At 39.8% G+C, this 121,896-nt stretch overlaps 7 protein-coding genes across 9 annotated transcripts; 5 read left to right on the top strand and 2 right to left on the bottom strand.

Annotated features, from left to right (window-relative positions):
• The first annotated feature begins 639 nt into the window (after positions 1-639).
• npy7r (neuropeptide Y receptor Y7) lies at positions 640-4,711 on the top strand. The gene is made up of 2 exons (XM_061725038.1): positions 640-795; positions 3,097-4,711. The coding sequence occupies exon 2, from the start codon at positions 3,136-3,138 to the stop codon at positions 4,249-4,251; it is 1,116 nt and encodes a 371-aa protein (XP_061581022.1). The 5' UTR covers positions 640-795; positions 3,097-3,135; the 3' UTR covers positions 4,252-4,711.
• Positions 4,712-7,077: 2,366 nt separating this feature from the next.
• Positions 7,078-13,499, top strand: prelid1a (PRELI domain containing 1a). Its single transcript, XM_061725037.1, has 6 exons — positions 7,078-7,207; positions 7,761-7,880; positions 10,161-10,386; positions 10,487-10,600; positions 10,938-11,016; positions 12,514-13,499. The coding sequence occupies exons 2-6, from the start codon at positions 7,789-7,791 to the stop codon at positions 12,633-12,635; spliced, it is 633 nt and encodes a 210-aa protein (XP_061581021.1). The 5' UTR covers positions 7,078-7,207; positions 7,761-7,788; the 3' UTR covers positions 12,636-13,499.
• A 49-nt stretch (positions 13,500-13,548) lies between these two features.
• mxd3 (MAX dimerization protein 3) lies at positions 13,549-19,503 on the bottom strand. 2 transcript variants are annotated; one of them, XM_061725035.1, is made up of 6 exons: positions 19,337-19,503; positions 16,859-16,958; positions 16,682-16,714; positions 16,474-16,588; positions 16,196-16,361; positions 13,549-15,519 (listed from the first exon to the last, which is right to left on the bottom strand). In XM_061725035.1, the coding sequence occupies exons 1-6, from the start codon at positions 19,404-19,406 to the stop codon at positions 15,401-15,403; spliced, it is 603 nt and encodes a 200-aa protein (XP_061581019.1). In that variant the 5' UTR covers positions 19,407-19,503; the 3' UTR covers positions 13,549-15,400. The 2 variants fall into 2 exon arrangements, with proteins under 2 accessions (XP_061581019.1, XP_061581020.1); XM_061725036.1 differs by having other exon boundaries at positions 16,682-16,711.
• A 2,416-nt stretch (positions 19,504-21,919) lies between these two features.
• Positions 21,920-39,696, top strand: fam193b (family with sequence similarity 193 member B). Of its 2 annotated transcripts, none has more exons than XM_061725034.1 (10): positions 21,920-22,241; positions 27,341-27,619; positions 27,967-28,153; positions 30,900-31,118; positions 34,106-34,517; positions 34,629-34,812; positions 34,932-35,165; positions 36,666-37,734; positions 37,820-37,895; positions 38,007-39,696. In XM_061725034.1, exons 1-10 carry the CDS (start codon positions 22,083-22,085, stop codon positions 38,101-38,103), a joined length of 2,916 nt encoding a protein of 971 aa, XP_061581018.1. In that variant the 5' UTR covers positions 21,920-22,082; the 3' UTR covers positions 38,104-39,696. The 2 variants fall into 2 exon arrangements, with proteins under 2 accessions (XP_061581018.1, XP_061581017.1); XM_061725033.1 differs by having other exon boundaries at positions 27,967-28,168.
• A 142-nt stretch (positions 39,697-39,838) lies between these two features.
• On the top strand, positions 39,839-51,440 carry LOC133446855 (probable ATP-dependent RNA helicase DDX41). The gene is made up of 17 exons (XM_061725030.1): positions 39,839-39,982; positions 42,455-42,550; positions 43,199-43,349; positions 43,443-43,517; positions 43,621-43,681; positions 43,775-43,911; positions 44,022-44,094; positions 44,182-44,335; positions 44,911-45,047; positions 45,305-45,467; positions 46,667-46,798; positions 46,910-46,981; positions 48,087-48,183; positions 48,385-48,534; positions 48,629-48,700; positions 50,792-50,896; positions 51,042-51,440. Exons 1-17 carry the CDS (start codon positions 39,956-39,958, stop codon positions 51,176-51,178), a joined length of 1,839 nt encoding a protein of 612 aa, XP_061581014.1. The 5' UTR covers positions 39,839-39,955; the 3' UTR covers positions 51,179-51,440.
• A 125-nt stretch (positions 51,441-51,565) lies between these two features.
• Positions 51,566-62,266, top strand: dok3 (docking protein 3). The gene is made up of 5 exons (XM_061725031.1): positions 51,566-51,846; positions 58,082-58,387; positions 58,632-58,722; positions 59,812-59,999; positions 60,450-62,266. The coding sequence occupies exons 1-5, from the start codon at positions 51,790-51,792 to the stop codon at positions 61,545-61,547; spliced, it is 1,740 nt and encodes a 579-aa protein (XP_061581015.1). The 5' UTR covers positions 51,566-51,789; the 3' UTR covers positions 61,548-62,266.
• On the bottom strand, positions 62,034-63,698 carry atoh1b (atonal bHLH transcription factor 1b). Its single transcript, XM_061725032.1, has one exon. The coding sequence runs from the start codon at positions 63,610-63,612 to the stop codon at positions 62,929-62,931; it is 684 nt and encodes a 227-aa protein (XP_061581016.1). The 5' UTR covers positions 63,613-63,698; the 3' UTR covers positions 62,034-62,928.
• Positions 63,699-121,896: the final 58,198 nt, after the last annotated feature.

Here is a 121,896-nt window from a genome sequence, read left to right as displayed (position 1 = left end):
GCAGAGATTAGTTTTGATTTGTTTCTTCTCCCTATCTTTACTGTTTTTCAGAGGAATCATTTTAAACCAACCCCAGTTTCGTGGATATGAGTCATAGTAATCTCCCTGCGACACAACCTGAGATTGTCAGAGCTGTTTAATGCTCATCTGAGAGCAGAAACGAGTTCATCTCCGACAATGATCGGGACAATCAAATAAAACAATATGAGGATTTGTTTTACAGCCCTGAATTGTTCCAAAGTTCATTCAATATTGTGCAAATGGACGAGAGGGAACCAATGGAGAGATGCGCGTGATAAAGTGGGACGCTTGTATATAAGTGATGATAAAGCTGTAATGTATTAAGTCTCGTTAAACTGCGCTGACACTTTAAATGTCGTTTTCTTATATGAAAGTTATATATCTTCATCGAGACCGATCACGTATTTGAAATGAGATCATGTCTCTTTTAAGCATGTGAAGCAGGACGCGCAGGCGAGCGCGCATCTCCGGTGACAGTCCGGTGCAGATGTGGACGCTCAAGCCTGATTTATGGTTCCGCGTTACACCAACGCAGAGCCTACGGCGTAGGGTACGCGGCGACGCGCACCGTACGCCATAAACTCTGCGTTGGTGTAACGCGGAACCATAAATCAGCCTTCACAGTGAATCCGGAGCCACGGAGTCAGTAACTCACAGACGAGCCACAAGATGCGCACCACGGGCTGGGAGGAGCTTTGAGATATTTTTCCCCCACTTGTTTCACACCACTCTCTCGAGAACACTCGCTTCCCAAAGGAGATATAAGAAGAAAAGGTAAGTGCAAAATTATCCGGTAGACTTTTAAGTTCATTATGTGATGCTGATTTAAATTGAGCAACAGCGTATCCCTGGGGCGCAACATAGGAATTCATCTTTTCTTACGCAACGGCATAACCTGTTACTGCAACTATTACGCGTGCGTAATTCGGATATAAGAATAAAAAAAAATAAAAATGAAACTTAACCTTTTCAAAGTGGGACTGTCAAGTATCCAATAGATACAGAAGGAGACTTGGAGCCAAAGGTTTTGCACCTGTTTAATCGTTTTAATGATGTCTGAGAGCTCAGGTGGAAACATTTCATGCTGCACAGCTGAATAAGTTGAAAAGATTGTCACAAATATGAGCATTAATGTGTCGCTGATTAGTAATAAATTGCCTCATCAAATATGATGGCAGTAACATAGTTGCTTAGTAATGAAGCTCCAGTGCCTCTGTGGACTCTTGGCTCCTGCAGGTGTATGATGGTGCCAGAGTACATGATGCTACAAGACATTTCTGATCCAAAAAAGAGTCCATTTGACATCTCATTGGTGCTTTAAAGTATAAATGCCACCTGCAGCCAGACTGATAAGTCTCTGGCTACAGCGCTCAAGTGCAGCTTTGTGAGCTGGTGTTGAAGAAGGTTTGTGTGGGGTGTACATGTTAAGATCCTGCAAGTCCTTTTGAAACATTTATTGTACGCCCCCCCTGAATCAGTGGTTTTAATTTCAAATAATTATACTGCTGGAATCATGTTCACACACTTGGTGAATAAATCGTGATCTTTTAAAATCGGCTGCAAGAGGGCACAATGTGATTTCTGCTAAATGTCAATAGTTTGGATGCAATACAGCAGAAACGATACTCCGCTTCAAAAGCCATTCACTTTGTTGCAGAAATCAAAGCTCATGGAAATAAGCTCAGTGAACAATAATCCTTCTAGTTTGTCAGCTGGATCCTCAGAGCAACGGTGCGTCTGCCACGAAAAAGATGACCTCTCACTGAACATTGTGCTGGTTTGTCTCGGCCCTTTTCTGTTGTTTTTTTTTTTTAATCATTTAGTGTCAGGATAATTTGTTGAAATAATATTGCCAAGTTTTTTGCCGCACAGTTAAAATGATGAGCATCTCCTTCTTAATAGGGAGAGAAAAGTGCCACGTCAGGATCAAACAGCGATGGTGCTCTTTATCAATAATGTGCACCTTGCTCAGCAGCAGGTGTTGTCTTTACACTTGCAAACGAACAAAAATAACAGTTTTCTGTTCAATTTTTTCTCTTTCTCTTTCTGAAATGCATAAAAATAGACATAGATTTGCGCTTTACAAGTTGCAGACTGTGTATACAAACAGTCTGGAGCTTTAACGACTTAGCTTTGAACTGATGGACTCCTCATGCTGTTCTTTCAGCATTTCAGGCAAGCGACCTGGGGAGCATGAACAAAGGTATTCCCTGTGCAAACAGCTCAAGCATTCTAAGTAATCGCATTTAACCGACCTTTACAGCACATGTATACAAAGAGAGCTGATTTTCTATCAGCTAATCATACAGACTCGTATTTAATTTTTTCTAAGCTTTCCAGCATATCCAAATCCTCAAATCCCCATACTCATAATTATTCTAATAATTAGGCTGCACCCATAACAAAGTTCCTTTGCCCTCTCATTTAGCTCATTTCACTCATTTTGTTTCCATTAATCTTGGACACAATGGCTTTAATGCCAGTGTGACATTTACAATGCAATCTGTATGCTTTCCTGGTGGGTAATTGCATTCTTTTTTTTCATTAAAGTGCACATTTTGTAGGAAAATTTGGTTCAGTCAACGCTCTTTTGTGGGGAGGAAAGGACACTGGAAACAAATGCTTTTAAATACCTTTCCCATGCTGTCGCTTTGTGTTCATAAAGACAGGATTATCTCAGGTTCATCTATATGACTGATGGAGATTATTGTTACGAAAAAGGGAGGAGGGTGTTGTTCAGTAAAAGTGTGGGTTAAACCACTGACCCACGGACAAAAAACTCCCAGTAAAGTGCTCTTAGCTGCACTCAGTGCTCCCCACGGGGTAGGAAAGGGAGGTTAGACTAGACTGTGTTGATACCCCTCTGCGTAACCGGCCGTTTATGACAAAATACTCAGATCTGAGGTTTGGAGGGTTTGACATGGGAAGGAAAAGAGAGCAAAAATGAATAAAAACCTCAAGCTCAAGTGTTTCTTCCCAAATCTCTTTGTCAATTTTTTTTTCATCCCTTTAAGTGATATTGTAGTCGAGCTCACATCAGACAACTGTTCTGTTTGATGTGTTTTCTCTGCTCAGGCGACGGCCGCTGCTGCGATATCAGCATCTGCCAAGAAAATGAGCCCGCCAGACACCACCAACAGCACAGGAGGGGGGGAGTCTGGTGAAACCGATCCCTCGCTTCTGCTCAACGATAGCGTGGGTTTCCACGCACCCGGTTTCCACACCGACATCACCAAGCACCTCGCAGTGCAGATCACCTTGATCACGGCTTATTCCCTCATCATTCTGCTGGGGCTGCTGGGTAATTCCCTGGTCATCTACATGATCATTCGCTACAGGAGCATGCGGACGGTGACCAACTTCTTCATAGCTAACCTGGCCCTGGCAGACCTACTTGTGAACACTCTCTGCCTGCCCTTCACTCTGGTTTACACGCTGCTAGATGAGTGGAAGTTCGGGGCTTTGCTGTGCCACATGGTGCCCTTCGCTCAGGCCCTCAGCGTGCACGTGTCCATCCTGACCCTCACCGTCATAGCTCTGGAGCGTTACCGCTGTATCGTCTTTCACCTGGGCCGGCGCCTGACATGGCGCTCCAGCTTCCTCATCATGGCCTTTACCTGGACTACGTCTGCCGTCCTGGCGGCTCCCCTGGCCATCTTCAGAGAGTACCGCAAGGAGGAGATCCCCTCCATCAACCTCCACATCGCAGTCTGCTCCGAGAAGTGGCCCCACGGGACCAGCAGGGACGGGGTCATCTACAGCTTCTCAATGCTTCTCCTGCAGTATATCATTCCTTTAGCTATGATCAGCTACGCTTACATATGCATCTGGGTCAAACTGAAGAATCACATCAGCCCATCCAGCCGCAGCGACAGCGTCAACCGACGCAAAAAGACCACAAAGATGCTGGCCCTGGTGGTGGTGGTGTTTGCCACCTGCTGGCTGCCTTTCCACGTGTTCCAGGTGGCCAGCGATCTGGACCTAGTGCTGCGGTTAAAGGAGTATAAACTCATATACACAGTGTTCCATGTCGTCGCCATGTGCTCCACTTTTGCCAATCCTTTCTTGTACGGGTGGATGAATAAAAACTACAGGAATGGCTTCCTCATGGTCTTCCGTTGTGAGGACAAGCCAGATACCTTTCACCCGGAGGGCTCATTCAGGACACGCTCCATACGAGGGCCGACTCTGAACGGTCGTAACGGAGGACACCCTCCTACCGCCGTGTGAAACGTACGCAAGCTCTAGCACCTGTAGAGTATGAGCTCAGTAGGCACATCTCTACTCTGAGGAGTGCGTGTTCCCACATCCTTCAGACTTGAATGGGTCTCAGTAGCCATCTCACTGAAAAAGACCCAAAGCTTTGCATGGAAATTGCTTTATGTGAAGCTCATTGTTCCTTTGTGAATGGTACTAGTGAATTACATATGTCAAACCTATTCAAATATGTGTTAAAGCTGTTTATTTGGGTGTCATTTACCTTGGATCGATGTATTCTTTGTCCTCCAGTGAATGCAAACTCTCATTCGTAAATAATGTCAAATTTAATATACTTACTAATGGAAGAGTGATTATAGTGGCTTCATTAATCCAAAATTTGCACTTTGATTAATTACAGAGATCCAACAGCAAAAGATACGGTCTTTATCCAAGAAATCCAAGGGAACTGTAACCCCCCCCCCCCCCTCTTTGTCCAAACAGGAAGTTCATTCTCTCCACCTGGCAACCAGCTGTTTCTGATCAGTTGGACCAGGGGGATCCCACTTCCAAAGGATTGGCATTGAAACCCAGTGACCTGTGTGAAGGGAGAGCAACACACTGGTGACATCTTCATTACAGAAGCTGATTTAAGCAAATGTAAAACAACCCTGCGAATCTGAAATGAATGATGCTGACACTTACTGTAAGTGTCCTTTGTTGATGGTCTTTGATGAACGCGGGGACGTTAGCAGACCATGTTGGGCTCTGAGCCTTGACCATATGCACAACCCACACACCTCATTTGTCCTGTCAGAGCCATTACAATTTGTACCTCTGTGTCAAAATAAACTTTGGTTTTGTATATGTAGAAACAACATAAAGACTGCACGACACTGAGCTTCTTGTGCATTGATCAGTATGTGTGTATAATAGAAGAAGGAAAAAAAATTAACTGCATGGACTAAAAAATGAAAAACTGTATGTTCTAAGAAAACAATGTGTGAATCTTTGTGTGAATGGGTGACTTTGGCGTGTTATGTAAAAGTGCTTTGAATTGTTTGCAAGACTAAAAAGGTGTTATATAAATTCAATCCATTTAACATTTCTGAATCTTACAACTGAAATGTCTATTTAAACGTTGACATATATACTCTATATCCTTCATTTTGAAAAAAAAAGGGGTCAAGGAAATCTAATAAAGCACTTGATTTGTCAGCAGTCAAGGATGGCCTACGCAATGTGATTCAGTATATAGAGAAGAAAATACCTTTTGCGTGTGTGTTGCTGGTTCTAAACACCCACATTACTGTCTTCCCAGTTTAACCCTTTGTTCCTGCATGTACTGTAAATGAATATGAATGTTTTAACCCCTTTATCAGAACTACCAGCATTGCTAATTAATATTAAACCCATGGCATTACACACACATTAAGCACTGGAGAGGGCGATGATTTTCTTTGCTCAAATATTGCCCTGCAGGACGGTGTCACAATTTACAAGAATACTGTTAGTTTTAATGACGGAAATTTAGATAACCTGTTGTTCTTTTGGTAGCGCGTTTTCAGATCACACATCAAGTTTTAGCATTTTAAAAGTGAGGATTAAACCCAGACCTGGATTAATTCAGAGTGGTGCCCCAGGGTGACCACACTATAAATCCCCTTTTTTATGGTAAAAAAAGGGAAATTTACTTATAAAGACCATAGATTTACATGAACGTATTGCTGAACTACATGCTCAACACTAATACTACAAATACATGTAAGACAAGCAACCAACTAAGAGAAACAGCACAGATAGTCATGAGTCTACAAACGCCATACTACACTGATGCTCCAATCAGGATGCAACTCACATGCCAGTGTTACACCACATGTTAACTATCATCATTTCCATCATATATGGCCTGTCTGAGGACTACATGCAAAACTATTACAGCATAAAGCATATATGTATGTATATATACTGTATACTATATATATATATATATATATATATATATATATATATATATATATATATATATATATATATATATATATATATATATATATATATATATATATATATATACATATATATATATATACTATGTGTATGTATGTATAGGTATGTGTGTGAGTATAATTACGTATAATAATAATAATAATAATAATAATAATAATAATAATAATAATAATAATAATAATAATAATAATAATAATAATAATAATAATAATAATAATAAAAATAATAATAATAATAATGTTATTTAGCAGTGTGAGTACAGTGTATGAGTATTTATAAATACGGGTTAAATGATTAGTGAATGAGGGTACGATTAAATAGGTTTACACTTCTTCCTACTCCTTTTTTGAACATGTAAATTAAGATATCAAGTGCTAAACGATGAAATTCTTTGTTTTGTTGTTTTGTTTTCTTAAACTTCTCTTGAAGTGTTGTTTTTTGCACGTACAAAAATAAAAATAAATCAATCAAAAACAAAACTATGACTAAACAATCAAACAGGCCTACTAAGGCACTCACTCAAACGCAATTATTTTTATTTTATCATTATTATTATTATTATTATTATTATTATTATTATTATTATTATTATTATTATTATTATTATTATTATTATTTTCATGTATTTTTATTATATCATTGGTTATTGCTGTACCTGTTTGCTCCTCTTCCAGCAAATATATAGAATATAGTCATTTGATTTGGTGCCCCTCATTGGCTGGTTCAGTATATGTATAATCCAGTTTAGATTAAACCCCAGAAACACTGTGGCATTTTGGAAGGTCCCCTGCTGCCCTCTAGCGGTCCAAACGGGCATCGACAGCTGCACGTCTCCCGGATATGACGTCAGTTTGACCTTCTCCGCTCCGCAGCAGCAGCAGCCGTCACGTGTGACAAGCTGGTGGCTTCACGATGAGTTTCGCACCTTCAGGATTGTTGAATTGTTAATGCTGATCCTTTAAATAGTGACGCCGTACAGGTAGCTGCCTTTGCTTTTAAACTCATCTCAAATATTGATTTACTGTTTGGGTGAAAGAGTTTCTGCGGCGCTTTAGGCTAGTTAATGCTAACCAGGAAGCTCAGGAGAGTGTACGTGACAAGTGTGACAGAAGAGGATTTATCAGATTTTAGCGCTTATTTTTAGGATAGGATACAATTTTAATAATCCCCCAAGGATAAGAATGTTAGAATCCGTTTTTAGTGTAACGATAGTCGCATAAAACCAGTAGCATTTGTAAATTAATAAGCTGCCATGCACTCCTTGTTTTAATAGAGCTGCAAATATCCATGAGATGAATATGTACACTAACACCGCAAAGTCTTATAGTTTGTCCAGTTGTATTCGCTTTTATTGAGTTGTTATGATATATTGACACCTTAAGGGCACAAAATATACACGTTTTCAACGTGTACGACGTCCAAAGCGTGAGTGAGTCCAGTGTATTCTGTCCTGAGGCCCCTGCTCCATCTCTTCATACCTGGCTGGAATGTTTGACAGGCCAACACGTTTTCTTTGTTCTGTATCTCCACAGGCTTCTGCCACAATAAACCAAGGGAACAATGGTGAAGTACTTTTGCTGTGCAGGTTTGCTAAAAAGCACCTGGGACCAAGTGTGCATTGCTTTTTGGCAGAAATATCCAAACCCTTACAGGTGAGAGAGATGGTTGTAAGTGTGTGTGTGTGTATGTATGTGTATATATATATATATATATATATATATATATATGATAAGATAAGATAATCCTTTATTATTCCCTCAATGGGGAAACTCCTGTGTTAGCAGCAGTACACTTAACATGCATACACAAACACACACGCATGCGGGGAAGGAGGTAAAATTTAAAAAAGTAAAAGATATATATAATTAAAAAATATGGACAGTATATACACAATGCAGTGGAGATAAAAAATAGTGCAAAGGAAGAGAAACAGTGCAAAAAGCAGGTAAAAAGAGTGTGAGGTAGACATATATTGCATGGATATTGCACATATGATTATTGCACATGTTATTTTTGGCATTTGCTACTGAGAGCAGGCCTTGTTGTACAGTCTGATGGCAGCGGGGAGGAAGGACCTGCGATGCCTCTCGGTGGTGCATCGCGGGTGACGAAGCCGGTCACTGATGGAGCTCTCCAGGGCTCTGACAGTCTCATGAAGGGGGTGGGAGACATTGTCCATGATGGAGGACAGCTTAGCCACCATCCTCCTCTCCACCCGGTCCAGACTCCAGACTTACTTCCCTCTGTCAATATTATAAGACAAGTAACTTGGGTCATGTGTTAACACATTCAGTATAATGCTACGGATGATGAAGCACTGGACTCCCTCAACTACTTTTTTTTTTTTACGTTACTAGAACCTCCTTTCCCAAAGGAAAAAAGAAATTCTTATGAAATCATTTCAAATGTGATTTTTGAATTGAAACTATATTGATTGAATATTTACTGTTATCCTTTTGAGCTATATGCTCATTTTGAATTAAGATCAGTAAATTGTTAGAACAATTTGAAAAAACAAACAAAAGATGAGCAATGAAAGACTAAAGATTAAAGTTATGGTGAAACTCAACGGTTGGAACATTGACCATATTGAAACTGTTCAAGTTCAATTGACCCAGCATTTTTTATTTATTTTTTCCTTCCTGTGTGGAAATGATCCAATGAAACGTGTCCAAAAACAAAAAAGGTGGGAATAAAAATATGTGCACTTATATCTGCCATCTACGGTGACGGATCACATTTTTTCCGCTATTGTGGGTCGGATGTTCTTGAAAATGCAGCATTGTGAAAGGGACGTAAACACAGGTGGACTGGACGGTTATTAATCTTTCTTCTTCTCGTTTAAAATAAGCTTAATCCTTTGCTGAGCTCCAAGAATGCTTTAGAAAGTAACAGCTAATATGTTCTATTGTTTCTTTCCCAACGTCAAGTATAAGCAGTTGGTCTCTGGGGTTTTCGTTGTAGCAATGAACTTTCACCGAACCAGCTGATGCCATATAAATGTGCACATACTGTGGAACAGTGAGTCAGTGTGCTAATGGAAACAGGTCTATGTATAAGAACTCAGCCTGTGGGCCTACATTGTACACAAATGTATATAGGAGCAAGAATTTACAACAAATGTTCTCTGTTTCCAGACACTTGGACTAAAGAGATGAGGGAGCATTCTCTCATTTTCAAGATTTGATTAGATTTTTTTGGAAGCTGACAAATTCATGTGTCAATTTCAAGCTGTGAAATTGACATATAGAGAAGTAAACAACATATCTTGGCTTGGGTTTTTAACCCCTCCTGTCACACTGGGGTTTATCCACACTGGCATCTCAAGACATCTCGGAACAAAAACCAGTTGCATCCACACTGCGTTTGAGCGCTGTGTCTGAAAAGATCTCTGTCCACATCACACCACCGTGAAGGCATCTACCACAGCCTCCCCTGCTCGCCCAAGTTGGACACACAAGTGAAAACGGGCTCGAGTAGTTAGCAGTGCTTCCTGCTCTGTCTGCACATTGTTTACACCGTCACATATCCACCAGCGATGGTCACATGTTAGAGACGAGGCAAAAGAAACCATTGATGGGGCGATGCCTGAATAAATTAACGTAACTTTTTTTTTTTTTTAACCGTTTGCTGACCCAGCCCTTATTTAGTAATTCAAGATGATCAGCTGGGAAATTAACTACTTTTTGCCTGTTTATTCTTGTTTGTTCAATTCCTCATATTTGTTGCATCCTTTTACAAGTAATTTTTATAGATTTAACCTTTTTTTTTGGTTTTGAACTATTTGACGAAAGCAGTCTTTTTCAGGAGTAACAGTTTAGTTTAATTAAAAGAATAAAATGTCCATTAAAGGAATAATGAATTGGTTTCAACCCGCACTGAAGTTTTCCTATCGTCTTCAGCCTCTGATCCCTTCCTTTTTCATCCCACAGTAACCACGTCTTGACGGAGGATATCATCTTCCGAGAAGTCACCCCAACCAACTGTCTGATTTCCAGACGTCTGTTGACCAAAACTAGCCGCTCGCCTCGCTGGATGGAACGATATCTTCCCAAGCACATGGCCAGCTCGGCCTACATCATCGAGGACTCCATCATCGACCCTCAGCAACGGACCATGACCACGATGACGTGGAACATCAGCCACGCTCGTCTGATGGTAACAGTCCTGTTTTCCTCATGCTGCATGCTGTAAAACAACAGAACACATGACCTCATTTTTGTGTGTGTTTTTGTTTGTTTTTTACCCTCTGTCTCAGTCTGTGGAGGAGCGGTGCAAGTATCGAATCAACCCCGAGAATGGCAGCTGGACGGAGATTACAAGAGAAGCCTGGATCTCCACCAGTGTCTACGGGCTCTCTAGAGCTATTCAGGTCAGTAGAATAAAGTGGAGCTGGAGCGCCGCACCGCTCAACGGCCAGAAGAGAGGAGAAGAGTGAAAGGCGTGTCTGAAAGGGAGACTCGGCTATCGCTCACTAAAATTAGCAACAAAGTGTTAAGAAGGCACAGCTGAACGGTTTAGCTGTCTGCCAAGTTGGACTTGAATTCCTGAATGATTTATGACCCAGGATCAGAGCAGTTGTTGTTTATTGTTGTGGGGCTCTGACAGGCCGTGCGTATGTGATGATGGGAGCCGTGTGTGTGTGTGTGTGTGTGTTATTTACTACACAAGTCCTCTGTGTTGGCTGACTTTGTTTATTCACCTTCCAGGAATTTGGTCTGGCGCGATTCAAGACCAGCGTCACAAAGACTATGAAAGGCTTTGAGTACGTGCTTGCCAAAATGCAAGGTAAATTACCACTGAATAAATCAGTCCATGTTTCCTTCTTTTGTTGAAAATTAATTGTACGTGTGTCGTAGTTAAAACGGTTTCGAGACGACACTCCGGGAGTGCACAAAGTTGCTCTGATCGTTGAGGGGAGAGTTGATCCTAGTCGTAATGTTTCCTGCTGCAACAAGTGAAAGTATCTGCTGTGAAAAGCAACGATGAAGAGCGTGAAGGTCTGGCGCTCACGAGAAAAGTCGTATTTGAAGATATCGGATACAAGATGCTAAAAAAAATCCATGAAGGTAGTTAAGGAAAACCTGAGCATTTTTGTTAGACATTAGTTTTTCTTCTTTATTGCATTACACTTTCACACTTTAATTTAAAAACTAGCAAGTTAACTAAATTTAACAAACAAAACAAAAAAGGGGGAGGTTAAGGCAAATGAAGACTGACAGAAAAAGATCGGAGAGGCTGTCGGGTTTTTCCTTCCACCCAGAGTTTCAAGTTCAGTCATACCGGCTCATATTTGAAATAGTTCAAGTATTTAAGTTAAAAGCAGTGAGAGCTGTTAAAAAAAGGACTACATATCAGACTATTTAAATTAAAATAAAATCAGCAATTTTGCCACTAATTCACCGTTTAGGTGAAGGCTGCAATTATGACCTAATGCTACCTATTAGTGCTGTTCAAATTAAACTGATTTATTCTCTTTAAATTTGATGCTCACGTATGTTGTACACGCAGATGTTTCAGTGCCTGCCGCATTATATTTTATTTAACTTTAGAACACAATTATTTATTGCTGCCAGGGGTGCAGAATAGTTGGTTGTTTTTTTTTGGGGGGGGGGGGGGTGGCAAATAACAGTTTATTGCATTTCTATTTGCACAATTTTATTAATTTATTAAAGAAATATTGAAGTGTGATGCATTTAGTCTTTTCCAAATGACGAGGTATAAATCTGGTTAGTTAAGATTGCGTACCGACATACCAGATATCGGCATCAACGCTGATAAGGTCAGATTGGGGGATCCTGCCTTTATAATGAGAGAAGACTCTACTGAAATTCTTGTTTTATAAACGTTTGCGTAGTATCATTTTAAGGTGGGCGGGATTGAGACAGTCCAGGAGTTGCATCCACCCCCTGGTTGAATTTTGCCCACGTGTCTATTAATAGATTAGATTGTTTTCATTTTTAAAAGGATGCTATTGATGTAAATTCTTAGCTTGCATCAAATCCAGGCAATTCAAAGCCTGAATGAATATATATTTGTGTGGTGTGATGTGTGTATCCACCTCTTCATGTATCCTCTGTTAAATGCTTCACTGCTGCTAAAAGCAATATTCATGATCATTTTTTTCCCCCTCCCATGACTGTTGCTTGGATACCAGTGAACCAAATTCACAGCAGATGCTATTAACTGCATTTTTTTCCCCCAGACCACATCTGTGAAGTACTAATTGTCCTTTACTGCATAAAAGCATGCATGAAAGTCATTATGAATGTTTTGATGTTGCAGGTGAAACGCCATCAAGAACCTTAGCAGAAACGGCTACAGAGCGGGCGAGGGAGACGGCGCTGGCAGCTAAAGAGAAAGCCAAGGACCTCGCCTCGCATGCTCAGAAGAAACAATACGTCTGATGAGCTAGTTGATTCATTGGTTCCGCAGCCACTGATACTGGGACAGATTTACATTCACCAACTCTCAATGTTCAGTCAGCACTGGGTTAATACCAACGCTAATCCCAGTCATGGTGAAACACCTCTGTGAGGATGCATTCGAATGAAATGGTGGGTGGACCATTTAAAGGCCTGAGCTGGGTTCAAGAGCCTGTCCCAGCCTCCCTGATTATATTTCTCTTGAGTTTATTATACCTCTGACGCAACAACACCTCAGTATTAACCACGGAGACGAATATTGGAAGATTGGCTGAATGTGGCTGAAATAAAGGACGACGACCAACGCTGGAAGTGTTCCTTAAACCTTTACTTAAACCGTGTCCCTGTATGTTTCATTAATTTGTAACGGCTCCCTTTTCTTTGTGGTCTTTTAGCAGCATTGCTCCAAAATATGTTTAATAATTTATAATTCAGTTGTTGCATTCATTCGTGTTTTTTGTTCATGTCATCCGATCATACCTTAATCACCTCACCAAGACTGATTATCTTATTGCCTCAAGCTAAAGTGTATCAGCTCAACCTCCAAGTTGTCGGCAATCTTTGCTTGATAGGAAATACTGCGTAGCTCCTCTGCTGTGGTGAGAGCTTTGCATAATAGCATCTTCAGCCAAATTGCTATGTATGTTCACCCTAGAGCTTGTTTTGTGACTGGAAGTACAGCTTATCAATAAATGGACATTTTGTAATCATAATGTTGTAACATCCTGTATGTATGACGTTTACACCAGTTGTGATTGATTAGCAGGGGATGAGGGGGGTCAAGCTTTCAAAGCTTCTATGCTCGTTTTGTTGGTTTGCTGCAAATCCCTCTAAATAAAATATTTGACAAGAAACCCTTTTTTGTAGAGTTAAAAACAATAACAAATGCAACACATAAATATAGAAAATATTTATTTGTTTTTTTGTTTAAAAAAAAAAGAGCTTACATCATTACAAAAATGCTACATAGTATTACTGGGTGGAGAGAGATTATGAAGTAATAAGGCATCTTGCATATACACAAAGTGAAGGAAGGGGGGAAAAAGCACCTTCAGTTAAAATACGTGGTACAAACTTGTAACAGCGCATCGTTTGCATAATCATTACAAGTAGATATCACCTGCCTGAATTGAGAAATTGCTGTATGCATAATTAACATTTTACATGCACAAATGACAAAGTGAACAAGTTCAGGTGCCCGACACCCTTCAGAAACATCAGTTTATGTCAGCAATGAATCAAACTGACTTTAATGCTCACAACTAAAATGCAGGAGTCAGAATACATCATGGTGCTCAGACTGAACTGTGCACCATTTTTCAAATTATCACTTAACTGCCAAACATGAATGTGCAAATTTGACTAGTTAATTCTTGTTTACTGTTCTCCTTTGGATACACCCCAAACCTTTTTGTACGAAAACAAGTGCAACAAAAGGACTTTATGTGCAACAGAAGGGTAAAAAAAAGAGCTAAACATGTCACTGATCTTATAAAATAGAACAGCAATTACAAAGCATATCACAGAATAATGATGAAGTGCATGAACAAAAATGACATGGTGAGATATAAACTTAGTGCTAAGGTAAAGCTGTGTGGAAAACCGGATCAAACCTGATTTTTGTCACTCCCACAGAGGACCTGGGTGTCATGTTTGACAACTACTTAGCGACTGACCACGCCGGTCGGGCCGCTTTGCTCTCTACAACATACGAAAAAATGAGACAGTACCTGACTCAATATGCATCGCAACTCCTGGTACAGGCCACGGTTATATCTCGCCTCGATTACTACAATGACCTCCAAGCCGGCCTCCCAGCTTGTACGATCAAACCGCTACAAAAACGTTCATCAAACCAGACGAGCACACGTCACACCTCTGTTCATTGAGATTCACTGGCTAGCTGTGCCTGCTCTAATAAAACACAAGTCTCTATCACTTGCCTACAAGGTCATCTCGCGGTCCGCACCCGCCTATATAAACCCGATCATACAGGCGTGCACCCCTTCACGAGTAGAACACAAGCTGGCTTCGCCCTCTCCTGTGGCCACAACACCAGAGCCGTCCCTCTCTACATTCATGAGGAACTTGAAAACAGTCCTCTTCCAAGAACACCTTCTGCCGTGAACTGCGCTCCACCTCTAATCCTGAACTGCACTTGGACGTCATCTTAGCGGCACTTATTTGAACACTGTTTTATCTACACATACCTCGTGATCTACTATGTAACTGGAGCTCGATTGTTTTCCACTGTTGTAAGTCGCTTTGGATAAAAGCATCTGCTAAATGTCATGTAATGTAATTTAAGGCAGAGGTCGGGACAGACATACTGTAGACGTTGAGTTAGGAATTTTGTATAAAAGGCTGTTTTTTAAGTGAAAAAGCCCTGCAAGAAGAACTAATGCTTGAATTATTGGAAGTTGAACACCTCATGGCTTTGGGGAAATAAAAATAGTTGATAAAAAAGTACAAGAATGCAAGATGTGACATCCATCCCAGCTCAGTGATTTAAACTGCTATTCAGTGCAAATGGACACATCTCACCCGTGTTCAGCTTGTAGTCGTTTGAACAAAACAATGCCAAAACGTTGTCCTGTAGAAAGAATAAAGAAAGTAATTAAGAAAGAGGTTCTGTTGTACAACAACATCTTTCTCTGATCTCCATCGTCCTTCGTGCTCTTGTTTTTGGAATGTTTTCTTTTTCTCCTCGTCTTTCCCGCCCGACAAACACCGGATGCTCAAAAGTGTCATAGCCAGGCTTTGTCCATGCTGGAGTAACAGTGGTCTGCGTCAGTGTGTGCAATGTTCAGTCCATCAGAGTCCAGACAGTCGAACACAATGCCTTCCACATCAACCTCCACATCCTCTGCAATGAAACCAACCGCAAATCAAACAGATTAGAAACTCTGAGAAAAGCGTACTTGTGGTTCTGAGGATGAACTTGTAAACTAAGGTTGTACGACAACAATAGGGCTGCACGATTCTGGACAAAATGAGAATCACGATTTTTTTGCTTAGAATTGAGATCACGATTCTCTCACGATTTTTTTCCAATATAAAATTTATTGCACTTATTACTTTAACTTTGCAACAGCTGAACAAAAATATAATAACAATAAACATCTCTTGTCTTTAAATAATTTGAACAATAACAATTTTAACAATATTTATGTGCAATATGTGTCAGGTGATGAGAAAGGTAGATGTTTCTCCAAATGTAATCCACAATCATTAATAAAATATAACAAACATGACAACATGATAGTTGACCATGACAGGACTACAACAACCTAGAACATAGGCCTAGTCCTTTTTTTATGCAGCCATCTTTAAATTTTTTTTTTTTTTTTTTTTTTTTTTTTAAATCGTCGTCATTTGGAAATGAGATTGCGTTCAAGCATGAATCGAGATCGCGATTTTTTAACGATTAATCGTGCAGCCCTAGACAACAATATAACTAGATTCAGTGAAATTAACTGCAATTAACAACAAATCCAAAAGTCTTTAGGAGGTATTTCAATAACCAAAGCAAATACACCTACCTCTGTCTGAGTCTGACCTCTCGGAGGACATGGTGGAGCCCTGGCTGTTGTTCCTCATCCTCTCTGTTCCTCTCTGCAGCTGCTCTAGCCGAACCCGCAGCTCCCTCTGCTCCCAGCGCAGACGGTCCTTCAGCTGCTCCGCGCGCTCGTCCTGTTCCTGCAGCTTCTAAAAAAACGAGGCACATGACACCTAAATACACCTGGGCCCGAGGGGTTTCCAAAAACAGCAGAAAAAGAAAGGGAATCCAGACACGAGACATTTTGATGTCAAAGTATACCTTTATGTGTAGCTGGGCTTGTCTCAGCAGGCTGAGCGTGGTGTTCCTGGTGGAGTCCGACGACAGGGGAACCTGCCTCTTCAGCTGCTCCAGGCAGTACCTCAGCTGTGCTCGTCTGCAGGGCCAAGCACGGAGCAATCAAACATTTCTTACAGGCAACTCTGAACGTTTGATTCTGTTTCATAATTATGGAAAAACTTCAAATTACCTGTTTTTCTCCAGCTCATTGTGAACTGACCTGCTTTTACAAAGCAAAAGACACTTTGATTAGTCATCAAAACATTTACAATAAATAAGAAATCAACTAAAAAGAGTGTTTTATCTGAAGTGAAAGTCTCCGACCGCCACACCCTTTCCTAGGTTATCTGTTACATAACGTACTCACCTATTGCCACCAGCAGATATCTTCTTGCTCTTCTGTTTGCTTCTCTTATCGGAGTGAGCTGAGCTGAGAGGCAGGACTGAAGCATAGCCGTGTTCTGCCTCTGCACGGGACAAGAAAACAAGAAGAAAACATCACTTCATAGTCACGGGATGGATGGATCACTGTGCAGCCGCAGCAGTGTTGCATATTACATCTTATCATGGTTAATATCTCGTAATAGCATGTTATTACACGTCTACGCAGAAAGATATCATTAGTGCTGAGCGAGGGCGTAGGTTTGCATAGGGACGGTAGGGACATAACACTACCAACTTTTCAGGAGGCTGAAATTGTCCCCACCAACCTTACTTGCATTATATAATGAGTTCAGATATAAAGGTAATTTAGATTGTCTTCCCAAATGTTGTAAGGATAGAATTGACCCTAACATTATTAAGTGAATTATTTTCATTATGTTCAGACTTACATTTACCCCTTTTCACTTGCTGAATTTGCCAGTCCATTTCTTTTTCCTCAAACACACGTTTGATTGGCTGATGGCTTGACCATTTTTTCCATAATTGCTCAACCCACTGATGCATTTCAGAAATGAAAATAAGGGAAAAGAAGGTGAAAGAGACAATCAATTAAAGCAATGTATTACGCTTGTGGTGAAGGACCATGTAGGCTAACATGTAGTTCCATATATAGGTTAAGTAGTAGTTAAGAGATTATTAATAAGTTTTTATTTATTGTGTATCTTAATATAATTTAAGTTATGTTCAAATATTGCAATTTAAATTGCTAATAAAATCTTGGAATATTCTGGAAGTTTTCAAATGTTTCTTTAGTAGTTTTTGAAAACAAAGGTTTGAATCGAACCGTGTATCAGGTGAATCAATACACATGAAAGTTAGTATAAGTCAATACAGATTTATTTTGCATTGATCATTTAGCATAGGTATGTAGCATATATATATTTATGTAGTTTATATAGTGTATATTTATATAGATTTATATAATATTTGTATTTTCTATATAGTGATATAATATTTATGTAATATTTATATTTTATATATACTTATATGGATAATTATGTAGTAATAGGCATGTTTACGTAGTATTTATATAGACTATATTTATATGGATATTGTGTAGATATAATATTAACAATAATGTAAACTCATAGAGTTATAAAGGGGTAGGAACTAGGAAAAAGTGTATACTTCTTCCTACTCATTTTTTCGAACATATGTAAATATGAATGTTATTGTTTATTCATTCATTCATTCATTGCATTGGTTGATAATCATATTAGCATTTAACATACTTTTATTGCCTATTATATCAAAACTGAAATTACAGTCAATAATGATTTGTATCACGTTTTGATTCGTCTGATAAACGTGAATATTTGCTACCTTTACGCTTGTGGTGAAGGACGATGTAGGCTAACATGTAGTTCCACATATAGGTTAAGTAGTAGTTAAGAGATTATTAATACGTTTGTATTTATTGTGTATCTTAATATAATTTAAGTTATGTTAAAATATTGCAATTTAAATTGCTAATAAAATCCTGGAATATTCTGGAAGTTTTCAAATGTTTCTTTAGTAGTTTTTGAAAACAAAGGTTTGAATCGAACCGTGTATCAGGTGAACCAATACACATTATACACAGTATAAGTCAATGCAGATTTATTTTGCATTGATCACTTAGCCTATCAATTAATTAGGTTCATATTCGTGACAAATGTAGCCCTGACCCCCGTTCACCCATCTGTTTGGTCTTATTAATGTCCCGTCCCCAGCAAAAAGTACATGCAGGTTATGCCGTTATATCGTCCCTACCAATGTTGAGACCAAACCTACGCCCTTGGTGCTGAGGTGAAAGCGGGATGACAAAAACACTGCTGCTGTCATCAGCTGGACGTTTGGCTTTTGGCGCCATCGTGCACTAGCAACCCCCTTCATTACTGCTTACAAAGTCGCTTTTCCTGACCTTGAATCATATCAAAACAGTAAATACATACTCTTTGCAATGCATAAACGGTGATTGTAACTTAAAGTTAGACTTTCATTCACCAGTCTCGACGGCTGCTCGGTCAACACCGCCCGGATACAAGGCTGATTCATGGTTCCGCGTTACACCAACGCAGAGCTTACGCCGTAGAACGGTGCGCGTCGCCGCGAACCTTACGCCGTAGGCTACGCCGTCGATTTAACGCGGAGCTATAATTCAGGCTTCAGATTCAAACTCGTCCAGATTGGCGCCTTTGACTACAATGATGTGAGCGATATATGGGTCACTGAGTCAAATGATCTCCAAAGTAACCTCCGGCTGAGCAGCTCGACTAAAATGATCAACTCCGTATTATAATCTGCGAATGCAATTGTATTGCTTTTTCTCTTTTTTTTTTGCAGAGGGGGGTGTATATTGTTTTTGAAAAAGCCAAATAACTGCGCTACTGTAGACTGACACTTGACATAAAATACTGACCTCGCTCCCTCCTCTCCAGAAACTCGGCGGCCCGAAGAAGCACCTGGATGTTGCAGAAATTTCCTTCCATTGTTATTTTTTTTTGTGAGAATAAAAAGCGTAACCTGAGGTAAACAACCTAGTTTTAGCACTGGAGCATCAGCTGCCGAGACCGGAGGACGAGCTGCGTCTGCTGCACTTCAGCTACGTAGCCGCTCCGCTGGCTGGCGCTGCCTTCACGGTCCCGTTCAAACCTCGGACATTTTCCCCCCTTTCTAAAACGTAAAACTACAATCGATTAATGCGTTACTAAATCATAATGAGCTTTTTTAAAGCGTTATTTATATCACTCTTATTTCTGTGAGTGATTTAGATTAAGCTTCCACTTTTGTATTACAAAAGCGAGTTTTTGGCTGGGTTTCAGATTTTCGACAGCACAAAAGTGGCAACAAGGGAAAACGTAAAACGTCAGCATCGAGTCTTAAAGGAAGCCACTCCCCACCGTGACGTGTAAGCTGAGTCCCAGACTCCTTTGTGCAGCCTTCGCCTCTTTTGTCAAGCATTCATGTTTAATGTTTAGATGTTTATGTGGATATTTATGTAGTATATATTATATGTTGGGAGGGATAGTTATAATTATGTAATATATGTTATATATTTATTAGGTATGTAGCATATATATATTTATAGGGATATTTATGTAGTTTACATAGTGTATATTTATATAGATTTATATAATATTTGTATTTTCTATATATTGATATAATATTTATGTAATATTTATATTTTCTATATACTTATATGGATAATTATGTAGTAATAGGCATGTTTACGTAGTATTTATATAGACTATATTTATATGGATATTGTTTAGATGTTTATGTGGACATCTATGTAGTATATATTATATGTTGAGAGGGATTTTATAATTATGTAATATATGTCATATATTTATTAGGTATGTAGCATATATATATTTATAGGGATATTTATGTAGTTTATATAGTGTATATTTATATAGATTTATATAATATTTGTATTTTCTATATATTGATATAATATTTATGTAATATTTATATTTTCTATATACTTATATGGATAATTATGTAGTAATAGGCATGTTTACGTGGTATTTATATAGACTATATTTATATGGATATTGTATAGATATAATATTAACAATAATGTAAATTCATAGAGTTATAAAGGGGTAGGAACTAGGAAAAAGTGTATACTTCTTCCTACTCCTTTTTTCGACCATATGTGAATATGAAGATGTTATTGTTTATTCATTCATTCATTCATTGCATTGGTTGATAATCATATTAGCATTTAACATACTTTTATTGCCTATTATATCAAAACTGAAATTACAGTCAATAATGATTTGTATCACGTTTTGATTCGTCTGATAAACGTGAATATTTGCTACCTTTTTTTTACCTAACAATAAATGTTATTTGAAGGAAAAAAAATGAATATTTAATGACATAAAACGTTCTGTGAATAATATATTACGTGGACAAAATCGCTTTTATTTTTAGAAAGTTGCAAACTGTCTATTTATAATCAGCATCATTAGGGTTGCATACCGTCCCTTGAAAAACGGAATCGTCCTGTATTTATAAACTAAAGTACGCGTACCTGAAAAGCACTTATTCCCGTATTACTATGTGAGAGTCAAAAAATAGTCATAAAATGCCAATGGAAAAATGGTATTGAGCTGTTGAGTTCATAAATTATATTTTTCTGTTTTACTACAACTGTAGCCTACATTCATGGCCTTTGAGGCACAAATACGTTTACAAGTTTTCTACAGATTTTCTGTATTAAAGTGAATTGCTGGATAATAATTTTTTCCATGTATTCATGGCATTCAAAAATATGCATCTAATTCAATTCAATCAATCAATCAATCAAATTTTATTTGTATAGCACCTTTCATCCAGGTACATGAAATACAAAGTGCTCAACATTTTGACTGAAAAATAAGCATAATAAAAACAAAAATAAAAACTGGGAGACCAATGCACACTGACATACAATATAGTTAATTCAAATGAAATAATGATAATTTAGATAATTAAGGCTAAAAAATAATCAGTCCACAACAATAAAATATAATAATAATAAAAACATTAGAAGAAATAGATAAATAAATAAAATAAATACCTCTAAAAAATGTTAAACAGAATAAAACTATAAAATGTAATGCTACATAAAAGCCAGATGTTCGTGTCAAATAGTTAAAAAATCGTTTCACTCACAAAAAAAGGGGTGAAGGCAATCGGGTTGAGGGGTCCCTTATTTATTTTTCAGGGAGTTGGCAACCTTAAAGCCTGAATTATGGTTCCGTGTTAAATCGACGCAGACCTACGCCGTAGGGTGGCGTAGCCTACGCCGTAAGGTCTGCGTTGGTGTAACGCGGAACCATAAATCAGCCTTAGAGCATCACACCGGGGTGAAGGCGATGGGAGGGTTTTGCCCTCAGTAAAGATGGCGTCGCCTGGCGTCACTGTCTGCAACGCGTTTGCAACGGCGAGCTTCGTGAGGAAGTGAAGCCTCCTTGCCAGTCCTATCTGTAACCTTTGAACTCCCGAGTGTGCCAGTCCTCCGCCATATTGACTGTTGTCTTGACTGTGGGGATATATAGGGAACATTTTGAGGTCCGAGTAGAGAAACGCAAAGTGTGCTCTGAAAAAAAATCACCGAAACTGGTGCAAAACTTTGCCCCCCCAAAAGCGTGATTACAAACACCGATCGACCGATGGCGAGGAAGAAAAGCAAGCAGCAGCAAGCGGTCGGCCAGAAGGAGCTTGTGGCTGGACAGAACCCACCGAAGAGTCCCGTCTCCCCCGGAGATGCAGCCGGCGGCGGCGGCGGGGATGCGGGGCTGGACCGGCTGGCCAACGCCAGGGCGAACCAGGTAGCCGAGGAAAACACAAAAAAAAAACATTTAAAAAAACAAAAAAAAACGATTAACGCGCTGGTTTTAAAATAAACCGGGCTCGCTATATCTGCTACCACCAATCCTGCTAATCCAAGCATCCTCCATTGTGCTTTTATTTTATGTAACTAACATCATGTTGGGGGGAAATTAAACGCAGCACGCTGGCGTTGTTGGACGACGTTTTTTAACACTGTGTAGTGTAAAAAAAGGGGTTGATTGACGGTGTTTAAATGGCTGAGCCCACGTTTGCATCGTGCATCGTGGCTGCAGCTGCAGCCCGTCTCATCCCCTCAGACAGGTGACATTGTGTGTCGGACAGGTCGTCCAGTTTCACACGTTTTCGCCAGTGTTTGTAGCTCCTCATCCGCCCTGCTAAAGCTTGAATTATGGTTCCGCGTTGAATCGACGCAGAGCCTACGCCGGAGGGTTACGGCGTAGACGCGCAACCCTACGGCGTAGGGTCTGCGTTGGTGTAACGCGGGACCATAAATCAGCCTTAACTGTAGCCGAGGCTAGGCGTGCTGCAAAAGCGTGCTCGCTGTCTCAGTCCCAGCTAGCAGCTTAGCAGACACACACACAGGAGAAATAATAACCCACTAATGCTCAGAGCTGGGTAGAGTAGCCAAAAATTGTACTCAAGTAAAAGTACTGTTACTTCAGAATAATGTGACTCAAGTAGAAGTAAGAAGTAGTCATCCAAATAATTACTTGAGTAAATGTAAAAAAGTACTTGGTGAAAAAACTACTCAAGTACTCTGATTTATTTTTTTAACACAACTATTCAAACAGACAAAAGTACAAAAAAATCATCTTCAGGCAAATCAATAAAATAAAATTAATAAAAATAGCTTAAATTAAAATAATCTTAAAGTAAATTCAAGTACTTTAATAAATAATAAAATAACAGAATAAAAAAATGAATTAAGCACAAGTAGCACAAAATTTCAAGCCTTTGTACTTTTCTTTTTTTAACCAGGCAGAACTAGAACAAGCCCATGAACTCATAGAAACTCTGTGTGTTTGAGTCTGTGTAAATGTGACAAAACATGCAAAAACAAACATTTTTCCCAAAGAATCACCCAGTGATGTCATGAGATTGACGCGTACGTGGATAAAAGGGATAAAAGAAGAGTAACAGCTCAACGTAGCCTAATGTAGTGGAGTAAGAGTAACAGTTTCTCCTTCACAAATCTACTCAAGTAAAAGTAAAAAGTATAGTGATTCAAAACTACTCCTAAAAGTACAAAATTTCCCAAAACTTACTCAAGTAAGTCCCAGCTAGCAGCTTAGCAGACACAAACAGAAGAAATAACCCACTAATGCTCAGAGCTGGGTAGAGTGGCCAAAAATTGTACTCAAGTAAAAGTACTGTTAGAATAATATGACTCAAGTAGAAGTAAAAAGTAGTCATCCAAATAATTACTTGAGTAAAAGTAAAAAAGTACTTGGTGAAAAAAGTACTCAAGTACTGAGTAACTGTTGAGTGACCTCTGATTTTTTTTTTTTTTTAACACAACCATTCAAACATACAAAAGTACAAAATAATCATCTTCAGGCAAATTAAATCAATAAAATAAAATTAATAAAAATAGTTTAAATTAAAATAATCTTAAAGTAAATTCAAGTACTTTAATAAATAATAAAATAACAGAATAAAAAAATGAATTAAGCACAAGTAGCCTTTGTACGTTTCTTTTTTAACCAGAACTAGAACAAGCCCATGAACTCATAGAAACTCTGTGTGTTTGAGTCTGTGTAAATGTGACAAAACATGCAAAAACAAACATTTTTCCCAAAGAATCACCCAGTGATGTCATGAAATTGACGCGTACGCGGATAAAAGGGATAAAAGAAAAGTAACAGTTCAACGTAGCCTAATGTAGCGGAGTAAGAGTAACAGTTTCTCCTTCACAAATCCACTCAAGTAAAAGTAAAAAGTATAGTGATTCAAAACTACTCCTAAAAGTAAAAAATTTCCCAAAACTTACTCAAGTAAATGTAACAGAGTAAATGTAACTCGTTACTACCCACCTCTGCTAATGCTCCCCCCAAACACAGTTTGCCACATTATTTTACTCAAGTGTGCTCTTTTTGCAACACACAAGTTGGTGTTATAGAGGTGTAACGTCAGAAAGTTAGAGGTTAAGACTGAATTATGGTTCTGCGTTAAATCGACGCAGAGCCTACGCCGTAGGGTACGCGGCGACGCGCACCTTACCGTAGGCTCTGCGTTGTTGTTACGCGTAACCATAAATCAGCCTTTAGATTTGCCAGCTAATGATGTGCAAGCTAAATCGATGTGAGTGACAGAAAGCTGAAGTTGAGGAGAACCAAACACCGTAAAAACAGAGTCAACCAGTATCTTCAATTGGAACAGCTGCTGAATGTGGTGGAAGGAGACCTGAAAAATGTGAAGGCATGGTTTGATATCAATAAGCTATCATTAAATCTAACAAAATCTAAGTTAATAATTTTTGGCACTAGAAACAATAAAATAAATAACAATTAAAATTAGTGGTATGGAAATAGAAAGACTATACGAAAATAAGTTCCTGGGAGTAATAAATGATGATAAACTTTGCTGGAAATCACATATAAATAGTTTAAAATCAAAAATGTCTAAAACCCTTGCAATATTAAGTAGAACAAATTATATATTCTGTCAAAGAGCACAGTTTTTGATGTATTACTCACTCATAGTTCCATACATTACTTATTGTGTGGAGGTATGGGGTAACACCTATAAAACAAATACAAATTATTGTATTACTATTTTCTTATTACAGAAAAGAGCTTTAAAGATAATGAATAGATCTGACTATTGTGAACCAACAAATAATTTCTTTATTAAATATAATACTCTAAAATTCCATGATATAGTAGAGCAGAAAACTGTTTTATTTGCCTTTAAAGCCCAGCAGAAACTGCTTCCAAACTGCATTCAGGACTTGTTCCAAATAAAAGAAACCCGCTATGACCTGAGGGGGAACTCATGTTTGGGATGACGACAGGAGGGAACAAATATTAAAAAGACATGTACATCAATTAAGGCAAGAGAAATAATGGAATAGTTGTGACAACGACCTAAAAAAGTGCAGTTCTATCTACAAGTTAAAGAAAATATTGTAAATAAATATAAAACACTATAACTATAAAGTATATTATCAAAAACATTCTAGAATGTGAAACGTCAATTTTATATTTTGTCGTATTTATAAATTTTTTGTCTACTTTATGCATTGTTTGTTTCCAAGGAGTAATGCTAATGTTTCAGATTTAAGCTGATCACAAGAGAAAAAGGGTAGGCACTATAAGCCACGGCTTCAGCCTACACCTTTTCGGCAAAAGCAATGTTTATTTTACTTTTTTCATTTTGTTTTGTAAAGAAAACTTGTACAAGACCGAAATAGAGACCATTTATTCATTCATTCAAAAAATAGCTGCTTCAAACTTTTTTGTTTTTACTTAATATTAAGGAAGTGTACCTTTTTGGTTGCATGTATGACTGTCATCTCAGATACATCTGTTATGTGGTTTAGTTGTTATTCCCTCTGTGTGCACCCAATCCACTGCATGTCTGGTCATTCTTGAAGCAGGATCTTTCTCTGGTTCATCTTCTGAGGGTAATGGTTGACTTTTTTTCTGGTTGCCCAAAAATTGCTGCATAATGAAATGTAATGTTTCTGTTGTATTTTGTCAATTCGATTACAACCTATGACGTACAACATTGCTGAAGTTGAATCAATATTTATTTCACATTAATCTATTTGGCACACTGCAGTGCACTTCAACTTACTGTTGCGTCTCCCAAATTGTATGTTGTTGTTAAATATGAGTGGCTTTTTCTTTGGACACTTTTAAATCTGCTCATAAAAAACACTTCTTCTTCTTGTCAATCCAGTGTAAGATTTTGATGTTATTGTTTTAACTTGTGTTTTTTTTGTGTCTTGTTTATTTATTTTTTATTATATACACTTACTATTTTTATCATATTTTTTTATTCCCAACCCCTCAGCTCTATGGTCAGTGGTTGCTATTTGTAAATGCTTTATACATAAAGTTGGGTTTGCTTGGCTACATGAAAACAAACCAATTGACAATTTAAAAATCTACAGACTGTACAGACAAAACAGTGAAGACTGCAAATGTCTATTCCCTTTTTTGACATATATATTCTGAAGCTCTACAGATGGTGAAGCCCCTTAACTTGTGATATTAGACAATAAGATTAAAATAGATGTGAGTTTCATTCTCTTCTCTATTAATTATCTCACCCGTGTTTGTTTTTTTTGTATAAAGGGATGCACACTTGTAAAATCGCAACAACTATAAAAAACAAGAAAAAAGACATATAGGCATATATTTGTCCTTTTTAAAAGAATAATGGAGTCCACACCTTTGGAGTGATTGGTTAAACCTAAAAAGAAAAATAAGTTTGTCAACCAAAATAGGCTGGTATCTTTTCCTTCATGGTGATGAATGATTACACAGATTTCTTATTATAGTTTATTTTCTTTTAAAGGAAGAACAATTGACAGTGGAATTATGTATTAATCTTTCTGTTTTGCTGTTTCTCACTTCCTCTTTAATGTGAACTAATTAAATGTTCAGGAAACACTATTGCCGAGTTAAAATCTTAACCACTTATTGTAGTCCAGTTAACATGATATATGGTCGATTATCATATAGTAGGCTTATGGGGTCTTCAAATGTTGTTTTCTCTTGACTTCTCTTGACTTGATGAGGTCCAGGATATTATAGAGCTTATGTCGACCATGTCAAAATATGAATAAGACTTTTCCTAAGACCAGTCTCATAATGGAGCGTTTACTTCTCCTAACTTAACATGTCAAAATATATTTTGGGTTCTGTGTCTCAGGAATTTTGCAATGATGTTCACAGAATGTTATCACTGCCATTGTTATAATTGTTGTTGGCGTTTGTCTAAACATCACTTAGTATTTTTTAATGTTTCTATACGATGAGCTGTTTGTTGCAACATTCGAGCACTGTTTGCACCAATGTTGTGACATTTCAAATGTTGTGACCTTCACGCTCTCTCTCTCTCTTCGCAGCCCATGCACACCTGCTGTCTCCTGTGCCATCGAGAGTTTAAGGACTGGGGAGCAGGCTCTGTGAACGGACTTCCCGGGGGCCACGGGACGAAGCTGGCTGACGCCGTGCCTGCGCTCTCACAAGCTTTGCTGCGAGAAGCGTCGGGACGAAAGCTCGCCGACGCCGTGCCCTCGCTGTCTCAGTCCCTGCTGGGAGAGGTGCCGCTGTGGATCTGTCAGAGCTGCTGTAAGAGTGTGGAAGAGGAGGAGAGGCGGAGCACACAGGAGCAGCCGACACAGGTAGACGTAGAAAAGGATTTGTGTCGAATGTTTTGAGTCGTGTCCAAAAAAAAAAAAAAGAAATCTGCTCCGATATTAAGCTCTTTAAAGACATGAGCCGCTTTCCATTAATCTGGAAGGATTTGAAATGTTGGTATCATGTCTGAATTAACATTTTATGTTGATATTTGGCACAAATGTCAAAAACATCTTAAAAAAAGAAAGTTAGATTTGTAAGTTATTTATCTAATTTACATTAGAGGAATACATTGCTTAGTCGAGTTGTTCCTCTGCCATACTGTATTTTTGTGTAACCTTCCAGATTATTAACTGATTGAGTGTTTCTTTCATTTCTCTCTCCAATTCAGGTGCCATTGTCACACTCTTCCTCTTGTAAGTCCCAAAGCTGTGGGAACGGTTACCCGGAGCAAAGTACTGTTGATTGGGACCCGAGTTCCTTCCTGTCAGCCCACAAACTGTCAGGTCTCTGGAACTCTGCCCACACCAACGGAGGGGAGCACTGCAACCACAACACTTCTTCACACACGCAGCAAGGTCTGTCATCACAGGGTAAGAGGAAAACTTTTGGGCAACAAAGACAGGAATATGTTTAAAACATTGCAAAGCCACATTTTAGGCTGTTTTTGTGCATTTCTTATGAGAAGGGTTTATTAGAATTAGAAAGTTTTATTAGAATTAAGGGTAGCTGACGTGTGGTGGGGATGTACTGCACTGTCTTGCAACGTTAACATTTGTAATACCCTTTTCATAAATTGTAAAATATTTTTAAAGGAAACTAATGAAGTGTTTTATAATAAATATATTCATCCTTGTTATTAGATAATATAAATCATGAGACCGTCTCATGTGCAAACCCAGGTGTCATTTTCAACCCACAACCCAAATAATACTATTTTTGACTTTAACTTGCACAGTATATGATGCCATGTTTTGCCATAATAACACACAAACTTGCAAGCCATATATCCTGTTGAGGTTTGTAAACACTAGTTGTGCACCACTTAGTACGGTGACTAGACAGTCATGTGAACATTTCAAACAAACAAGGATATATAAAAAGAAACAATCAGTGCAAGTGGTACACAGAGAAAAATATAAATGAAAATAGCCACAAATATAAAAGCTGGCATGTAAAGAGAAAAACATGTTATCACATACAGCTTACAGGCAAATTAAGATAACACATCACAGTAGTTTAAAACTTCTCTATAAAGAGCAACGCCTCGGAGGAACAGCACCTGTTAGGTCAATGAGAAAACTACAACATATAATCACAGTTTTGTTTTACTTATCCAGCTGAGTTTGCACAGTTCACTTGATAAATAGGAGCACAAAGAAACATCTGCTTGTTGCATTACTTATATCTTTCCCAAAAAAGGTTGTAGAAATAAAGTCACTGAAATGCAAGAATAGTTTGGGAATTAAACTGCAGCTCCTTAGATAACAATTTCATTAGGAATTTCCTTTTTGCATCGTTATAAAAAGGGTTAAGTCTCAGAAAAGCTGGTCTCAGTAATTATTTGTCTTTGTCTGTCGAGTATTCGGTGGTTGAGAGAGGTGGTTATACAGAGTAACTCAGGCGCGCTATGGAGCTGGAACGTTTCCTTGTCATTAACACGAGAGATTTTTCACTTGTGGAAAAGCGAAAGTAAGATGTGTATGTGCTTGTGTGTGAGTGTGTCACCTATGAAAGGCAAGTGTTTTGGCAGAGAGCTATGATGACATTGCTGCCACCTGTGTTCTTCCTGTTTCTTGGCTTTTTGTAGAGTTGTGCTTGTGCCGCTTGTTTATTGTTTAGTAAATATCTGAAGGTTAATGTGCCTGGATCCCAGTGAAATGGATGGAAGCAGAAGTAGTTGATTGATGGACATAATACCTAGTTTAGCTTTAATTTGTTTACTTGAGGAAGAAAGAAACAATCTCAACACCTGTCTCAGCTAACACTTTGTGGAAGCACATTTTGCCTTTATCTAATATTTTATTTGCATCAAGACTTTGTGGATAAGTTTCTATTAATTTTACACATCGAGATATCAGAATTTTCTCTCACTTTTCGTTGCAAAACAGTTCAAGTTCCTTCAAACTGTGAGGGTATCTCTTCTGTACGGCTCTTTTCGGGTCATCCAATAGGTTTCCAATGAGATTAAGGTCTGGGTGCTGACCGGGACTTTCCAAAACTTAGATTTTTCCTTTTCTGAAGGCTTGTTGTCTTGAAAGTTAGGTGTCAAACTGTCTTGGTATTTGGAGCTATTCATTTTCACGTGTATCTTGATAAGTGCCACCAGCATGCTCCACTGTAGGAATGGTGTGCCTTGGATGATGCACTGTATGTACTTTGCACTAAACTTCCAGAAATAAGGCAAAAAAGTTTAACCTTTCGTCTCATCGGTGCATAACATGTTTTTGGGTGATCGGATCTTTTTTAGGCATACTTTAGACAGGCTTGCATATTCTTTTTTTTATGTAAGAAACTGCTTTCGTTTTGCCACTTTACTCCGTAGCGCAGACTCGTGCAGAGTGCTGGAGATGGTAGTCACATGCAGGGGGCACCAGAACCTGCCAGGAACTCTGTAGTCGCTGTTGCTCTTGGTAGCCTCCCTGATACGTTTTCTCCTCCTTTCATCAACTTGGGATGTCTGTCATGATCTTGGCAATGTCCCTGTGGTGCCACATTTTCTCCACTTATTGATGATTGTTTTGATAGCATCCCACGATACATTCAGTACTATTGATATCTTTTATATGCTTCTTTTGATTGGTACCTTTCAGCAATTCTCACAATTTCTTTCTCAACTTCATGTAGCCCATAGTTTTCAGTAGAGTGAACCCCCAAACACTAAGCAAATACAGAATTTGCTGACTTTTATTAAACATTTCTTTTGTTCCAGAAGTTTTGTTTGTTGAAAGATTACATTACAGTTGGGCCAATTCTGACATTTATGTTGTTATTTCTATATCTTCAAAAAAAAAGCGGCAGTCTCTTATGTTTCTGTTGACTTTTTCCATACACTGTACTTACTGATAGTTTACCTCATCATATATGAAGACAAATAGCTGGTTGGAGTTCTTTTGTTTTTGTTTTTTTTCTGCACAGGAGAATCTAGGTTGTTAATAGATGTTTTGGTTTGTAGGGAGAAGTTTTGTCTCGTTTGCTCTCGTTTCTCATAACAAGGATAAATGATCAACAGCAGATGGTTTAAAATGCTTCTAAAAATAGGGAAATGATCTTGCAAAACATAAAACTAGAAGAAAATAAATGTTACAATGTTTCCATTTGCAGGTGTATCAGTAGGATCAACCTGTCATGAGAAAAGGAGCCTTCATGAAGCGCCTGGAAAATCTACTAAAACGTCGGTGCCCAAAGTCTGTCCGTACAGCCACCCGTCATCCCAGAACTCCAGTGGATCTTCTGCTGGGAACCCCTTGTCTACCTCAGCAGACCTTTGTAAAACTACCCCCAAGCACTTCAAGACCATGTGCCGTCGACCAACACCGCCAGGTATTTTTTTATTTGTACTTTCATCTCCGGTTGGTTCAGGAGCATTTTAATGAATCCAGTTTTCACAGAATGGAGACCGTGGATCTTTTTTATTCTGATTTTTCTCTGTATTACTACTTATGACTTAGTTTGTGTCTTATGTGCAGCAGAAACCGCTAAATGTGCTCTTAGTTTTAATAATTAAGAGCAATCCCTGATGCGCAAGCCAGGCAATCTTTTACTCAAACATGTTTTACTTCAAGCAGATACTGTTTGTAGATTTTTGAATCATGTCACTTTTTCTTCAGACAATTATTTACCCGCAATGCAGAATGCAAAACGTAGTCCCTTTAGCCATACTACTCTTTGATTTGATTATTTCTTTGAAAACTCTTTTTCATTAAAAAAACAGTATTTAAACTATTTTAAGAAAATTGCAAACCGGTGCCTAAGTTCAAATTCAATGTTATCTATCTGACTCACATTAACGGTAATTACAGAGCTTAAAAAAAAACCAAACATATTAAACCCTTTGTCTGACCTGTCATATCTGACATATACAGATATCTCCAGGGGTAAATAAATAGGCCTTCTACTTAGGGGTGTAACGGTACACAAAAATTACGGTTTGAGGTCATGGTTCGGTTCATTTTCGGTACAGTAAGGTAAAAAAACACAAAACTCAACAATTGCTTTTCGTTTACTTTTCAGCTTTTGCGGACAAGGGTTTATACATTTTCTTATGAAAATGAAACATTAAAAAATATATAAAAATAGGAATAAACAATATAGTACTACTTAAATCTATTACCAAGTCCTCCAATAAATAAAATATTGTCAAACAAAATTTACTCTGAAACAAAATATAAAACGTGTTTAAAACCTGTGTTCTCAACAACTGAGTGGTCGCAGATCCGTCACTATAAAGACACCAAAGGCATTAGTTATAGCGTTAGCCCGACCTGAATTACTGGCAAAAGCCTGTTTAGATGCCAAAGGTAGCTGCGTTGACAGCAGCAGCGATATTCAAATTCCTGTGGTGTCGTTTCAAATGCTTTATGAGGTTTGACGTGTTGCCAGAAAACAGGTCCGATTACTGATGAACAACGTCGGCATACTGCTCTCGTCTTATCTACTTGTCTTTGTCCGTTGTTGCTTCTTACTGGGGAACAGAAATGTTCCCAAACAGTAGACCTTAAAGATAAGGCTTCAAGCTCCAGCGTCTTGTTTGCATCAACCGTGACGGCTGCTAGCTGAAAAAAAAAAACACACGGGAGTCTGGTGCTGACTACATTACAAACTACCAGTCCGCCACTTAAAGGGGACCTATTATGGCATCTAATACCTATTTTAAACAGGCCTTGAATTTCTTAAAAACAAGCTTTTGATTGTTTTTGCTAAATAAATTAGAAATTCAGCCTCTAAACCATGTCTTTATCTTCCCATTCTCTAACCTCATTCTCTATGTGGGATTCTGAGTGGGCGGGGCTATGATAATGAGGCTCTGTGTTGATTGGCTGCCTGAATGACGCAATACACCGCTACGAAAAAATGGCGGAAGCTCCGGCGGCTTTATTTTCTATTGGACTGTCCTAATTGGCCGCAGCGCGACGCGGCGCACCTTTTTGAGCTGAACATTTGTCGGACACCCTGCTTCTATTTTCTTCCTGTCGCTCGCGTTGAAAGCCGGTTGAAAGCGCTGTAGGAAACGGTCTTGGATGAGGAACGGCTGATCCAGTTAGTTGAAATGAGAAGTTATCTCTATGATACCTCCTCATTTCACTACAAAAACCTCAATAAAGTGGCAGCTGCTGGAGGGAGATGGACAGAGAGCGTCCGATGTCACGCAGTGCGACACGGTAGTCGGACGCTCACATGCAGTTATGACACGGTGTTTAGTTGTGGGCGTGGTTTGCATTTTGGTTACGTAACGACGGGAGCAGAATCTGAACGGCTCGTAGAAGCCACATCACACTGGACGGCTCATCCGGGCGGCTGTACAGACACTGCAGAATTTGGTTGCTTTCCTCCTTCTCTGAGTTGGCAGGCTGAGGGGAGACCACTTTATATATGTTAAAGCAAGAAAAATTTTTTTTTTCATAATAGGTCCCCTTTAAGATGTCTGTAAGGGGAACTCTGATTTGAAGTATGCTCTGCGTGCAAAACAAGCCTGTTAACTAGCTACTGTTAAACATTTTGTTCGGATCGGTACACATCTGCACTGTACCGACAACCCTGTACCAAAACGGTTCAGCACGACTGCGTGAACCGCTAAGCCTGATTTAAGGTTCTGCGTTAAACCAATGCAGAGCCTACGCCGTTGCCGTGACGCCGTCGTGAACCCTTCGGACTTCTCAGTCACTCCATTTCGCCACGGTGCAGTACCCCCCCAGAGCGCTAGTTGATACTTTGTTTAGCTTCCGGCTTTTCCGGTCACAGTGAATCAAAGAGATAAGGACAACTATTGTGCAAAACGACCCCCCCCCCCAAAACAAAAAATACACACACACAGAAAGAAAAGAGCGCTGAAAGTTCACTACTGCTTCACGAACCGGAACCGGAAATGCGTTGCTACCAAGCAAACCAATCACAGCCCTCTCGGTCTGCGTTGGGTCTGCGTCGCCTCCACGCGTAGTTACATTTTTTGGGAGGTGCACGTCAGGCTACGGAGAGCCTCCCGCGTAGCCGCGTACCCTACGGCGTAGGCTCTGCGTTGATTTAACGCAGAACCATAATTCAGCCTTTACACCCCTACTTCTACTACTTTCACATCATCAGTTGGAATATTTTGCATAGGTCTGTTCTGTCAAAAACATCAGTTATCATGCAATCAATTAAGAATGATATAAAGGGATTTAATAACTTTCACAAGGACTCTTTAATGACTCTCATTTAGGGTTACGGATGTAAATTAAACTGTTCCAATTGAACATAAACTGGTGCTCCTGGTGACAAGATGGTTCAGTGGGACTAATAACTAATTGTGCTTGTTGTTTTTCATCACATAGGTGAAGCCTTCCATCCCAACGACCACCATCAACACGTAGACTTGTCGGTACCCCCAAACAGTCCCACTGGTCTTTCTTCTCACCATTCCTCCTTGTTGCCCCCAAAGCCGAACTCTGGGCAGCATGGCCACGTAACCTCCTCCTGTGCTACTGGTGTGGCGGCCCATGCTCCATTCTCACCGCTGGTACCAAACCTTCACAGCCCCACAGCCAAACTTAACTCTTCAAGTCCAGAGAGTCCAACATCTGTCCACAAGCCCAGCCCGTGCAAAAACTCACACATTCCTGCTGTGAACACGCAACACAGCAAACTTGGCACGTCCCTCATGGGCTGCAACCACTCTTGTAACGGACACAATCCAGGAACGGTGGCCCCCTCCAACGTAGGCCATCTAACAGCGGGGGCCTGCAGGTTAGTGCTCATGTCTCAGCTTTGCTTTTCTGTCATGTGAAATGCACGAGTGTTTATCGATAGTGCAAATAAATTTGCTTCTTCTTCTTTGTCTTTTTTTATGTTTTGCAGGGATCAAGCATGTAAGGGGCACAAAGTGACAAATGGAACATTATGCCATCCTTCATCTGAGTTAGAGGAAGGAGAGGATGAAGACAGCAGCTCTGAGAGGAGCTCCTGCGCCTCCTCCTCCACCAACCAGAAGGATGGGAAGTACTGCGACTGCTGCTACTGCGAGTTCTTTGGACACAATGCGGTACTTATTGCTGGCATTTCCTTTCAAAATAGTATACCAAATACATTTAGCTATGAAGGAATGATTGAACATTTATCCAAGCTAACGCGGTGACAAAGGTATTGACCATTTCACCACAGCCTCCAGCTGCACCAACGAGCCGAAATTACGCTGAGATCCGAGAGAAACTTCGCTCACGTCTCACCCGGCGTAAGGAGGAGCTGCCTCCGCGTCAAGATTCAGAACTGACAACAACTGGTGCCATTGACAACAGGGATGTAGACGAGCTGCTCGACTTCATCAACAGTTCTGAGCCCAAACCTGTCAACAGTGCCAAGGCTGCCAAAAGGGCTCGGCACAAACAGAAAAAGAAGGTATGGCCACCTTAGAAACCATGTGTAGCTCTTTGTGTCTTTGTGAAGTTATATCGTATAATTCATAGTGCTTTGAAGCTTGGCTATGAGCTTATTAGTAACAATTTGACCAGCTCAACAAAAATGTGCATGAAATACATGTACAAAAACACATTAACAGTTGTAGGAATTCCCAAACTGCAACCGTGTTAAATAATTGCATGAAATCTTGTCAATCCATCGTGGGTAGATGGGCATTTTGAACTCAAATACAAATGTGGTAATATAATCTTAACTGTCTTTGGCCCTGTCCCAATACTCCCACTACCCCTACTTTTCAGCCCTACCCCTACATTTTGCACGTTCCCGTGAGGATAGTGGTGTCCCAATTTCTCTTTTCACCTAGGGGTAGTGGAGAAAACAAGGGTAGTGGCTATGAATCTGTCCCTACGGATCGAGGGATTTCGGATGCTCACTAGCTGAACAAGGCCCTGAACAATTTCCCAGAATGCTTTTCGTCGTCATTTGCGGACTGAATCAAAAAAAAAAAAAACATGGCGGACATTTCTTAGTGAATAAAATCAATATTTTGAGTTAATTTCTGCATAAAAATGCGTTTTGATTACATTTCTAGCGAGAAATATATATTTTACTTTCATAATATTCACTCAGTGAATGTACATAATCACTTGTTTGCCCGTTGTTGCGAAGTCTTTTTCAAACCTCGTCCAGAATAAAGGCTGATTTATGGTTCCGCGCCACACCAACGCAGAGCCTACGGGGTAGGTTACGCGGCGACGCGCGCCCTACGCCGTAGGCTCTGCGTCGATTTAACGCAGAACCATAAATCAGCTCCCGAGCCGGCAGGCAGGCAGAAATCCCGAAATTTTCGGAGCAGATTTCTTAACAGGCGTAGCTACAACTGTTAGATTTAATCTATTAAACCAACATTTATCTTCCTAAATGATTTATTTCAGCCAGCGGTAATTCTCCACAGAGCTGCAGGTTTCTCCCCGGGACGACGGCACAGGTTGACCTGGCGATCACGTCTGTACTCCGGCTGCTGCTGCTGCGCCCCGGTCTTATTATCGCCGAAAACATCAGATCAAATTTCTTAACAGGCGTTATTTGGATAAACTGAGCCCAGGTTGGGGATCTTAACGGTTACTTTTACGCCTGAAAAAATATTAAAACTTAATAAAGTGGCATATTAACAGTGCTACAGCTGAAATTAAAACAGCTTTTGGCTCTCAGCTTCCTGATTTTAGGGGTGGTGCTGAAAGTAGGAGTAGGGGGAGTATTGGGACACGGCCCTGGGAAGATTTCAAGTGCCCTAAAATCTGTGGCTTCTTTTTTAGGGCTAGTGGTAGTGAGGGAGGGCTAGTGGAAGAAAGTAGGGGGTGTACTGGGATTGGCCCTTTCACTATGAATTTAGACTACTCTCCATTTTACCTGCCTTGATAGTATCATTTTGAGTGCGTTTACCTATTTTCACACATGTCTGCACCATCTCTGTTGTAGGAAAAAGCTCAGCAGGGCAGCATGGGATCTGCAAGCAGTGACCCCCACTCTAATCCCTCTGAGCCCGTCGATGAACCCATCCCCGATGGCACAGAAACCAATCGGTTGCTTGACTGGCCTCAGCTGGAGCTTGAAAGGGTCAACAGTTTTCTTACAAGTCGACTAGAAGAGATTAAGAACACCATCAAAGACTCAATCCGGGCCTCATTTAGCATGTACGACCTCAATCTGGATGTCAATGACTTCCCAAAGAAGGCAGCGACATTGGAGGGAAACCATTTACTGTCCCATCTCAATGGTTCCTCTGACTTGCAGCAGATAGATCTGGACCTCTCTCCTCTTTCGTTGGGAAACTTTAAGAGCCACCTGGACCTGGTTAATGGATGGGAGGACACGAATATTACCTCATCCTCAAGTGCCGCTACCACCACCACCACTACCACTTCATCATCGGGGGTTAATGCTGCTTCAAAGGAAAACCAGCGGTTGCAGACTACCACCAGTTTCTCAAAGTTCATAAGCGCTCGCTCCCCAGATAAATGCACTTCCGGATCTGACAATTTGCCACAGGTGCCCACTCAGGCGACGGCTAAATCAAAGGACGACACCCCCGAACCCAAAAACGCAACAACTGGAAATGGTGGTGCAAAGTCAAAGAAGAATAAAAAGCAGCAGAGACAGGAGCAACCTCTTCCGGAGCAAAATCTCAATAAACCAACCAAAGCTGCCTCTGGGAATGAAGCACAGCAACCCAGTGAGCCTAAAGAAATGACTTTCAATGGCTCAAAGTCTGGCAGCAAACAGCTGCAACACTCTGCAGAGAACCAGAGGAATGGCCCCAAGAAAGCAGATGAGGGCAGAACATCCAAACATGCAACAAATGGAGCAAATGGTGGCCCTTTGGGTGCTCAGAGGGGGAAGAGTGATACAGAGACACGAGGTCGATTTGAGCAAGAAATGGGGAACAAAGCCAATCCCGCCCTTCCAGCAAATGGGACTCAACAGCAGCAATCCAAGGGGAAAAATAAGAAGAACAAAAACAAGGGTGAAAAGTCCAACAATGTTATTGGTATGGGAGAATAGTTTTATTTTTTACTTGCAATACTTTTTATTTCAACTTTACTCTAATTTGAATCTTTACTTTCATTCCTTAGATGATGTATTTCTTCCTAAAGATGGGGATCCAACACAAATGGATGAGATTGATCGGGAGGTGGAACACTTCAAAAGGTAAACTCAACACTTTACTGTGTTTGATCTGAACTGTTGGATTTACTGTCTCCACTAAAACAGATTTTGCTTTCTTTTTTTTTGTTTTGTTTCTGTATTTATCCCCTGTAGGTTTTGTCTCGATTCTGCAAAGCAAACTCGCCAGAAGGTAGCAGTGAACTGGTCCAACTTCACCCTCAAAAAGGTTCCCACCAATGCAGCTCAATAACTTGGACGAGTGCCAGAGAAAAACTTACCAGAAACTCTCTCAGTGGAGCTCTGTTTGGCCCGAGGCCTTCTCATTCCCAGTTTTCTTCTTCTCGTCCTCCTTACAAAGCCAAGGGACCCTGGTTTAAAAATCCTACTCCTCTATTCAGAAGACTGAGACTTTGCTTGAGACTTACAAGCCAGGGTGCATTCTCGACGCCGACTATACCCTTCGCTATTATCGCAATGTTCACTGACTGAGAGATGCAAAAATGGAAAGAAAAAACATCTGTTGAAGTAACTGCATCCATGTGCTTACATATGTAGTATGTAAACAAGTACCTTACATGAAATAAATGGTTTTATCACAAATCTGAGACATTTTAACGTTGTTAAACTGCTGAATTCCATTCAGTTCAATCTGGTGCTCGCCATCCATCCTGCTTCTCTACAATCCAACCCAATACAGTAGTCTCAATGGGCATTTGTCTTATACTGTACGAGTGTTTGAAAGTAGCACAAGACAACCTTTTGACGCAATACTAAGAAAAATACATCTACAGGCAACAACTGTAATGGCACTTGCATTGATTTTACTTAGGCCTCTGTTACCTGCTCAACATTTATAATTGTCCCAAATTTTTATTCTGATAACCAAATATTTTAAAAGTCACTCTGAGACAAATGAACTTCCTACACTGTCTTGTTATGAAATGACAAAAGGAAAAAAAATGAAGCATGACATTTAACTATTACGACAGCAACACTAATATAATCTTTTATCAATTTAGTGATTACATTTTTTTTTAACATTTGGCCGATGGGATGCACATGCATCTCTGTGCATGATGTATGCCACAGGAAAAAAAAACTGAACTCTGATTCCCGAAAGTGCACTGGGAGATGTTAAATGTGTGTGTTGCTTCAGTGTCAGTCCCCCTGTGGTGTTTAGTATTAAGCAATTATATTTTATATTCTACACACACTCTGCCATCTGTAAAAAATAAAATCCATTACTGTAACTTTTTCCATCCCTAAACTGGTATTTAGATCCCAACACCACATGAACCCCATGTGCAATGTTTCATTTTGACAGTGGTTGGAAACCTGTTTGAAGCAGCTAATTTAAATGCTTGTACATAATAAGTTAGTGAAAATGCTTCGGCCCATCCAAGCCTTTGTCAAGCATTTCTGAGTGTGAGTAAATGAATGAGCAAGTTTCCTTTAAAGCCATGCTACTGTTATTTGTACTCTTATCCTGATGACACCCACCTGTCTGAAGCTCCAGTCTTGATTATCCTTTAATGACAAATATCACTTAAGAGACCTTTGGGACAGGAGCCTTAGGTTTGACGCCAATATCAATGTTTTAGCTTATGGTTTTGATTAAGATGGATGATTTTTTTTTTTTTTTAATCTGTGCTGAAATTTTTTTTTTTAATATAACATCTCTGATGCTTTCCGAGTTACACTCAATTAGAGAATATTATCTTAATGTTTCGAATGTAGATTTATACTATACCAATAATAGCCAAGTGTGTGTTGGCTTGTTTCCTTTTTTTATTATTCACTTTTGATACTGTGAAAAAAATCTTTCGGTCCGAAAGATTAAAACATTACCGTTTTGACAAAAAGAAATTTAAAGTGTGGTGTTTGCTTTCTAAGTTGACCTTTTTTGGTGAATAACATGTTTCAAGCATTGATCTGAATGAATTGGAAAATGCGATTCTGGTAGTTTTGACCCTTCCGCCGGTCCGTACACACTTGAAGCGCTGTTGTCCAAACATGCGGGTTTGCTAAAGTGTGTGCATCATTTTACATCTCGAACCACCTCTCAAAGTTCCTAGAAATCGTTAGTGGGTTTATATATAACAATGGAGACCGAAAATCAAGCCAAAAAGGTGAGTTTTGTTAACCGTGTTTGTAATATCCGGAGGCTCGAGGTGGCGGCTAGTTAGCATGCTAGCTGTTGAAGCGCCAGGTCTAAACCACAAAAAGGTCAATAATTAAAGAAGTAAAGCAACTTTATGTTATTTCTAAACGAAATTGAGTGAATATTAGGGAGGGGGTGATTGTTTTTTATATTTTAAACACGCAGACAACGAAATGAAACGATAGCCACAATGAACATTGTTGGTACTTAGTGCTGAGGTTTAACTAATCTCAGATATTTATTAAAACCTCACCGAACGTTCACTAACCAATATGCGTGTATGAAGGCGAATAGGTGCCCTGAAAACAGCACAAGTGCTTGCATATCTATGCCACGCCATGTAGTAGTAATAATAATAATAATAATAATAATAATAATAAATGTTATTTGTAAAGCACTTTTCATAAAATAATCTCAAAGTCCTACAGATACAAAATAAACAAAAAGGAATAAAATCACGACATAAAAAGACCAGAAGTAAAAGCATAAAAGCACAGAAACAATAAAAACATCTATAATGTGTACATGTAATGTAATGCAGGGTAGAAAACAAACTGTGGTCGTTACAACCAAATAGAAAAGTTAAAGGTCATTAAAGGAAACTTTTAATGTCCCTTTACTGTTGATCCTGCTTCTAAAAGACGTTTTGATGATGGTTTTTGGAGAGTGCTACCAACTCTGGCATGCGAGTCACTTGTACTATAGTTTTAATGTCCAACAAGCCGTTTAGTGACTTATTGTGTTCTGTGTTGGTGCAGCTTGAAAGATGGTTCGTTTCACTATAGAGATGGATGAAGGGGATAGTCTGTCTAAACCTGTAAATTACTTGAAAGCTGTTCAAGGCACTACACACACTTTCCAGACTTGATGAAGGTTAACAAATGTTTGGGACCACTTTTTTATTGTTTCTTTACCTCATCTGTGAGGCTTATGGTTGTTTCCTTGTGCAATCTAATCACTGCACAAAAACTCTTATTGAAATATCAGAATCAGAAAGAAGTGTATTGCCAAGTAGTTTTTTAACACACACAAGGAATTTGTTGTGGTGATTTGGTGCAATACAAAAGAAAAAATGTACATGTGAAAAAATGTACAACATATTCTCCTTTGTCTAATTGTTTGCTGATTGATTTTGCCTTCACTTTTACCTCATCTTGTACTTTTTTCTTTTCACACATAGTTGTCTTTTCAGTCACTGGTTGTGTTTACATGGGGTGTTGTTTTCTCATGACCCATCATACTCCAGTACTACTCTGTGTAGTAGCTCATTAAGAATACAAATACACAACCCAAATTACATTTGAATCAAATGGGGAGATTAGAGACAAACAGTTTCCAAATCGTATCCAATACAAAAATAAAAAAAATCCATATAAATGTGTATTGCATTAATTTGGATTGCATACATCTGGCTTTGCATTCTAGGTTGTCACATCATTACATGGGAGGTCAGATTATACCTTATATCATATGCAGTATATCACGTCAATATATAAAATGGAGTGATTCTAATCCAACTGAATATATCTTTTAATAGATAATACCAAATTACTTTTAAGTTATTCAGCATCTGCATTGAAGGAAGTTGAGGAATACAGATTTTGTCTAGATAACATAATGAGGCCGGTAAAGAGCGTGACAGTGCTTATGTGACATTTCTACATTAAAATTAACCAAATAGCAACAAGTATGCCATTCAAATAACAATTCTACATTTTGGAAGGGGGGGTGCTACAAAATAATTCAGACAGAACATTACATAAAAAATTATTATCAGGTGGAATCGGTTGATGAGGTTAAACTCAGTTGAAATGAGATAAATGTGTATATGACATATTTGTGAATTGGGTTTACTACCTTTTGACACCCTAACCATTTGAGTATTGTTTGTGACTAAAGCTGGCATGTCATCCACAGTTATCAGCCCTCTCTTGAAGTCTCTTGAGTCCTTTGTTTTTACTATATTAGTTATAAAAGGTCATACTTTTAACTCATTATATTTGGCTCCTGTCTATCAGTTTTTAAATTACAGTTATTATGTTTATTTTAAAATATGTCATTGTGATATCAGTGCATCTTTTTACAGCTGGGTTGAATTGATTCATTAGCCAATTACAGGGGATTAAAAAGTTTAAAAAAATCTGCATGCGTGCCCATGAGGTACATACAACCCTCATGAAAACCAATCACACTGATAGTGAAATTACAGTATTGTCATGCAGTAATTGTCATCTTGCAACCTCTTCATATTGACCCTTGAAATTAATCAGTACATCAGACTCTATATGCACCATTTTTGAGTAAAGTTTCCTCTAAAGGACCGATGCAACTCGCTACCACCGTGGTTTAAATTACTGGTGACCTCCAACATTTATGTAAAGGGTGCATATCGCTGCATAAAACTTTGATGATGATTATGGTTTGTATTTTGTTTCCACAGAGATCCCATGGGGAGGATGAAAGGTCTGGCTCAGAAGGATCGGAGGCTGATGATTATGTTCCATATGTACCAGTCAAAATCAGAAAACAACAAATGGTAAGCTATTTACTATTCTGTTTGATATTTATTGAAACAGCAAACATTAAAAAACACAAACCAGTCCAGGTCAGTTTCTTCATTTTGGGATTTGTAATATAGATCATTTTTCTCTGGTCAGGTGGAACAAATCCACATTAAAATAAAAAAAAATTCCCTTCAGTCCCAATATATTCTTTAGATTTTTTCTACTTCCACTTAGGTGTGAGAAACTACTGACACAGTTTTGGGATATCTCTCATGCTACTTTGCATACAAATGACCTTACTATGAATGTAATCAGTTATATGTAAATAGACACTTACTGCCTTTCCCTGCAACAATGTCATTTCTCTTGCATAGATTAATAAAGTGTTTATTGAATTTTAAAAAATGGGGTGGGGGAAAGTTTGTGTTGGAATTAGTACCTTGAAATAATGTTTCTAAGTTGTTGAGAGAGAAAATCTGGTAAATGATACATTCAGGCATGTATTTTTCCATGCATGTAATACCTTTACTTGGCCCTAAGTTATTGCTGCAAACACACCAAACAGTAATTTGTTATCCTATTTAGAATTACAAAAATATGTTTAAAAAAAAAACAACAACAAAAAAACCTCTGGCTAGCATGTGTAAAAATTGAAGTCTAATGGAACATTTACCTCACAGCTTCAGAAGATGTTACGTCTGCGTGGAAAGGCAGTGGATGACGAGCTGAAGGATAGTGGCGAAGAGCAGAGGGATGAAGATGAGGGTCTTGGTCCACGCTCCAATGTCAGCCTCCTTGACCAGCACCAGCACCTCAAGGAGAAAGCTGAAGGTATGCAGTTTAAAGACAGACCCAATCACTGTCATGATAGCTGTCTACTTTATTCTTCTGTTTAATTTTATTATTTTTTGTCTGTTACAACAGCACGTAAAGAGTCAGCCAAGGAGAAGCAGCTGAAAGAGGAAGAGAAGATTCTTGAAAGCGTTGCAGAAGGCAGAGGTAGAGTAATGTTCCTAAGAAGTCTTGCTTAATTGCAGATTAGATTCATAACCTTTTGAGATGGGAAAACTAACTGTGCCAACTTTAAATCGTCATCTGTTAGCACTGATGTCTGTGAAGGAAATGGCCAAAGGTATCATCTATGATGATCCCATAAAAACAAGGTGAGCTCTTGATCAGTGGCTTCGGTAAAATAAAAATCTACATGCAGGTGTTTGGTTTTGTTGAAATTCATTTAACCTGAACATTTTTCGTAGCTGGAAGGCGCCCCGCTACATCCTGAACATGCCACTCACCAGACACGACCGCGTCAGGAAGAAATTCCACATCCTAGTCGATGGTGATGGCATCCCTCCTCCCATCAAAAGCTTCAGAGAGATGAAGTTCCCACCAGGTAACACCACTTTCTGTCTCACACATGAAAACCCACTTTCTGAATGAAGCCTCTTTGTTTTTCCACATGGTAACAGCAGGACAACAAATGTCTGTTTGATGTGTTTACAGCAATTCTGAAAGGCTTAAAAAAGAAAGGAATTGTGCACCCCACACCAATTCAGATACAAGGAATCCCCACAGTGTAAGTGGAGCACATGGCAGCACAATCCACACGGTGTGTGATCTCTTTTAAGACGAGCGTTCACGAGCTAACGGTGCTTGTGTGTAGTCTGTCAGGTCGAGACATGATCGGCATCGCCTTCACTGGATCAGGAAAGACTTTGGTTTTCACTCTGCCCATCATCATGTTCTCCCTGGAGCAGGAGAAGAGGCTGCCATTCTTCAAAAGAGAGGGACCATATGGGCTAATCATCTGTCCTTCAGTAAGACTTACTGTACTTGACAATGTCAGAGTTTATCCTGCTGTCACAATTACTGAATTTTACCTAACATTAAATCTGTCACCCAATGATTTCACTGGTAGTTTTATCGGTGTTGTAGGCTGTCACTTCCTGCAAACCTGATACATTTCCTCTGCAGAATGGTTCTGTGGCTACATTTATAAAAATAATGGCAATAGATTTTGTATTTATGATTATTGACTCTCCCCTTATTTTCTTTAATATTGTTTTTAAAAAAAAAGGGTGTTAATATGTCTTTAAAAGGTTGATGCAATGCATCACATTTGGCCATCACAATATTACTCCAGGTCAGTAGGAGTGATACATACACATATGATGCATCATGTCTGAATTTGGTTCTGGTTAAAATGTATTCTTGCTTTACACTTAGTTGAACGTACATAACAAAATATCCAATAGAAAAGTGAATTTGACTCTTTAAATGTTATCTCGCTGAAGTTTTTCTAATATCAATTTTAGTGCACTATAATGGGATTAGAAATGTAGTTTTAGACTTCTGTATTTTTCACTTTATTTTTATTTTTTTTCAAATCCAGCGAGAGTTGGCGAGGCAGACACACAGCATCATAGAGTTTTACTGCAAACTGCTGGAGGAAGAAGGAGCTCCGCAGCTGCGCACTGCCCTCTGCATCGGAGGGATGTCTGTCAAGGAACAGATGGAGGTAGTGAAACAGTAAGTTAAACTGATTGACTTTCTTTCTTTTTTTTGTGGCAATGGAGGCTGGATTTGATCCAGAATTTAGATTAAAGCTGGTATCGGGGAAAAAACTGCATGATTCAAGTATGTCATTCTGAAACGTGTTTCTATCATGTGATGCCTGACAGGCAGCACATATAAGAAAAGCATTGGTTCTTAAGGGCTAAGGTTTACATAAATGTTTTAAAAATCCAAGTGTTGAGTTGTGTTTTGAGTTAACTTCTTGCTCCTAGTGGTGTCCATATGATGGTCGCCACCCCTGGACGATTGATGGACTTGTTGCAGAAGAAGATGGTCAGTCTGGACATCTGTCGCTACTTGGCTCTGGATGAAGCAGACAGGATGATTGACATGGGCTTTGAAGAGGACATCAGGACCATCTTCTCATATTTCAAGGTGAGGCATTCTTTACGGCGTAAACTTTCAGTAGACATGTCTTTTTCTATCATTCAATGCACTGGTTGTCGACACTACATAGCATTCTCAGTTCATGGCAACATTATAAACTACCGTAGATGACCATTTAGTAGCCCGGGCGTTTAATATGCTAAATCCACTTGGACCCCAGGCGTTTATAAGAACCAGGCGGGTATTTGCACCAGGCTACAATTTATTTTTGCAATGAGCAGCACCAGACCATTACTTACAAAGAACATATGAGATCACCATAGTACCACTGGAACTAAAATTGTACACACTGTACACAACACAACACCTCACGACGAGCTCCCGATCACAAATCGTGAGGTCGCAAGAAAATCAAGCGTGTTTGAAATCCTGGTCGCTCCTCGTGAAGGAATCACAGTTGAAGCAGCTGCGACCCGATTTGCCTCATCCTTTCACAGAGAGCATGCACAATCTCTGATGTTATGTCAAAAACTATTATTTGTAGTTTAAGTTTTGCAAATTCACATTACAAATCATGTTTTAATAGCAAAAAAAAGAGCGCATTTCCACGTACGGTGCGGGTCGCCGCGTACCCTACGCCGTAGGCTCTGCGTTGGTGTAATGCGGAACCATAAATCAGCCTTCAGTGTGTGCGCTGTCTGCTGTTCGGAACAACTCTTTTTTCTCTTCTCATTTTGCTGGGACGCCGGGTTCCTCCACCGAGACACAACTTTTGCGGTACGCGTTCTTTGTTGTGTCTAAAAATGATTCGCAGTGCACACACCCAATCAGAAACGGTACAGATATTTTGGGATTTTAATATATAAAAAAATAAAATTATAAATAATAAAGAATCCCCATAACCGCTTCACTCCGCTCACATGCTCTGATATACAAAGACAGTTTGTCTGTGCCTCTGACACACGGAGCTGATCAGAGCAGTATGAACGATACTGTACACAATACAATGCAAATACAGTGTTATTACCGGTAGTCGCCCGGGCGTTTAATTGAACCGGCGTTTATTATGCCAAATGGGCTCGGACCCCGGCGGCTATTAGAGCACAGGCGCGTATATGCGCGCGGGCGACTATTTGGTCATCTACGGTATTTATTTATTTACTTATTTTTTGTCTTGGATCATGATCTTCTCATGTAAACAGTAACTGTTTTTGTTTGTTTGTTTAATTGTTTGTTTCCTTTTACAGGGACAAAGACAAACCCTACTTTTCAGCGCCACCATGCCAAAGAAGATCCAGAACTTTGCCAAGAGTGCTCTGGTCAAACCAGTCACCATTAACGTGGGCAGGGCCGGAGCGGCCAGCTTGGACGTCATTCAAGTATGTTTATCCTTCACTGGATTTATTGTTTCTCCTTATTGAGATTACGTTCTGCTTACAAACACACTGATGTAAAAATTTCATGAGGTAAATGTATTAATGTGTGTGCAGGAAGTGGAATACGTAAAAGAAGAGGCTAAGATGGTTTACCTCCTGGAGTGTCTCCAGAAAACGCCCCCTCCCGTGAGTACACTTGGATATATGTACATGTTTAAGATACATTAAGTCATATACATACATATATATATATTGATCTATCCCACTGGACTCAAAAATGTTATCTTAACAAAAGCATGTAATAAAGTTTTAGATACATTTTCTTCATCCTTATGTAAACACATCAGATCAACTTCCTAACATTTGTTGGCTTACACTGCTGCAGTGACTTTGTTGTGCCTTCAGAAACTTTTATTTCGTAAAAGCATCTAACAAAAAAAACCACAAAACAACATTTTAAATAAACCATAATTAATTTCCTTGTTGGATACTTAAAGCTGCTCATCTTCTTCAAGCACGGACAGAGACGTGTTGCTGTCGGCACCAGTGTAATTATAATAACAGGTGTGCACTCAGATGTGATGTGTGACTGGTCGACAAGGAGCAGCAGCTGCACGAGAGGAGAGGAGTTCTGTTGCTCCTGATGTTGTGTACGTCACAATAAAATATAATGTAGCTGAGAGGGGCAGCTTAAACTCTCAACTTTCCACCTTTAGAAGCAGCATAGCAAGTCATGCTGGTGGGGTCTGGTGGTTTTTGTAAAAAGAAAAAGAATCAGTGAGTGGAGATGGAAGAAGGAAAGGGAAATGTTGAAAACATGTTTAGGATTTTCTTATACCTCTGGTTCTGGGCCAGCGCTAAGTTTGGAACCGGGCTTTCTGTTCCCACTGACAAAGAACTGGCTCCGTCTTATTTACATTTGCTTGTATCTTTCATTTATATTGTGTTTTTTAGTTGTTTTCTAAGATGCATTCAAAGAGCATTACAACATTCTTTAGTTGCGTTCATTATTTCGCACTTCATATAGCTGCATTTTATTTTTAAAGATAATTAAAAAATGTAGCATTTTGAATTTGGTTAATGCTTTGAAACTCTGAGTCATTATTTAAAATAAATGTTGTTTTTTTTTTAATTCACTAAAGTAATCATGATCCCAATTGTTTCCGTAGTTAAGCAGATTTATATTAATGTAAACAAAATCGTCCACCTCAGCCCTCACCTTCTGCTCCTAGATGCAACAAATATTTCTGGTTTCGCGAGAAACGCTGAAGTTCTGTTTTCCTTACGACAGGTACTGATATTTGCTGAGAAGAAGGCGGATGTAGATGCCATCCACGAGTATCTGCTGCTAAAGGGAGTGGAGGCAGTGGCCATACATGGAGGCAAAGGTACGCAGAATCCCTTTTATTCATTGACATGCCATGCTGCCGGTGCACAGTCAACGGAGAAGATTTTTGCATTTACTTGTAGTTCCTGATCATTACCACCAGATGCCACCCTGTTTGCAAATGTCACATGTTTCTATGCACGATACATGCCATTTCACTGGAAAATACAATTAAAGTGAAACATGTTGATTGATTTTTCAGATCAAGAGGAAAGAACAAAAGCTATAGAAGCATTCAAAGAAGGGAAGAAAGATGTTTTAGTGGCCACGGATGTGGCCTCCAAAGGTCTGGATTTCCCAGCTATTCAGCACGTAGTGAACTATGACATGCCGGAAGAGATAGAAAACTATGGTAAGGGTACACAGCTTTAAAATTGTTGTATTATTTCTTAATTTGAAAACTGTAAATTCCTTAATTTGGCTTTAAACAAAATGTTCTTTTTCAGTCCACAGAATTGGCAGAACTGGACGATCAGGCAAGACTGGCATTGCCACAACATTCATCAATAAAGGCTGTGGTAAGGAAACATGATTCAAGCCAAGGGTTTTATTTTAGGGTGGTTGTGGCTCAGGAGATTCTGCACTTAACTGCGGACCTGAAAGTCTGTGTTTCCGTTCCTGACTTTGACACCAAAACTGAAGCGCTGAGTGCAGAGAGTGGAAGAGCCTCTCTAGTCCATCTAAACCAGTGGTTCCCTGGGGGAGGGGCCGTGTGAATAAATGAAAAAATGAATGCTTGGAAACTGCTAGCATAATCAGAGGCGCCAAAAGCCATACCAGGCAAATGCTTGAGGCCCCGACCCAGACGGGAGCCCCCGAGGGCCGACCAAGTTTGAATCGCAACAATTTGCAATTCAAAGGAGAATTTGCAATGACGGTGTAGTCGGCTGGTGGGGAACCCCCTAAAGGGAGGGCCCGCCTCTTTCTCTGGCTTACGTGAACAAATCTGATGAGAGCGGGTCAATCAAAATGAAGAGATGCTATCCATCATGCAGTAAGACAAAGTCAACAGACAAACAAAAAACAGGATCAAGAAAACGGTAAGTAATGCAGATAACATATAAGCTAATTTAGCCCAGAGCAGCTCAGTCTGTCCTGCTGATGTTGAGTTTCACAGTACAGACAACTACGATAAACGTGTTTACTCAGCTAGCAGGCTGAAAATAAAATGGCTATCTTGGACAAAACACGCTCTTCAGGTATCAAATCAAAGCTGTGTCCAGTTGAACTAAACTCTCAAGCTAAAAATGCTACGTTGTAGAATTAATCAGCAAGAAAGTTAGAAAATGTGCTTCCAAGGTGCATGGGTGGAAATAATTGTGCGTTGTGTGCCAGTCAGAGGTGGAAAAAGTACAAACATATTGTACTTAAGTAAAAGTACAAATTTTCTGCTTGAAAATTACTTAAGTTAAAGTAAAAAGTACCCATTAAGAACATTACTTAAGTAAAAGTATAAAAGTACCTCAACTTAAATATAATAAAGTACCAAAAGTACATGGTGTAAAATGTACTTAAGTACAAAAGTAAAAAGTACAAAGTACAAAATTATTTTTGAAAAGGATTGCAAAGAAATTAAGAATCCAAGAATTTGCTTACAACTCTAAATAATGGTGATATTATTCTGACTCCTTTAGCGTTTGTTTCCATTACCCCATTTTAATTTCTCCCTTTGCTCATCACTGCTGCTGTACCCCAGTGGCCCCCCAGTGGCTACGATTTTTTTTCCTTGAAAATGTAACGAAGTAAAAGTAAAAGTACAGAAAAATGAAAGTATCAATAAAAGTACAAATTCTCAAAAATCTTACTTAAGTACAAAACTTTACACCACTGGTGCCAGTGGTGTTTATATTTTATTTTAAAAACGATACAAATGTGCACAATTTAAAAAAAAAAATCAAAAAGTGTCAGATTATTTACTATATCAGGTAGATTAGTTGGAGGGCCCCCTGTGAATTTTTGCCAAGGGCCCCAAGAGACTAGAATTGCCTCCGACAATAATGGAAATGTTTTTGACGGGGAGTTGTTAATTTTTTTTTTTGCACAGAGAGGCATTCCTTGAAAAATGTATTGATAATGCTAAATGTTGTTACACAGGGAAAAAAAGAAGAAAGAAAACTGTTACAATGAACATGATTAATCACTAGTTCAATTGTTCAATAAAGGTTGGTGAGGTGTGAAATAAACTGCACTACAGTTTGAAAACAGAATGTGTGTGTCTGGTTGGAGAGCGTGTATGTGGGGAGGGAGGGATATGCAAAAATGTTCTTATAAACCAAAGGGGGGGGGACACCCACCAGAGAAGGTTGGGAACTGCTGCTGTAAACTAAGACAGTGATGCAAACACGTGTGAATGCATGAATATGGCTTGTAATGTAAAGTGCTTTAAATAGTCAACAATACATTTTAAATGTAAGGAAACGTGACTCGACAGAGGGTTCATATGTGCAGCTAGTGACTCCACTGTCACTGCAGAGATGGGGGAGAAATTGTTCTACCTTTCTCTTGTTGAGAGTGAGGAAAAGCCTTAAAAAGTAGTTTCTTTGTCATCTATTGCTGTGCTTTCACCGAACTTGTCCAGTGCTGAGTGTGTTCATTGCATCTCTTAACAGATGAGTCAGTGCTGATGGATCTGAAAGCTCTGCTTGTTGAAGCCAAGCAGAAGGTTCCTCCCGTCCTCCAGGTGCTTCAGACTGGAGAAGAGTTGGACATTGGGGGTGAGTTGTTTCACACATCTTACTCAGACTGCTTTGTTGTATGTTTTCTTCCTAATATTCATCATCTCCTATTGACCCATCCAAGCATTTAATGGGTGCAAATCCTTTCTACTACAACTAACCCATTTTTTTTGTTTCCCCACAGGAGAGCGCGGCTGTACGTTCTGCGGTGGTCTCGGTCACCGTATTACAGACTGTCCTAAGCTGGAGGCCATGCAGACCAAGCAGGTCACCAACATTGGACGGAAAGACTACCTGGCGCACAGTTCCATGGACTTTTAAGAGCTTTTTCTTCATAGCAAACATGTTTCAATGCTATGCAGAAGTGAAAAGCATTTCTGTGGAAACTGTACAGTCACATGTCTAGTCACTGAATTAAGGAAGTGTGTATATATATATAGAAATATGTGTGTATATAATCACCTAACAGTATTTTGTGTCAGATGAAAATATTGTTTGCAAATTTTCTTATTCGTTTCATAAATATGCCTTTTGTAAAATACAGCTTTGAATATTAAATTGTAAATAAAACTCTGAACTTGTACATTTTGATGTTTTCTGGAAAGTGTGGCATCATTCAGCGTGTTGAGGAAATTGCTCAAGAAAAGAAGAAACAGCTTCTGCGTTGTGTTATATTTATTTTTTTTTGTTTTATTTTTTTTATTTAAGCTTTGGGGGTTTGTTTTTTTTTTTAGATCAGACTTGTCTTGACTTAATTTCCTGTAAGATGTGCCAAAATTGTTAGTAAAAAAGTTGCTGCTGACGTAAAGGGAAACGCTGATTCGTGTGGATGAAAAGACCACATTTTAACCTCCCCCACTCGATACTTTGTTGACCACACAGCACGAAACTGGTGTACAGTTGTGAACAGTTTACAGACGCAGCTCTCAAGCATGGACGTGGTCTACAAGGAGGGGATGCTGTACCTTCAAAACGTCAAGTTTGGAAAAGTAAGTTTCATGGTCATCATTTGTATGAAATGTATAATATTGTGTTTTTGTTTTTGTCTCAGGACAGCATGCTTTAGTTGATGTTGCTTTCATAAAGTGTCAGTCTGAAGTTGAGCTGCTGAGTTCTCAGCTGTTTAAAGGTTAAATGTTTTAACTTGAAGCCCCACATAATTACTGCTAGAATTTTTTTTATCTGTTTATCTCATATCTGCTTATCTTGAACAGTGCGGCGTGCTCTTCTGATGTCATTTCACCCTTCAATATTTTTGTTAAACTACTTTTTTAAAGTCAAAACTGTGTTTGCATTCACTGAAACTCAACTACTTATTTAAAACATGCATATTTTTGTGAGCTGACTTACTTTCTCCTCATTGCTCAAACTGCTATAATTCTGTTTAAGAGCAGGCTGTGTGCTTCCTTTACACATACGTGGCCTCATGCTGCACAACAACATCAGTAGGCGAACTAACCTTGTGTAAATATGATTATAGCTTCACACCAGTTGAAGTCAGGGACAGGTGCTTGACCTGATGAGTCTGTTGGTTGGGGTGTGTTCACATCGCTAAATTGGTGCAGAGCAAAGCAAACTTAGTAACTTAGTTGAATAGAACCAACAGGACGGAAGGACTGGAGTGCCCTTTTAAGCAGAAAAATCTATGAACACACTGTAGATCTCTCTTTGATCCCACCAATCACGCACAAGTTAAGGATTTCAATGAGCAACAGTCAAACTGAATATTTAAAGAATTACAGGAAGAGACTACTGAAGATGGTCAAAGCTGTGGTTGGTAGCAGTTGTTTGCATGACATGGCAGTTAACAGGAGCAATGGAGGTCAAGTTGAAGTCATTACATTACAGGTAACTACAGGTAGAACGGCTAACAGGCAAAACTAAGACCAGTTCTCTCCCACAGATGGACACATGTGTTGATGGGTCATGCTACGTGCTTCAGTTGAAGTCAGTAGCAGTTCAGAGGAAAGCATGGATGATATTGCACCATCTAATTATGGAAGTACATGTCACAACATCTGTATTTTCTGTCTTTGGTTTTTGAGAAGAAGCTCAAGATGAAAAGAGGATGGACTCTTAACAGGGAGGAAGTACTTATATTTTGAAATTTTTCCATGTGCACACATATTTTATTTTTGACCCCTTGCACAAAGCCGTTAGACTGTCAGGTTTCCTGGTTCGGCGTCTACACTATGAGGTCGTGGTTTTTACAACTGAGGCACGGCTCATCTTGTAAGTTATTTTTTCAACGTGGTGCATGGTGTGACAATCCGTTTTTCACAAGTTAACCACTTCGTGAGATCTTTGTGAAATCTCCGACACATGCTTTGGTCAGAATATTAAAAAGATGGAGTCCTACAGCTGCTTCTGCAAATGTGGTATGATGTGAGGTTGCGTGTAATAAAAATAGGTATCTGAACACTACCTCTCTAATGTGGGTCTATAATATCTCAGAACCCTGCAAACATTAAGGTCCCTTTGAATGACATGTTTCAAGTCTCAGGCAGTACCAAGTAAAGGCCTAGAGTTGTGTTATAATGGAGCTTTAGTTTTGGTGGTCACTTGAGACATCCAAATATATAGTTGCAAGAAAAACAATGTGAATAACTTCAAATTGATTTTTTCCATTAATTAATAATAATTAATTTCCTTTAAAATCTGATTTGATCTGCAAGCAACAACTAACAATAATGTATCTTCTTTGAACACCACTTTATTTATTAAAAAAAAAACAAATAAACTCAGTCCGCAAAGTGTAATTGAAGTCAGTAGCTTGTACGCCTGGATTTGTGTTAATAAAACGAGATTGGGAGTGTAGTTAAAAGCTACTTTGGTTAATAAAAAGCACTCAAACATTCTGGGTTTGCTGTTTATAAGAAATATCTGATGATGTGGACTAAGCCTCACAAAAAAGAGAAGACATATTGATCTGCACAAGGCTGGAAAAGAACACAAAATGATCTCCAAGCATTCAGGCATCCCACAGTCAACAGTTAGACGGACTATAAATGGAGACAGCTTTGTAATGAAGTCACTGTTCTGAGGTAGGAGCCAAGCCAAGATGACTCCAAAAGCACAACGCAAATCCTCAACGAGAATCACCACTTGAAGACATCACTGGAGCTTGTAACGTCATTCTTCATAGGTCTACCATATTGAAGTATTTGAACAAAGAGCAGCTTTGAAATCACAACGCTACTTGTAAAGTGTTTTGTAGACTGATGCACAAAAGTTAAATCATGGGAAGCATTTTGAAGAATACGCAAAAACCATTTTTGAGCCACTAATAAAGGGCACATCTTACTAATATGAAACCATCCCGGTGAAGTATGGAGGAGGAAGCACAGGGATTTGGGGTTGGTTCACTGCCCTCAAGATCAGGACCTCTTACCATTATGGTAAAAGGTGAAAATGAATTTTAAAGTTTACAAAAGAATTGTGCAGATTACTGTCCACCAGTTAAAACCTTTAGAAAAATGTATCAAGTGATGCGGTACACCGATGACCCTAAGAAAACAAAAGTACATCTTTGGAGTGATGCAGTCAGAGGTCAGGCCTTAATCCGACGTACAGTAGATGCTGTGAAATGCGCTGTTCACAGTTGTGTTCTGAGTTGGAACAGTTTCTTTGAGAAACGGTCAGAAATATTCTCCCGGATCTACTGAGAGTCATGTTTTGAACTCCATCGCTGCGGCAGGAGGATCAACCAGCTATTAATTCCAAGAAGAAGTCATAATATGTCACCTTAAAGGCAAACAATGGTTGTTGTTCTTTTAAACCTAATCGGCAAGTATTTTCTAATTGGCATAACCTAACCAAATACTTTTAGTGCCAAAAATTAACCAAAACGGTAAATAAAATTAAGAAATAAAAGGCATTAATTTGGATGGGAGGTAATCTGGGTTCCGCAGCACAGGATTTGCCTAAGCAATCTATCTGGTACAGTATCACAAATTATATTGAAAAAAGACACCATTGTACTAGTTTTCTGCTTGTGAAATAACAAAGAAAGTTTTGCTCAGCTGGTTTATCTCACAAACTGTCTCTTCATTGTGTAGCACACCATCACCAGGATTAAAAGTGAAACTTTGGAGAGTGTAGATATTCAGAAAGCATGGGAGCAGCACCATAATGGCATCCAACTGGGGCCCTACACTTAACAGTCTTAACTTCAACTTTGGTTAAGGTCATTAGCAAGGCTGCACAGTGCTGCATGTTTATTACAGATTCAGGAAAACAATTTGCTACCCTTGAGGTTGCTGTATTTGTGCTGTGTTTTCATAAAAAACTAATTGAACTTTGGATAAATAATTGTCAGGAGAGAGAAACTTGTGAGATTGTCTGATGCCTTAACGTTTGAGGGCTGTTTGCACCTCAGAGACTAAAACTGGGAAAAGTAGAAGAATTGATTCATAGATTCATTATGAGAACAAACAGTGGGGGACTTTCAAAAGTGATTATGAGAATCAATCATGGAACCAGAGGCAACCAAATACTCATTAAAGCAGCTAAGCACTGTGGCCTTCTCAAAGATTATGTTTGTGCCTTTTGAACCTTTGGTGGTTTTTCAGGATCATCTATGGATTTAAAAGTCTCTCAAAATACTGCGGAAAACTGTCAGTCTTCACCAAAATCTGCTCTGCTGGGTTTTGTTTGTGAAGTAGTTTGATTCAATCCAAAAAGCTTTGCATCTTATCTGCCCTTTAACTTTGCTCTTTCCTAAGAGAAAATACTTGTTGACTATGTTAATAAAAGATAATCAAGAGTGGCAGTTAAGAATAACATTAATGGAGTCAATTTGAAAGAATATTATATTAGTAACTACATATATATTAATGTCGAATATGCTTTTTCAGATTTCATAGATTGCTGATATAAAGTTATTAATTCAGCAGCGGCTAGAAAAAATGAAAAACAGAGAATTTACAAGCAGCCTGTAACAGATTTTTGCAATATGGTGGATTATGACCTCCAAACAGAGGCCTGAATGTAATTGTGCAGATGTCTAAGTCACCAACCTTGTTTATTTTTGTCCTTAAATCACACCTTAGGTCTACATTCCAATATGCAACTATCTCTATAACTATTGCAAGATTATAAATCAAAGATGTAGTTTAGAGAAAAGGTGGTGTTGCGTCTTTAATTTTATGTTATTTCTGTTTCAGTTTAGCACTGTCAATATAAATTGTATTATCTCTCCAAGTAGACATAGTGTGCCCCTTTTCCACAAGTCGACTCACTTTTTCACATTAAAATATGAGTTTCAGTGACTTTCAGGAAGCATCTTCTGTCTCTTCAGGTCTCCTGTCCCAGCTATCGGCCGAAACCCATTTGACAGTCTTGCAAAAGCAACTAAACTTTCATGTCTTCAGACGTACAGTATCTGAGCAAAACAGTTCAAGTGTGATGCTTTGAAGCTATGTAAAATATTCACTGTCCATTATGGGTTATATAAGCCCGACCTTCACTTTCAGTCCACTCCGCTGCTTGAGAACATCTATTTCTATCGGGAAACATTTAACCGGTTTTTACCATTTGTTTAATGACTTTTACCCTAATAATGTTGCACTCAAAGCATAACCTCAAAATGTCCTTTTTTTGGCCACAGTTGTTTTTATCCATATCTAAATTGCATCTATCTATAGACGTTTTGACAGTCAAAGCCAACAACCACACAAAATGTGATGTTTTGAAACTGGATTCAAACTGCATGCTGAAATGCATTTTCAACTTGATCAGTCTGAACAGTCCGGTTTCTCCAATAGGATTTCAGACAGTGTTTTATGGCGCTCACAAACAATGACCACGTCTACAAGTGATGGAGGATTGCTTTGTTAGTTAATCTTAGCTGTCTGTAAGCGTACAGCTAACCTGCCTGGACGAGACTCTACCCACATACCAGAACAGACAGCTGCCAGAAATAAACCAGAGCACAGAAAAGTCCACCATCTATCACGCTTTCGTTATCACTTGTTTAAAATCGTTGCATCTTTGCCCTATATAACAGTACGCAACCAAAGCAACGCCAATGTTCTCTCCATTTTGGTTTGTTTACATCTGTCCTATACATGTATGCAACCATAGCAACCATGCAGATTAGGGAATGTCAACAAGATCTGACCTGATTACTTGGAATATAATGTTATTGATCATAAAGACTGAACTGTGATCAGAGACGGTGTACTAACAGTTAGATTTGTGCTTGTGTTGTGAATGATGCCCAGAAAATCTGAACGCCTCCGGATAACACATTTTAAGACTCAGATGGCTCCAAACAAAGTGAAAGGGATGTGTTATGTTGGAGATTTTGAGTTGATATGCAGTTCAGAGTGTACAGAAATATTTGTATACTCTCAAGAAGAGAACTTTTTTCCTGGTATTCTATTAAAAGCAGAGATACAAAGCTACGTGAAAACAGAGAGGAACATTTAGTCCTGAGAGAAAAAAAAAGTGCTGAAGACGTTGTTGTCCACTTTAGCTTCAGGTAGTGTTTGCATGGGCGCAATTTCCACTGGGGACAGGGGGGACATGTCCCCCCCACTTTTCAAAATCATGTTTTTGTCCCCCCCACTTTTTATAGTTTAAGAACTAACGGTAGGCTCAGCCTGTAATTGCGAATCATCAAGACACTCTCTGTGCGACGGCATCCCGCTCCCGCTCCCTCCTCCCCTCCTCCCCTCAGAGCTGCTCAAGGCTGATTTATGGTTCCGCGTTACACCAACGCAGAGCCTACGGCGTAGCGTACGCGGCGACGCGCACCGCACAGTGCGCGTCGCCACGTAACTAACGCCGTAACTCTACGGCATAGGTTCTGCGTCGACTTAACGCAGAACCATAAATTAGTCTTCACAGACAGATAGCCAGGACGCGGCGCGTTTATCAAAAATAAAGGATGCCCACAGAAAAAGAGGTCACAAGATTAAAGACTCTTTTTTATTATTGTATAGCACTAAACGAAAATAATAATAAATACATATATCAGGAAAAAAAAGTTAAAAAGTGTCTAAAAAAGTAAATCCATATTAAAATTGTTTGTTTGCATTCACACACACATAGTCTTACAAAGCCACACTGCACATCCACGCTACAGCTACACGCACAAATGTACCGTTACTTGTGTCCCCCCCACCTCTGAAACTAAAGTTTCGCCCTTGAGTGTTTGTATCCTGAAAGATAACTTATCAACGGCCATTTTTAATTTTCTTTTAAACATGTTCTCCTCAGAGAACATGGCGGAAAATATGGATGCTGCTTTTCAAGCCCAGCTCCACCGGCGTCGGCCGGCTGGAGTTCTATAACGCATCTGAAAGCAGTTTCAACGGTGACCAGATAAAGGCTGGCCGGAAGAAACCAGCGGACAGAAAGGTGGTGCGTCTATGCGACTTCCTCAGTGTCACCCCTGCTGCCAAGGAGCCCTCGTGCCCTGCGGGCTGCACAGCTTTCTACTTGAAGACCATGCAGTGCACTTACACTTTTGCCTCCACAGACAGCCAGGACTGGCTTGGCGCCCTCTCTCATCTCGCCTTCCAGGTATTACTCATCTCTCCTCTCAGCCACTACAGCTTTTCTCCTTCCCATTTCATGCCATTTAATTTCGGGATAGATAACATATTGAGGAAGTTAAAAGTGTGTATCTGGAACTCCTGTTACTTCTCTAATTCTTGTGCTTGCACAAGCTACGTTCTTGAGTGCATCTTACCAATCGAGGTCATAAACAGCGATAAGAGGGAGGTGTAAACTCAGTGCAATGTTTACCATGTCGCCATGCTTGCAGAGAGATCCTTGGGAATCAGGAAAAGGGGATTTTGAAGAAGGAAAGGGCTTGCCCATGGAGGACAATGAACTTTACTCATCTTGGAAAAAGGGTAATGTTGATTCGTTATCCCACTTCTACTGTATCATGTTTACAAGTTTGTACTTGTTCATGTTCCTTTTGGGGTGTAAATATAACCATAATTCTTAGTACCCAGATGAAAATCTTCTGCCTGAAGTCTAGAGCCTGTTCCCTCCTTGTAGATGCTTTGCCAGGCCTTCAGACACCCTCAGTTGTTGCTTCTTTGTGGGCATTTCTGTCCTCAGGCTTGTCTCCAGTAACTGAAAAGCTGCTCAGTTGGGTTGAGATCAGGTGACCGACTTGACCATTAAAGAATATTCAATTTATTTGCCTTCAAAAAGTCTTGAGCTGCTTTCACCAGATGTTTTGGGTCATTATACAACAACACTGGGAAGCAATGTCGGTTTTGCAGTATTTGACTGGACGTGAGCCGAGAGAATAGCCTTAAACACCTATACAGAAATGTATAGGTAGAAATAATCTAAAAGAATCTGATTCCTGAGACTTTTTTTTAGATGTTTTTCGGTAAAAGTATAACCTACAAATGTTACCAATGGTTTGCACCTTGTTGTAAACTCTATATTTACACCCATGAAGGTGTCTCTTGATTGAAAGTTTTGATGATGACACACCTGCAATCTTCAGAATATTCTTGACCTCAGGGGTGGGATTCTGTGATCATCAACTTTAGTTGTCTTCCGTGGTTCTCCAAGCCTTCTGCTGTCTGTCCTTGAGCTCACCAGTGCTTTCTTTATTTCCGAGAATGTAATCATGGATTTGGTTGCACATACAGTCTTTGCTATCTCTCGTATAGATTTATATTTTTCAGCCTAATGATGCCCTCCTCTATTTGCATTGGGATCTTCTTGGACTGGATATTAGTAGCCTCAGCCAAACCGCTCCCAAATGCCAACTAAAACCTGGCCAATTAGATTCTTTTCAGTCAATTGCCCAAAATACTTATGAGCCCTTGAAAATGTGAATACTGTGTTTAAAATGCTTGCAATTCTTAAGGTAAATGTCATATTTTTGAAGTATTTAAATGTTTTTATGTTGTTTTTTTTTTTTTCAGTCAACACCACACTGAGCTCACTGTGTCATGATGTTTTCCTATCTTTAGACCAGACTCCCTCTTCAAGCCAGTACCAGGTGAGGATCCAGAGAACAGAGGCAGCCAAGAGGTGCAAGCTGGCCGGGCAGTACCTGGTGTCCCCAGACAGCGACGCTCTGGTTCTGCTCAGCATCAAAACCGGTGGCGTGATCTTCCATTGGCCATACAGGCTCTTACGCAAGTTTGGTCAGGTGGAGGTAAAGAGCGTAATGAACTCTAACAACATGATAAAGAAGTCATTAACGAGGATTTTCAACGCAGCTTTGCACAGACTAAATTATCAAAAATTATAATTCTTGTGGTCTTAGTGAAGTGACAGCCAGCAGCTGGTATCCCAGAAATAATGGAAACAGATTTGTCCAAACATTTCAACAATCTGTGCTTTTAGTTCCTCTAAACTTTACTAATACACAGCTCAGCTGCTTATTTTGTAGTATCACCATGGATAAGTGAGCCTATTTTGGAAAATGCATGAATCCATTTTATTATTAATGTCATTATTGGTATTATTATTATCCTTGTACCTGCTTCATCCTATTAAACATTGTGGGGGGCTGCAGTGAGAAGGGGAGTCCTCAGCTCACTGCGGTGTTTGCAAAGCATCAAATGATTATGTCAATGAAGAGTCATATTTCGTGTAATTTCAGGGGGGATTCAGTATTGAAGCAGGGCGTCGCTGCGAGTCTGGAGAAGGATGGTTCACTTTCCTGACGCCGCATGGTCCCCAGATCTTCCAGGCTATATCCAGGGAATGCTCAATAGCAAGGGAGATGAGTGCCAAACCTCCCAGTGCCCACAGACCTTCGTTTCCTGACACGTCTGCTGCTGCTGTTGGAGCCTCAGCCAGCGATCTTGCTGATCATCCCGTGTACAGTCTTCCAGAGGTCCCTGCTGACACCGACTACCAGTCTGTTAGCGACTACCGTAATGACACAATAGTACAAAATATGAAGCGCATGTCTCTTTTCAGACCTGATCACTCTGGCAGCAGGGAGTCATTGGGAAGTGAAAATGAGGCTGGGGAGGAACGGTGTACTTCTTTGGAAACTGTAAATGTGAATAACATCACAGAGGAACAATTGTATGACAATGTGAGGAAAGCCACAGCTCCCTTTGAAAATAACACTGAGGCGTATGATTCGGATGATTCCATCTATGCAGATGTGAAACTATGCGATTCTCTCTCAGACCTCCACACACAGATTTACTCTCGTGTCCAACACCAGCCTGTTCCCCCAAACCGTCCCTTAACCCTCACCAAATCTGATCAGTGCTCCGAACCCAGGCTTCAAACCCAGCATCTGCCCACCGTGGATAGCTACTCGCAGTCAGGTTACTTAAGGCGAGCCGTGCTGCCCTCGACAAGAAGAACTGAAGCAGAATATTCAGAGTCCATCTATTCAGATGTGAAAAAAAGAGATTCTTTCTCAGCTCTCCCGCCTCAGCTCTACTCGTGTCCGAAGGGACCTCCCGACGTCCTCGCCATATCCGGTCCGTGGGTCCAGCCTAAGCCTCCAAGCCAACATCTGCCCACAGTGGACGTCTCCCTCAACCCAGATGATTATACAGAAGCACAGGCGGTTGATGACTTGAATGATGTGGAGGAGGAGGCCGCCAGCGCCGCTGCTCACAACAAACCCTCAGAGGCGCCGGGCAGTTTCAAACACAGGCTGGCAGAAATCATTTCTAAGGACCTGGCAAAGTTCCAGCCAGCTCTTCCCTATGGAGCAGACATCAATAGTTAATGGAAAGACTATTAGGAGCAATATCAACAATGATAAACTGTCATGAGGTGTAATTAATTTCTTCACTGCTTCAAAAAAAAAAGTCCATCGGGAGAATACTGTTATGCCTTGTTTGCTTGAAGATATTTGTATGTAGTATAAAAGCTTGCCTTTCTTTATGGTTGCTACTATAAAAGTGAATATTTATTTTAGTTTCTTTACAGCTAGCATGAAAAAGAAGCTTCTTGCATCAGTACATATAAAGTCATGTTGCTGAACCTGATTAGTGTTTAATTACACAAAAGCTTGGAAAAGTCTTGCACATTCAAGGACTTATGTATTATTTTCAAATGGTCTTTTTCTTCTTTTCAAAATAAGAATGACTTTCTTTTATCATTCTTTTATGGGCACCTTGCATCAAAGCCAAAAACAGTATTTATTTTGTTGTGAATGTTGTGTGTTAAAAGGGTTGTATAAAAAAAAAAAAACTTAAAAAACACACTCATGTCTTAATTATATCTTTATTATAGCAAAACATCCCCCATAAATGCCACTCAGCTACACATAAATAGAAAAATACTTGTTTTTGAATAGAAATAAAATCCAAAGTCCAACAAATGACTCTGGAAATGCCACTAGTTATTGTTAATAATCTTAAAGTGCATTTTTGAAGCTCTATCGTAGTTAATAGAGGCATCATAAAATAAAAAAGTAAAAAACAAACAAACAAACACAAAAAACCCCATGCATCTACTCTATCACTGTTGACAGGAGAAGATGCAGCAGAAGTGTCTCTCATGTCTACTGTCATGTAAACATCTGAAGCGGTCGCATGTAAAAGAAGCTTCTTGCATCAGTACATATAAAGTCATGTTGCTGAACCTGATTAGTGTTTAATTACACAAAAGCTTGGAAAAGTCTTGCACATTCAAGGACAAATGGTCTTTTTCTTCTTTTAAAAAATAAGAATGACTTTCTTTCATCATTCTTTTATGGGCACCTTGCATCAAAGCCAAAAACAGTATTTATTTTGTTGTGAATGTTGTGTTAAAAGGGTTGTATAAAAAAAAACTGAAAAAGCACACTCATGTCTTAATTATATCTTTATTATAGCAAAACATCCCCCATAAATGCCACTCAGCTACACATAAATAGAAAAATACTTGTTTTTGAATAGAAATAAAATCCAAAGTCCAACAAATGACTCTGGAAATGCCACTAGTTATTGTTAATAATCTTAAAGTGCATTTTTGAAGCTCTATTGTAGTTAATAGAGGCATCATAAAATAAAAAAAGTAAAAAACCAACAAACAAACACAAAAAACCCCATCTACTCTATCACTGTTGACAGGAGAAGATGCAGCAGAAGTGTCTCTCATGTGTGTCTACTGTCATTTAGGCTTCACTGTCTCCCACTCTGAGCGTCCTCTCCGTCGCTGAGGTGCGAGGATTCCCCATCACTGCTGCTGGAGGAAGAAGCTCTTGAATGACTTGACTCGAGGTCAGAGGGAGGCCCGAGTATGATGAGCTGGTTTCTGGGGGTCTCTAGTTGCTGTTCTCCGGCCAGCAGGGTGTTCAGGTCCAGGTTGATCCTGGAGCTCTGCTCACTCCCACACTCCTGCTGGACCACGCCGGCCAGCAGCTCCGACAGCTCCGTGATGTAAATCTGGGCCATTTGCAGGGTGTCATATTTGGATAGCTTTCTCTCGTTCTCCATGGACGGGATGACGCTCCTGAGCTCGTCGAAAGCCTTGTTGAGTCCGTGCATCCTCCTCCTCTCCCTGGCGTTGGCGGCCACGCGTCTGTGCCTGTGCGGGCCCGGCGGGCCTGCGTGCGCGCCCTCGGTGGTGCTGGTGGACACGCATTCGTGGAGTTTACTCCCTGGCACAAGTTTCTCCAGGGATATAGGCCTATCTGCATCTTCACCGGCGTGCGTGTCCCTCCTCGAGAACGCGCGAATTGAATTGGGAGAAATCCACGTTTTGGAGTTGATGTGCGCCAAGTTGCGCAAGTCCTCCGGGTACTCTGGCCAATTTGAAAGCTCCGCTTTTGCGGCCATCTCTCTCCGGTGGTGGCCTCTGCTCATGCACTGGAGTGTGAGGTCGGATTGACGACTTTCTGCTGATGTCCTCCTCTCTGGAGAGGTTTGTGCAATGTGCAATGCAATTTATAGAGCCTCCCCTCAAGCCACCTTGCTGTCACTCCCATCTCTGCAGCGGCTCTGACAGCCAGCAGCCTCTCACCCTGTCCAAGAACAATTGGGCAAAGCGCGACTTTTTTCTCTCCCCCCTATTGTGCATTGTAACTCAATCACGACCTTGTTGTTATCCTCACACAGAGGGGAGCCCATGTATTAATCATTTAGGAGACCCGAGTATACACTATGCTCCGTAAGCATTATTGCAGAGAATGATGCCCAAACGATCTAACCGTCTTGTTAAAGCTCTGAGTGACACTCTGAATGATAAACTACATTGAAAAAAATAAATCTAACCGCATGTAAATATAACATATTTAAATCTGTGATATTAACGATTACAAATTAAGTTTGTTGCTTTACATGAATACATCTAGTTTTGAACTTAATCTGCATTTGTTCAAAAAACAAGACATTGTGCGCAGTATTTATGTGAATCCCAGGCAATCTTTTCATTTACACACAAACAACAAGCAATGATCTTGTTGTATTTACTTTTCTTTTAACAATTTTAATCTATTGGGCAGATTGACCAACGTTTAGATGAACATGTTTTATTTAAGTAAAACACCACAGTAAAAAATATCTTGCTTGATCTGCTTTAAAAAAAATTTAAGCAACTTTTTCACATGAGATTTTTATGTAGATCAAGAAAGACTAGTCTTTGTATAAACTACTTAATTTTTAGTACAGTATGTAGGAAATTCATTTGCAAGTAAAGTCAACTTATTTTTGGTAAATAAAGTCAACTTAATTTTGATAAATAAAGTAAACTTAAACACAATTAAGTTGACTGTACTTGCAAAATGTATTTTACATACAAAAAGTAGTTTATACAAAGACTATCTTTGTTGATCTACATAATAATCTCATGCAAAAAGTTGACTTATTTTTTTAAAAGTAGATCAAGCATAATATTTGTATCAGTGTATGTTCCAAAAGCATAGGGGAAGTGCAGAGAATGATGCCCAAACGACCTAACCGTCTTGTTAAAGCTCTGAGTGATACTCTGAATGATAAACTATTTTACAATAAATAAGCTCACACTGTAGGACTCAGGCGACAAAACACTCCATTAACTTCATTTGCAAGCCTGTTTAGCTTGAAGTGAAAGCGTTCCCCATTGTTTTCCTGAACTTGATCTTTTTTTTTCTTAATTGACTGAGAAGAAAACGGATGAGGCATTTTAAACGTTATCTATTTCAAGCAGACAAATATGCATACGAAAAATGATTCCTAAGGTCCAGCATTGCCCCCACAACGTGGAAAATGAATTTGAACTTGTTTCCCATGTGAAGTGATTAACTTCTTTCTGACTTTTTATTCCCTCTGACACCAGAGATCTGGCTGCAAAACCAAACAAACAATAAAAGATGGTCAATCTGGCCTAAATTATTTGCAGAAGCACAATAAAGCGAACAGGTGGGAGACTAGGCTTGAGCCACACCTGTCATTATAACTGATAAGTTGTCTCAATTAAACTTATGAATCATTTAACAAGAAGGGCCAAAAAAAAATGCTTGAGACATTTTGAAAAGAAAAGTGTGTTAGATTATTTTCTCTCTTTTTTTGCGTTTTCTTTTCAGTATGATGAAGACTTGTGTTCTATGTGAGGCCAAATGGAGGAAGATAAATTAGGCTACAAATTTAAAGTCACGTGGCTCTCTGCCCATCAGCTGGTGTCCCCTGGCACCCCACACAAGCCACGCACCTCTGGTGCAGACAGTGTCACCCACGTCTCCCATATGCTTCCCACAACGACACCCAAGAGCTAATCGCTCATTAGAGCGTCAATAACTGAAGAGGAGCAACCTCCGCTCCGTCCCCTGGGAGATCCGACACTTTATAGGCCAGTGATGGTAACTTATACACATATTAAGCTGCATTCACACTTCTTTCCCCTTCCCCGACCCCCTTTTTCAAGTGTCTAGAAAGTTTGTGGGTGTGTGAGACAGTCGGGGTCGAGCGCTGGTAAAGAAAATCACCGTGACCTGCCTCGCCGCCAGTAGTTTAATGAGGCCTGGTCTTACTTGAATAAATCGGCACGTTCTTCGTCCCGGGAAGTCCATTCATTTCTGTGAGTGAGAGGAGCTGCATGAATATTCCATTCCTTCAGCAGCGCTGCCAGCGCAACAGCCTGCAGCCCTGCGTGCAGGCTTTAAAAATGCGGCTACACTTCCCATCTGGTGCGGGGCGTGAGCGGAGGAGGTGCGGGGAACATTTCGGAGGTCAACCCTCACCGACTCTCCGAGAGACGGGCCGGCTGGGCAACCTCTGCGCTCAATGCTGCAGGGCCAAACGGAGCAAATGCTGCACCGCTTCACCCACCTATTGCATCGCGCTGATATACATTCAAAAGTAGCACAAAATGAGTCTGCAGAGTTGGGTAACTACAACATAACTGGGATTTATTCAGCTTTATTTGAATTTGCAAGGTGAGGCAGCGTTCAGTTATCCTGCTCCTCACCTGTGGAACAAACTTCCTGTAGACCTGAGGTCTGCTCCAACTGTCAGCTCCTTTAAATCAGGGCTAAAAACATTACATGTTTACTGAAGCGTACTCTTAAATTAAATACTTACATGCTGTACTCTACTGCCCTTACTTTTTAACAACTTGTGCTTTCTATTATTTTACCTCTTTCTTATCATTTTATTTGTTATTTACTGTTTAATTGTGTCTTGCCGCTTTTAATGTTGATTCAAAGCACTTTGAATTACCTTGTGTTGAATTGTGCTATCCAAATAAACTTTCCTTGCCTTGCCTTTGAAATGTGACAAAATGTAAAGAAATTGGATACAAAAACATTACATACAACTGCAGCAGTACTCTTATTAATAATAATTAATAAGAATAAGAATAACAAAAATAATAAGAAGAAGACTTAAAGCTGCAAGCAGCGATGAACGGGCCCTCGTGCGTGCAATTTTCACCAATAAAGGTCAAGGACTCAAAACTAAGTCCGACACCACCCACGACTCTTTATGTAAAACCATTAAAACGATATAGCAAAAAATAGGAACCATCAACTATCGACCAATCAGAAAAAGGGGCGGGGCTAATTTGCACCAATTATGGTGAAGGAGTCAAAACCGAGTCCGATGACACCACCCACGAGTCTTTAGCTGCGTCCGAAATTGCATACTTCCACCCTAATGAGTACTAAAGATTTTTTAGTGCGTCCGAAACATTACAACATACTCAATAGTATGCGCTATCCATACTCATTCCGGAGAAATTTATTAGTGTGGATTGATGGACACTAGCCGAGCAGAAACTTCCCACAATGCAATGCAGCGGTGTTTGGTTGCTAAGTGATACGTATATGTCATAAGTATAATATTAAGTATAATAATATTATTATATAATATTTGTATATAATAATATTATATAATGTCATCTTGTTTCGGCCAGGAAAAACGGGAAAGAGTGGAGCGGTGCTGCTACTGCTGCTGTGACACATCACTTCCTCCCAACGGCAGGAAGTGACGTGTGTGCTCTTAATAGTATGTCCGAATTAATGCACACTATTGATATTTACTCAAAAGTGTGCCGAACTTAAGTATACTTTTTAGTATATACTTTTTAGTATGGCATTTCGGACGCACTGTTTATGTCAAACCATTCAAAAGTTATGGCAGAAAGTAGGAACTATCAAATATGGACCAATCAGATGAAGGGGGGGCGCGCTTTCTGGCGTCTATCGTTGCCACGGTAACGCTTTTGACGTTCCCTGTTGCAGGATCGAGACGCGCATTTTGATGTATAACAACCTTGGGTGCACGTTACGGTTCGGGCGAAGAAGCGGCCGAAGAAATGGCATAAATTGTGCCAAAATTACACGATTAATTCAAAATGACCGACTTCCTGTTCAGTTTTGGCCATGGCGCCAAGAGACTTTTCTTTAAGTTGCGACATGATACAGGTGTGTACCGATTTTCGTGCATGTACGTCAAACCGTATTGTGGGGCCTGAGGCACGAAGTTTTCTAGGGGGCGCTGTTGAGCCATTAGGCCACGCCCATTAATGCAAACCATTAAATATAAAATTTTTCGCCAGGCCTGGCCTGCATGCAAAATTTGGTGACTTTTGGGGCACGTTTAGGGGGGCAAAAAGGCCCTCATTTCGAAGACGACGACGACGCAATTATCCACCTTGAGAGTGAAATAAAATGAGTTAATATACTAATGAATTATTATAAATATCCCACGACGGCCCCGCCACATTGAAAGAAGCAGGCACCAGGTGGGACCAACCAGAAGAAGGCTGTGGTCAGACCAAGGACATGCTTGGGAAGACCCCAGTTCCTCTGGAAGACCCGGAGGAAGTCTCTAGAGAGATGGAGGTCCGGGCCTTTTTAGTATATACTGTTTAGTATGGCATTTCGGACGCACTGTTTATGTCAAACCATTCAAAAGTTATGGCAGAAAGTAGGAACTATCAAATATGGACCAATCAGATGAAGGGGGGGGGGGCACGCTTTCTGGCGTCTATCGTTGCCACGGTAACGCTTTTGACTGAGAAAAGTAATGCGCATCGTTGCAGGATCGAGACGCGCATTTTGATGTATAACAACCTTGGGTGCACGTTACGGTTCGGGCGAAGAAGCGACCGAAGAAATGGCATAAATTGTGCCAAAATTACACGATTAATTCAAAATGACCGACTTCCTGTTCAGTTTCGGCCATGGCGCCAAGAGACTTTTCTTTAAGTTGCGACATGATACAGGTGTGTACCGATTTTCGTGCATGTACGTCAAACCGTATTGTGGGGCCTGAGGCACGAAGTTTTCTAGGGGGCGCTGTTGAGCCATTAGGCCACGCCCATTAATGCAAACCATTAGATATCAAATTTTTCGCCAGGCCTGGCCTGCATGCAAAATTTGGTGACTTTTGGGGCACGTTTAGGGGGGCAAAAAGGCCCTCATTTCGAAGACGACGACGACGCAATTATCCACCTTGAGAGTGAAATAAAATGATAAAATGTTAATATACTAATGAATTATTATAAATATCCCACGACGGCCCTGCTACATTAAAGAAGCAGGCACCGGGTGGGACCAACCAGAAGAAGGCTGTGGTCAGACCAAGGACATGCTTGGGAAGACCCCAGTTCCTCTGGAAGACCTGGAGGAAGTCTCTAGAGAGATGGAGGTCCGGGCCTCCGTGTTCAGGCTGCTACCCCCACACCCGAGCTCGGATAAGCAGAAGTCGATGAATGGACGGGTACATGATGGTAACTTGTCCACTACAGGCTCTTTACAGGCTTAACAGGTATTGCATATAGCTTCTGGACATCCATAACTTTATTTCACACATCACATTAACCTGTTACCAAATGTTATTTTTCAAAATGATTTTGCATTATTTCAAACATAGCAAGGACGATGGCCAGGACTGATGATGCTTGAAAGAAACGTACCTAAACCAGGAACACCACTGCATCATTTCAACACAGCAAACACATCTGATTGCACAAACGGCCACAGTAATTTCACAAGTGGTTTTACTGCTAATGGTTTCACAGTGTGTCACAACAGTAGGAACCAGAGAGCTGCAGACAACTGCAAGTACCCCACAAAGTTTGTGATGAGACTTGGCAGCGGTCCTAGAACTTTATTTCCTGACCCTTAACTAATCAAACTCTAATCAGACAACTACAGCAGCACACACTTGTGTCAACACAATGTCCCATTGCTGCAGTTCAGCTGTTCCTAACCACCTAAGTTGTTAAGCCCTTCAACATACGGAACTGGAAAGTATAAAATTCCTCCAGACCAGTTTATACGTCTTTATGTAAACATTGGGTTTGTTAAACTTGGCCTTGTTACAGAGATTCAGAGAGCAATTCAATTTACAATACTCTTTGATATTTACATTTCAAATAAATTACCCAGGGTACACACACCTTAAAACCGTCTCAGTTATACATCTTTGGCAAAACACACAATGTACAGTAATTCAAAAATGGTCATTCAGGCTTTATTTTGAAATGTTCTCAGTTCATTTGTTTTAGTTAAAACTACATAACATCACACAAACCTGTGATTGCTAAGTTTAGGGTTGTAACATTGTTGGTACAGGTCAACAACTTAACAATAGAAGTTAATTTCTGTGGAAATTGGCCGTTTGGGAGTCTTGCAGATTTTAGGGCAAAGTTACAAGATTTGTGACATGCTTTTTCTTTGAAGTATGTGAACATTATGTACATAAATATTGGACCTCTTACACGGATAACAAATGCAGAATGTCCTTTGAAAAATAAGAATTTGAATTATTTAATAAAAGTTTTGTTTTTTCAAAGGTTTCATCCAACCAAATTCATCCACAGCATCGCACCACCCCGCTTTGAATAAAGATGGCTCTGTGACAGTCATGAGGAAAAGTGTAACCCGAGTTTTGACACGGAGTACAATATCCAGCTTGGGATTTGTCTTGTGTTTTAATTAAATACTCTTTAATGTCCCTACAAGAGACTGTTTGAAATTTTCCACACAATTGTGCACCAGGAACAGGGAACCTCTTGATGTTGGAAGCTGTCCAAAGTCTGTAATTATCCTCTTACACCCGAAGCAACGGAGGTGCTTCAAGTGAGCAAAGAGAGAAAGCTTAATGCCCGGGTTTCACACTCAAATTAGGACAATTAGGGGCCTCATTAATTTGGGAAAAGGGAAGTAATATTCTCGTTCCAGAAACGGTTCATTAAGTCAATGTTAGCTGCAGAAGAGGGTTAAATTATGAACTCAGAAAAGGACAGTGAGGAGAGAGTATTAACTTTTTTCTTTTTTTTTGCACCAGTGTATGGGCCACTGAAGAGAAGATTTCAGTTTGGGGCCTGTAGATTACGCTCGGCCGTGGCCTTCCCTGTTATCGCGAGAATAACTGGGCTGCGCTTGAGTGAAGTGGAAGGAAATGCTGCGGTGCTAAAAGTCTCCGCAGGGCAGTCTTTTCAGATGGGCTGCAGTTTCCTCAGCACCAACATCTGCATAAAGTATTTCTGAAGTAAATGTGAACCATGAACCCTGGTTACAGATGTTTAGAGGGCCGACACCATCTGCAAAACGATACAAAACAACCATAGTATAATAGATAAAAGTTGTGGTTGTGTTTGGGGTCTCCGTTGATGCATTTTATTGAAGCTTTAATTATTTTGCATATTGCATTTTTTGTTTTATGTGTATTTTGTTTCTAATTTGATAATTATTAGTAGCTGTAGTAATAAAAGTGAAAACATTTATTTGTATACATTTTGAAGGAGCCTTAGTAATTTTGTAACACTGTTGCCAGCATCATGCCACAGTGAGCTTATACGTCTGTGTAAATGTTCGGAAACTTCAAGCTTTGCAACCACAGAGGCTCTCTGGTTTATACTTCTTCCTTTTTTGCCTCTTCTTCATTGACCCTTTCCTGTCTTTTTCTGAAGCACATATATTATAGTTGGGGGAAAAGACCAGGGGCCCCATTACCCCTTGAACCCCTGGCATTGTGCCAGGTAGACACTATATTATTCATTTATTTATTTAATAGTGGGCTTGTAACTTTACTTCCATACATTGGCACAATAATAATAATAAAAACCAACAGATAAACGGTCAATTTTACTAAATCAATGTAATAGCATTAATATGATTATTAATATACCAATAATATAATAAGTAGCCAGTCACTAGCGCATCAATTATTGTGTAGTAATGATCTTGCAGCAACTGGTAAAAGCTGTAATGTTCTGAAAAGCATTTTTGTAAACCCTTTGAGAGTTTTATTAACCTAAAAAAGTTTCAATGAACCATCCCCAGGCTAGTTCAAGGAGCATTAAAACTTCATTTGTGATGGTATAAAATGCAGTTTTGGGCGTGCTCTTTTCATGTACCAGCACACCATATGGCAGATAGGCAAACATGGAGAAGGCTGTAAAGAACCAGTCCATCAAAACAAGAAGAAAGGCTTCTAGACACTTGAACATCAGGGACTCTGAAAGCTGTCAGCAGTGGATAGACCCTTATTATCCATTACTCACTGAATGGATGGGCAGGCTATTGTGCCTGTAATGACATCATTATATATGCTTTTGATTGTCAGACAAGTACTTGAGAGCACTAAAACAACCCCAGGCAAAATCCATTTTTATTATGAAAAACTACCAAAACTGGCCTCTGGTCAACATGAAATTATATATCTTTTACAACATATTGAGTCTAATAAGATGCACATTGAGGAAGGAAAAAATATCAGCACATAAATGGCCTCAGATCAACATGAAATGTTATATATTTTACAACACGTTGAGTCTAATAAGATGCACATTGAGGAACCAAAAAATATCAGTGTTTTTTCCTTTTTCATGAAATGAAGAATTATTTTTGTCTCCCTCTGCCATGATGTGATGATTCTGCAGGTATAGACCTCTTTGAAAACTTTCTCCGGTAATTTAGAGTAACAAATGTCCTTGTTCTTTAAAAAAAAAAAAAGAGGTACGATTGCATCTTGCTGTTGTTATTAACGGGTTGTTTTGTACTTGTTTTTGGTGGTTTGACTGAGTAACAGGAAACCGTAACTGTCTCTACAAACAGAGGCTCTGGACCAGGGAACTCCTGTCTCCTGGGGCCTCTGGTGTAGGCTCCTTTGTCCACCCTCAGCTTTTACAAAGATTACAGACATTAAGCAAGATGTTACTTACTGTTGGCTTATTGTTCTGAACTACATTATATCTTAATGTTAAAAGGATTGCATTTTTTCAGTCAATGGGCAACATTTGTTTATAATCCTATAGTTCCTAGAACATTTGGCATAGGTCCAAGTCAATGGTGATATTGAAAATGAATGACTGTTGTGATCACAGACATCCTCTGAGTTAATGTTATTTATTTTATGAAATGTGAGTGGTATTCTTCTTTTTATTGAGGTAAGTAAAAAAAACAAACTTGAGCAGGGCCCCTAAAGGATGGGAGAAAAGTACCCATCCAGAATATTATGTGTATACCTGCATGGATCTCACACATGTTTGTCAACAGGTCCCATGGTGGGCCTGTCTTGTTTGCTCATATGGACTCTGGTTGGTATCTACCTGGTTTTTAGGTGATGCCCAACATAGTTTTATGTGAGGCCCAAACTCCCTCCCTCCTTCTTATGAGCCCATGCCCATTTAGTCAACACGTATCCATTATGACCCACATTTACAGAGTTTGGCCCACATAATCTTCCCATTGAGAGAATAATACTGAGCCCATATGGGATTCATGCCATTTTACCCTTTCAGGCCAAAGCACACCTTGTATCCAAATAGCTAATTTTAGGAGCAAACTTTCTGTGTTAACATATTTACGTTAGATTTATGACTGCCAACTTAAAATATTGTGATACCATCCAATGCCACCAGATGGAGACAACACAACATGCTACAGACATTCCTGGTGTCAGTGAACGCAGATGAGGTACGGCTCATTATTCACTCGGAAGAGCGCCAATACACATTTCCAAACTGCTTGAAAAACACGAATACAGCAGGAGAAACACTTCTGTAGAGGACAGATGTGGATTTTTCAGCTACAATCTACATTTAGGAAGCTTTCAACGGTGAGGGTAAGGATGTGACTCATAATCATAACCTCTTGTGAGTTTTATCGATATTACGCTGGTCATGATACAAGTGTGGTCACATCATCACCACACCAGATAATGTATGAAATAAGAAGAAAAACTAATCTCCATTAGGAAATCAAAATGATACAATATGAAAAATCACTTTTGTATGTCCTTTTTCATCATCAGGGCAATGCAAATCTGCAGTAGAATATCAGGTGCTATAGTGCTGTGCATCCATCAGTAGGGAGCAGTAGTGCTCTGTGTTTAGAGGTGATGGGCTCATCATGCGGCTGCCACTCAGTTAAGATGAGCATCTCTTTGTCCGCTGACCCCATTGACCTTGCAGACTGAATTAAACTTGCTGCACAAGGTGAGAACTTTTATGAAGTCATGTGGCTATCTCAGAATCACACCAGCCTGTTTTTACGAAGCGATCTTTGAAAAGTGCATGACCTTCAGTGTCTTTAGGAGTCTCTGGAGTCACGGTGGATTGCGCACATCTTACCCATCGTCCTCTTTGACACGGCCTCTCCCCGGGTCTGTTATGAGCAGAAACGCTTCAATACAAAATGAAGATCCAATGTCCAATTGACAGTCTCCATACTGACAAGAGAGCGGGATGATGTGAAGACCTGGCAACAATGTTTAGAAAGAGGGGGGAGAAAAAAGATTCATAATAATGTCTGTCATGATCACGGTCGGAGGGTTAGTTCAACAAGATTATCGCTTTAAATTGATAGTGACAGCCACAACCAACTGCAATTATAATTGTGCAATCCCTGTAATTTGGCTGTATAGATTGTTCATCAACCTTCACTATGGATTTTCTATGGTCAATAAATATAATTGGACTAATGTCTCAGTCAGAACTGACTTCTGAATGGATGCCATTTTGCAGCCTCTATGTTTATATTTGTTGGTTTTGAATTATTGCACTTTGTGGGTGTTTCTGGTTCATCCATCATGTGTAGGTAAGGAAAGGGAAAAAAAGAGGATGATGGAAAGAGAATAAAAGCTTGAACCAGTCCAGCTCAGAGGGGGGGTCTGTGTATGCAACCTTCATTATGAAAAGAGCAGTGTACTGCACCCACTTGCTAATTGTTCCCATGCCGACGCAGGACGGGGGTGATCTCTCCTTTTAAATCACTGCCTTCAGATATACGGATGTGATTTAGGGGTGTTAAAGACTGAGTAATGCAGGGAGGCAGAGAAAGCATGAGACTGCTGATGGTGAACGGCGTCTTAATCCGAGCAGAGCTGATTTCCGTTTATAATCCCTCAGCGATTTCCATCTATAATAGCAGCTGATGGGGATGCCAAAGGATTTGGAAGGATAGTTAAGGCTCCTTGTGGCACTTCCTGTCCATCCTCACTGCCCTTTTCTGTGTTGTGGTACACAGAAGATAAAAAGCTGATGTCATAAAACTGCACATAGCTTGTACACACCGTATATCCCTGAGCCCCGAGGGCCAAACTGAATGGAAATCATCAGCACCTTGTCCTTCATTGTGATCCTCTGGCTGCAAAGTGCGCGTGAAGGTAATGAGGGAAAGTGCCATATAGTGTATTGGTTATTTGAAGCAGAGAACAGAGATGAATGAGACTGGCAAGGTAAAGGTGAAGGGTGAGTACGAGAAAAATTGGGAGAGACTTGTTGGAGCAGGAGGAGCTGGGAGGAGGTGAAAGCTGTTGAGTGGTGCAAAGGATACATTTTTCCACTCATGGCTCAATCGTATTCAAACATAAACCACTCTCTGCTGACAGTTAAAGCCTCAAATCAGTTGTGAATCAGATCATTTTTGGATGCAGGATTTTCTGCGTTTACTTTAAAGTGTTTTTTTTTCTTTTAATTCTTCAAAAGGGAATTTCTGTATAAGTAAAAACAGCTCAAATAACTTTTATTTTTTTTTACTTTCATCTTGTTTCAAGCAGTTGGAACCCAATATATTTCATCTCACCTTCCTTTAATTTGCTAACAGCCAACCATTTCTTCATGTCAGGCTTGCAACGTCAGTTACATTCACGAACTTAACTGTTCCGTCTAAAAATGAAACGTTAACTTTGTTCAGAGGCAGCTGCAACTTCTACGTAGTGTCGCGTGGTCACATGAATGAGTGCTTTAGATCTCTTTTTTCTATTTTTGTAAGAAATAGAAATTGAGGTGCTCTGGACCAAAGATAAAAAGGCCCATCCAGACTGTTATCAACAAAAAGAACAAAGGTTACGCTCTGTGGTGATATAATATTGAATTTTGTGCACATTACAAAGACATGGCTGAGGTAAAAGAGGAAATGGGTGCTGGACTGGCCTGCCGGCAGTCCTGACCTGTCTTCAATAAAGAATGTGCATAGAATTTTGAAACAAAAGTCACTACAAGGACATCCCCGTTCTGTTATATAGTCATCCTTGATACCAGAACATCTTATAGGTGTTTAGAAAGGAAATCTCATATTTCCATTTTCTATCGCTCATTTATTCTGAGTGGGGGTGGGGGTCTTTCCCCGAGTCCCTCAGCCTATCACACTGACTCGTATGATCAAATTAAATCAATAATACATGTTTTGATTTGGGTGTTTTTTCCTGTGGGAGGAATAAGCCACGAGAACACATGTGAGGATGGCACATGTCAGGAACCAGCGTTCAGGTAGCGCTGGAGATGATCCAGTGTGGTTCCCTGGATGCATCTTAACAAATTAAATGAAGTTAATGAGACAAAACATGAATGTGATGTAAGGGCTTCAGACTGTCTGCAATAAAATATGTAAAACTGGTGAGAGCTGTCGGGAGTACAAGGAGGACCTGCTCAATATCAGGCCGGTGGCCATAATGTGGTGATAGATCGCTGTAAGCTGATAACTTCATAGTTTATGTCCAGGCATATTTTACACATATTCACATGACCAACTCTGTATCCTTATGGCCCCAAATCTCAGATATTATAAATGATTGTTTTTACAAACTTTGTGTACACTGACATTTCAAAATATCAATATCAAATAATGAAAACAAAACAAAACAAAAAGATTAATTATAAAAGCATTAAAGGCAAGACCGAATTAGATGACTTTTATGGTATGGATTTTGAGTTAGTGTTTTATTTTGCAATACAAACAATGTAGGATATTGTAGCTTTTGGGCTATCTTCAGACAGAAAAGGGGATTTGTTTAAGTGAGACGATGAACCACGTAAGATTAAACAATTAGCTGGTAAAGTAGCAGTGGAATGAGTTCTTTTGTTTCTTTCTGTAGCCGAGTCTTGATTTCCCTCACACGCGCACTCATTCTCACACACATCCTTAAGCACACGGACTCCTAAGATCAAAGATGTAAGTAAATTCTATTTGACAGTGTATTTTTGCTTTATTATGACAACCATTGTGTGGCTAGAAGCTCCCCCAGAAGTGTGTGGCCTTCCTGCAAAGAATAAAGAATGGCTATTTTAAAAAAAAAAGAAAGAAGAAGAAAAAGAAAGGCTCGGGAGGAGTTGTTGAAAGGAGGCGGGGTGCCCAACATGCCAGGCATCCCAAGGTCAGAAGTAATGCCCTCCAGTGGGAAGTGCTGTGAGGAATGGCAATGTCAGTCACAAACCTCCCTCACCTCACTGGCCCTGTCAGTTTGCCAGCGATAATTAATCTCTCTCTGGTTAAATATAAAGATTGTAAATCACAGCATGAACCTGCACCATCAGGGGGCTTTCATCTGTCAGCTACACACCTCAGCTAATGGCCTTTTGTAAGCAGAGCACTGGATGAGGCAGCAGACCAGCTACCAATGGTCGTCCGCATCATTTTTTTTCTTCTAATGGAGGTGTCCTGCCTCCAACCAGATCACAGAGGATCATCAAGCCACTTGCGTGTAAAAATTGTTATACAAAAAACCCAAGTCTTTATCTTCTAGCGAGGGTTAACGAAAGGTTTACAATCAGTCAACGTTTCCGTAACCTTCAGAGATTATCTTTGATAAAGTCACTAATAATAACCATCAGAAGCACGATTTACACAGCCACTTTACTCTGACTCTGTAGTGCCTTTAATCCAAATAGGTTTTGCTGTAGCCTCAATGCTGGCTTAAGCCAAAGTAACAGAGGCAAAGTAAGTGTAAATTTACAATCTAGGAAAACCTACCAGGGCTGTGACTGCATGTAGACCATTTCAGTTAGCACATTACAGGAATGATGAGAGGCAACGTTAGAACATTTTCACCATAAAAACTTCAAGAGCATGGTTGCAAAAGTCAAGAGCAAGTTATAGATGCTGCTGAAAAAATCTTAATGACAAGTTTGTGACCACAATGCCATATGCCAAACTTTGTTCCTTGATCTGGGGGACTAGCCACTCAGCGAATCGTGTCGCCTTGCGTAGCAACCTTCGGGAGTTGCCAACCGCTGGTCTCCCTCCCGCAGGGAAACTGAGGCCAGCAGTGCTGCGAGTCCCACAGGAACAGCCATGCAGCAACTTTCATTTATGCCCACAATTATTTAGTGAGACATAGGGGACATGTTGCTGGCAATGGACTGCAAAAATAAAAATAAAATAAAAAGGGAGTGACCTCAAACTGCAGATCACCAGACTGCGTCGTGAAAGCACCGGGGGGGCAATATAGTGCCTTTGTGGAATCAGTGTTAATGCACAGTTCAAGAGTGGGAGTTGAATGAAGAGGGGCTTTCCAGTGTATCTTTATACTATGATATCACTGTAAATGTGGCTACCTTCAGTAGCAATTTGTGTTTATTCACTGCTTTAGTTCAGGAGTCTACTTCTCATCAGCATGTTCCAGTCCATCAATATTTGATGCATACTGCATTAATCCAAGTGACATTCAAGCCAGCACGGATTAATCTAAATCTTTCTTGTTCACAGGTGTGGTATCAACATATTTGCCCGCCCACTACAGGATACCTTGCTGGCACTATATTACATATATATATATATATATATATACATATATATATATATATATACATATATATATATATATATATATATATATATATACATATATATATATATATCACTGTTTCTTCAGAGTCGGGACAAAATGCATTCTGAAATTGTTTTTTTGAAAATTGTCCTTATGTTCATATGAGTTGTATATTCAGGAAGATCAAGATGTGAGCTATTTAACCAAATAAAGGTGCAGGCTGTAGGTATTTATGTATTTTTGACAAATTCACATATATACCACAATGCCTTGATTTTTATCAACTCCGTCACTGACACTAAAAAGTGTTTAATTACTATTATTCCATCCCAACAAGAATCTAACATTCTGATTTGTGTTCTTATAGTGTTAAGTCACTGAAATAGGCAGGAAAATACAATATAAATACTTCTGGCTTAATTACACAGGGTTCTTCGTACAGGAATTCCCAAATATTTGCATTTTCATACTTCATATTTGATTTTAATAGTATTTGAAAACATTCTAAAAGTAAATAAGACAAAACAACATGTTTATCTGATGATACTTTATTACTGTACCAACAAAAATCTGAAAAGCGAATTTGATTCCCGCCAAAAAATAACAAAAATATACATTTCATTGTGCTGATTTCGTGATGACGGAGTTGACAAAAAATGACGGAGTTGACAAAGGAGAACAATTTATCTTTTAAAATTTATTGAGGATATGCTACCTACTTTACTGAACAGAGTATTACTCCTCCTGCTTGAACATACATCTTGAGTCATAACAACTGTCATTAACGTTACAATAAAATGATATGTCAACTCCGTCATCGATAAAAAGTGACGGAGTTGACGATGACGGAGTTGACGAAATGGCATGTTTTTTTCCTCTGCGCAAAAATACACTGCAGCTAGCTAGCTACTTTTTTGTCAGTTGCTAGCTGTCAACATGTCTTCACTAAAATACTTAAATTTAATCCACTAATGTTTTTTAAAACTTTCACAATGGATACACGGAGTTGATATTTTCTGGCTGTGACCATAGAAAAATTAACATTGTTTGTTTAAAATATCAAAAAATGTAAAACTTACCAGAGCATGTGTGCTACTGCTGCATTCACCACAGCCAGGAGAATGAAAAGGGGTCCTCAGGGAAATAGCTGACCATGCTATTATCTGATTTAAATGAGGTTAATGAAAACGATGATGGAGTTGACAAAAAGTGTGACACAACTTCGATGGCCATATTTTTATGGAAAATCTTTTTTTATGTTAAAACTCTATGTTGTCTTAAATACTTTTAACCCTTATCTTTAACTTAATATGAATTTTCTCACAATTTAAGAGGTTTTTGAAGTTTTTTTTAATAATTGAATACTGAGACCCCTTGACTGTGACAAAATAATTAACATGGGTGAGCTTACTACTAGTCATACATTTGAACAAATACCCTCAAAAAAATTTTTTTTTAAGGCTTAAACTTATCATCAGCATTCAGAATTCCTCTTGATCTAACTTTGTAAGCATGCCAATTGTTACACATTTCTTTACTTTTTATTTGAATTAGACTTTTCTACAGTGCACATGTTTTGTCCCGACTCTGAAGAAACAGTGATATATACATATATATATATATATATACACACACACACACACACACACACACACACACACACACACACACACACACACACACACACACACACACACACACACACACACACACACACACACACACACACACACACACACACACACACACACACACACACACACACACACACACACACACACACGACTGTCTCAGAAAATTTGAATATTGTGATTTTCTGTAATGCAATTACAAAAACAAAACTGTCATACATTCTGGATTCATTACAAATAAACTGAAATATCCCAAGCCTTTTATTATTTTAATATTGCTGATCATGGCTTACAGCTTAAGAAAACTCAAATATCCTATCCTATAAAAATTAGAATATTCTAGGAATCTTAATCTGTAAACCATGATCAGCAATATTAAAATAATAAAAGGCTTGCAATATTTTAGTTGATTTGTAATGAATCCAGAATGTATGACATTTTAGTTTTTTTTAAATTGCATTACAGAAAATAAAGAACTTTATCACAATATTCTAATTTTCTGAGACAGTCCTGTATATATATATATATATATATATATATATATATATATATATATATATATATATCGTATATATATATATATATATATATATATATATATATATATATATATATATATATATGTATATATATATATATATATATATATATATATATATATTGTATATATATATATATATATATATATATATATATATATATATATATATATATATATATATATATATATATGTATGTATATGTATACATACACACCACACACACTTATACATACGTACATACATAAAAAATAAAAAGAAATAGAGGTGATTGATATCACAGACAAAAGGTAATGCTTGGAGGGTTTCAGCCTAAGTGCAGAACTCTGAGACTGAGAAGATGAAGGGAGGCCAGGGATTAGTATCCATCAAAGCATCAAACCAGGATGAAAGGACAGACATTCAGAAGTACATCGGCAAGGTGGCCCACCTCATTCAACAGCCAGGTAAGGGTGTCAGGCACCAGAAAACCAATGAAGAACAGATGAAGAAGGAGGGACAATCGTGGAAGGGAAGGACAGATGAGACCAAGAAAACTTCCCAATGTCTAGAAAAGGTCTGTCTGAAAGATAGTACTGAGGCACCTACTGTGGCAGCAAAAGAATGGGCCCTGAGCCGAGAAGTAATAGAGGGTTAGGGTCTACAACCCCCAGACATGACCCCAGGTGCAGGATGTACAAAGATGCACAGTCCAACTCATAACAGCAGGGTGCAAGATGCAGCCAGGTATGGAATTCATGGAAGGATAGTTGGAATTGTGTGCAGGAATATCTGTGCCCTGATGTGCTGAAGTCAGAAAGTGAAGATGGTACCTCAAATGGGAGTGAAGAATGAAAAAAAACAAATGGCTGCGGGACCTTCAGGTCCAGATTGATGAAGTGGTGATGGCTAACCAGTCAGACATTATGGCGATCAGCAAATACCAGAAGACGGTAGTGGTGATAGGTTTGGCATTCCCACGTAAACCCAACACCAAGAAGAGGAAATGTGCCCCTCTCTTTCAGAGTCACAATCATTATTATGCATCTTCTAACTGTGGTCAGAGTCCATTACAGTAAGCAAAAAGTGGCATCTTTATTATGTATACAGCTGTGACCCCGTTCACACTGACCACTACATAATTACAACGTTGCTTTAACTGCAGAGGACCTCTTCTTTAAAAAGCTTCTCACATGTCCCTTTGGACTCAGCATTGCATCCACTACAATAAAGATGTTTGTTTGTGAGCTTGCAGGGGGGTAAAGTCTGCTAAAGTCTTTGAACAAGCTGTTAGCACTGGAGTCTGTTGTGCTTGTTAAATGCTTTGTTGAAAGTCTCACACTCAGCTTCTAGGCTACACTCAGCATCACTAACGGTTACTAAAGTCATGCGGGTGTTTCATGCTGGGTCCCCATGGGTGAGAGAGGAATGACAGGATGGCAGAGGAGGGAAAACAACAAAAGTGGGTACATAGTCACCTTTAAATAAAACGAGAGCTTCTAATGCCAGCACTGCCGTATTTTATGATTAATACAGATAGTCAGTCGCTGTCTCTCCCAGCCGACCTCCACGGCCGAATTAATTATATGTCAAAGTGGTGCCTGCCTCTCACGCTCTATGTCACAAACACAAACATGCAAGATATAAATGAGCAGCGTAATGTGGCATTTAAGTAAAAAGCAGCTATTGACAGGCTGTGCAATGTTAAGTGAAAGGTGATTACTGTTGGGGAAAGATGTAACAAAATTGACATAATCACAACTATCAAATGCTACTTAAAATTGCTTATTTATTCATTCAAAAACAGACATACAAACAAGACGGTTTATTGTTTGACAGATTTACACAGTTAACTGTATTTTTGGCCACTGTTCACCAAGAAATGATAAATGTGCTCACTGTTATGTCATGTCTGCATTTGGATAAAGCCAGGGCCGCCCCTCCCTAAATGCAGAACATGCACTGTGCATAGGGCCTCATCTTCCAACGGGGGCCACATTTTTCCAGAGGGGACGCATTTGCACGGTAGTGCATAGGCGTTTCCAAAAGACCTCTAAAGTAACTGCGTCACTCCACATCTGACCAATCAGACAGGTGCGCGTGCGGGCAGACTGTTGCAGAGCTACAGAAGGTGAGATTTCAACATGTCGTCCAAAAGACATCACGAATCAGGAGCGAGCAAGAGAAGAAAAAAGGCAAAACATGTGGAAACTTGTGCTTCACTTGAAAGTGGGTATGTTGTTGAAATTAAACTTTGTGGCGAAAACACCTAAGCTGCCGCTCATTAGACAGAAATCTCTGTCTCCAGTCTCTGTCTAGATTGGAAAACAGAAAATGCATTTAGGATGAGGAGAGATGTGGGGGCGGAGGGGCCTCCAAATTACATTTTGCTTATGGCCCCAATTCGGTCAGGGACGGCGTTGGATAAAGCTATTAAGATATGCACATACTACATTTTAGCTGGAGGTAAGTAAGAAGCCCCTTACACTTTTACAGTATTTCCAATAGCTAAAGTAAACATTGTGCACTGTGAAACATGCTTTTGTCATCCTCACTGTGTTAGGTTGCTACTTTTCTACAATAAGGACTAATCAGAGCAGAGCTCTCCTCCTACCTTGCTCTAATGTAAAACAATCAAGCATGGAGCATCATTTGGGTGGAATGGAAGTGTCGGGAAATTATTCTCTGAAATGCAGGAAACTGCTTATGCATTATTACTCCTACTGTTACCCCCTATTGATAGCCTTTTAGTTTCACCATTACTTATCTAAAATTAACTACTTTAGTTCTGTTTCATATTTATTAAACCACTCATTTTGTTGTGGTAAACACATTAAATTAAGCAATTAATGATAATGCAGCTGTTGGGTTTCTGAAACCTGCGTGATCGTCGAGATGAGGAAGAAGACACTTCGTTAGAAGTGAAGGCAGACAACTTCTCTCAGGGCAGCACGGTGTCTTAGTGGGTGGCACTGTTGCCTCACAGCGAGAAGGTTCCTAGTTCGTTTCCCGGGCCTGGCGGGAGTCTTTCTGTGTGGAGTTTGCATGTTCTCCCCATGCTTGCATGGGTTCCCTCCAGAGTCCAAAAAAATGCGTACTGGGTTAATTGATAATTCTTAATTGCCCATAGGTGTGAGTGTGCGTGGTTGTCTGTCTGTATACGTGGCCCTGTGATGGACTGGTGACCTGTCCAGGTGAACTCCTGCCTCTCGCCTGTGATAAGCTGGGATAGGCTCCAGCAGAACCCCCTGACCCTGCAAAGGATAAAACGGATATAAAAGATGGATGAAACTTCTCTCAGTTAAAATTGTTCTTATTAGAGATTCAAAGCAAGCTTGGATAAGAACACAAGAAGACAACCTCCCAGAGAAGATCATTTTGGGAATTTGCATATAAGTTTTTCTTCTGACAAAAATGCAAATTCGTAGCTATACCATTACAAAATAATTGGCTAAACAAATGGAGAGGAACCATGGTTTAAACTTAGCCCTCCCTTCATTGGAGCCTTGATTGGTCCCAGTCATTCAGCTGTCTTCGTCTTCTTTCGCTCCCCAAACATTGTGGACTTGGACGTGTACTCATGTAACCAAACTGTTCTCGAGAAAAGGCACTATCTTCAACTAATTAAGAATGAACATACGTAAGCATGTGTGATACCTTCAAATGATTAAGAATTTGCATGCGTGGGAATGTGAGCAAGGTCACAAATTCCAACTGATGTCTAGACCTTTCTATCTATGTTTTAGTTCTCCGTACCTCATGGAAAGTCTAAAATACATTCCCAACACAGCAGAGGGGTTAAGGTTCTTGCCAAACAGAAGTTTCCTGGGTCGACTCCTAGCTGGAGTCTTTCTGGGTGGAGTTTATGTTCTTACCATGTATGGATTTTCTTGGGCTTCTTCAAATAGTCCAAAAATAAAGATGTCAGGTTGAATGGGGATCCTAAATCGTCCATTCAGGTGTAGTTCGTGCAATTGCAACATTGATAAAACACTGATAATGGTTAAGTAGAACAAATTCTTTGTTCTAGATGCTTTTTAGCATAGCTTTCATTGTCTTTACAAACAAACTCCAATGTATTTGAAAGGAAAAGTGGACGATAAAAGGCCTGTAGATTTTACAACCAACAGATGAACTGGTGGCAAGTAAAGGCGTCATGATCAGATATGAAAAGATTATCAACCAAAGATCTGGGATATGTTCCCAATGGCATCATTTCATGAGTAGACTGAAACACAATACTACATACATAGTATTCTTGCGTGCACAGTGTTCCAGTAAGTGATGTCCCAGTGTATAAGTGTTTCACCTGAATTACTGCCATGTTACCGCTAAGATGTGATTTTTGTCAGTAATAAATTGCAGACAAAATTAACTCAGTTTTCCTTATAAAGCTTCACAGCCCCCCAGAAACACACACTAACCTTTTTCTTTTAAATGAGATATTAAAGCTGTGCTGTTATTTGCACCTAAAACAGCCAGCCATCCTCTTTTTATGAAAGCATTGCAAATGAGTGTCCCACCACTCTTGCCATGTCAACGACGTGACGATCCTTGAGAGTGTCAAGTGTCAGGTGTTCCACTCTTAATTTTCTGATTATTTTGAGTTCACAACCTTGCAAAGACAGAATTATCAGTGTGAATGCACTTAAGCACTCTAAATAGTAAGAGAAGTTCACAAGTATGCAATTGGGAAAAGAGCCTCCATACTTCCAAGCAAGGATGGAACATCACACCTTCATCATCTACGGTGCATTATTTTTCCTTTTTTGAAAAGATTCAGAGAGTCTTGGGATATCTCATTGCATAAAGGGCAAGTCCTGGAACCCAAGTTCGGTGTGCATGAGGTTTGAGCCCTCAGGCGACGATACTTAGGAAACCTACCGTGCAGCTGGAATCAATAAAAGCGCCTAGACTCAGGAGCACCTTGTAAAATCATTGTCAGTCAACCCAATCCGTTGCTGCTTCCAGAAACGAAACCCAAATCTCTCTTATCCAAAGACAAGGCCACATCTACTCTGCACCAGAAAAAACACCATCAAGCGCATCCCAGACTGACAGAAATACAGATAGACAGAGACTGGGCAAATGATCTGTGGTCTGAATTCATGTTTCAGCTCACTTCTTGTTCTGGTTCTACTTGTCAAAGATGCAAAAGACCATTCAGGCTGCTATCAGTGAAAGCTAATAATGTCTGTGATGATATCTAGCCATGGGAAGGGATGGGTGACCTGCAAACTGCAAGGGTACCCCTGATACAGAAGCATATACTGATAATTCTGACTGCTATGTGCTACCTAAAACGAGGTCATGTCCTTTCCCAGTATGTTTGTGGTTATTACAGCAGCAAAATACAAGATTTTATTATGTTTGGCTTAAAGCAACATGACTTGAAAACAAAAAAACTCCTTGTCATTTCCTGTTTGCTTGACTGACCTGCCTGCAGTGCAGATGTGTCTCCTATGGAACATAAATGTGTCATCATGAAAAAGAGAATCAGACCCGAATGACCACAAACTGTTGAGCGGCTGAAAACTTGTATGTAGAAAGAATGGGCAAAGATTCCACTTGTAAAATAGCAAAAAAATGTCACTTTCAATTATCCAACAGTATCGTTTTCATGACAGTTTTCAATTGTCATTAATAGATGCTTGAGTTTGTATTCTTCTTCTTTGAGTGTGTTTTTAATTCAGGGAAGTTGTTTAGAAGACTCTGAAAGTATTTTTCTTTATACTTGATGTTTGTTAAATTTTAGAAAATTAACTGAGAATAATTATATCAGTTATTGTGCCAGTAAAACTGCCAGTATGATGAGTTCAATGTCTCTATTTTTGATCACTGAATTAAACTCAAGGGTAATTTATTTTCTTTTTTTCTTTTTCTTTAAATATATCCTAAATTTAAACAATCACTTTAACTTCATGAAAGCGGTTCGGAGGATGTTTTCTCTCACTATCACCAGATTCAGTGTAGGCAGACTTTACTTGTATGTGAAACATAGCCTAGTAAAGGTCATTTAATACAGAATTAGTCAAAAAGGATGAACGCTGTATTAAAATGTTTTCAGATTGAACTGATTACACTAAACAACATACATTTGTTACTTTTAGCAGTGGAGGTCTTCCCTGATGTGAAAGTTTGCTGCTTTCAGCTCAGCCATGACTCAGCCCGTTACTTTCTCATTCAAAGCACATTAGACGACCATAAAAGCAGAGGAAACAATCATACTCTGATAACAGTGTTGCAAATAATAGACTGCTGAGCTATTAACCTGATGTGCAGACAGCGTGGGGGTTTATTTTAGCGCTGAACCAAACCTCTGAAAGTCTTACCATGCGAACATTGATGTATTCACTGAATGACTTATGCAATGAAGTGACTTTGAACATTTGAATGATGCTTAGGTGAAATCATGCTGATGACCTCAGTCAAGCCAGATAAGATAAGAGTCTATAGTCCTGTTTCCACTGGGTGGTTCTGTCTGGGCCGGTACGGTTCAGGAAGGTTAGAATGGGGCAGCCATTTCAGGTGAGCGTCCTCACTGCGAGTTGGACCGCCACTGGGCAAGCAGGGTTTAGACCAAATGCCTAGCGTGCCGTCATACTAGTGCGACGACAACAAACGTGACGATACAAATGACAAAAATGGAGGTCATCCAGCAGGCCACTTCTGTTCTGCTTGGCTTGTGGTTCTTTGCATGTACCGTACATGCCGGACTGTATGAGAGAAGGTTGTGGGCAGCGGAGAGAAACGCAGGCAAAAAGAGAAGAAAACTTCTGGCCTGAGTCTTGAGTCTGGAGAAGTTGGGCCGCGCTTGCTTTTGTCCTGGGCAGTGACGTTTTTTTGTCCGCCAGTCAACGGATTGCATCCTGTCACTGTGATGCCAGTAGCTCTGCCCTCTCCGTACCGTACCATTTTCCTATGGACCCACAACTAGGGTTGCCACCTTTCAGAAATAGAAATAAGGGACGCCCCGATTTCAGCAGCGCAGGCGACAAAAAAAAGGGACATCTCCAAAACTTCTAAAATGCATAGAAATGTATTTATTTTATAAAACAAAATGTTTTGATTTAAAGTTTAAAGTGCCTTAGGCCGCGTTCAGACTGCAGGCAAATCTGATATATATCTGATTCCTTCTCATATCCGATTTTCAGGGCTGACTGTCCACACTGTTTTTAGCAAGTGTCCATATCGGATCTGGCTCTGTTCAGACTGGGCCACATCATTGACTGATCTGACGGGTTGCCGTAGCAACGACGTCGGAGCGGAGGCGTCACCCAGCGCATGTATTGTGTGAAATCATGTATTTTTTTTATATATAAAAAAATCCCAAAATATCTGTACCGTTCCTGATTGGGTCGGCACTGCACATCATTTTTAGACATAACAATGAACGCATACCGCAAAAGTTGTGTCTCGGTGGAGGGACCCGACGTCACAGAGAAAAGTGTTCAGAACAAAACCACCAGCAAACTAACAAACCAACCAACAAAGCTCAGAGTTAACAAAACGAACCAGCAATGAATAACTGGCAGCCCCGCTCTCTAACCTGTCCTCCTAGGAGGAGAGGGGCTGACGGGCTGCAGGTTCAGGCTCACAGCGCGACTGAAGGCTGATTTATGGTTCTGCGTTACACCAACGCAGAGCCTACGGCGTTGCGTACGCGGCGACCCGCACCGTACGTGGATATGCGGTCTTTTTTTCTGCTATTAAACATGACTTGTAATGTGAATTTGCAACACTTAAACTACAAATAATAATAATTATTATTAATAGTTTTTGACGTGACATCAGAGATTGTACATGCTCTCTGTGAAAGGATGAGTAGCTCCACAACTGGAAATGGGCGGGTGGTTTGGAGCGTCTGGGACAGTCATATCCGATCTGAGTGTTTGGAGCTGTTCAGACTGACACGCATCTGCCCAAATGCGATAATGATCGGATATGAAACTACCTCCCGGAGGTGGTTTCCATCTGGTTTGCAAAAATCGGATATCATGCAGTTTGGGACTGTTCAGACTTCAAAAGAGTCATCCAGTTTCAATCTGGATGGGATAAAAATCGGATATTTGCCTGCAGTCTGAACGCGGCCTTAATAGCATTGAACTTGCATGACTGTACAGACAGCAAACCACACTAGCAACTGAAATATCCTTCTATGCTATGTTTGTACACATCAGCCAGGATGTAGAATATAGCTACAGGTAAAGAATATGGTGTAAAAGTTAATTTATTTCAATAATTCAACTTAAAAGAAACTAATACATTACATAGTCTTATTACATGCAAAGCAAGATGTGTTAAACCTTTATTTGTTATAATTTTGATGATTGAATTGTTTATTGATTTCATCATATAGAGATTTTTTATTTATCTGTGAGCCATAATCACCAAAATTATAAGAAATAAAGGCTTGAAATATCTCACTTTGAATGTAGTGGGAAATAATATATTTGTTTCACCTTGAGTTGAATTTACTACTAATGAAGTTTTGCAATATATTTAAATTTTCCGACTTTCACCTGTATATTATGACATCAATAAATAAGAGCATAATATGTGTCTGTATTGGTTCAATACGTAAGGCAACTTTTAATTCCCAATTACGTAACAATTCCGTATTTCAAGGAACGGGTGGCAACCCTACCCATAACTGAAGAGGGCCCTTGGTGCCGTTTGGGACCCTTTTACAATGGAAACACACAAAACAGCATACCCGACCGTACGGGCCCAGTGGAAAAGGGGCTTATGTGCAAAAACAAGCCAGAGAAGTCTTAACTGATATAAAATGGTTCTGACAACCATGAAATAAAGACGGCTATAAAAAGAAATATCTAAATTATTTCTTCTAGCATGGTGGATATATCCTCCTTGTGTCTTTGCACAAAACTTAATATTTAATATTTTAAAAAGTGTATCATTTGAACAGTTTTAAAATCCAGTTTTACTTTAAAGGCAAAGACAATTTGGATGTGCCATTTTCCATAAATGTTCACATCTCACAACAGTTTGTTCAGAATGAAAGCAACGACATTTTGACCCTTTACCTTTGCTGTGTAATCCTGTTTGAGTTGTCATGCTGCGCAACAGCCTGTCTGCCTAAAAGTGATTCTCTTTAAAGGATTTCACTTTTCCTGTGAGCGTTACTGTCAATTTAAAATGCGAGTTGGGCTTCAGAAAGCCTTCCATTGTGCAGTGACTGTGATATGTTGTGACGTGTACAGTACATTATTTCAGACTGAGAGGGCTTTACCTATTAATGACCTCGGGCATGTTCCACTGATGTATGAGTCTGGATGTGTGTGTGTGTGTGTGTGTGTGTGTGTGTGTGTGTGTGTGTGAAGGAGGGTGTGTTCTGGCTTCCTTTTTGTCCTTAGAGCTTTCCTTTCCATAAGACTCCAGATGTTGTCATTCACTCATTTGGGACGATATGGAGCAGTCAGGTGTGTGAAAGATGCTCAACACAGGGAGAATAAAAGGAGGAAAAAACCTCTGCCACGTGTTCTTGAGAGGTCTTTCAGCTCTATAGTTTTACATATCACAACATAATTATGAATCTTTTTGTCTTTACAGAGTCTAAAAATGAATTAAATAAAACCTGAAATTTGGTTAAATATAATGTTACATGCACAAGAGCGCATGCTGGAGGGTGTAATTACTTAATTAATGAAGAATATGCAAAAAAGAATAAACAAAGTGTGAAAAACACTCTCACTGTTTCCACAGGAATTAAGAGGTTGAGGAGACGTGAGGCGCTGCTAATCAAATGCAATTGATTCAAGGGGCACGGTGGCGCAGCCGGTGGTGCAGCGAGAAGGACCTGGGTTCTATCCTCGCCAGGGACACTGTGGGTGCTGAGGGCGAATTTACTTCCCCCATGACTTCAGCACTCACACTCTGGGTGGGGTTGGTGAAAGGGCCTTCTGTGTGGAGTTTGCATGTTCTCCCCGTGTTCCCTTGGGTAGCTAATGGGAGCTACCCTCACAAAAACATGCAGCAGTCCTGGGCTATACATGCCCCCTCTGGCCAACCGGGGCGCCAGATGGGGTGGGGAGGATCCAGCCGTTAGTGACACATTTCTGTTTAAAAAGCTGTTTTAGATCATACTTGGTAGTATATGGAAGTGGGAAATGTCAAACTTTAAAGTGTGGCTGTTGAACTGTACACCTGCATAGTTTATTGCTTTTATACTGCGATTGGTGTCAAGTACGATCTAAAACAGCTTTTTAAACAGAAATGTGTCACTAATATCAGTTTTTTCCACTGCCAATCACGTGAATATAGTGTATACAGTGTTGAATCATACTTCTACTGATAACTTCTGCAACCTACGTTTCCTGAAGGCAACATGACTGAGGAACGTCCCCCGCCTTCTCTCTTATGCTGTCACTCATGATGCCACGCCCCTCTCAGTTGATGCCACGCCCCCCACGCCAGATCCGGGCCAAAAGTCTGAACCTGAAAAAAAAAGAAGTGAAACTGAAAAAAAAAGACGTGAAACGGAAAAAAAAAGATTTGAAACTGAAAAAAAGATTTGAAACTGAAATAAAAAGATTTGAAACTGAAAAAAAGATCTGATACTGAAAAAAATCTAATTGAAACTGTAAAAAAGAATTTTCAGGTTCAAATTTTATTTTCAAATTAGCAAAACTTTTGGCCTTGATTTGGCTCCATATACGTCCAGCCAGAGAAGCCGCACCCTGTCTGGTGAAAAGAAGCGGCTGCTCACTCCTCAGGTAAGGAGGAGACCTGAGCTCAGTGTAGGGCCCTCCCTGGGTTGGTAGAGGGAGCAATGCCCAGGACTGACTTAGATAGGAGCACTGAGTGATAAAAATGGGAAAAACTGCAAAAATTATTGATTCATTACAACAGCGTCACCATTGAAGCAGACTTTATGACAGTTTGCTGTTCTGGATCATTCTGGTGTTTAAGACAATGCCAAGGAGACAATCAGCAGATGTTGGAGAAGCACCCTGGAGTTAAAAGGGTTAAAATAAAATTTCCAAACAATTCGAAATATGGCAGCACACTTTAAGTTTGCAAAGCTGCACCTGAACAAACCACAGGGTCCTTTGGACAAATTAACCCAAGTACAGATGGCAGGCTGTTGCACAAGCACAGTTTGGTGAAAACCAGACACCGCCTTTTAGCACAATCATTTCAAGGCCAAAGAACCTGGGAATATTGCAGTGATTAAATAATTTACAAACTCCTCTGTACATCAAGATATTCCAGTGTAAGTTGTGAGGTCATCAGTTTAACAGCTGAAGCTCACACTGAGGTCAGCCAGTGATCCCTAACAAAGCTAGTTCAGACCTCGACCACATCAAAAGTTACGGCGGGACATTAAGAGAGTTCTGCCTGCAAATACAAAATATCCAAAAGCCTCAATGAAACAATGTTGTAAAGGGATGGTGGGACAAAAGCAATACAGTCATACAACTGTATGAGACTGATTACGTCACAGTGAAAACTGTTACTTCAGGTTATTGCTGCTGAAAATAGTTCTTTAAGCTAATTAACCCTGGTGCTTAGTGTATTTATTTATTTATTTTAAACATTCCTTTGCCATTTTGTTTTATTTTTTGTTCAATTAAATAATGACAAAGTGTATAAAGTCAAGTGCTGCTGTTTATCTTAGGTTATTTTTTTGTTGTTGTTTTTTTTAAACCTCATTTCAAGACTTGGTAAGGCCCAGATCATTTTGAACCAGATCATTTGAGGACATAGTTGTTTTTCCACATGATTTCATCCATATGTTTATGTGCGTACCTAAAGCGAGAGAACATTTATCAGGGAAATATGATCAGGTTTTGAACAGTAATTGCGCTGCTGCTTTGCTGCCTCACTAAACTGTGGAGGCCTAGAAGAAAATTTGAATTATATGGCTGCAGACCCTCATGAAAACAGTTTAAAGCAGGAAAATAATGTAAAAACCCAACACACCAGCAAAACATTTAAAAAACAACCGTCCAATAATAATAATAAAGGGAAGACTACTAAGTAATAACAAGATAAATACTGTGCTTTGGAGTAAATTGGTTGTTGGGACATTCAAGAAATGGGTCTGAAGTTACTTTTATATATATATGTGCCTGAAAAAGTGAAAATAAGCTGGTGTTAATGACAGACTATGGTTTTCCTGCAGGAGCATGGTTTTACTTAGGCTTTTTATAAGTCTGGCATTTGCTAATTAGCACTGAAGGAAGGTCCCTTTTGGAATCACTGGCACCTGCGTCTTAAAAAAAATGCAAATAACCCAGTTTGGATGAAAAATAGTTGAGCACACTGAGCAACAATAAAAAAGGCTTTGATAACGTGAAGTGACAAACACCATTCCAGACATGATTTGCCTCCTTTCACTTATATGATGAACTTGAATAAATCCCAAAGATAAAACAAAATAAGAGAGAAATGGGACTCACTTGGGCATCTTTGTATACAACCTTTTGTCCGGTGAGAGCTGAAATAAGCCCCCCTTCCTGCAACTTTAAACAGGAAAAAGCAAGTAATGCAAGGGGATGGATGGATATGACCAGAATTTTACAAATAAAATATTTTTATTGTACAAAATGAGGCTTGCTGTTTTCAGTTTCTGTTTCCCTATAGAGAAAATAACAGTCCGCCTGTGAGCCCTGAGAACACGTCTTTACTGTCCTCTTTACTTGAGCTACTGAATGCATCAAGTCAATAATGAAAACTGAATATTAAGACAGTTCCGAGGAAAATGTCTTCAAAACATTTTAAGACCATATTTAAGGTGAACGTCTCGGGTCTTTCCCCATAATAAAAAGCTTCGACACAAATCTAGTAGCATCAAATATGAAAGCCTCACTCATTTTGTTTTTTATGTATGTTGCAAAAAGATCCTCAATATCATTTTGGATATTATGATAATACAAAAAAAAAATACTGGCCAGGATAATATCTCCAAAACGAACATTTTCGTTCTCAAATATTTGGAAATGAATACCTGTGGAATCTAAAATGACATTTTTTTCACTCTAAGATTTCCAAAACTAAAAAAAAAAAAAAGAAAAGTCTGCAAGGATCTCTTGAATCTGTTTTTCAGGCTGCGTGCATTACTCCAAGGACCTGACAAAATTAACTGTTTATTACAGAAATAGATGTGATCTTGTGAGCATATTGGTAGCTAAGTAACTGCTCAGGCAGGTAGCTTTGGCCTATTCTTCACAAGTCTTCTCACTTGAGCTCATTTATAGTTACCAGGCAACACTTAAACTGCTCCGGAGGGCATTGAGGAGCTTCTTTTGTCAAGGTGCCTTGCTCAAGGACCTTTCAGTCAACATGACAGGGTGAGTGCACTATAGCAACAGATGTGACTCCAGCTAACCTCCACTAACTAACGGCAGCTGGCGTGTACCCAGCTCAGGGTGGCGGGGATCAAACTGACGACACTGATAATTGTGTGGCCTTTTTACCTCTTTGGTGACCTTCAACACCTGTCTGTAGTCCAAATGTTCTCATCCCCTTTTTTTGACTCATCACACTTGCAGAGAAAGTAAAGTAAAATCAGAAAAATGTAATGACACAACACAATGTTTGTCGTTCTTGTCAGCGACAGATATAAATGTTATAACATACCTCAAAGACAAAGAAAATCATCGTTGTAGACTTTCTTTTTTAATTTCCTACTGCAGCGTTTAAGGCGCAAGAAGATATTGCTACGTCATTTAGCTGTGAAAGGCAGAGAAATATTATCATATTAACAGTTGATTTCCATTTCCCATGAATAATTTATTGCACTTTCCAATTTTGAAGAACATATTTCATTCCTTAGCTCCAATGAAGAAAGCTATATTTTTGTCAGTGATGCGGCTCGCCACAAAATTATGATCCACTGTTGAAATGAAACATGTGACATGCCTTAAATACAGCCCCTGGAAACGTTCTTACCACCAGTCCACTGCAATCACACAGTCTGACAAGCAGCTATTTCGATTCTATTATCAGACAGCGCGGTGACAACGGCTCAACTTGTCTGCTGAAGAGCCTTTATTGTTTATTTTTCCTGCCATATGTCCTGTGACAGCCATGCCATGTGAAAATCATATCTTAGTTGTTATTCACAGGGCATTTTGATATTTGACAACAGATTTCAATTAATTAATTCCGGAAAAAAAAACTGGCTACGGGTAGGTGATAACAGCGCATTTGTATTGACAGGGCTCTCAGACTGATCAAAGCGTTTCATGATTAACGGCGACGACTCCCCCTCCCCCGTGCTTGTTCTTTGTAGGTGTAGAGCAGAATGGAAGGCTGACACTTTTAAGGTTTTCTTCAGATTTATCTTGAAAGTAACTTGTGAACCTGTTGACTTCAGACTTTGCAATGCGGCGGAGACAGTTTAATCGAGAAAACGCCTCATTTATGTTTATTTTGCTACATAACACGAAAAAGTTTACTTTTACTTTAACTTTCTTTCTTTTCATCAGTTTCATTTCAATTTAATAACATATATCAACTATTGCATTACAAATCTACAACATGTTCCAAAAACAGTGATGAAGCTGTTATCACTGTATTGTTTTCATTCCTTCTCAAAGACATCCTGGCATTGAGGAAAAACTAAACGATGGAGCATTTCATCTATCTTGTCCCATTTTTCTTTCAAATGTGTCTTAAGGACGCGGCAGTATGTGGTTGTCATTGGGGCTCTTTTTCTTTCAAAAAGTTTCCGCTTACTTTTCATTCAGGACGGTTATATAGCTCCATTCGTCTTACTGTCGTGTCTTACAGTGCTTGGATGGTGTTTAACAGCACTTCCGATCAAAACTCTCCAGACATCCTCTATTGTGCACAGGTAAGCACTGCAGGCAGGCCAGTCCATTACCTGTACCCTCTACTTCCTCAGCCGTTCCTTTGTAATGTGTGCAGAATGTGGTTTCACATTATCTTGTTGAAAAATGCATGGATGTCCCAGGAAAAGATGTCATCTTGAAGGCAGCATACATTGGTCTGAAATCTCAATGCACTTTTCTGTATTAGTGCTGCCGTCGCAGAAGTATAAGTGTCCTTCGCCAAGGGCACTGCTACAACCTCATATCACAAGAGACACAGGCTTTTGAGCTTGTTGCTGATAACGGTGTGGATTCTTTTGCCCAGGTCCTCAGCACCCACTGCCCTGCATGTTTTAGATGTTTCTCTGCTCCTGCACAACTGAATTAAATGAGTGGATCGCCATCATCTTGTCTTTGAAGCCAGCACAAGTCTGTCAAACATGCAGGGAACTGAATAGCTGTCTGGCCGGTTCGTCTCATCTTTTGTCCAGACCACATGTCCAAGTTGACTCTGGGCAACTTTCCCCAGTGCTATTTGTGAGTGTATCTCTAAATGATTCTTCTTGCCAAAAGCAATCCCTTGCTGATTGCGCATTATCAGCTGATAATTGATGGATCTTGATGCATCGCTGTCTGAGGGATCAGAGATCTCAGGTGTCCAGCTTACAGGCTTACGCTCCTGTCTTTCATGCAACAAAGTTCCTCCAAAGACCCTGAATCATTTAATGAGAAGGAGAAATATGTAAATCCCTTCCAATCTTTCTTAGGGAAACAATGTTTTTAAACATTTAAATTATTCATTCGCACAACTGTTGACAAACTTTGACTTCTAATGAAATTCTGAAGTCGTTATTATGTCATTAAGTAAATTCACTCTAATCAGCAGGTGGGCGGCCCCTTGGAAACCAGGCCTCAGAGAGATGTATTTCAGGAGGCAGGACTGATTCAGCTGAGTCCGTGGGAGTGACTGACAAGCTGTCTGGGGGAGGCGGGAGGCTTATTCACGGGTGAACTGAGTCGTATGTTCGGTGGTTTGATTATGAATATTTCTTTCATCATTTGGTGATGGCCAATTCATTCTTTACAAAAGTTGCTGCTGCTATTTTATAAATCAGTCCACACTAATTATGGTTTATTGTGTTGGTTAATTACAAATTCTCAATGTACTGTAATACCCGTTTTTTCAGTAAATAACCCTGTCTTCAGTAAGCCAATATTGGGAGGGCTAAATTCTAACACTGAGGCTTAAAACAGCCTACAATCAGTGAGTGACATCACTCCAGCTCATCTTTTATATACATTTTAAAGAGGAAGTTGGAAGCACTTTCTATTATTAAGGACATAATGTGCTTAAGTAATTCATTACTCACAGTTGCAGGGATGGTGGGTTTATAATGAGCTCTACATGCATTTCTTATTTTATTTTTTTAAATGATATTAAAATGCCATCAAAGTTGTGACTGAGCTGAGGAAATAATTGCACTATTTTGAGATTAGTGTTGCTGCTCATAGCTGGAGCTGTGAGTCGGGAACTCTGTCAGAGGTCCTTTGGTTAGGCTGTAAGACTATACCACATTATCAAGTCTGTGTTTACCTGATTTCTTCATAACTGGGCATTGGTTGGGATTGTTAAAAACATTTTTTTAAATACATAGAAAAGGAAAATAAATAAGATATATTTCCTGAAGCACTTTCCAATTTCAAAATTTTCAAACAGGACTGAGACCACATAGTGTTTGAAAAGTTTTTATCAATACCCTTTCATGGTATTGAAGGCAATTTTTAAAAGAAGAAAATGAAAGGTTTCAAAATGTGATCCAGAATTAACAAAAGAAAGATTGATCTGGAGAGTTGCACAGCCAAATTTGTAAAAATGGATAATTTTCAAGAGGGCAAAGGAGCAGATGACTGGGAAGTACAGAAGACGTGAGACGAGCTGGGTAATTACTTTGGAATGCCATGTTTTCAGCGTGACGCCAAGAAAAATGTCAAGTCAACAGTAACAGAATGTTCATCCAACGTCTTTTGAAGAAGAAAAGTAAACGGGCTCTTTAAAAAGAGTTTAAACCAAGACCTGCATGTGTAGTCAAATAACCCGCTTATCAAATGGTTGGGTAGCCTTTGAACAGTAAATTACCCAATCCCCTGCTGAGATGACTCCGAAATAAGTTATGAGAAATTTGACTGCTGAGAGGGCAGATATCAGTTAAGCAATATACACTGCCAGGCCAAAGCAGAAGAAGTCACTGGATCTCACTAAGTAACTGGAAAAGTGTTTGTCATTGGAAAAGTACTGAAGTCATGAATATATTTCAGCCAGCAACAGGTTATTTAACTGATAAAGTGAGGAGCTTCTCATTCCTTAAACAACCATGATGGAAGACTCATCTTGGTTGTGGAAAAGATATCACTCTTTTTCAGAGGAGTAACATTTTTGTTCAGGATAAAGCAAAAAAAATGACTGTGGTGGTTCCTGAATTAACTATAACTGTGTTGACAACCATCCAAGGCTTTATTAAAAAATAGAGGGATTCTGTTGAACCATCATATTCATGGAAGAGCGAGGTCAAAAATCACAACAAATTTCAACATTCAAGGTAAAAGCACTTCAATATGGACAATGTGAATAGGATTCAATGGATTGAGACCAAACAGATGCGTAGCCTTAAGAAAGACACTTAGATGTACAAGACAAAAAAACTGTATCAATTTCCTAGGAAGGGTAAAAGTTGGACTCTGGAGTCAAGGGATGCGGCCATCTGGTCGGATGAGTCCACATTTTCTGAGTTCCAGAGTGATGGGGTATGAAAGTAAGAAGAACGGCTGATGAAGTGAAGCACCCATCATGCCTTGTGGCACCATTTTCATTTGGGGTGCTTCAGTTAGTCAAGTCAAGCTTCAGCAACGTTATGTGCCCATAAAAATGCCAAGGTGACAATGTCAAAATTCACTGGGCTTAAAAAGTGAAAGCCCACTGAAAATCTTTAGGATGTGATGGACAAGACTTTAACATTCTGACCCTCCTGAGAAAAAGTGAATGCAATTCCTGATAAAAGAAACATACTGTGACATCACATAGGCTTATCAAAATGATGCCGTGTATAGGGAAAGATCAACAGGTGGATTCTGTCATGTTTGAGGGGAAGTTGAGCCAAAAGGTTCTCCGTTTACCGGTTGATTCACATTTCAAACCTCATCTATGGTCATGAACTATGGGTAGTGACAAAATGGCATGAATGATACAGACAGCTGAAATTGGTTTCCTCTGCAGGGTGGCTGGACTCTCCAGTGGAGGTAAGGTGTTTTTAGCTGTGTTTTTGTCATTATCCTGTTGGAGGACCCATGACCTGTAACTGAGACCAAGCTCTCTAATGGCACTTTTACACTAGTACCTACTCAGCCCGACTTGACTCGCCACGCCTCGACTCCACTCGCCTTGCCCTCGTTTATTTCCGATACCCAGATGAGAAGTAGGCGGATTGGAGCGAAGCTGCTGTGACGTATTTGATTGTGTGATCTAAACGGAGAAGACAACAGCACTAAAGATGTAGAACATGGAGGAGATGATATATGTGCTGCTGGGTCTGTGACTTGTGTTCGATATCAAGTTATACCAAGGTGTGCGCTGCGCAAACCGCGTTCTATGTGAAAGCAGCTTCAGACTAGGGACGTTAACAATTAATCGATTTTCGATTAATTGCCGTTATGAAATTACCCGATTAAAATTAACGATTACAATTAATCTATTTATTTATTTATTTTTTTCGTTTAATTTCACCAGCTGGTATTACGCCCGGACCACATTTAATGCGACACAACGCGCTGCGCCACGCACATAAAGTTAGAAGAAAGAGACAGCGGATATGTTTGGTTTTAGTAACATCATGCTCAGGCAATGAGTCTGCAATGGCCCAGACGGGAGACACATGTAGCTCAGTGCTTTACTTTTATTTCTAATCCACTCTATATTCTTCTGGTTGTTCTCCGATATGCTCCCCTAAAGCCTGAATTATGGTTCCGCCTTAAATCGACGCAGAGCCGCCGCCGTAGCGTACGGCGTAGGCTCTGCGTTGTTGTAAAGCGGAACCATAAATCAGCCTTCACCCGGTACATACAAAGGTTTCTCTAAACATCTGTCCCCGCTACAGTTTTAACTAAAAGAAAATGTGCTCCAATACAGCAGGTCTCATAATTTTATTTTGAACACTGCCAAAACTCTAACTTAAAACGTAACTAGAACTTAAAATTTGCTTGACACAAATTACACTATTATGGCTGCTGCTACTAATAATAGCCTTGAAGTGCACTCTATATTATATTCCTTGTGGTACAAAAATGTCTTTTTGTTACTTTTGTATCAAATACATATTTGATTAAGCAATACATTAAAATGTCCTTTGTATTTTATATAAGCAAAAAAAATTATGTTTGTATCTCAGATGGGGGAAAAACGCCGCTTATCAACTAATCGATGATCGATCGATAAGGTTATCAACAGTCAATTAATTAAAGGAGCTTGAGGCCGGATTGTGGCAGGATTTATGAAAAAAATCCGTATACATTTTAAGTTTTCTAGTAATAATGTCAGATGAAGCGTTCCAAACCCAAAAGAATGAGCCCTCTAGTGTATCTCTCCTTTGCCTTGAACAGGCTGTGTGCTGCAAAATGTGCTGCAATTCGGTCCCGAATTTCCCGCGCTGGGCTGCAGATGTGACGTCACATGACGCTGCATGCACGTTCTCCCCGTTCTCCCGTGCCGGCTTCTCTGTTGGCTGCAGTACCCCCAACGGCCGTCGTGGTGAAGGGTGGCGCTAGAGATTCTCATTTCTTAAAAGGAGCCTCAAGCTCCTTTAAATAATCGATAATTTGCATTCCTACTTCAGACGTCTGACGGCCCCGCCCCCTGACCAATCGGTGGCGTGTAGTGTGATGACGTCAGACTCAGCACGGTTAGAACCTCGGCAGAGTAGATACAGAAAAAGTATCTACTCGGCACGCCTCCACCCGCCTCGACCCCTAGTGGAGAAGCGCAAAACCGAGGCGAGGTGAGTCGAATCGGGCTGAGTACGTACTAGTGTAAAAGCGCCATAACACTACAGATTCAAGACACCCTGTACCAGACGCAGCAAACCTGCTCAAGAGCATAACCAGGGCTCCTCCATGTTTTACTTTCACTATGATGTTTCTTCTCCTTGAATGCTTTATTTTTGCATCTGTGAACATAAAGCTGACGTGACTTGTTAAAAAAAACAAAAAAACTCCAGTTTTGTCTAATTTCACAAAAACACGAAGCTTTGTGACTTGTTAATATGCATTTTGACATTCCAGTCTGGGTTTGTTGAGATTTCGTTTCAACACTGGAGTCTTCCTAGGTCATCCACTTTGGCCCGAATAGAGATGGATGGTGCCATCTGACACTGAACCTTCACATTGGAGTTCACCTTGAATCTCTCTGGAAGTTTTTATTGGCTCTTTAGTTACCCTGCATACTATCCATCAATTTAATTTGTCCTCAGTTTTCCTCCTGCAGCCGCATCCAGGGATGCTGGCTGCAGTCCTGTGGACCCTTAACTTCAAAGTAAAATTTAGACTGTAGTCACACCATGTAGTGAACCCCATGAAACTAAACAGCACACAACACACACTTTTAACCTTTTACATGGTCAGACTCCCTGACTGCGAAAATAAAGACACCTGTGATGCCAGTAACAGGACACGCTTTAGTTTAACATGTCGCTAACAAATTTGCAGCAGCCGGTTTCATTCGATTTTTTTATTTTTAATGATTCTATTGAACCACAAGTCAAAATCTATGTCTGATTTTCATTAGTTAGAGTTCAGCAAATTATCATTAATTATTGCTTTTGTCAGTTTCAATTTATTTCAGTCATAATTGTGGGATTTTCTTTCTTTAATGGAAGGGAGTAAAACCAATTTGTCCATTTACTGTATGCGTGTATGATATATGTTATTGAAGTTCAGTAGAAATTCTGCAAACAACAAAAACTTCAGCTCCTGGTTTTTGTCAAACTTGGAAATCCTTCATTACTGGTCTCATTAACAATCATCTCAAAAAAACCCCAGAAAAACAGATGTCTGCAGCTGCAACAGCTTGAAAGTTCAAACATGACATTTTGAACCGTAGTACAACAGCAAACAACGACTTGCTATGTGACAATGTAGCTGCGTTCTCATGAGCCGATGTGTGTTGAGATTCTCAGCTCTGTGTTGTGACAGCCACTCGGCTGTGTGTGTCATAGTCTAGAGCAAACAAATCTCCTGATTTTCTTCTGCTAAATAAACCACCTTCTCCAGCTGAAAATAGTTTCCCACATTGAAAAGGATAAGACCAGAAACTAAGCTGCTTTGATTTTTTCCAGAATGAAGAGATCAAAAGTGCCCCGCACGCTCCATGTTTCACCCATGGTTAGGGCTTAAGTCTTGGATAGAAGTTCTGCTTTAAAACTAGTATGCCGAGTGGATATACAAGGTCGTAGAGGTTTACCTTTGAGCATATAAACACTGTAAACATGGAGATGTATAGCTGTGAAGATCACAGGTTTAGCTATAATCCATGATTCTCCTTGAGCCTGGAAACCTTCCTTGGGTTTTTATTAACTTATTTCAGTAGTGAAATACTTTTCTAATGTCTTAAAAACATAATAAATGGCAAGCAGAAGTGTTTCTAGACATAAAGAAAGGAACTTTTGCAATGTTTGTCACAGGGACTCCCCCTACAGGCGTGGAGGGGAAGTCATTTTTGTTATGTCAACTGTAGCTCTGAGTAGTTTCAACTCACTTGATGTTTGCCATCGTGCCGTAAAGTCATGTGCAGTTGTGGCAACAGGAATTAGAACGGGACAGGAATCGACTATTTTTTGGGAGGGTTTCTGCAGAATTGACCACAAGAGGTAGACAATAATTCTCAAAACTAATCAAATATTCCTTCTAATCAAATTGAAACTATACTTTTCTTCAGCTTGAAACAACTCCGTTGAGCTGCTTTAATGCCTGGCACGTGTGTGAAATCATCCTGTCTGGGGTCACAGGGAAGCTGAAGCTGATCTCAGCTGTCAACATTTTAATATTTATATATTAATATATATTTGTCTGTTTACACACATGTTTAACATTCATAAACATTTTAAGGATTAAAGTAATACTGAACAAAGAGTATTTGTAAGATCCCTTTAACATAAGTGACTACCACTCTTTCGTTTCATAAATAAGTCTCTCCTGTTTTTCTCTTATTTTTTAAATTTCTCTCTTTCTTTACACTGAAAATTCATCCATCTCTCTTCCTCTCATATTCTAGCATCATACTCCTCTCTCTATGCAATGCCAAAATAAATAAAAAAGCTAACATCTCACATTTATACTATTTGAAAGATGATTCTAATATGCTTGCTAATTCTTTTTTCTTTGTTTGGTTGTTGAATGGACTGAAGAGAATGTGGGTGAAACAGCATCCGACATGTTTCTGTTCATCTTCTCAGTCGTTTCCTTTTTTTCTTTTGTCCTCATCCTGCTCTCTCTTTTCTTTCCCCTCACTGCCCTCCTTTCTTGATGTGCTGTTTAGCAACAGGAAAACAAAAGATGACCATAGAAGGCGACTGGAAATGATTGTTTAATCAGAGGTATGAATTGATCTGTATACGTTTAGACTATTGTTCTTATGGTTGTAGAAAATGTTGGCGATTACTTACATCCAGTCTCTGGGAAAACATGTTTTTGAGAAGCGAGGGTTTTTTCTTACATAACGTATAAAACAAAGCCCCACAGCTTCTTCGGATAAAAGACACTGTGGCAACTTTTGCTATAATAATAAAGTGCAGTAGTTAGCTCTGTTGGCAAATGACCAGGCAGCTCAAGTGGGCAGAACCAGAGAGAAAGTTCACACTGCAGGTCTTAATGGCAGGTTGTTCTTCTAAAATCCAATTTTTTACAGAAATTCAATTTCTTTTTAATTTTTTTCCTGGTTGTTCAAAATATAATTTTTCTGAACTTCATCACATTTAAGTGTGAACAGTATGTAGCCCTGAAGTGACAAGCATGTGGAGGAAAAGACGTAGTGCGTGGTGTTTACAGAAGTAAATATGGATGCTTCACGTGTTTGTTTAGCATTTTGGAAGTACTTGCACAGTCTGAACCAACAAAACGATGCCACACTGATGAAGGTAGGAAAGAGATTGAGAAAAAGAAGAACACAAATGTTAACTGGTACAGAATTATAACGTTTGTCTCACTTCTGTGATGTCACGGTTGGATGAAATGGGAGATGACCGTTCTGACTGTGGTCCCTTTGACACAGATTGGATATGTTTCCAATGTAGGACCACATATCAAAGTGGCCTGGGTTAGATTTGATAAAAAAAAAAAAAATCAGATTTGCGCGGTTCAGACCGTCATTAAAAACCCGTGATGAGTCGCATATGGACAAAACTATTGTAATTGAGCTGCAGTGTGAACGTAGCCAAAGTCAACATGAACTGCCTATTAAAGTCAACAATTCATGTTGACTCATGGTGTGCTGTTGTGAAGCAAAGGAGGACAATAAAAGAAACAAGAACAATTCTTTCCCAGTTTCTATCATTTCAAATGATCTCACGCTGCCAGCTCATTAAAGCTCCTGTATAAAAATTTACTGGGGCGCGGCTGATCAATAATGAGGCATGTTCTCCAGTAAAAAACTATCTGGCGAGACTACAGGTAGCAAGTACTGCGGAGTTTAATCAAACAATGGCTCTTTGGTAAGGAGACGGAGCATTGAACAGTAAACAGACAGAGGTGAGCCAAGTACAGTGTCTCCTGCCAAGACACGAGATTAAAAAGCTTGCCATAAATGGTTCATTCTCACAACATCTAACTAACATGTCTCACCTGCTGGTTTTCATCCAAAGATAAAGGCCACAAGATCAGAGGATGTTTGACTAATTCACTCAAATGGAGCTCATCGGTATTGCAATTTCTTTTATATAGCACATTACAAGATAAAGAAAATATCAGGTCCATCATTTGCCTTCATATGATCGCTTGTTTAAAAAACTTTGTTCTCTGTGTCCCAGGTTTTAACAGCATGAATTCACTCACAAGCCGTCCAAACAGCGCCAGACCATCTTGTTATTTACCCTCGCAGTGTATTAAAATGCCAAGCAAGGAAATCATAATGAGTTTTTAAATCACAGACACTGACCAAAAGTGGGAGACAACTGCAATTTCCATTTTCATTTTCAGGGACTCGGAGAAATCCATTCTCTACCGCTGCGATAATGTGCAGTGTGTCTTTTTTTCATATGTGTGCATATAAGATATTGTTTTACAGTAATTACACTTTACACTTGAGTGATTCCTTGTTTTAATTAAATGAAACCCAAACTGAATAATTGTGCCTAAAGTCTATTTTCTAGGGAAGAGGGCTACTGCAGGAATAAAAACAGGATCTTCATTATTGATTGGAGAACGCTGGCCTGGTTGTGCATCGGAAGTGTCTTGTGACCCAAACAATGTCAAGGTGTAAACCTCCACTGCACACATCAAGCACTGAGCAGCAAGTAATGAGCTGCATGTTGCCTGCCTTTGTGAAAAAGGAGGGGACTGAATAATGACTTTTATTTTCCCCCTGCACAGTCGGCTGTTTCCCTATTGTCCTTTTAGGTGCTTTAGGTGCTACTCTTGACAAAAATCTCTCATATGAAAATAGCCATTCTTTGTTCTTCCAGTAAAAGATGTAACAGCTGCTTCTCAGGGAGTGAATTCTAAATGAGGCTTGACATTGCCCTCTGCTGTCAGATCCCACAATGCCCCAGACTTCCCCTGCTTCCTGCCTGCCCTCGCCCTCCTCCTCCTCCTCGCCCCTGTCGTCCTCCATCTCTCTCCTTCTCCTCCCTGCACCTTAGGACGAGCCCCTTGAGTGAGCCGATTTGACAGGCCTTTCTCACTTGGATGCAACATACGGAAGCTGATGCGTCCCGTGCTGTGCAGGAGCATCACGGCATGTGATCGCACCTCAACCCCTTCTCACAACAGAATTCACTAACGTCCCTGCTGCCGAAAAAGAAATTGTAATAATATCCATTCATATATTTGGGAAAGACATCCTAAGCAATTGTTATGGAGGTGTTTTATGAGTTGTGGTGTCTGTGCCACAGCTGTGGAGGTAAGACAACAGTCCTGAGTGAACAGGTTGTCCTACTTCTGATTGCTGCTGTTAGTCCTGATTGCCACAGATGAGCATCAAATGGCACAGGGGACACGGCAAAGCCCAAGTCTCACACATGCTACTCACTTAAACCTTGCCGCCAGGCTAATTGAAAGACAACACGAACGCCACCTGAATGACTCGTCCTCAGAAAACCTATGATTCTCAGAAGAAGTTAAGAAAATAAATCCATTACCAAGGTTTATCAGCGTGTGGGTAACAGCGTGTGTTTATTTACTGTGTCAAACATTTCCCAATATGCAATGTGAAACAGGGAGATATGGCCCAAGAGAGAGGAGACGGTGGAGTAGAAAACTGAAGATGTGACAGAATCAGGGGATGAATAAAAAAGAGGAAACCATGCGGCAAGACAATATTTAGGCCACACTTCCTTTGTTTTTTGTCTTTTAATCGCTTGCACAATATGCAGGGTGTCTGTTTCTTTAGCCGTCCAGCTGCTGATGCAGTTCTCTTGGGTAAGTGTAATAAAATCATGCTGTGACTTCTTATGCAGAACATGCTATTGTTCTCCCAAAGCAACAGAGTGATCATTCAGCATCCCTAACCGGCAGGCTTACAAATCCCTCCGTTTCTGTAGAATTCCCTTGGATTTTGTCGCAAATTGGGCTGAAGGATTGAATCGGCTTAACCTTTCACAAGTAATCATAGGTGATTAAAAACATTTGGACATCTTGTTATTCACAATTGAAGAGATGTGTGGCCAGCTATGCTGTAATTACTCTGCAGAAGGTCACCATCTTATACGGTAGATTTTTGTCTCGCACAATTTTTAGCTCAGTAGTGAAAAGGTTCAGCTGGACTGTAATAAAAGGAATTCGCCTGGCTTATTAACAATGACCAGGTTCTGTTTTTACATTAATACCACTGTAGCAAAATCAATAAAACCCTTTTCCCTTTGGAAGATGTGTTTTATTGGACACACTCATCCAACTAGGCTCAGCGCTACTTTCTCTGTGTTCCAACCAAGCAGATGGATTTTCTAAAAATTTCAGTGAACAGATTTTTCTTCCATCTTTGTTTCCTTGACAACACATCTAAACAAGGAATGGTCTCCCAGACAACAGGTCTGCAAGTACTACAAATATCTTGGTGCATGTGTGTGCATATATGTGTGTGAGTGTGTGTGTGTGTGTGTGTGTGTGTGATAGAGAGAGAGAGAGACCAAAGAAGTGAGAGAAAAACAGGGTGTTAGAGCTGTGGGCGAAGCATTTATATTTCCTTTTATGTGACCAAAGCTGCATATGTTGATTGATCTATTTATTTGATTCAGTTTATGTATATCACAAACACTCATCGTCTGAACCAATGGAGATGCAATAGCATAATACGATTAACTATGTTGTCAAGACTCTGCCTACAGGTAACTGAGATCCTTCCCATGAAGAGAAACAAGGTCGAGCATGCCAGCGGGATTTTTTCATCACTCAGAAAATGCTCATCATAATGTCAGATCAACTCAACAGCCATGACAGTTCATGCATCCATCTGTTATTGCATCATACATCAACTGATGGGCTGTCTTTATTTTTCCAGAAATGCTTCATTTTTCTCTCCTCACGCTACTGTAGTTGTTGAAAAAGAATGACTTCATGTCTGAAAAAAAAATGAGAGGGATCATTGGCAATATTGTTTATAATGAGTAATCATTTATATTCTTAGCACTCTTCGTGTGTGTGTGTTTTGTGTGCATGTTTGTGTGTCGTTCAAGCCATCTGCTACTTAAAAGGATCAATATACAGTTTAAATGCTTCTGCTCTATTATTACAAAGGATGGACATGTAAAGGTCTTTTGGACATTTTTCAGTGTCATAACCAGCTTCATCTCACTGTAGTTTGCATTAAAGCATGTTCTTTTTGTGTTCAGGCCTCCTTTCATGTTGTTGGACATAGCAAACCCCTAAAAGATGACAGTTTTTCCAATTTGAAAGAACCATAACATTCATGAACTTTATACAGTATAAAGATGGAGATATGCATGAGGTCTCCAAAGTGAAGCCATTTCAAATGCCTTAAAGCAGGGTGGGATGTGCATTTTGTAAAAAATGATCATTTTAGTGTTTCTAAATGTGGGAGTGGGCCTTTAGAAATTATTCTGGATACCAGCCAAAGCATTTAGGTAGCCTAGGTAACCCACAACCAGTATTCTTGATAACCGAGCCAGTTTTAGTTGAAACCTTAGACTCATTAGCTAAAACACCCCCGGCTTTTCTAAATATTGTCACTTCTGACTCCCACGAATCCAAGCTGACACTGACTAAATGATGACTCAAGGCTATAAAACTGCAGTCCACAAAAGAAAATGGGTGACATAAATAGTCAATCATGTGTAAACAACTTATGTCTGGGTTTTTGAAAAGGTCATGGTTTGATTTTAAAGCCACTTTATGTAGCAGTACCACTTCAGACCTCATGGGGACAGCACATGGCATGAAAGTCAGTGTCATCTCGTGACTATGGAATGCCATTCATTCAAAATTAAATTAATAAATACTGGAAATAATAAATATTCCATGAAATAAATAATAGGACACTGAAATGAACATGAAATCAATTAATCAAATCTATATTTTTAAAATTAGTATTTCATGACACTTTTACATTTTAATTTGTAATGGTATACATTTATTTTACTTTAAAAACTTTTAAAACTTTACTTTTATTTCATAATGGCACATTTTTAATCAGCAAGACTTTTATTTTGTAATGGCAAATTTACATATTTCATGACACTTATTTCATTTTCTTATATTCAAATAGTGGCATGGTTTTCATCCACCACATACTTAAAATCACTACTTTACAGTCTAGTATGATGGTAATTCTAACCTAAAAATGAGAGGAAACATAATTCAATATTGTGTGAAAATTGATACTCAAAAATGAAAAGAAACATACATTGAATACGCTACACAGTTTCCGTTGATAAATAACAATTAATAATGGATGGAATGAATCAAAGAAGGGCAAGAACAGAGGAAAATGTCTTTGTAAACAGAATTAAAGCGATTTCCTCATTCAGCAAGAAATAGCTGTTCTTTATTTAGGTTGACAAACATACATACCATGCATGAAGGCAGAGCCATTCTTCCCCAGCAGACTACTACAGACTATAGAAGCTGAATCCCTGATGTTCTGCCTTCCTGTACAGCTTCCTCTGTCGCTACGGATTAGAGAAGTGAAGTGGAAAACTTCAGAGATGGAACAACACCTCAAAATGCCACTCCAAACTCTTCAGCATCAACAACAGATTGAAGGTTATTTTTGATATCTTTTATACATATTTTATGACAGACAAGGTGTGCCTTGATATGTGAATTCCAATGCACTTTTTTCTTTGAGGATCTACATCAGACTGAATTAGTGCGACAGTGCAGTGATGCACCATGTTTAAGGTAACTAATGATACAGCGATGCATCCATTAACCTTGCTTTCTATTGAAAGATCTCAACAGTTGTTGTTTTGCATTAGGATTGTATTTGTTGGACTTAATATCTTACTTTAACTATTCATCTTTTATTCCCTTTCATGGCTCATTCTGTCAAGAGTATTATGGAATTGGATCCAGAATGCAGGAGACTCAGAGGCAAGACTAGTAAATGAAGTCCTTTACTGAACCAAAACTGCTGCCAAAAGTAAAATCTTTAAAGCAATGAACTGACACTTGACCTCAAAGGTGAGACAATCAGGCAAGACAGAGCAGCCCAGGGAGACAGATTGAGAGCACAGGGAAGTGCAACAGATGGACCAACAAGGGGAAGAGGAAATAAAGGATGATATTAAGACAGAGTAGCACAGCACAGAAGAGAAATGTACTTTGAAAGTGAAACATGAAGCCAAAGAATAAAACTAAACAAAGAATAGATGTTTCACAAAGAAAAAGCTAGAAAAATTAAGGCAAACCCAGAAAAACCACATACCATGATTTAGCTTAGAAAGGCTCCTGCAACTCTCTGCAGACTAAAGTGATGCATGTATGATGCACTAACTTGTAACAAAATATGTGCATCATCAGTTCTCTACAGTTACACTTTTCTAGTATGTTGCAACAATGGATTTGTACCTTAGAAGCCATTATGAGCTTAAAAAAGAAACATAAGATGTAGTTGCATTTTTATGCAAAATAAACTGTGTATCCATTGCAAAATCTTATTTTATGATAATTATATCAGAAGGTGGGAATTGTTTTAAGTGGTCAGAGTCTACCAACGACCAAAAACAGAAATCTAAGAGTTTAATCCATGCTGTTGAAGATTAATGGTAATAATGTGTGTTCAGTTTGTAGAAAATATGATAAAATGTCAGCTTTTAAAGCCGCAGACAGACACAGGCGCAGATGTCACTAAAGTAGGCTTTACTAATGAAAGCGCTGTGTGCAAAAACGTACGTAGATACACAGGTAAATTGGTGTAGGCTGAAACTCACACGTAATGTGGACCAAACAACACAACACAATGAGCTGGGTGTGTGCAGGGTATTAGTAGGCAGGATAACAGGTGAAACGGATGAGGGTGATGATGAGGGCACAGGTGCAGTCCATGATGAGGAAAACTGAGGAATGCTGGGAGTTGTAGTGTCAGGATCTGTGATCAGAAGGCTGGTGATGCCGAGGAGCGGCCATGATATAAAACTTCAATGCTCATCTATAACTGTTTAAGGTTATTTCTCTATAGAAAATGGTTTCTGTTTCTTTTCAGATCTCGTTCAGTCCTATTCTTATTTCGCAGCTTCTCTCACCCCTACCACACGTGAGTAACAAGTGACAGGGCCAGGAATTTTCTTTAGTTGTGCACAAGCAAGTGGAACTGCAAAAAGAGGTGCTTACCTGAAAACAAATCCTGCCTGGATGTTACATTGACCTTATTATTAAATTGTCATAGGAGGCAATCAGTGAGCAATCCACCAACACAAATGATATGAAGTGACCTTTTGATTTCCCGGGGAGGCCGATGAAGCGAGCACGGTGCAGCAACATGATGCAAAGTCATAAAAGCAAAACGTTTGGGAAGTCTACATGAGCACATTACAGGCATTTCATATTACCAACAGTAGCTTGCTAACACAGCTATGAGGGCTAAAATAGCAAACTAACTCTTTAACTCCTAAACCCTGGATGTGATTGTATTGTTAGGGCCACTTTGGGAAGATCATGATTGAAGCAATACAGCGCAAGACATTTTAGGCAAAACATTAGCACTGGTCAAGTTCTGAGACCAGATTTGTCCTCCAAAGGTCACCAGGGTTGAAATGGGGACAAACTTCCCCCAAACTCTTGTGGTCAGAGTCTGCCATTACCACCACTGCTGCTATTAGAGCGCCTCAGTCTCGGGGAAAACTTTTCAATCTCTGCATATACAGACATCATTAATATATCATACTCTATTTAAATATTAGTCCATTTGTAAAAGCTGTAACCTTAATGTGAACCCATTTTCTTCCCCAGTGGAACTTCTTTACTACAAGGAATCAAGGAATCAGATGAGACTGGATTTTTCATAAAGTATTATTCATAGGTTTTGAGCCAGTCACCCACTGAGCATAATGAATTATCAATGACATGGTTTAAATGCTAGCAGCATTCCAAAGCACAGTATGGCAGAATGGAGTTGTTTGTGGATGCAGCGTTGTGCCACACATTTCAGCATTCGCTAAATATTCATATGGTTGTACAGGTGGGATTCTGCGCAGAGAAATATCTGTGACCATTACGTCTGTCAGTTCAGTTTGCGGTGCATCTGGCCTGTGCTGTACCGAAGCCAATTTCTTGAAATAAGGATTTTTTTTTTTTCTAATTCCCACTTTCCACTCTCTGTTCTGAACACAACTCTTCCAGTCACCAGTACCAAGCAGTCTAAATGAGATCAGTCTTAAATAAGATCTATCTCCATCTCTGTATGCAAGGATAGACTGATCCTCGCAGCGGCGCTTTGACATTTCTCTCAGGCTACGGGATGCCTCTGAAGGATTACCTCAGTGGGAGTGGGCTGCATTAGCCAGCCCATGACGACTCACTCTATTGATACCCGTGGCAGGTACACCTCAGCAAGGAGCCCTTGTGCGTCCCGTGGAGAGATGTGAAATGAGTATAAATTGTGGGTGTCAATTCTAAAGGGGAAAGCTGGTCATCTGTAAAAGAAAAGATGTATGAGCACATAAGGATGGGTAATTCCACTCCTCTATGAAGGGAGGATGAGAAGAAGATGACATTCCCTCCTCCGGCCTGTGACGGAATCCCAGAGTTTCTCTAGCTCGACTTCTGGTTGCTTCTCTCTCTAACTTCCTCTTCCTTACGTGCCTTTTTTTGGATTTCGGTCACTGCTGCAAATATCCACTGTTAAGCTTCAGACATTCACACACACCAACATATTGATTTGCCTTCAGATTTTCAACGTCGCCGAGCCGTTGTTTATCCATGTTAGAGAGTGAAGGGAGCAATGACCCAGCCATCAATCAAGAGTGAGACAAAAGCAACACCTTCATGGTCAACAGGCGTGCACGCTATTTGTCTGGAAACTCATCGCGTTCTCAAGGTTGCATCAAACTGACAGCTGTGCCAAAGCAAATGTTGAACACCTTCTGATGCAGCCTTTACAAATTAGTTTAATGAGGAATTGATTTTCACTCGCCTTGCCTTTTTTTTTTTTTTTCCACAGTATTTTGTGTGTAAGAAGCAGGCTGTCCCAGAGGCCTGTTAACAGCAGGCGGTTCAGCTCCACAGAAGCCACAATAAGACGGAGAAGGAGAGCTGCTCACCATGAGAACAGGCAGTAAAGAGCGGCTCGCTGGGCGGAATGACTCACGGACAGCGCCGTTCGGATGCATGCCATGCGAGGGCTGCAACCCGCCTCTTTCACAGCTACTCCAGGCTGCTGGGCTCGAACAAATGGACCCCTCTAATACTGATGTGTTGTGGCCTAATGTTGTGGAAACAGATGGAGCTCAGTCATCAGGGCTGAATGAAACAGTAGAAGGAGAGGAGGAAACCTGCTTCGGAGAGAGAGAGTGATCTCATCAAAACATCAGAGGGATCAAATACATCAGGTCTGCTGCTTTTAAGTTTGGCCCCCTGGACAGAAGTGTAATGAATAAAACATGGGGGTGGGGAGTAATCTGAAGTAATATGGCCGCCAACCAAATGGGAGGTTAGGAATTTTTAAACCCAACATTTATTCATCAGAAGCAAAGTGAATACAAAATATTGTTTTAAGGAGAGGAGTGGCTCTGACAGGAATGGTGAAATACAATTGATGGATCGCGGCGTTATTGATTTGTTAAACAGAGGGATTTATGTGCCGTGGACTGAAATGCATATAAATCACCGTCATCGTTTCTATTCTGTTGGCTAGCAGGATGATGGAAAAAAATGCCAAACAGAGAGGACGTCATCTCGCCTAAAGAATGCATTTGGCCTTCCTGCCCTTTTGTAATAGCTCACAAAAGATGTCCAAGCCTTCTCTAAAAGGGTTAATGAAATCTTAGACGTTACCAAGCTGAGGAAGAAGCTATTGATCCCACTGTGGGGAGGAAATCCTATATCAACCTGCCAGTTCAGATTAATCATTGCACGCTTTGCATGACATTGCTCTGCAGCGATCACACCTTTTCTGAAAGAAGTTGGGAATAACAATGAGAGGATAATTTCTCATTGTGAGAAAACAAGCGCAACAAATATAAATGGCGACGGGTTAACTGGTCTGTTTAACGAGAGAAGTCTAATCAAATGATTTCACAATCCTCTTGTCTCCATCTAAACACGCCATTTGTCTGGTGAATAAGGAGCACCGCTATCAGTGCTGGGCGGAAAGTAACGTGCATTGTAATCCAGTGAATGCAGTAAATGGCTTGATTGCGCTCATTCTGTGAAAAATCACACTTTTCTCTGTGTGACAAACATCATAGCCTGACCTGTCAGCTTTACCGGGTCGTCAAGCAAATCAATGGCTCGCAACACTTGTGCCAGATAATTTGCCAGATATCGCCTCCAACAAGGGAAGGAGAGAGAAAAAGGATTATTTTTGTTTCATAGGGAAGCGTCCCTCAAGAGCAGTGACTGACATGTCCTCAGACTTGAACAAGTCGAGGTGTGTATATGTCAGCAGTGATCCACACTAAGCCCTGGTAGAATAAGCTGGGGATTGGAGCCTGCTGGAAGTCCAGCTGGGGTGCATGTCTTTTCTGTGACATTGTAGACCACGACAGGCTCCTCTTCTCCCACGGACAAGGAGAATTTATGGAAATGGAAGCAGACTGTTGAGACGGATGGTAGCTGATCATTGTCTGTCCCATGCAGCAATCAGGTGAAACCCCGCAGGGCTGAATTTAAAGCAAATGTTCCCTATAAATCTCCAGGTTTCCCTGGGCTGCCTAATGAAAACTAATAGACAGACTGTGAAAGGAGCAATCCATCCTCCTAGTTTCTCAGCCCAATAACGGGTTTCACTCCTGTTGGTGGTGAGGTAAAGCTATAAAGTGTTTGCAAACAAGCTTCTCCAGGGCAAAGTCATGCTAAAAGTAAACAAGCTTGAGCTACAAGACCTCTTTAACTATTTATGTTATTAATGGTAAACATAGTTCACAGCCTGTTGGAAATATGGAATTCCTCTTTCTATCAAACCTAAGCAAAGGAAAATGTAACTATTTTTCACTAGGCACCAGGCAAAAAGAATTTTGCCTGTAAGTGAAAAGTATTTGACGTTTGTCAGAAGATGTAAGCACTGTAAGCACGCTGGACATCTGTGTCAGAGAGCAGAGAGAGGTGCCGGTCCGTTCTGGACCCATAAGGGAAGTCAGAGAGAGGGCGGGAGGGGAAAAGGGGAGAAGAGGGGGAGGTTGGGGACTGATGGTGATCTCAGGCTGCAGATAGGCTCCATGGAGACGTTCCCAAATAGAATGTGACTTTGATTTCTCACCTCATTTCACTCTCAGCTGTCAGATAGGTTTCTGCTCAGATGACACCTTCTTCACAACGATACGCAAAATGTGGAACGGTTCAGAAATGAGGCAGCTGCTGCCCTACATGCCAGGCACTTTCAGTGACATCATCCCCTCTGCTGCTCCTCTGTGACTCACAACAAGAATAACAACAACAAAACTTAAGGCACAGCTATGCAAACGATGCACCGCACCTCCCTAAGGCTCCCACCTCTCCCACTCCTCCACCGTTCCCCACCTTTTGCTTTTCTGTTTCTCCGTCTCTCGTTTCTGCGAACAATCGTGACCTATTTGCCTCTGATGCATCGACATCAAGGCTTCACCTGTGCAGACGTTGATGCACAGCAGTCTGCACCTCAGAGTTTCACATAAGTGCTCCATTAGCACTGCAGGGCCGTCCCCGGCAAAAGAGAAAAAATACATTTCTGACATCATATTAAGTGCACAAGTTGACTTTATGGTTTTAATAATATAGTACGTTCTGCGGTTGTGGGGTACAAAATTCGTCAACGTCAGACAAACCATGACAGCAGGACTAAAAACACAGCAACATTTCAGAAATCATATGTTCATAAAACTGAAAGAAGCAATTCGATTTAACTTGTTTGTTTGTTTTCTGATTTGCTGCCCGGTTCTGAGTTTGGGTCATGAGTTTAGTATTGTTGGTCAATTATCATCTAAAGTTTTGTACCTTTTGCACTTCAGGGTAACTATAAGTAAGTATTGTATTATATCAAGTCAATTGTTTACTGATTCCTTGTACTTCAAAATGACGTGATGGTTATTTTTGTCTCATCTGGGGTTCCTCTACTTCAGCCCTGAACTCATCATGCAGTTTGTATTTACTGTAGAACAATAAATCAAAAAAACGCAGCATCAGATCAGCACGGCCTATTTCATCTGTGGTCAAATCTGACCAATAAAGGCAACCCCACCTTATCACACAGTTGAAGTCCCAAGATAAAGGCTTACACCTCAGAATTAACAAGACTTCCATACACATCGTTTGTTTTGCATATAAAAACAACACCCCATACATATTTTTAAGCTTACAATAACATCTAATGTTATAATTAATTATTGTAAGTCCAAAAACATTGGTAAAGCGTACCATGTCCACTTTAAGTAAGATTAAGAAACGTCCAGTTAAAACTGCTGTTTTGCTTATTACATGTCTATCTATTTATCTTTATTTATTCAGACGAACGACAGGATTTTCCTCCACAGGTTGAGAAAATATACGTTTATTTATGAGTAAATCTCCAAGTCGGGTAAATAAATGATGAAAGAACTGATTGGATTAGATGGAAAATGCAAAGCTTATAAAAAGTTAATGTTTTGGAGGTGCAGGGATTTCACAGTTCAATGACAAAATATTGGTTATTCCTTAATCAATGCCGTGAGTTTTTGACATAATAACTCTGCAACAGGAGATAAGGTGTTAACTGCTAGTAGACTTGCTGGTCGCTTTATTTTCAATAAACAGATTGTCCTTTTTTTTTTTTTTTTTTTTTTAAAATAGTATTAGACCCGTAGTGTGTGATTTATTAGTATAAATTGTAAAACATTACTAAATATGCGTTAAACCAATAATAAAGTCATTTATTGCAACTTATAATCCTTTTATGAGGTGCTTTTGGTTTTCGTTTAGAAAGTTGAACTTCCTGCAAAAAAGGATTTCAATACATTTAAATTTATGCCCACAAAAGTTGACATGACCAATTTCAGACTCCCATTCATGTGTATCAGATGCACATTTCACCTCAAAACTCAGTCCCAGATGGTTTCCGCTGAATTTGTCTCAGTTGGAAAATGATGAAAAACAACAGTAACAAATGGCTATTTCCAGCTAAGCTCAAGCCTCCTGAGCAGTCTGACCACATACAATAAATAAGATATCTGTCTCGCTCCGTAACTTCATACTGACTCCACCTTTGATCGTGTTCTCATCTTGAATCTCACGGGGCCGGGGCGGGAGTGAGGAGAATAACCCAAGTCAGCGACAGTCTGCCTGTAAAGAGGATAAACTGGCTCAAACTACAGTTGCTGGCCATGGATTTTTTTTTTTAAAGCCATCAGGGACGGCTCTGCAACAGTATCTGCTGAGGCCATCCAGTGAGAACATATCGGACTCTCGTCTGTGATGGGCCAGCTCAGACCGTGTAAGAGACACCAGAAAAGTGCCGCTGTCCTTTTTGAAGTACCATTCGGTAAATATCGACACTGAAGCGATCTTCCTGTGGCTGGTACACCGGGTCATTTTCAAACCTGTTAGCAGTCACCCCTGTGGTGTCATGAGGCTTACGTACCACCTGCTTGGCTTGTATTCTGACCATCCTTCCTCCATTTGGCGAGGAATACTATCTGAATGAGACAGCTGGGTACTGGTAACTACTCTCCAGCGTTTCATCAACAGGGATTCATGTGTTATTAATTTGCCTGAGCTTCTGCCCGATGGTGCTGTAATGACTGTTGATCATTCCGGCTCTATACTGGATTGAGATTTTCACCAGTTCATTTTTTTCCTCAAACATCCCCAAATCAAGACCTGTGGTCATAACCATATGAATAACGTAATCAAGTCGACATCCTCAGGAAGCGTAGCTGACTTATAATCAAATTATAATCAGATTCCCATGGAGTTTGAAAAGCATCATAAAATTGTGTTCAATTATTCACATCGTAAATATATTACAGTTCTTGTTTATAAAATCTTCAGCCTGCCACCCATCAGTGCACACTTTTTGGCCCAGAGCAACCCTGGCCGGTCCTTTCACTACGGAAGTCAGAGAGGGCTCACAGCCACAATATTAAAAAGGGAAAAACCACTCGCTGGGTCTGCAATATAAGTGTAAATATGGGCACCTTAGAATAGCTGAGTTATGAATAATGGAAGCTGACTGCCCTTGGTATTCGTTTGACGGGAAAAGTTCTTCCACTCAAAAACACAGAGAGAAAGTTCACAATGCCTCGCTGTACTTCTTTATTCCTCGATGGCTGTTTTCACACATGGCCATCAGACAGCAGTTACACATGAAGTTGTGGGAGCAATGCTGGCCAGTGCTTCAGCATTTTTACTTGATGTGCCTCTTTAAAGGGGACCTATTATGAAAAACAAGTTTTTTCTTGTTTTAACATATATAAAGTGGTCTCCCCTCACCCTGCCAGCAGAGGGGAGATGAAATCCCATGAATTTCTGAAAGGTCTCTGACCCCCGCCGGACAGAGTCCCCCAGTGTCACGTGGTTTTTTTTGAGCCGATTAAAATCTGCTTCCGTCGTTACGTAACGAGACCGGATCCGGGTTAAATCATCCAGGTTCCCGGGTGGTTTGGGAGCTGGGTCCTCGGGGGTCCGTCCCAGGTCGGACCAGCTTCACCCTCCGAGATTTTCAGCTAAATCTGTTGGTTTGATCACCGGTAACGGGCGATGCGCATAGGATGCGCCCCGGAGCCGATCTGTGCGCCCGCCGTGGGGTTGCGGCGCCAGCGCGCAGCATCCGCCGGGCAGATCCGGCTGAAATTCCGCTGGTCGGTCCCCGGGAGTCCCTGCTACCAGTCCAGGCCGGTTCCTGCGGTCCCGGCCGGTCGGAACCGGTCAGATTCCCTGGTCAAAGCCGCGGTGATGCGCGCTGCTCCAGCCTACTTCCTGGTTCCCAAAGCGCGGTCCGTCCGACTAAATTGTCCAGGTTCCCAGCCGCTTTGGGAGCAGGGATTTCTAGGGTACGTCCCAGGCTGGATCAGCTTCACCCTCCGAGATTTTCAGCGAAATCTGTCGGTTTGATCACCGGTAACGGGCGATGCGCCCCGGAGCCACGCCAGGCGCCCGGCGTGGCTCCGGGGCGCATCGTTCAGCATCTGCCGGGCAGATCCGGCTGAAATAGTGCATAAATGTTATTTATATAAAACTCATATTTTATTTTTTTAACAATAAAGTTGCCATTTGTGAAAATTCAGTGTTGTATTTATTTACAGGCTCGGGCTGCTCTGGCGGAGCGAGGTTTATTCTCCTCCCCTGCTACACGTTATTCAGGGAGCCAATCAGTGCAGAGCCTCATTATCATACCCCCCCCTTCCCTAAAAATGGAGCACAGAAAAAGGGGTTACAAGCGGTAAAACTAGTGACTAGTGACCAGTGACTGATTTATGTAGAAAAAACAAGCTTTAGATTGTTTTTAAGACATTCAAGGCCTGTTTAAAATATACATTAAATGCCATAATAGGTCTCCTTTAATATGTTTTTCCTTAAGAGAAGTATTGCAAACGCCGCTGAAGAGATAGTCTTTGCAGTCTGTCACAATAGAAAATGACACAATTGTTGAAAATTAAAAGATAAGTCAGGTAATACAAGGAGGTAATTAAGGCAGTGAAGGCTGGTGATATTTTTTCAAGAGAGAGAGAGAGAGAGAAAAAAAAAAAAAATTGTTGCTTTAAACCTGTCACATTGTCCATATTGATTTTTTCTCCCATCAACAGATTACTGTCTCAGCTGTGAATTAGAGTGTTTTTGCTGGTCGGTCAGATGCAGCAAAGCGGGGTCAGTGGTCTCATTAGACATTACTTAGTAAGACTGAGTTGAAGCGTAAAGACAGGATGGTAGTAAAGACCTCTGATGTGTTTATGCTGACGTGATCATTTTGAGTTTCCATCCGAGTCCTCTGTGCTATCTCAGCATCTGTAAAGTAATATCTGTTCATTTTAAGAGGGTTCGCACCTCCAATGTGTGATGATTTAATGGCTAACCTGCTACTGAACCACAGCTCGATTAAAAATGTTTATATGCCATTCCCAATAAGAACAGTGGGTCTTTAATAGGCACCTGAAAGCAAAGATCTCCACACAATGTTTCAGTGAAATATTAACAATATAACAAAAACAGAAAAACAGAAAAACAGCAAAACGCTTCAATGCTTTTCTTGGATCTGTAATGCATTTTTATTGGCTGTAAATATTAAAATGTCTTGTGAATTTTTTTTACGGTCAGCTTCACTGTCCACATCGGACTAATGGTGATCATGTTAACCCGAGCTGCTGACACCACAGACGTACCAGTGGATGTTGTCCATCTCATAGTGCAGGGGTCTTCAGCACAGATCTAAGAGGCTGTTGGTTCCTGACATTTGGACAATTTAACTACACTTTTTTTCTATTTTTACCCAGATCTGTAGGTTGGCACAGATGTATACTGTATGTTTCAGGCCCACAGACCATTCTTCCTGTCTGATGGCTTGGTTATCTTGTCCTTTCAACTGTGAGAACCCACACAAGCAGGTGAAACAGGTGTGTGTTTTGCTAAGTGTGTCCAAAGAATTCAGTTAGGCACACGTGGACTAAATCAGGCAACAGCAGCACGGCTTGAGTGAACAGAGAGAGGATGAGCAGAACAATACAGTATTTAAATACTAATGCAAATGAGACATTTCGAGCTTTTACTTTCAATAGATTTGAAAAAGACTGAAGAAACCTTTCTTTGTTTTGTCATTATGATGAATTGTGAGCCGACACATGAAAAACATCAGCATGAGCTAGAAAAAGAAGAGTCTGTGTGTGGTTTTTTGTTGGCATTATACTGCTGCTCCAGACAGCAATGTGCCCTTGAGCTACATGTAGTGAAAAAAGGGTTATATGAGGTTGCTCTAATTTAGGCCACAAATCTACTAGCACTTTGATAAAAAAAAAGAAACAAACAAACAAAAAAAATTATGCCACTTTAAATATAAGTCTGTGCACTTGTATTTCTTTATCTTTTTTTCAGTTGTCACTGCACATCTCTTCATTTTTTTTTTTTTAGCACAATCATACCCTGTGTGGATTTTTTTATAACTAGTGTTTAAATGCAGACCACCAAACAATCTATAGGCTCTGACATAAGTGTTTAAATCAAAAGAAAGTGAAACTGTGCAGCTGATCTACAAATCTCTTGAATATTGTAAAATTGACCTGACATTATAAAAAAAAGTTGCTTTGGTGACATTTTTTAACCTTATGGAATAGTGTATATATTATATTATTCTCTTCAGCAAAGTTATGTGTATTTGTGCAGTAATAAAATACTTTTTACCATAATAACATGTCGAGCCACAGCAGGGTAACTTTTGCTGTGTTTTTTTTTAGATCATTTTGATGTACAAAAGCCTGAAGATGATTATTCAGGAAACAGAGGAAAGTTCCCTGGAAGCATTGTGTTCGAGAGTCTCTTTTGTCTCTTCACATATTCATCAACATACTCAGACACCATTTGTGTCCTCGTTCCTCTCAAGTGTCACAGTGGCTTCCATGGCTACAGCAGTCCCTCATTTCATCCATGTAGGAGTGGCACGTTGTAAAATTGGACTAAGTGTAATAAATAAATAAATAAAAATATAAACAAAAAGTGTCGCCAACAGGCTTGTGTTTGCTGGTCGTATAGGTTGCGGCTGCTAATATGATTTGTAGGGAAACATTACATGTAACATCCTGGCTGACACGTCTGAATAAAGAGTCAAGCGATTAACAGAGAAATCGTGCATGAGTGAGTTTGCCCATCAATCTGCTCTGTGTATTTGCCAAAACATCCACATATTAAAGCTCGCTGAGCCTAATGAACATCCTGCTCTCATTGATGATCCCATTGTTGTGTTGAAAGAATTTGCATAATCGCTACTTTACACAGATTAAATTTACCTCCATTAAACGATTCCCCTCTTCTTCTTTGCTTCAGCCGAGGTAATAATTTTGTCTCATACAGCCTACATGTTTGTGCGCTAAGAAGAGTTATTTTTCCCTGTAAATGATTCTTTTTAAAACAGACTGCATCCTCTGTACGACAACGTTTTTTTCCCTTTCTCTTACTCATTTTAGTTTTTATCCCATTTCTGCATCCTGTATACCATTATCATTATTTCTCACAGCATTTTCTGCTGAGACAGGGACTTGCAGAAGGTGTTTTTATGTTCATGGGTGAGGGTGAAGAGGAGAAGGAGGAGGGCGCAGAAGAAAGTGGAGAGATAATAGTTTGAAGGCTGTGTCAGTGGTGGGCATGCTTCAGAACACATCAGGGCATGATTCAGAGATAAAAACAGGTATACCACCCTATCATGTCCTCAGAGCAACCATGCTTTGATATGTTCTAAAAAAAACCCATTGATGTCTCTGACAGCATTTTTTCCTTTTTCTTCCCCATGTAATGACAATGCTCTGTGAATACTAAACACCAAGTAAGAACTGCTTTACAATAGTTCGGAGAGTGAAATGTAATATATTCATGAAATTTGAATTTGCATGGATGTATTAATCAGCAAGAAGGAATAACTTTTAAATCCCAACAAATTACTAGTTTGCTTAAATACGGTGAAGAAAGGTTTTCTCTGAACTGATTCAACTTTTGATTTATTTCAGTTTCAACTTTCCACGTGATGCATACATCGGGATTTAAAGGTTTTTGAGAAATTCAGAATGATCTTGATTTCTGTCGAAATATGTTGCAAAAAAACCAACTCACCTCTAAATCTTAAAAGTAAACAGAAAATTCCATTAAAGAAAAAAACTACAAAAAAACATACATATTAGACTTTGTCATGTATTTATTAAAGATACTGTT

This window comes from Cololabis saira, chromosome 7, assembly GCF_033807715.1.
Source record: "Cololabis saira isolate AMF1-May2022 chromosome 7, fColSai1.1, whole genome shotgun sequence".
Classification (NCBI taxonomy): Eukaryota; Metazoa; Chordata; class Actinopteri; order Beloniformes; family Belonidae; genus Cololabis; species Cololabis saira.
Note: the sequence above shows the minus strand (reverse complement) of the source record. Positions and strands in the feature narration are given on the sequence as shown.

Excerpts from the sequence above, each read along its gene's own strand:
- npy7r (XM_061725038.1), top strand. The coding sequence starts at position 3,136 with ATGAGCCCGCCAGACACCACCAACAGCACAGGAGGGGGGGAGTCTGGT.
- prelid1a (XM_061725037.1), top strand. The coding sequence starts at position 7,789 with ATGGTGAAGTACTTTTGCTGTGCAGGTTTGCTAAAAAGCACCTGGGAC. Across the intron at positions 7,881-10,160 it reads AAATATCCAAACCCTTACAG|TAACCACGTCTTGACGGAGG; the intron begins GTGAGAGAGATG and ends TTCATCCCACAG. Across the intron at positions 10,601-10,937 it reads GGCTCTCTAGAGCTATTCAG|GAATTTGGTCTGGCGCGATT; the intron begins GTCAGTAGAATA and ends TTCACCTTCCAG.
- mxd3 (XM_061725035.1), bottom strand. The coding sequence starts at position 19,406 with ATGGAAGGAAATTTCTGCAACATCCAGGTGCTTCTTCGGGCCGCCGAG. Across the intron at positions 16,715-16,858 it reads ATATCTGCTGGTGGCAATAG|CAGGTCAGTTCACAATGAGC; the intron begins GTGAGTACGTTA and ends GCTTTGTAAAAG. Across the intron at positions 16,589-16,681 it reads AATGAGCTGGAGAAAAACAG|ACGAGCACAGCTGAGGTACT; the intron begins GTAATTTGAAGT and ends TTGGCCCTGCAG.
- fam193b (XM_061725033.1), top strand. The coding sequence starts at position 22,083 with ATGGCGAGGAAGAAAAGCAAGCAGCAGCAAGCGGTCGGCCAGAAGGAG. Across the intron at positions 31,119-34,105 it reads CCGTCGACCAACACCGCCAG|GTGAAGCCTTCCATCCCAAC; the intron begins GTATTTTTTTAT and ends TTCATCACATAG. Across the intron at positions 37,735-37,819 it reads AAAGTCCAACAATGTTATTG|ATGATGTATTTCTTCCTAAA; the intron begins GTATGGGAGAAT and ends TTCATTCCTTAG.
- LOC133446855 (XM_061725030.1), top strand. The coding sequence starts at position 39,956 with ATGGAGACCGAAAATCAAGCCAAAAAG. Across the intron at positions 43,912-44,021 it reads AGAGATGAAGTTCCCACCAG|CAATTCTGAAAGGCTTAAAA; the intron begins GTAACACCACTT and ends ATGTGTTTACAG. Across the intron at positions 46,982-48,086 it reads TCCAGAAAACGCCCCCTCCC|GTACTGATATTTGCTGAGAA; the intron begins GTGAGTACACTT and ends TCCTTACGACAG.
- dok3 (XM_061725031.1), top strand. The coding sequence starts at position 51,790 with ATGGACGTGGTCTACAAGGAGGGGATGCTGTACCTTCAAAACGTCAAG. Across the intron at positions 58,388-58,631 it reads TCTCTCATCTCGCCTTCCAG|AGAGATCCTTGGGAATCAGG; the intron begins GTATTACTCATC and ends CCATGCTTGCAG. Across the intron at positions 58,723-59,811 it reads TTACTCATCTTGGAAAAAGG|ACCAGACTCCCTCTTCAAGC; the intron begins GTAATGTTGATT and ends TCCTATCTTTAG.
- atoh1b (XM_061725032.1), bottom strand. The coding sequence starts at position 63,612 with ATGAGCAGAGGCCACCACCGGAGAGAGATGGCCGCAAAAGCGGAGCTT.